Source organism: Pyxicephalus adspersus, chromosome 3 (genome assembly GCF_032062135.1).
Source record: "Pyxicephalus adspersus chromosome 3, UCB_Pads_2.0, whole genome shotgun sequence".
Lineage (NCBI taxonomy): Eukaryota > Metazoa > Chordata > Amphibia > Anura > Pyxicephalidae > Pyxicephalus > Pyxicephalus adspersus.
The window spans coordinates 120,404,607-120,548,785 of record NC_092860.1 but is presented as its reverse complement, the minus strand read 5'-3'; the positions used below and the strand labels follow the sequence as shown (position 1 = coordinate 120,548,785).

The 144,179-nt window shown below is 37.3% G+C and overlaps 2 protein-coding genes across 8 annotated transcripts; one reads left to right on the top strand and one right to left on the bottom strand.

Moving 5' to 3' along the window:
- Nucleotides 1-2,627: 2,627 nt before the first annotated feature.
- Nucleotides 2,628-26,643, bottom strand: MTMR7 (myotubularin related protein 7). The gene is made up of 12 exons (XM_072406853.1): nucleotides 26,511-26,643; nucleotides 25,759-25,916; nucleotides 23,770-23,898; nucleotides 21,800-21,934; nucleotides 18,732-18,864; nucleotides 10,185-10,294; nucleotides 7,842-7,967; nucleotides 7,688-7,737; nucleotides 6,643-6,843; nucleotides 5,558-5,692; nucleotides 4,899-5,025; nucleotides 2,628-2,801 (listed from the first exon to the last, which is right to left on the bottom strand). Exons 2-12 carry the CDS (start codon nucleotides 25,831-25,833, stop codon nucleotides 2,628-2,630), a joined length of 1,395 nt encoding a protein of 464 aa, XP_072262954.1. The 5' UTR covers nucleotides 25,834-25,916; nucleotides 26,511-26,643.
- A 40,831-nt stretch (nucleotides 26,644-67,474) lies between these two features.
- SLC7A2 (solute carrier family 7 member 2) lies at nucleotides 67,475-137,935 on the top strand. 7 transcript variants are annotated; one of them, XM_072406179.1, is made up of 12 exons: nucleotides 67,475-67,629; nucleotides 108,070-108,465; nucleotides 109,933-110,088; nucleotides 111,525-111,690; nucleotides 112,474-112,610; nucleotides 114,140-114,362; nucleotides 117,684-117,823; nucleotides 123,000-123,102; nucleotides 125,787-125,992; nucleotides 127,329-127,495; nucleotides 128,747-128,855; nucleotides 130,056-137,935. In XM_072406179.1, the coding sequence occupies exons 2-12, from the start codon at nucleotides 108,090-108,092 to the stop codon at nucleotides 130,247-130,249; spliced, it is 1,977 nt and encodes a 658-aa protein (XP_072262280.1). In that variant the 5' UTR covers nucleotides 67,475-67,629; nucleotides 108,070-108,089; the 3' UTR covers nucleotides 130,250-137,935. The 7 variants fall into 7 exon arrangements, with proteins under 7 accessions (XP_072262280.1, XP_072262284.1, XP_072262281.1 ...); XM_072406183.1 differs by having other exon boundaries at nucleotides 67,518-67,629; nucleotides 108,075-108,465; XM_072406180.1 differs by lacking the exon at nucleotides 67,475-67,629 and adding an exon at nucleotides 88,920-89,150.
- Nucleotides 137,936-144,179: the final 6,244 nt, after the last annotated feature.

The window sequence follows — 144,179 nt, the reverse complement described above, 5'->3', positions numbered from 1 at the left end:
AACAATGTAAAAATCTGCTAAAAACACATAAAATAAAAAAATAGCTCTAAACACTTTACAAGTTAAATAAATTTAACAAGTGTAAATGATCGTGCAAAAAATCCCTACCAGGCGGTTGTGACATACTTCTGTTTTACTGCAAATTTACACATTGCAAGCATTAATATTTTTATGACCCTGGCTCTATAGTGATTCTATGTCATAGGTGGGGTTGTAGCCATTTAAAAAGAGTGGGGCAGTGGTTACAGCAGCAAAGGATGAATGAGTGAACCCACCGTGGTTATACTTCATGCAGATATCAGCAGCTTAGAAAATAAATAGCAGCTTAAGTAAACATTCAAAAATGGCAACACCCCAGTTGTATGTACAACAGGCAAACACTTTACAGGTTAGGTCATATGTAATAGGTTTATAGATTATGTACATCCCTAAATTCTTTTACTACATCTAGCTAAGAGGAGAAGCCATTCTAAAGTGATATAACTCAGTCTATACACTAGATCACAACAGAGAAAGGTTATATATTATAAAAAGTACAGTGTGCATTTTGAAATACTGTGTGTCGGAAGCACTTAAGGAGAATGATTGTATGTCTCTCAGACCCTGCGTTGACATGCATTGGTTTGAGTGGTTTAAATATACAGCACCTAGGTAGCGTTCAATGGTGACACTAATGTATTGTGTACATTACTTATTCCTATGCAACTATGCTCTACAGAGGACTAAATATTGTGCTAAAAAGCTAAACTATTTTTGTTTTTTATTAATATATTAAGTATATTTTTCTGGTTTTCAAAAATTGTGCTTCAGCACCTATGGGCACAAACACCTTTTATGTAGGTCAATGTAAAGTTAATGACAACTTGACAGATGGCAGCGGTTTTGTTGCCACATTTTTACCATAGGTCTGCTCCCAACATGCATTGCGCTTGTGTCATGTTAAGGAAATGAAAAGGTTAGAGGACATTTTTTAGGGTTTTTTCCCCCAGAAGTTGTCTCTGAAGCTGTGACCTACTGGCCTTAGTTTTCAATATGCCCATCTATTTCCTGGATCAACACCACTCTACTGTGCCAGTGGCAGGATTATTATTATTATTATTATTATTAATAATAAACAGGATTTATATAGCGCCAACATATTACGCAGTGCTGAACATTATATAGGGGTTAAAAATGACAAACAAATACAGACAGTGACACAGGAGGAGAGGACCCTGCCCTGAAGAGCTTACAATCTAGTAGGTGGGGGAATTAACACACAATAGAATGGGAGATATGCAGTGGTGGGAAGGCGTGACGGTTTCAAGGGACTGAAGAAGATGGATAGGCAAGTTTGAAAAAAATGGGTTTTGAGTGCTCTTTTAAATGAACAGAAAGACGGAGCAAGCCGAATAGGACGGGGAATAATGTTCCAGAGAATTGGGGCAGCTCTAGAAAAGTCTTGGAGCCATGCGTGTGATGAGGTTATGAGTGAGGAAGTCAGTAGAAGGTCATTGGAGAAGCAGAGAGAGCGGCTGGGGGAGTATTTTTTTTTACCAGGTCAGAAATGTAAGTGGGACAATAACTGTGGAGGGATTTGAAGGCAAAGCACAGAAGCTTGAATTTGATTTTAAGGTGAAATGGAAGCCAATGAAGAGAACTACAAAGAGATGCAGCAGAAGAGGAGCGGAAGGAAGGATGGATGAGTCTGGCTGCAGCATTCGTAATAGATTGTGGAGGAGAGAGTCGGGTTAGTGGAATACCAGAGTTCTGTTTTATCCAGGTTTAGTTTCAGAAATCAGTCAGACATCCATGAGGAGGTGGCTGACAGGCTGCATGAGACTCTATCCAGGACTGAAGGAGACAAGTCAGGGGTGGACAGATAGATTTGAGTGTCGTCATCAGATGGTACTGTAAGCCAAAGGATATGAGACTACTGAGAGAGGAGGTGTACAGAGAAAAGAGAACCAAGGACTGACCCTTGGGGAACACCAACAGGGAGGAGAGTGGGAGAGGAGAAATTACCATTAAAAGAAACTTTAAAGGGGCAGTCAGACAGATAGGAAGCAAACTAAGAGATACCAATGGAGCGCATGATTTGTATTAGAAGGGGGTGATCAACAGTCAAAAGTGGAGGAAAGATCAAGGAGAATGAGGAAAAAATTGCCTTGAGACTTAGCTCTGATGGGGTCATTGGCCACTTTAGTAAGGGCTGTTTCAGTGGAATGGGCAGCTCGAAAACCAGACTGGAGAGGGTCAAGGAGAGAGTTGGTGCTCAGGTAATCAGTGAGTATTTTGTAGACAAGGCGTTTAAGAAGATTCCAATATTTATTTTAGGTGTCAGTAAAGGTGGCATTGTCACAACAAATATAAGGGGCATTTTTCCCCACTAACTCCAGTGAACTGTATTAAAAAGGAGTTCCTTGAGATTGGATTTTTATTGCAAGGATTCCTCTAAAAAGCAAAAAGGCTGGTCTACTACATGGGTGCTGAGAAGCGATTATTACAAGCCAAATATTTATTTTATAAACCTGCAGTTTAACTTTAATATTTTTTGTAAATCAGTTTGTAACAAAAACTATGAAGTAATCTTACCCTAAAAAATGCCTACCTAAAAATAAATATATATTAGAAAGAATTCCAACTCTTCACTTTGGTCTCCGTACACTCCTAGCAAAACTAATGCTAGTAGTAGCCCTTCTCTCCAGTAGGAGCAGCTGATATTTAACCACAATTAAGAATTTGAGTTTTAGATAAAATTTACGGTCAATGAACTTCTTGTTAACTTCATTGGTTTGCCGAGTTTCCAGCTTTGCTAATCTCTATGAGAAGAATTTTGGCATAAAAACATTTTGTTATTGGGTTTAGTGTACATGTTTTTTAAGTGGGGTCCACAGCCCTCCAGGGTTACATTGTCAACTGTCAGCTGGTTTCTCAGGGGCCATGGACAGTGTAGTAGCTGTCACTCTTTTGTGCTCATTCTTACATGGGCCTGGCAGAGTATGCAGTGTTCTCCGCAGCCCTTCTAGCAACGTGCACCACCTGCTACTCTTTAGTAGCTTCCCCGTTGTTTTTGGGTGGAAAAGCAGGGCCACAATACTGAGGGTGGGAATTTTGTTTCCAAAGTTTTTATTGAAATTTTCAAATAAAGTAAACAATACCATTACACAAAAAAGCAGTGGGAATTTTAAAGTTGGAACAAAGTATAGGAGTATTACATGGCCACAACAACTGGGTACACAAAATTTGTCATGTGTTGCTCCACCAACTTTTTGATCACCCTCCTACAGCTTCTACCCACCCATCTCTATATATTTGTGGGGAAAACACTGGTATGCACCATATGCAGTGTTTTCTGTAGCCCCTCTAAGCTTACTCTCATATGTACAGTTACATCAGCTCAATAAACAGGGTAGGAGAGAGAGCATGAGCACTGTAAGGAGCCAGGGATACCTTCAATTGCACTGATAGGTATTCCTATATTTCTGGTTGTGAAGCCCTTTGCCCTGATGGCCCTACTTAATTCTAGCTAACGCCTCTTTCCTGACTACCCATTCTTATCCTGGCTGCCCTCATTCCTTCATCCTGTTGTGATACCTTCATCCTGACTGCAGCCCTTCATCCTGACTGTTCTCTTCCATCTTGACTGCCCTCCAGCATCCTCATTCCCCCTCTATCCACCCTGCAGTCCTCTATCTTGATTAACCCCCCTCTGTTCTGCTGCTAAAACCTGATTGCTGTCCTCTATCCTGGTTGTAACCTTTCCCTTCCTGGCTGACCTCTCTATACAGACTGCCTCCCTCCTGACTGCACAATTCCATCATGATTGCCTTTGTACAATCTAGTGTAACTTCACTAGACCATTTGCTAAGGGTTAGATGGGTGGGTTTTTTGTCACATAACTAGGCAATGCTACACAGGAATTATGAGACAGTTTTACTATAAGATTGTAACTTGATTTATAAATCCCCCCTGTGCTATTCTAAAGCAGCATTGAGACTATATATAAAACCTTCCTCTACTACTCCTAATGCTTGTTGAAGGCAAAAACTTATTTTCTTTTTTGTTTAACCTCCTGGGCGGTTAATTTCTGTCCTGATTTATATGTCTAAATGCGGTAAATTGTTTTTCATGAAAATGTATTTATAGTATAATTAAATTTTGTAACACAAAATCATGTCAAAATATTAAATGAAATAAATGTAAAAAAAAAATGTAATAATACATTTAAGAATAGACCTATTAAATTTATTTTTTATAAATTTATTTAATTTAATATTTTGACATGATTTTGTGTTTCAAACTTTATTATACTCATGCTAATATATTATATTGTAAAATGAATTTTAATGAAAGACAATGGCTTTCAGGCATATAAATCCACTGTTTAGCATTTATTAGTTATTTTGTATTGAATGCAATACAAAATAATTTAAAATTCCCCCACTTCCCCAACACAACGTCCGCACGCACCAACGACACTGGGAACTCCCAGGTGACTCATCAGATGTAGAGGACGCCGGCCGGAGGATATGAAAGGACGAAGAAGGACGCCGGCGGATCAGGTAACGTTGTATTTACTATTGTTTTTCACTGTTTTAGCTACCCCGAGTGTGATTTTGGGTTGCCCCTTTCAGCATCTTTAACCTTCCAATCAGTAACCTCGAGTGTGACTTGGGGGTTACCGCTGGGGAGGTTAAAGAGGTTTTTTTTGGCTGTGTCTGCCAGGTGAGGATATTTCTTCCAATAGACAGCTTTCAGAGTCAGTAAAATCCTTATATCAGAAATTAATAATTACTATGGATTGTTCTGTTTTACGTGTGTCAAACCCTGTTAACCTGTACGTCATGTGAGACAGTGATAGTAAAAAATATACAATATAGAAATGAAATAACATTGCAATCAAAGGAAGCATATACCTTTTCCATGGAGTCCAACTCTTCCTCGAGTTGCTGAGTCTCTTCCTTCACTGCCTGAAGAAAATCAGTCACAGACTGTCTGGGGTGCATACCTTTCTCAAATCGATTATAAAGGCCTCTCCAAAACCTAAAATTCAGTGTTTAATCCTAAATGATTAGCGTGCATTGCATATCTTTATATTGTATTTGTTATTATCACAGTATTATTCATTAAAGAAATGATCCTTATACTCTTGGCGATGGAAAAACAAACATTTATTTTGATAAGGGGTATTAAAGAGTTTTGTATTTTAAAACAGCCAAAAGTGTTTTTGATTCTTATTCTGGGTATGAATGCTTTTGAATTCTTATGAATATGAATATTTTTTTCTAAAATATTACATTTAACTATAGGTGTAGGCATATTTTGTTTCAGTGTTGTGTATGAAAGCACCCCTTTAATGAATTTAAATTAATTTTAATCAAAGCCCATGGTCCAACCTAAAACCTGAACAACCATATAGCAATAAACACATACAGTAGCTCCTAACTTTAATGTAAACCGCTTGGTTCTCTGTGGTCCTGAATTTAAATCCATAATAAATCCATATAGTGTATTAATATATTAGAAAATGTTTCATTGTTTTTGACAAACAAAAAAAAAAAAAAAGGAGACATACTTAAGCGAGGATGGTGCTGTGTTAGGTCTGAGCATGCCGAATGTCTGACTGTGGTTTGGCCTGTAAAAGGGGTTCATGTAATCCAAATGCTGCTTCCACAAGTATGACCAAAGGGAATAGGTCCTCTCTTGAACTCTGATCAATAAACAAAATAAATATATTGGAGCATTAATAATTATTGATCCATATATGGTTTTTCATGAGTATGAGATTTATAAAAACAATATATATTCCTAAAGATTAAGTCAAGTCAAAGTATAAAATCTTAGCAATACATACTTATTTCCTTGTGCTGTATCCCTTTAAAGACACTGCAGGTAAATATACTAACTGTTGATGCGTTATAAATTTAATGTTCTTCCTTGTTTCTCTTTGACATGACAGCACAGTGCAAATCACCCAATGTTCATTATTACTCATCCACCTAGCTTAATTCAAAATACCAGCATTTACATCCATAACAGCAATTCGTTCAATTTATTTGAATCATTATAGAATGTGGCAAGAAGGATGCCGATTAGCTAAAAACATGCTGGTCGTGTAAATGTTTTTTTTTTTTAAAGAAAACTCCTTGTTCTCCTGTACCCAATCCAATCATTATGGATTCTGGAACAGTTGTTAAAGTTAAAGGGTAATACTAATGTCAAAAAATGGTGGGGGATATTCCCAACACTCATTAGACTGGAGGAAGCCAGTTGGGTAAGTGTAGAAACTTATTTAACATAACAGGACAAGTCAAGCAAACGTGAGTTACTAGCACTGGCAGCTATACCATCAGCTGAATTACTTGTCATAAGTTGTTATATGGATGTTACTATGTAATCAGGTACATAATACAGAAACCTTAAAAGCTCCTTAAAAAGAACTTAAAAAAACAGTGTATTAAAAATGTGATATACTGAAGAACTATTGATATTAAAAGTCTGCAAAATGTTCTGTAAGGGGATCAAAGAGTTTATATACATATTAGGTTGGTTTGATTTTACTCACACAGGGACAGAGTAGGGTCTGGGGTGGAGTACTTTGTAACCTTGAGCTACCACATGACCCTGACCACATGGATATTATCAACCACATTTTCTCACCTCTGTTCTTTTCTCTCTTTCTGACAATTGCACAGAAAGTTTCCATACTGGCAGGAGTATATGTGATGCTGAATATGGATGAGGAACCTCTCATTAAACTCAAATGCACATGGAAATTGTTCCATAAGCTGCCAGACACACTCCAGAAACTGGTCAAACACCGGTGATACTTCCTTTGGGTCTCCATCTAAATGACCATATCTGAAACAAATGACAGAACACTATCTGTATTTTTTCTAAGAAACATGTCTGTTGATGTTCATTAAGTATTTTTAAACAGAGCTCTGGGTAGAGACAAATTTTGGAATGTATTTCTTGTATCAAGTAAAGATCCCAAACCAGTGTATTATCGTCTGTTTTATTATTTTATAACATTCCTTTTCCTCACAAAGATACCAATGTGTCTTGAAGATCTCCCAGACACTGCCTATAGATCTTTGAAGTTCTACTAGACTACTGCATGGGCTGAATTTTAAGTGTCAAACATTTGATAATTTTACTTGTCTGGAGCTTATGATTAACAAATTGTTTACTATGCCTTAATACATTCTTAAAGCTAAAACTCCAGCCTTATCTTGTTCAGTTGTACATTCTAGCAATGGCATTACTGGACTTGAAGGCATGTAACAGAAAATAACAGTTTTATTTTATTTATACATTTTATTAGCAGTTTGATAAGCTAGTAAGCAGGGGTGTAGTCGTAAAAAAAGAAGAGGGGGCAATAGTGAGGGATATAGATGGCAAGTGCCCATGCTCATCCTTGTTATGTAAACGCCTCATTCCCCAAAAAAGTGAGGGCACAGTGGGCCTGCCACATTACACAACAGCTAGTAAGGGAGGGACAAGGGAGGCAACCTAAACTTTACACTTAGGGAAAGCTATTTGAACCATCTCTCCAACAGGCCTAATTTAATCTACTTTTTCTTTCATGAATGGAAAAAGAACAAGACAGAGGTACAGGCCAGCTTATCCATATAGTAACAAATTAGACAAAACTAAAATAAACATAACTATATCTAAAGCACACTTTTTTCTCCAAAATTACCTGTGGTTAAACTTATGACCAAATGAAATCCAATCTTTCTCAATCAACACCTTTGGACAAGAAATAAAAAGATTGCATTAGAATATATACATATTGGAATAAAAATTGATTATCTACAACATGAGTAGGCAAATATAACACAAATAAATCTTACCATAAAGCCTTTAATAGTTCTGTAGTATGGATCTAGGAGAAGGCTTGCAACTGAGCAAACTTGGGCTGTGCGGTCCCATCCATCAGAACAATGGACAAGCACACTGGTTCCCCCCTCAGCAACTGCCTGCAAGAAGGAAACACATGAAATAACATGATATGATATAGTAGTTCTTTAAATAGTATGGTGACCAGGGATGAACAAGAAATTTGAAAAAAAAATTAAAATTTAAAAGAGAAAATTCCTTTGCAGATGAATGAAAGTGTTTATTTTGTCAGGTGTAAGGACTTTGGGTACCACAGGAGGGATACGGGGATATTGGCTCAACTCTCATTTCCAAATAGCCACATTAACTCTGTTCACAATCAGTTTTTTTTATTATCACATTTGATGTAAATCAAATATTTTGCTGAGATTTCAAGGGATCCCTTCAGATTCTGGACATGAGCAGTGGGGTAGGAACAAACGTTCCTGAGGTCTGGATTAATAGTAGGCCCTTCCTTCATAACGCCTGTAGGGCCCCTAACCAGTGTCTGGCTGCTAACTGCTGTACACCAACTTGTCATAAGACAGCTTCCACCATTGGCTTTCTCTGCATGGAGAAGATAGTAGTGGAAGATCTCCTCTGCCAGTCCCATTTACAACAATAGGCAGCCTGTAACACTCACAGGGACCTGCTGAATTCTGGGGGCCTCTTGATGTGAACTTAGAATTCTGATGTAAAGTCAAATTTGTGTAAATTACACTGATGTAAACGTGGATGTGAAGGGGGTCTCTGAAGTGAAGTTGCGGACACTAATGTAGGGGACTCTGATGTAAAAGTGAAGCTCTCTAAGAGTGGAGAGTCTGGGACACTGATGTGAAGAAGCTTGTTCTAAATGGTAGGGGCCACAAAAATTAGCACCAGGGTCCATACATCTGTAGCGAGACTATCAGCAGCAGTGTAGAGCTGCCAAGGGGAGGCCACTGGTCTTGAAAAATGGTTAAATAAAAGTAATATAGAAAGTGTAGATGTTAAAGGGAAGTAGTGTGTGGGGTACTAGCAAAGACCATTTCATCATTTCACTGATGTCTGGATTTCTGTACCAAAAGTGGTAAACTGTTTTTTGTGAAACTTTTTTTTAAATTGTAGACCTGTAACTTACAGAAATATGTCCGAACAAGGGTCTAGTTGATATTCTGAATATAATAAGTTTGAAACACACAATCATGTAAAAAAAAAAAAATAACTTTAATAATAAAATTAAATAAAAACCACAAAAATCAGCTTAAACAAGAATGCATAAATAAATTAAAAATACTGAAAATGCAATAATTCGGTATACTGTATAGTACTATATTTTTCTTATACACCTCCCTAGTGTGGTAAATTTTAAAACATAGTCCAATGTCACATAACTATAGACAAAACCACATAAATATATTTTGTATTATTTTGTGTTGGATTGGATACAGGACTTTGTATTGAATCCAATACAAAATATTTCAATTTCCTGCTATGACCCCCATCGACGGGCGTATGCACTGACATCATCAGGAATCACCTAGGGACGCGTACGCGAACGCAGAGTGTTCTAATTCTTTGTGTACTTCCATGCCAAAAGCATTGCATTTTTTGCATGGAAATTTATTTTACATTGCAGGTTATAATTTTTAGGCATACCTCACCGAAATATGTCCAAAATTTACAAAAAAATTATAAAACATAAAAAAAAATCTTTAAAAATGTATCTGTACAGTAGCTTATATAATATATTAGCTTATATAATAATATAGCTAAAATTATATATAAAGATTTCTTTGTATTGGACTCAATACAGCTTTTTTGTATTGAATCCAATACAAAGTGATTAGAATTTCCTGCCCCGCCTCCCGCCCTCACCGACGCATGCACCGACGTCACCCGGGAAACCTCGGAGATCGTCACTGCACACGCCGGGAGAGGACAGAAGAGAGAAGACGTCTCCAGAGGAGCTGCGGGGATAAGGTAAGTGTTTTTTTTTCAGTTGTAATCCGATTGTCATACAATGTTGTATGACAATCAGATTGCACTGTAACGCTTGTTTCTATTTTTAGCTATCCCGAACCTGGTACGGGGTAATCGCTTTTAGCAAGTTTTCTTACCCCGAACCAGGTTCGGGCTAACCGCCCAGGTGGTTAATTTGTTTTCAGCAATAAATAAAAACAGATTCTGGATATAAACAATTGGCGTAGCCCCATAATTCTCATACAGCTAGCTACGTTCTCTAATCAGCCATTTTCATATATTTAATAAATTACAATACATACAAACAGCATTTACGTCTCCTATAATTTAGGGGATATTACATACGAGAACATTACCTTGGCAATAAAGATTCCAGCATCCAATATGGTCTTTATGTGCTTTAACCACCCAGATGCTTCCAGACCCCACAGGAATTCTCCCATAGATGGCGATCGAAGTTCACATACTGCAATAGACACAATCTAGGTTCAGTAAAATCAATGTCAGGAACATCATAAAACCCTGGTATCTTTACAAATCATTTTAAGTGTGGTATATTGTTGAGAAGTTCCATTCTTACAAGATGTATTCATGCAATCTTCCAACTATGCTGCTAAATACACAAAAATATTACTGTATTGTTCATTCAGACTTTACATTTACACAGCTTTAACACAAGACAAAACCAGCTTGTAATAACTTCTGCTGCATTGAAGCAAAACAGTTTGGTTACCCTGTGCATGTGATTGTACAGTGAGTGAGCAGAAGTCAGATGGTGTCATATATCTGCTCTTTTTGTCAGCTTGTTCCTTGTGAGCACATGTGCAAACAGGCCACCTGATTTGCTCTGACCACTTCCTCTCACTACCAGGTATATATACACATTCAAGTATTTAAACTAGTTGTATTTAACTATTTACAATTGTAAATAAATACAATAATATTTTAATGTTTATATTTAGCTGTAGGCTACTGGAATACAAATTGTTGTGGATCATCATCCAGTATGGATTGGACCATGTCATAGTGTTTTTTTGGGGTTTTTTTTTTACTTTAAGGTTTCCATTAATACCAGTTTAGCAAAATATGTGGCTCCTTCCCTCTAGGACTAGTAGGAAAAGTATGCACTATAAAGCAAGCCTGCATCCATTTTTAGAAGGAGCCCAAACATTTGTCTACCGCAAGCACCAGTCTCCTTTCCTCCTACCCTGTAAGTTACATGTCCTGCTTTGTAAACTTTACCTAATCATATGAGCTCCACCTCTAAAACAATTTGATTCTGAAGGGAACCGGTTCTTTTTGCACCTCATATAAATTTTTCTCTATGTTCTAGGGAACATACGAAGAGCCATTTCAGACTTGCGGTGAACCACAATGTTCAACCACGGTTTGAACCTCTGCTATACCCGTAAATGAGAGTGGCTATGAAAGTGCCTTTGGCTGCATGGTTGCCTCTGGAAGAACTGTGACCACAACGGCAGCCTTAACCAAATTCAAATGTATTACCTGGGGTCCAGTATGCTGCTCCTGGTCACATAAATTCAGACCATTGTTAATCTTCTTACACAATAACTAATTAATTATTACAGAGGAAACAGAAAAGTTCCTGTGGCTGCAGACTAGAGTATGTAATATATTTGTTTGATGCATAATACAGATCAGAGTGTTGTGTATAAACCAGCACAATTACCAGAATCAATTTGTGTTGGTAATCTATGTTTAATATTATACATTATGTATATTAGGTACTTCTAACTAGAGATCTACTGGTAATAATTATGTCACTGCCCAGTCATTTCATAGAAGTGTTTTTAGATCCGGATAAGGGTGTCTCCTTGTACAAGAAATGAGTAATATTCTTGGAATATTCCTAGGTCTAGAACACTCATAGTTGTTTTACCAAGAAGTAATAATAACAATGCAATGGTCTCTTGGAATAAAACAATTACAGACAGAAATAAGAAAAAGTGACAATGTAGACCTGTGACGTAACAAACGTAAAACTTCCGTACGATACAACAAGCGGTGAGAAACTGACATCTGAAGGATATTTAGGTTAAATTAAATAGCAAGCATTACCTCCTGGTGTGTGATCAGCCCTTACTTGGCTAAGTTAAGGTAAAAAATACTTTGATGCTGACGTTTCACATAGCTGGCTTAGAATAAATAGCATTACATGTCTCTATCCGGATTTCTATGAAACAAGGATATACTAATAGGAAATGATACAAAATACAAAAGAACAGAAAGACAAAAATTTACAAATACAACATTGTTTTCCACGTCAATGGGATTTTTAATGTTTCCAGCATTCCCACTGTTGGACGATAAATGAAATGTTATAAAAATCAACCTCATTTTTTACCAGTAAACCTTATTTGTATGTAAAAATCACTGCACCATGTGCAGTCAAATAATTACTTACACGTTTTGCAAGAGCCAAAGTTGGACAAACAAGTGCAGTGCATGCAGTGGGTTCAGTGGGCAATATGTGCAGAAGAGAAGTGGCATCAGTACATGCTGAGAAGAGTGTAGAAAGTATGACTTAGAGCAGAGGTAGGCAAACTCCGGCCTAACACTCCCCTAGTTATTTATTGTTGGATCTGGCCTTATTGAATTGTCGCATTATCGCGAGTTCCTGCAATATTATCGATATCATTGAGTTCCCGCACAGTAACCCCAATTATTCTTCGTCCAAAGCGTCAACAAGCCCTGTGTTTAGTGTGCAACGACACCAACAGCACTTTCAAGCGGTCGAATCCCAAGAGGCATTTCGATGCCAAGTACGCACACACATACAGTGACTACATCACGGATGAGCGGAAGACTGAGGCTGCTCACTTGCAGTCACGGTTGGAAAAAACCTTTCCGTGAACTCCTTCTTTCTTCCTGACTATCTATAGAACTCAGTGAGGAAGAAACTTGATTAAGTAATACCTGAAGCAAACAAAACTGTCACACTGTCAATGTCAAAATAAATGATAATTAAAATAGATGAAAATGTTATTTATTTTGAACGAGACAATAATGCTCCTATTCGTAAATCAAAAATGTATGCCTGCCCTGTACAAAAACTGCCAAACACCGGTAAATGTGTACATGTATGAAGTTTTACATTTTGTTCTTACACGTTTCTTGTGAATCCTCTGAACTCATTAGTGTAATCATCTAAAACAAAAATTAATGTGATCTATAGAGAAAATGCATATCGTTCAGAGAGACCCCAAGGTCAAATAGACTGAACCATAATCACGTTTGTTTTTATGATGAAAACAATTCGTCAGGAAGCAGGAAATTCTGAGCAGTAAATTCTAGGTACAAAAATATTATTGCATATTATCTTTAAATATTTTTAGATGCAGAATATTTCTTTCAGGGAATTACATTAGAAGAACATGGTGGTCAGTGCTTTTTGGAAATTAAATATTTGTGTAACATAAAAGCAACAATGCACAACTGTGACCTGCTAAAAATAAAGCTTCCTTACAAAGAGGAAAGCATCAAGCTGTGAAAAGACCTGAGAAATATGGATAAAACAAAATGATGATTCATGATTTGACCTCCTGCTGATTGTGCAGAATATTAAATATTTCACAGAACTGAAGTACGAAGATGTGCAATGTTTGCAGCTTTCTGGGAAATAAGGATTATTATGGGTGGCACTGGCAAAATGAAAATTAGATTTCAACTTGTTTATTGCTGAACTCATCACTTAAGTAATGTTAATAAATATCAAGCATAATCATAAATACATATTTCCAAGTACTATCCATACAAAAAAACATAAGTACTTTTATTTAGTAAATGTCACTTAAAGGCTTACAATGTGCCTAAATTAGGGCCGAACTCCAAGCAGACAGTTATATATACCTGCTGAAAGCTTAGCAACTTAAGAAATGATAAAAATTGTGCTCCAACCACCCTGCTTATTCAATGCTTATTTTGTCAAGGTGATAAATCGGGTTCTCTTCTCTCCAGCCTGTTCTTATTGTCAGACATTATTGTCATCAGGTACTATGAAGAACCAGAAGTGGCTGGTGGTCCAGCACTGTATATGATAACATCAGTGAGCTGTTGGGTGGTATGAATATTAGAAGACTGGCAAAAAAGGGGCTTTGTGAAACCACAGAGAAAAGGTATGTTTTAAATCAACCCCAAACAACAATTATATTCTGCATCAAGCAAGAAGTGGCCATACAGAATTCAGAACCCTTTTCACCAAAACAAACATATTGGGCCTGATTTATTAAAGCTCTCTGAGGCTAGGGAGGATACACTTTCATCAGTGAAGCTGGATGATACAAAAAACCTGGAATGGATTTCTTCAAAGTCTTTGCCAGCAAATGTTTTGAATCCCGGAGCTGATCCATTCCAGGTTTCCTGGATCACCCAGCTTCACTGATGAAAGTGTATCCTCTCCAGCGTTGAAGAGCTTTATTAAATCAGGCCCTAAGAATCTATATACCTGTACCATGCCAGTAACTCAGAGGTCAGCTTTGAAAGTCCATATGTTATATTGACATACGTCCATCAAGTTCAACCACTAGAGAAATAAACATATCCCAGATAAAAACAAAAATACTATAGTCACTGTGGAACCAGAGAAAGGCAAAAAAAAAAACTAAGTTAAATTTTCCCCAGCAGGGACAAAAAATATTTCCCGATCCTGTGAGTCAATTGGATGTTTTCTTAATCAACAGTCTCTGTTGTCTTTACTTGAAAAGTTAATATTTTTTCTTTTAGAAAGTTATCACACACAGCTATTTACTAATATAAATGACTGCAAAGTGTTTGGATAGTTTGTACATTAGCAAGTACATCCTTCATAAAAGGTATTTCATTCATGTACTATCTGCGGTCAGATCCAAAATGAAAGTGAACTAAACTGAGTACTATCTGCGGTCAGATTCAAAATGAAAGTGGATTATCCTACCTATTGTGTGTGAAATTCCCCCACCTACCAGATTGTAAGCTCTTCGGGGCAGGGTCCTCTCCTCCTGTATCACTGTCTGTATTAGTCTGTCATTTAATAATAATAATAATGATAACTAAACTGACCTGTTTATTTCACACAGCAAAGGTTACTGACGCATGTGTTCTAAAATTATTGCTGCAGTCCTGCCGGTGTCACTCTGACCCCCAGATCAGGTTACCTGAACTTATCACATGTCAAACTAGCCTGAAAACACCAGCTTAGAAATGGCTCAGACTTTCTACATAGAGTTATCAAAAACAAGGTTCTGGAATGATATTTAGGAAAGTAGGTCCATCAGGAAAGAACTATAAATAAAACAGGAATATTGAAGGCTTCTATACGGCAGAGCTCACCATCTGAAACAGGACTAGAGTTGGTTATAGTAATAAGCTGTGGAATGGCACATACCATCCTAATGAGTCCTTCATCAATTACCTTATCTGTATGGGATTCTAATTCTAGTTCATAAACATGCATGTGGGTCATGGGTTCTGCCTTCATTTTCCAAATTACTAATTTATTAGGTAGTGATGCCAGGATAATAATGAGAGAACGGTAATTCTTATATGTCTATAAAACATGGACTGTCAGACTAAAAAAATATGACATGAAACACTAGCTATGCTGCTGTGATTTGTGGCCGGGCTTTAATGCACATAAAAGAGTTTGGGTACAGTGCATATTTTTGTTTTTTACCTGTCAATAACAAGTCTTTAATCCTAAAAACAACTCTTGAAATAAACATAGAGGCAGCCATTGCTAACCATTTCATCATCAAAACGCTATTTTCCTCATTCTAACGCTCACACTCTTACTTCAATAGTCTATGTTGTGCACCAAGAACAAATACACAGCTAAAGACTTGGGAGTATTATTATTATTATTATTATTATTATTATTAAACAGGATTTATATAGCGCCAACATATTACGCAGCGCTGTACATTAAATAGGGATTGCAAATGACAGACTAATACAGACAGTGATACAGGAGGAGTATTAACTCTGAATGTAAGGCAACAGTAATTAACAGCCAAGCAACTAGTATTTTCTGGAGCAGTATTTCAGCAAACCTATCACCAAAATGTTTATATATATAGTTAATATATAGTAAAAAAAAAATCATCTTTTTTTATCTTTATCCCTAGTCTGTCTGTCCCTTGTATCCACATGTGACTTATTTTTCTGTTAACAATGTTTTCTATTTCTTTGTTAATGAGGCAGACATTGCATTTGTCCGGTTTTGTTTTGTTTAACTAATTACCGTGTTTCCCCGAAAGTAAGACCTACCCCGAAAATAAGACCTAGCACTTTTCCCCCAACCTGCCCTAATATAAGACCTACCCCGAAAATAAGACCTAGCAGAAAAAGAAAAAAATAAAAGCAAACATAAATTAAAACAGTACTCACCGAGCGGGAGACAGCGGGCGTACACACAGTGGGCTAACACACAGCCGCACAAGCCGATGCTTTCCTTGTAGTTCCGGCTCCTGTCACAGGCGGAGTGATATTACATGCACTTCGCCTGTCAGAAGCTGAAGTGCATGTAACCAGGCTTGTTCTAGTGAGCCCTTAAAAATGTGTTAAAAAAAAAAAATTAAAATAATATACTCACCTGATACGCGATCCTGCGTGTGTTTCTGGCTGCAGCAGCGTCTCTCTTCTCTCCTCTGCCAGCATCGTGTCTTTTCCTGTTTGTAAAGCAGAGCGAAAGAAACCGGCACAGCGCCACCTGCTGTTCCATGTCCTAACTGCCGAACAGTGGAAAAAAAGCACAGAGTGATCAGAAGGGGAATTTGTAAGGGGAATTTGGGAATATGGTGTTTTTTTTCATTAAAAAAAGTATATAAGACCTACCCTGAAAATAAGACCTAGTGTGTTTTTGGAAGCCCAAAAAAATATAAGACAGTGTCTTATTTTCGGGGAAACACGGTAGTTGTCCTTGTTCTACCAACTAGGTAGTGATCACTTTCCCCAATCTCTGGGTAAATTAAAAAAAATGTTAGTGAGGAAACAATGTTCTCTATATTTAATGATGTAATTGCAAAATTAACTGACATGTCTCTTCTGCTAACTATACAACTGTATTCAAATTGAAATATAAATACCTCTCTCTGTTAATTAGTAAAAATCCCCAAGAGTCCCCTGGAGAAGCCAATCAGGGAAACGCATCGGGCAACAGGCAACTATATGCTTTAGATACCATCTGAGCTAATCATAAAATACTGATACCTTATTATGCTTATTGTATTACTCTTCCATAATGTGCTGGCCTTTAGCTCAGTTGAGCTCTGTATAGCCCAGAATGCTATAACACCCTTAATAAACCGTACGTAAACTCAAAAATTTCACTTTACAGTGGGATCGGCAAGTTTTTTTTTCAACCTATGTCACCTGATCTCGTGCCTGGGTTGGGTGAAGTAGGATGAAGAACCAGGAAGAAGAGCCGGCTCGGGGATGGATGCCGGGAGGACGCGGGACCTGATGCAAGACACCTCTGGATGGATCAGACTGCCCTGCAGGATTGGCAGGTAAGTGGATTTTTTTTTTAAGGCCTTTTTCAGCTTAGATCTTCTTTAACAAGTCCACCTAGGTTGCCATAAAAAGCCGTCTTTTCTCCTCCTTCTTATACATTTCTTTAAATCTGTTTAAAAAAAAAAACGGAATAGGACCGCAAGGCCTCCTGGGACACATTCATTCATTACATATCTCAGGAGGCTTTGGGTTGCCTGAGATCAGGCAAGCGCAGAAGGGACTTTTTTCTGCAATGAGGAAAAAAAAAAGCCTATCTCAGATCACTCCTTCCCCATTTACAGCAGGCAATCTCACCTGATCTTGCTCCTATGAAGTGTAAGATTGGGTGACGTAGCCGGAAGAAGATGGAAGAAGACTACGGGACCCAGCGCTTCTGCGCCAGGGTGAAGGATGACTTGAGACCAACTCTAGGCCATATTTAGAGGTAAAATAAAGAAAAGTGGTGATTTTTTTATAATTTTCAGGGAACCCCTATCATCCTCTCAAGAAACCCTGGTTGAGAAAGTCTGTGGTGATAGGATAAAGTTATTATATTCCCCAACCAGAAGGACTTGCTCCATGAAAGATGGGAAAGTATACATAAGAAGTGGGACAGCGTTTATTGGAACCGGTTTCTTTTCCCTGTATAAACAAAAACACAGGTTCACTTTAATACAAAAAGTGCTTCAGTCTTGCTGCATGTTACCAAGTGATTCACAAGTATAGGTTTAATAAAATATATGAGATTTCTTTCTAAAGCTGTATTTCATGTGTCCAGTGCCCTTAACCAAGGCCTATATATTCTAGTTTCCATCTTATTTTTATGTTTCACTCGGTTAAGCACAGGAACAGCTGTAAGCAAGTTAAAATAATTACTCTATTCTGCATCTGTGCTATAAACCAAGAGTTGTAGATGCACAGAGGAATAAAGGAATGATTGGAATGGCTCTGCTCAGTCTTATTTTGAGTTATAAAACCCTTTTTTTTTTTATTTAATGAAATGAAATGAAATATTGAAAGTACTCAATTTTATGAACACAATATTTTTCTTCATTATGATTCTCTAGCACAGTTCCCAAGAATCAATATACAAACGCCTAAGTACTTATATACAGATGATCTACGATTATTTACAATTTTTTACAAGTATCTCAGTAAAAGCTGATCGACCTCCCCTGGGAAATGTGAGGTATGAAACAGCACGCATCTTTCCCTGGGGCTTAAATATATTTCCAATTACTTCTTTTAGCTTTTGAAGGGGTCATAAATATTTTGTAATGAGGATTTTTAATTATTTTCAAGTGCTTCCAAGTAAAATAAGCATAGTGTGTGATGTGGTCTGTGTGCAATATTATTGGTATAACAAACTGGTCTACAATAATAACTTGTTGTGTAGCAGTGTGTGACTGATTTACCTTCTAGCATCTTCTGTAGACTGTTTCTCATCACATGGATATTTTCAATGCCAATAAACTGAAATTTGATGTCCAAGTAGTTGTCTTCATTCTCATAGCCCTTCCCAGCTGCTCTGTTTGCCATTGCATTCAGCTATAAACACATATCAAGGGGTTATTCTAGAAGGTGGCTTTTTATTTTCATATTTATAATTCAAAGATAGTATACATTACAAAATATTGTTACTATTGCAAACCAAAATTTTAAAGGTTTCTAAGATCCAACCATTTTTACTTTGCAATTTTAAAATCCAGATAAAAGTTGCAGTAATATTACAAATTTGGTATGCATAAATATAATAATAATAGGGTTTAAAGCCAAACTCCAGCCTAACTTTCAGTCTACTGAAATTGCTTACTCGCTGCACATTGTGAGCTTCTCACATGGTCCAATAAAAGAAACAGCAAATCAGATGCCTTATTATCTAGCTGATTTATAAAAGATCTCCAAACCTGGAGAGGATAAACTACTATGGGAGAATCTGTCTGATATAGCAAGCCTGGAATGGATTTCTTCCATTATAAAAAAAAATAATTTGCTCTTGGTTCGCTACTGTTTTTAATCATGGACCGGATTCATTCCATTATTTAATTAATAAAAATAATAAAATAATAATAATAAAACTCAGAAATGTCACTTTAGATAAAAGGGTAGACAGTCATTTTATGCAAGGTAAAAACTCTGTTTTTGTTTGTTTTGTTTTTTTTGAGTGCAGCTTTTTGAGTAAAAAAGGGTGCAGCACCGCCTACTAATTCTCAATCGCCTTGGCTCTTGGATGCTCCTTCTGTGCATGGCCGTGCATCTCATCTTTCCATGCAAAGAAAAAAATTTGCCGATCTCACGCATGCACAGTGAGATCGGCAAGTTTTTTTCCATCCTACGTCACCCGATTTCGCATGTGGGTTGGGTGACGGTGCCCGGAGCGCTGGCTCGAAAATGAATTCCTAAGATTGGACTGCCCTGAGGGATTGAAGGTAAGTGTATTTTTTTAGCCACTTTTCAGTTTAGTTCCTCCTTAACATAAAAACATATTCTTAGACAATCTGATAAACTGGATATTGGTTGTATTTATGTAATTTAACATAAAAGTATATTCTTAGACAATCTGCTAAACCGGATATTGGTTGTATTTATGTAATTTAACATAAAAGTATATTCTTAGACAATCTGCTAAACCGGATATTGGTGGTATTTATGAAGTGCACAACCCATAGAAAACACCAGATGGCAGCACATTTTATGGAACAAAGCACTGCAAACACAAATATCACTACTGTATATGAAGCACTCTTAGCAACTGCCAACATCCACTTTGTTCTTGTGAATTCAACTACTTTATTTATAGCCATATCAAAATATTTTATACATCTGATAAATAAAACCATAAGTTTCAATACATTAAAAAGGTACCTTTTGGTCCTACAAATTGACATGTGAAATGTAATGAAATTACAAAGATGATTAAAGTCTGTAAACATGCTTATGCTGGCGAATAGTTTACAATCCAGGAGGTAGATGCATGCCCTATTATTATTATTATTAGGTTTGGGTTATATTTAATGCTTATATGAAATTCAATGTCAGATTTATTCCAAATATTGACCAGTGTACATTCAATAATAAGTAGAAGTCACATGTGCAGTTTCAAAGCAGTTAATAATCTCTACTATGACTTGTTATTGCCAGCGATTAACAGCAACCTTATGATAGGCTACTATTAAGGCTAAGGCTAATATTAAGCTTCTTTCTCTTTTGAAAGTAGTTTCTAAATGTGTTTCAATAGGTTATTGCATGCCAGTGTTTGTTGAACTTTAATAAGCATATAAATCAAGCATGACCAGCAAATGACAAACCCCAATAGTGCAGAATAGTGAAGGGACTGTATTAAAGTGCATGCATAGCTGTAACTCTTGGTATCCTAATGTAAATGTAGAACTGTCAAGTTTATATCGCGACAGGTGTCCTGGTTTCATTATTTTGACAAAGATCCTTCTTATTTGCGCAGCTGTAATCTAATCGCCTTAATTGGCAGATTCGCGCCCCCTATTACTCATTATTATGAAGGCAGGAATCCGGCTGGCAGTGAGGAGGCGAGTGTACGAGCGCACTCGACTCCGGACCGCGGTAAACCGCGCTCGCTGGTCGCGCGTACTTTCGCGCTTCCAGCGATCGCGGATTTTATTGATGAATCAGGGGCAATATGCTATGGAAAATCTAACATTTTAGCATCGTCACCAGAACAAGGAGTATCGGGAAATTAACCAATGGGGTCCGAGAGGGAGAGTCTCATAATTTTAAAGAAAGAAAGAAATATAATTTCCTGTTGTGTAAAAAGAAGATCTCAATTAAAAGAAAATCTCAACAGGAAACAGGACAGTTTATGGCATGCCCTGGCTAATTAAACTGCAGGAATACAGAACTTCCCTCTGAATAAAAATATGCACTGCATGGATATTTGCACACATTACTGCAGACCTTTGCCTGCTTCTGTTTTGTAGAAATGTAGACAAGCCTTTCCTATTAACATGAGCTGCAAATGAGTGTTATGCCCTAAATAAAATACCATTAACTATATAAGTCTCAGTGTTGTAAAGAAAAACATTGTGCCCTTGTCATTCATTTAGATATATACCATTCCTAGCAGTATATCATCAATGATGAAGCTCCCAGTATAATAAACCAAAAGTTGTCATGTTCCATGTAACAAGATTTCTAACTTAACTTAAAATGCTGAGTAGACTTCTAAAAATTACAAATCAGCAAATCAAAGGACTGTTGCAATAGTACTTTTTAAAGTTACAGACCATCATGATATATAGAAATGGAAAAGAAGGCATTTCAATAGAATTATACTTTAAATCGGTCAAAATAGATATTATGTACTGTTATATTAATTTTAATGAAACTGTAAACTTGAACTATCATCTTTATCTGTCATTGTTTTCATATATACTATTTTATCAACTAAATGAAGCCCATTAAAAGTTTTGGAGTCGATTGCAAGAAATACAGATTCCAAGCCACTTACTTTTGGTCGAGTATCAACTACATAGAGGAAATCACTGCCAGGATTTGCTTTCTTTATCGCCTGCAACATCTGTTCATCCTCAAGACAGCGAGCACTAAAGCCAGACAAGGGCTGACTACTACGACATATGGAGGCCTGAAAGGAAAGACAAAATCACATGCAGAACAGGAATCAGTACAAAAAAATGGGAAGGAGATTGACCACTGGCAACACAAGATTTATCCCACCACCAATAAACATCAGATAGTTTGAATTATACAAGATTCAAATAAGTATTTTGAGTACAAAAGTATTCAAAAGTATTTTGAGTACAAAGAATACTTTCCTACAGTCTCTATGTTGTTGATTTTTCCCGCACTCAAATCTGCTCTGTGTAAAGAAAGGTCCTCGAGCCACCACCTATATGCTGCGTATCCTTCTGTAATGCAGCACAGCCTCCTGCTTCATAATAGGGTTTTAAGGTGGTAATATTGATGGTTTTTAGCACACATGTAATTAGAAGGAAGGTCCCTGCTGATCAGCAAAAGTTGGGCATGTGAACAGGTTTTTTAATGTCTGTCAGCCTTCATAATTTCTTTATTATACCTTTATTAATATTAATTCATTCTCTCAGAACAGAAAGGTGAAGGCTGTCATTTTTATTGGTGTCTAAATGTACATGTTCTCTGGGTGTCCTTGCATAATAGGTGATCAGAAAAAAGGTCATTGGGCCTGATTTATTAAAGCTCTCCAAGGCTGGAGAGGACATACTTTCATTACTGAAGCTGGGTGATCTAGCAATCTTGAAATGGTACTGGTCTAGGATTGAAAACATTTGCTAACAGATAGCAAATGGCTTTTAAGAAATCCATTCCAGGTCTACTGGATCACCCAGCTTTACTGAAGAAAGTGTATCCTCTTCGGCCTCAGAGAGGTTTAACAAATCCGTGGCATTGACTCACGGAAGTGTACAGATCTCCCCAACTTCTGTTCTGGCGCCTCTGTTTAAAGTTTAACTTCTCTAAACATTCTCCAAGTTTAATTTAAAAAATAAAATTGCAGTTTTGCACAGGCCCTGGATTAAGAACCACCATCTGTTCACAATCTCTTGCAGACTCCATTAGCAGGATGTCTTTACAGTAAAATCCACCCTTCTGCAAAGCAGAAATTTCATCTTTTGGCTGGATTGATTGTCGACTCAACATATTGAAGTATTATATGTTACTTATAATATAATCTAAGAGTAAAACAATGTCATTTACATTGGAAATGGCTAAGGATGTTGGGTAAAACTAGGATTTCTGCATTCAGTGCTTTACCAGTGGAGTGCTCAAGAAATAAAAGAAGCTACAATGGGTTTTATTTGCAAGAAACCATTAAAAAAAATTAAATCATCAAAAACACTTTTGTGCAGAGATGACCACATAAATACTAATATTAGAGGGCGGCAACATGGAAAAAGTGGAGAATTATGAATATACATTAATAACTATTATAATAATATGTCTAGAAATGTTCTCTTTATGAGAATTGGGCTTGTACTTGTATTAAAAAAAGATAACCCCCCATCGATAGAAAGCTGATGGAATTTTGTCTATAGACTGCTACTGGGATAAGAGCAATCACTGAAAAGCAGTACCAAACAGGAAGCAAAGCTTAACTCTGTTATCAGCAAATATGGCTTCCCTAGATACACACCCATAGCCCATATATACAAAATAAAAAATAAAATAAAATCTGTACAAAATAGTTTTCATTGATCTGATTATGTTCATATAAAAAGCTAATAAATGCGTCATAATCACAAAAACATGTATAAAATTTAGGAAGTTGCTATCGTTTAAAAAAATGCCAATATCTCCACCAAATAAACATTAGCTGGCCAAGACAATGTTATGCATTAAATATGAAAATGGAGGAAATGTTCTTACAGTAGTATATTCTGAAAGCTTTACTTAAAAGCAAATAGTCCTTATAATCGAGCCACTTACATCATTATCTTGATGATAATAGGACAGAACAGGAAAACGACCACGGCTACGAAACTTGGAGCTTCCAACGATGATTGGGACACTAGCAGATTTTGGTACATAGAGCTCAGTTGGGTATGTGTCACAAACCTAAAAGAAGCAAATTGTGTAGCATAATACGATACTAACTGGATAACATAAATAATAATATTTACTTCCTTACCAGACAGGAATAATCTATACAAACACTGCATGAATATTAGCAATTCTTACCTTTACCTGCACAGTTATCCTTTCCATTAAACAGACTGCTAAGTAAGTGAATCTGCTTTATTTATCACCACCCGATTAAGCTCAGGGTATATTAAGAATATTACTAGGCAATAAATCTTTGCAAAAAAAACACCACAACAAATTCTTTTTCAGAATGCCTCCAATTTCACTTCCTCTGGAGAATGCTGACCAATCACACACACATTCAGACAAATTTTTAAAAAAATATATATAATATATATAATATATAATAATATATATATATTTTTTTTCAGTAAAAGTTAAACACTGACAAGTAAAGTAACTTAAAAAGCATTACTTTATAGTGTTACCTAGGCTGGGTTCAGATTAGAGGTTTTTGCAAGCATTTTTGAGTTTGTCACTTTGTGACAAATGCAATATCAATTGATCAATCAATTTCACTGAACTGGCAGGTATTCTCTAAAATGACAATGAACTTATATTACATTGTATTACATAGTAATGTATTGTATTGTTATATTAGTTTAATTAGCCAGGGCATGCCATAAACTGTCCTGTCTGTTTCCTGTTGAGATTTTCTTCTTGAATTTCCGCACGAACCAACGCATGTACCAACGTCACGGGTAACCCTCGAGCATCTCGCTGCATATGCTGGCTGGAGATCGAGGAGGAAGGACGTGTCCCCAGGACCTGCGGGGACCAGCAGGATGCCGGGGAACACTAACAGAACCAGGTAAGTGGGTTTTGTTTTACTTAAAAGCAACCCCGAGTGTGACTCGGGAATACCGATTTGTGCCTGAAAAATCCACACCAAGTCACACTCGAGAATACCCCTGGGGGGGTTAAAAAGAACTAGTTATCATTTGACATTGATAACAATATGAATCCCCACCCGTTCTTCTCAAAACAAGTTTATTAATAAAAAGACCATGGCCTATCCCACAAGCAGGAAAGGCCACCAGTGTTTGTGTCAACAGCCTTAAATGCCACCGTTTTATTATAAGTGCATAATAGATTAAGTAATCAAAATCAAGTGGTCAGGGTCTCAATTTGACCACATTTCTCTATGGCATAACAAAATAATTTAAGCAAAATTTATTTCTAATTTTATATATACTAAGACACTTTTACCCATATTGGTATTTGTGCTATTTGTAGAACATTTCGTTGACATAAATGTTGGCAGATTTTTCCTCTATTCCAGGTGACAACCTTTGAATCTCCCTTTCAGTCCTAGTCACAGTGGCCCCAGGTCAATTACAGACAATAAATCTGCCTAATGAAGCCACAGACACTGTGTACAGAACAACAAAAAAAGTTTTAACTGCCCATCCAGTTTTACCTAAGAAGCAATCAGTGAGTTGGATCTGTGTTGTCCCATGATCTGCCTAAAGATGGCTGCCTTTTTTAACAAATGTTCAGTTTACATTCAACCATATATGTTATTATTCCGATTGTCCTTAAATACTTCATTCTTTCCTAACTCATTAATGTTTTAAAACCAGAGAAGAGCAAATAAAATGTTGCACTATTTCCATCCTACCCAAATGGGATTCAAGCGGAAAATGAGTGAGCATAGCCATAAAGCTTTTCTTCCAAATAGACCCAAAATATGTCTGGCACATGAAGCTTATTGTAATAAATATATACTAAATATCCCTATTTATTGTACAGCACAATCCTTAAATATGCTAAATGATTAGGATCTACATTCCTATTAAAGAACCTATTATTGTACATATCAGTAATACTTACTCGATATTCACGATTAGCATCACTAAGCTGCCACAGACTCTTAGGAACTCCCATTCTACTGTACTCCTCACTCATGTTAATCAGCTTCCAGCCTTCCTCCCGTTCTGCCTTGTCCAGTTTGGGGTTGAAAGAGAAGCAGTACAGGTCTTCATATTTAACTGCGAGTAGAAAAAGTTTACTCCGCTATTACTATAGCAGATCTCGTGATCAGAATTACACAACAGCCATAAAAAGTTTCATTTTCTTCAGAAAAAAAGTTTTTACCTAGGGTAGTACATAAGTAGATCTCTATTCTAATGTGGTGGAGTTTGCTAATAAATAACTTGCACTTTACAGCTAACATGTCCATGTATTTGTGTGAGCATGCATCCCTGGAGCATGTATAGCAACTTGCACATACACCTTGCATGTAAATGCCAGGAATGGGGGGGAATCCTTGCTCTGACTCAGTGAGTGTATGTGTGGAAATATAGTCCTGTACTCCGTCCCAGGAAACAGCCTTTTTCAACAAAAGGAAAAGTGAACCCTGATAAATATTTGAAAAGGAGCCATGAGCTCCATCTGCTGTCTATAACACACAATATTGCATGAAATATGTTATTTTACCTGACTTTATTTTGTATTCCTGACCTAATTATAAATACATAAAATACATACATAGGCTACTGTCCATATCTTTAAGCACAGTGTCTGTTCAGATAAAACCCAAGGCTACCATAAAGATAGCTAGAATGAACCATTTCATACCGTACCTGGTCGTGACAATCTTGCTAGTGATATGTAGATATCATGGCAATCTCTCTCTTGAGGAATGATGATTTGGATAACTTGAAAGTTTTTACAACGAAGAAGTAAAGGACAGCCTGAAGCAGTTGTAGCTTGTTTTTCAATGGAAGAGATCTGGCTGTGAAGGATCTATAGATTTGTACATAGGAGAAATTAGTTTATATCAGTAAACCTATTCCTAAACCAGCCACAGATATCTAAGCAACAAATATTCATACTACAGTATAGTTCACATCCTATGAATCTGAATGTTTTTGGATATATCTAAAGATATGAATATGAATGCATGCCATAGAGAATGAGTGATATAATTTGATGGTTGGGCTCTGAAACAACCACTATTTTCAGTCTGTCCAGCCATGTTTTACGATAGCAAGAAAAAGAAATACTACTAAATATGCTTCAAACATAGGACACCTCTCAACTGTTTATGACACTTTTCTAAACGTTGCTTGCAACTTTTAAAAAATTAAAACACTGGGTTAAAGCTGGATAACACAAAAAAACACGTGGAAAGGTAAGTAAACGCTTTTTATTGATTTCTATAGGACGTTTTCCCGGAGTTTCCTGCGTTTTCCCGCAGTTTAAACAATATGCAAATTAGTTAAAACCGCGGGAAAACACGTCATAGGCGTTTTCCAGCATTTTAAAGGCAAACTTTAAAATGCTAATAAAAGTGCATGAAAAAAGGAGTATAAATACAATAGGAACGTTTACATGGGTTTTTAAAAAATGGCCATGTAGACCCAGCCTAACTGACACCACACTTTCTAATAATATGTTGAGACAAACATCTGTCCTAATAGCATTTATTAAAATAATGTACCTAATACTCAATATTTCCCTACAATCTGCCCAGGTACAGTACCTCAGAGATCATACCTCTTTTAGGCTTTGCAATGAGAAACTTAAGTATTTAGGAATCTTCATACCAGCTGACCCAAATAAATTATTTAGGTATAATTATGATCCGCTGCTAAGTAAATTGAAGATGGATTTAGGTAAATATGATCTACTCCCCCTTTCATGGTTTGCCAGAATCAATACCCTTAAAATGGATATTTTGCCCAAAATGCTATATATCTTCCAAACAGTCCTGATCTTTTTACCCCTAGCCTTTATTAGTAAATTACAACTGCTCTGTAGGAGGTTCTTGTGGAAAACGAGACGTCCAAGAATAGCATTTCGATATATTACCAGACCTAAAAATTGTGGTGGTGCTGGGGTTCCTGATATTAGATCTTACTACAGAGCGGCCTTACTAACTCGTGTAGTTGATTGGTTCCACAATAGAGAAGGGAAAAGCTGGGTAGCCCTGGAAAATGCTCTATCCCCAATTGACCTCTGTTCTATACCTTGGGTAAACAGATCCAAACTGCAATTTCCTCATCCGTTACCCTGTATTACTTTTGATCTCCTACGAGAATGGGACAATCTCCTTAAGACGGATCATGTGTCTACTATAGTGGGACCCATGACTCCCTTGTTTGACAATCCCTCATTTCCACCGGCAATGAATGCTAAAAAATTTCTCTTTTGGTCAGTTCAGGATAATAGGCAGATATGCAGTATACTCCAGCATGGAAGTATCCCACCGTTCTCTTCGTTTGGCGCCAGGGTGCAGAGGCTCCCCTCAATGTGGTTGCGATACAATCAACTGTCCTCTTTTGTCTCAACCTTTTTAGCTATGTATCCCACACAGCGTAGCCTCACGGCCTTTGAATCGGTACTATGCTCACCTAATAGACCGATCCATGTGATATCACAGATCTATGAGATCCTGATTAAATTTCATACTAACAACGCCCCCACCTATACAAGGTACTGGGAAAAAGAATTGGGTGAGGCTATTTCTCCGTTGGACTGGGAAAAAGCGTTTATCTTAACTCATAAAATGTCTCTTCCTTGTAAGGCTCAAGAGACCAATTACAAAATTATATCTAGATGGTATCTCTGCCCCTCAGATATCCATCGTATGTTTCCTTCCCTGTCCGATAGATGCTGGTGTTGTTCTACCCATAAAGGCACAATGTTGCATATTTGGTGGGATTGCTCCAATATTCGTAAGCTATGGTCTCAGATAGTGGATATTTACAACCGTGTATCTGGCTCTGATTTGAGGATTACCCCCCAGATAGCTTTGTTATCTATCCTCCCGGGGTCTATAAAGGCTAACAAGAGAGATATATTGAGGCATTTTCTTGCGGCTGCCAGGTCCATTATTCCCAGAAAGTGGAAGCAGACCGCGGCACCATCCTTGAAAGATTGGTTTACAGAACTAGAAAAGATACAGCATCTGGAAAGGCTTGTGGCGGAGGACGACAATAAATGGGAACAATATAAGTTGATATGGTCTGCATGGGATAGGTACAAGGAATCCACCCAATTCAAAGTTATTTGGCAATAATCTAATCTAACCTAACCTATGAGAGTATCAGTGTAGTTCAAACTGTTTCGAGTAGGTGTGTAGTACTCTGATAGAATAAATGCGCGCTAGGCCAGTCGGGCGTTTACCCCCCTCCCCACCCCCTTCCTTCTCTTCCACCTTGTCTAACCCGCACATCTCCCCTGGGCTATCCAGTTGATTATTCCCTTCCCCCCCTGTTAAATTATTATTGCACAAGTGCCTTTTTGATATACCTCCCGGTATATCCGGTGACGAGTTTGTTAGTTGCTCCACCAGATACATATGTTTGGTTAATCACCCTATTTCAGTTAAGACTGGTTTTCTGTCACGACTATCTCCTTCTGTATTTTTTTTTTTTTTACCCCTGGTTCTTATGTACTAGTGGATGTATACATATTCATTTGCACTTGTATATAATTGTAAAATATCACTTGTATTATTCTACTGTATGTAAATGGTGTGCCGGGAGATTTCCGGCCCTCCTTTTCCTTTGTTTATGTATGTGATATTTTCTTTCCCTGTTATGTAATATCTTTTAAAAATTTTAATAAAACTGATTGAAACAAAAAAATAATGTACCTGTTCCAAATTACATACAAATTCAACTTAAAAAAAAAACCTACAGCCTATATCGTATGTAACCTGGGGACTACCTGAATGTAGTTAATTTAATAATCATAGGAAAAATAAACGCATACTAATTTATACAACAGGTTATTTCTGTATAACAGTGAAGTATGAACATACCCAAGTTTCTTTACGTGTCTCAGAGATATTTTCAACAAAGATGACATGGGTTGCTGTGAGATATAATGTACCCAATGCTGGCTTTTTAGAAGATATTCGGTCAAGCAGACGGACATTTTCAACCTGAAATAGAAAACATTTAGGGAAGGATAATACCGAACTTAATGCTGTTTCATAGTAATATGTCAAACCAAGGTATACAAAAAATGCACATGGGTTTATCAATCAGTACAAAGAGCAATGTTGGTGTTCAAAAACTCACATAACTCATACGAACCGATGCTGTTGCTGTTTACCACTGAAAAAACAAATATGGTTTCAATATTTTGCCCACTGAAAAACAGCCCATCCTCTTGGGGGTGATTTATTTGGTCTGTTCTGTTGTTGGTCTGATCATCAGAAGTTTGCAGCTCATCTTAGAACAGATCTTAACACTGAGCACAGATCACCCCAGATGTTTGGGAAAAGGAATAAAGGGCCTGGATACATAGAAATAAGGACAGAAAACAACCATAAACTGGCTTACAAGGATATCGGCTTCATCCATTCATCATGGGCTGCCCATTATTGTATCTAACACATGCAGCCAGACATCTTGCCTAGAAAAACAATGTTAAGGCAAGAAACGTCTGTATGAATTGGGATGTAGATTACTCTGCACTTTGGTTTTCCTCCATTCCCCCTGGGAAAAGGATAAAAGGGCCTGGATAAAATTGTAAATCTCTGGGGTCCAGGTCCGGAGTGGTTTGCCTGAGTTGGGTTGGTTGGGCCAAACACTCCATCCCGCTACCAGGTTAGAAGTTTTAAAATACAATCACAATGAGGGGTAGGGGACTGAAAAGATGGATGGAGTGGACTTCTTCCCAAAATGCACCATGCTGCCTCCACCAGCCTGCCTTCTTCATATAATGCACCCTGCTGTCTCCCCTCAGCCTGCCTTCTTCCCATAATACACCCTGCAAACCACCCAGCCTGCCTTCTTCCCATAATGCATTCTGCTCCCTCAGCCTCCCTTCTTCCCATAATGTACTTTGCTACCTCCCCCACAGACTCCTGGTATGCTCAGTGGGATCAGTCAGGAAGTAGCTCTACCCTGTGGCGAGTCCTCAGGCATTGCTCACCCCTCTGTGCTGCAGTAGTTTACCATCCATCATCGTTCTCCTCATTCTTTCCTTCAGCCATTGAGAGCAGAAAAGACAGGGACCAGATCGTTGCCAGGCAACACCCAATTCTAGTACAGTGTCTCTACCTCTAGCCAATCAGCACTCAATGATCTCTAACTGACAAACGATGACTAACAGCTAATAAAAAGCCACCTTTCACAAAACACTGTGGCTGCAGGACATAAAACAACCACTCCCGCCTTTTCTCTATAAACCAATCAGGAGTTGGATGATTTCCAGTCACGCCTTCTCTTTCAGTAACAGAACTGAGTGGTCTGAGGCCTAACCCACACTCACAGCATCCAGTAGCCTCAAAATGGAGGAGAAACCAAGCAGGCTTGTGGTTGCTAGGCAACAAATGTCAACACACAAAAAAAAATCAACCAATCAGATTGAAGAGTGAGAATACCTGCTGTGATGTCATTGCATATGCTTTGATATCAACCAATCAGATTGGGGGGTGTCGCTGCTGTGAGCACACGAGAGGTTTTAAATAGCGGTGCAGGGCAGCATTTTTCTCACAGGCAAAGTCTGCTTAAAGTTTTTATCTATAGATTGATGCTGTAGAGCTTTCATGTTTATGCTAAGTTCTTTGGCACCCAATGTTTTTCCATGGGTCAGAAGCCAAGCTACTAATTTTGCATGTGTGTGTTTTTTTAATTTTTTTCATAGGAGCTAAAAGTGCTACTGTAGCTCAAAATGCCATATCTGTTTTGTGTTGGACAACTTGCTGCAACTTGTATTTAAAACATAACCCAGGTTTAAAGGTTTCTATGCACCTACATCTCCCTTTAAAGCCTATAAAACTCCAAGAAAACTGACCCAAAGCTGTAATCACCCAATCCTTTCCAGTGCTTAATTTGGTACTGGTGGTCATATGGGTAGTTGTGACTGGCGCTCTCCACCATCCTTGCTGGTCCACCTGACTGGCCTTGTGTCCGCCCCCACATGTGTCCTCATTTATTAGGGCTTCAACCTCCTGTGATCGACTAGTCCGACAACCAATTGGCATTATAGACTGGACCCTTCCACAATACAGGCCTAGGGGTTAGAAGACCTGCCCGTATAAAGGGACTATTATTATTAATACCTAGTATTTATATAGAGTTGACATATTACACAGCGCTTTACAACGTCCATAGTCTAACTGTTTCTCAAAGAGGCTCACAATCTAATGTCCCATAGTGAGTCCCATTAAAGACATATCACCATAGTGATATGTCTTTAATATAGTCTAAGGTCAATTTTTTTGGGTGGAAGCCAACTGAGGCTTCCAGGTAACTGAGGCTTTTAGGTAATATTTATTTTCAATATAAATTATAGATTAAGTTTAGGGGATGGATAAGGAAGTTTTTTTGAATTTCTGCTTTAATTATCTAAAAAATATCATGCATGTTGAGTCCTTTCTTTTTTGATTACAGCGTATCAAAGCGTATTACTTCTTTGATGTGTGACGTATGTATAAGTTCACAATGAACTTTAAACCACAAATCCATCAGAGCCCATTCTAAGGTTCTCTGTGTTGGTTAGCTTGAACTTCAAAGAATGTTCATCACTAGTCAACATCAGTAGTAGTTGATGTTCTTTGACTACATGTCCAAATAATCCCTGCAGTTTCCTCAAAGATGAATAAGGCCTAAGAGTGTTTTTGTGGCTTTAGCAAGAGACAGGCTAAGTCTGTGATTTGAGCCCCTAACCTTTTTCACCTTTGCATTTTTTGAGTTGGAGCATGGAATGTGTTTATGGCAGGTCTTTCAAAAAGCAGGCCACAACCATGTGTAGAGGGTAAAGTTCAGGTTTAAAATGTTTTGCATGGTGAGGGGAAGGGTTGGACCCTTGAATAATCTGTCATATTTCTGTCTGTTTTCCTTTGGGAGAGGTCACCACTCTGTTTGCCCCGATGACTGGTATTAGTGAAACAGATAGTGAAGCTTTAGAAAGAGAGTTTCCCCCAGGACAAGAGGTATGGGGTCATCTTCCACTGGGAGCACTTGTTTCCAGACAAATGTCTAAGAAGGGTTTCCTTCTCATATCTTGGCTGGAAATAAATTCATTTTTCCAAAATTTTACAGGATTAGAAAAAATAACTTGACAGGGGTTTTACCTCTTACCTACTGTATCCAAAGCAAAAACAGGCTATACACAAGCTTTCCGAATGCAACATGGAATTGTGATGCTAAGCTTGATCACACATACTTCCATGTTTAAAAGTAACTATAATTCAGACCTTGGACTTCGATTCATTGATCTGTCCTGTTTTGACCTTCAGTGGGAAAGAAAATTGTAGAATTCAATTTAATTTGTGAATCTTTAGTGATTCAAAACAGTATGGGGTGTCCTCTCTTTATGCAGATCTCAAATTCCAACACTGGCTCAGAACAAGTTTAAGTTCTATTTAAGTACAGGGAACAGTTTTGGACTTCATTGTAGTTTTTAGTGCCGTAATATAACTCTGTAACAAGTATATTACTAATATATAATATACAAAAATACAAATAGTAGGTATTGTAGCAGGTTTAAATCAATAATGTACCATGATCATCAACAGAAGCTGCATTATATCACATGAGTAGCTACTAAAACTACACATTCTTTAACTGTCTTCCAACTGTGCTCCAAGTCAGTGATGGAAGACCTCACCAGCTCCACTAAAGGCACCAAATCCAAGCTTACTGCTCAATATTATCAAATAACTTTCTTCCTTTCAGATGAATAAAACTTCTTCCATAAACTTGTCAATTATCTCTCCCAACTAAGAAAACAAAACGCTATCCTGCCTACAGTATTCTACCCCATAGCCCCTTCTTTTTTCCTTTTTCTTTCTTTTTCCTTCCTTTTGCATCTTGAGTAAACTGGTAGGCTCATGTCTTCACCCATCTACTACCCTTACCTTTTCCTTTTCAGGTCTTTCTTCATTACCATGCACACCTACCTATTTCAGGAAACAACACCTCCTGTTCTTTACTCTTTTCCACTTTACCACTCTGACCACTCCCCTTACCTCTTAACTTAATCTTTATTGATAATCACGAATGTGATGTGGAATTTCGTTCATAGTCCCACTACTCAATTTATAGTAGAGTAAATTTAATTTACATCTCTGATTTTTTTTATCTGTGGCTTAAAAAAGGAGACCCCCATTAATGTGACTTCTTTAAAATGACCAAACTCAATCAATCACTCCATACCAGAATTTCTATTGTTTTTTTATATCTATTCTTGACTGTTACTGTGTCATTTACTGTGCACTACACTTTAAATTTAGAATGCTTTAAAAAAATAAAAATCCATACTAATTTGGAATTTTTAAAAATGTTCACTTGACCTTGCCCCTACATAGACATCAACAGTAGCAATTACAACACTTAAGCTACATACACACTTCCAATTATTATCGTTGGAAAACGAACGACGAACGTTCATGCACGATATATATGAACGATCGTATAGCACCGATCCTGCACATAGAGTTAACGACACGATCGTTCGTAGATATTGTACACAAGCTACAATACTGCATACCAGGCAATAGGAATGAGCGAGAATGCTCTGGCATTGTCGGGAAAATTTCCTCAAACTTCCGATGGGTCCGCGAAATTTCGGCAAACCGATCTCGCAGACCCATCGGAAGTTACGTGTGCCATCCCCAGGCACTAGAGGTTAATTAACTAGAGAGTGCCTGGGGATCACAGTGGATTTCCAGGCACTAGAGGTTGTTAATTAACCTCTAGTGCCTGGGCATCGCAGTGGATTTCCAGGCACTAGAGGTTGTTAATTAACCTCTAGTGCCTGGGAATTGCAGCTCAACCTGTATCACAAGCATCTCCTAAAAAGATCCTATAGTCACAAAGAGGACAAGTCTTTGCAGCAAGACTTCATGTCTTTTATGCTCCAATCTAAAGGAGAACTTAAAGCAACGGAAGAAAGGGTTCTTCATGTAGAAAATAAAACAAGGGTGCCCAGTAGCTTGCAAGCTACTTTTAAAATGACCAAGTCAGAATGATCGACCACCAATAAAAACTTGGATTTGTTAATTCCTGTGTGTGGTAGAGTGTATTTTGAAAGGTAGGTCTGAGCGATCTACTTGCGCTGCCTTTGCGATTTACCAGAAGATCCACCTGTTGGGCACTCCTGAAAACATGAGTGAATTTGCTCATAGCTCTCCCCAGAGGTTTTTAGCTGGTTGCTCCGCCTGGCTGCGTTGAATACCCAGCTCTCCGCAGCTCTCATCCTCAGATGCACGGATCTCAGTGAGGCTGCTCTGTGCTCTGTGCCATCCTTTCAGAGGATTGCTGTTGGGATGAGAGGTGAGCACACACAGTTCAGCCTTCATGTGAAGGAGATACAGGCAGCCCCACCCCCATCTCATAGCACGAGCTCTGCCTGTGAAATGTATCCACCTCTAGCTCTGCGTGTGAATTCTGCATCCTCACAGCTCTGTGTGTACAAACCTCCATATCTCCTAATATGTATGTCGCAATGACCTGTAATTTTCAGGGTGTACAGGGGACCCTCATAGGTACTAGTTACTACAATTTCAGCCCCCCAGCTTTAAAGAATTTCAAGATATGAGGGTCACAAATGTAAAAAGTTATGAAAGTTGAACTTTGTGGTTGCTGTTTCAGAGGAAAGTGCAACAAGGAGTCCTAAATTGAAAGTGCAAATTGGGGACCCCGGAGCTACTAACATAGCAAGGAGCATTGGGGTGGGGCCCCTAAATATATACCTACCTGTCACAAATCTATAGCTATGAAACTACTGTCTGCTTCTCTTCTTTGTACACCAATTTCTCTTAGGGTGGGGGTACAAAACTGAAAATATAGGTGCAAGTGTCGGGCAAATTCTCCCCTTACAATCTCATTACTACAGCATCATTCGAACATAAAACACTCTGCCCATCAAAATGGTCTTCCCTGCCCCCGTTACACATTCCTGGCCACTTATCTAACATTCTGAACTTCAATCGGGGGAATGGGGAGGTGTAAGAAAACAAAAATATAGGTACAAGTGGGGAACATCTGTGGCAAAATACATAGAATAGAAAAATTGGATATACTAACGGGGCAGGCATTACAAAGTTGTAACAAATAATTGGGAGAAGGTAGAATACTGAAACAATAAGAGGTTACTGGATACCCATGGCATAAACAACTGGGTGCATTAAATTTAAAGTGTTTTGTCACACCCCCCTTTTTTACCACCTGGCTACAGCTTCCTACCACCCGGCTTAAAAAAAAATTCTGGGGAGAACACTGATACCTCTGCATATAATCAACTAGTGGGTGAATATGATTCCTCACAATCTGATCTTAAGCCTTACTTCACCCGATCCTGTAGGACATGTTCAGATCTTTGTTTTTTCAGGCTTTTGAAGGTGTTTCTAAAGGCTGTAAATGCTGACTAATGCCTTGCAAAAAATACTATACTTAAAATCAAAACAAATGGGTCGGCATTTCACCAGGAAAGGAATTTCAAGTGAATAGGAAGAAAAATGCTGGAAACTTAGTGCGCACTGAAATCAGAACAAATTCCTTAGTGTGGTGCAGACATCAAATTTACATAGGAATTAGGACAGAAAACAACCATAAACTGGCCTACAAGGATATCGGCTTCACTCCTCTATCATGGGCTGCCCATTAATGTATCGAACACATGCAGCCGGACATCTGGAATAGAAAACAATGTTAAGGCAAGAAACATCTGTATGAATTAGGGTATAGATTGCTCTGCACTCTGGTTTTCCTCCAGTGTGGAGTGTTTTGGGGTTGGGTGGGCCAAACACTCCATCCTTCTACTAGGAGAGGAATTTCAAGTGACTTTCAACTGACATATTAGGCCTATATATCTTAGACATAACTCACCAAAATATGTCCAATACTTATTTATTGTAATAAATTTATTAATAAACTTTAAATAAAAAAACATGAAAATCTGTTAAAAAATAGTGAAAATGTAGTATAAGTGTACAGTAGCATGTATATTATATATAATGTATTTATATGAATAATATATCAAGATTTCTTTGTATTGGACTCAATAGAATTATTTTGTATTGAATCCAATATAAAAATTATTTAAATTTCCCGACGCTCCTCCCACCTGCACCGACATCACTGGGAAAACTCCGGAGATTGTCTCTGCATTTGCCGGCTGGTGATCGGAGGAAGAAAATATGTCCAGAGGAGCTGAGAGAACCAGCAGGACCAGGTGGTACGACTACAGAACAAGGTAAGTAGGTTTTTTTATCTTTTTAGTGACCCCCGAGTGTGACTCGGGATTATCGCTTTTTGCATGGTAATTCCACTCTGATTCACACTCTGGATTACCACTAGGGGGGTTAATAAAAAAAAAAAACAGAAAATTAAAAACACACAAAAAAATAAAGCATTTAAAAACAAAAAAAATAAAACAAATTAAAAAAACACAAAAGTAAATTAAAACACAAAATCATTATACAGCAGGGTGTAGATTGCTATGCACTCTGGATTTCCTCAGTTCCACCTGGAAGAAGGATAAAGGAGTGGTTTGCAAGGGTTGGGTTGGTTGGGCCAAACACTCCATCCCTCTACCAGGTTAGGAATTTAAAAAAATAATCACGGGACTTCCGGTTCCGGCGCCCCGCGAGCAGCAGCATGTGATCCCCGCTCCCGCTTGCCTCCGGGATTACCCGCTACTAGAACGGCACTACCGCCTCCCTCTCGCCCGCATCTCCATACCCACATACCAGTGAGTGGATGGACCGGTTTCTGGACTCCTCCGCCTCCCTCAAACATCCGAACAGCATGGGGAAGAGGGACAAAGTCCGCTCTACCCCTTCCAAGATGGCCGCCGCGTCCCTCATCACACACGCTGCCAGTGATGCAGAACCCCAGGTACAGTCCTCTGGCTCTGCAGAGAGCTCACAACCTGAAAAAATAGCTGATGCTGTAGCTGCATTACTAAAGCCCACATTGCAGGAGGCAATTGATGTTGCAATACAAAAATGTGTACATTCCCTGAGGAAGGATTTAAAGGAACAGTCACATAGATTGGACAGTGCTGAGCAACGTATTACCCTAGTTGTGGATGATGTTACCTCGGCCAGAATCACTATATCTACACTTGAAACTAAAGTACAAACCCTTCAGGATTAAGTAGAGGACTTGGAAAATAGATCTAGACGTAATAACTTGCGCATTGTAGGTCTTCCGGAGTATATTAAACCAACGCAGTTACATGATATATGCTCTACCATACTGCCCAAGCTACTGGGCTTCACTGCACCATGTAAAGTTGAGCGGGCTCACAGACTAGGCCCAGTTCGTACAGAGAGATCTAATCCAAGGCCAGTGCTGGTTGCCTACTCCTACTACGCGGAGAGAACCCGGCTGCTCCGTGCCTTCCGCAGTCAACGCTCTTTGCAATATGAGGGAGCATCTCTATTACTGTTTGCTGATTATTCTGCAGAGGTCTCACGCAAACGACGCAGCTTTCAAAAAGCCTGTTCGTTGCTTTATCATCACAGAATGCGCTTCACTCTAGCATATCCTGCAATTCTACATTTTAATGACCATCAAGGGCGAAAATACTCGCTTACCTCGGCCGAGGAGGCGGAAAATTTGATCCATTCTTTAGTGTCTGAGCTATCTCCTGCACCTTCAGTGAATTCCAGTGCCTCACCACCACGACAAAATGAGCGCTCTTTGATCCCGGTATACTCCCCACATCTATCTAAGCAGCTGGGTGGTTCCACCAATAAGAAGAACCGCGATGTACACTATCCTGAGATGCAACCAAAGGCGAGATAACATTCTTCAAAATCAGTTGTGCTTTAAAGTGCCTTATTCTCAATGGTTTCTACTTGAAACTCATCATAATTATATCCCACAGTATGAGGCTTGAGCCTATACTTCCTGCTGAAATGATGTTTCTCTCGATATTTTTGAGCTGGAATGACTTTTATTGCTCTGCGAGGAAAAAAGGAAAGTCACTTCTTTGTACTGTTTGTCTTCCCCTCCCTGTTCACCTGCTAAACCCTCCACTTGTTCCTATTGTTAATAGGGGGCACTTTTTCTCCATTGGCTTCTGTTATAACCATGATAGCATTATTGAATTTGATGTTGTACTCTGTGAAGCGCTTGACTTAATGATTGTTTTATGCCTTGCTACCACTTGTCAGTACTATGCACCTGTTTGTGCCTAGGTCTAGCTAAATCTAGCTCTCTACAACCATACTGCAATAGGGGTGTGTATGCTATATGTAAATCTTGTATCCAACTAATATGCAAATAGTCTCCTGGAATGTTAAGGGACTGCGTTCCCCTATTAAACGCATGTCCGTGTTACGCCATCTGAAAAAACTTAAAGCAGATATTGTTCTGTTGCAGGAAACGCATCTGAGCGCTAATGATTTCTTTAGAATGAAAAAATTATGGGTGGGGGAGGTTTATGGCACCCCTTCTGTTGAAAGCAAGGCGGGGGCCATGATATTGCTTCACAGGTCCTTCCAGGGGAAAGTTAAAACGGTCCAGTGTGACTCAGCTGGTCGCATATTGAGGCTCCCCATCCAGCTAGCTGAATATGACTTAGCTATTTATAACATATATGCGCCCAATTCTCCATCCTCCTCCTTTTTTCAGGAGGTCTCTAGCTGGATGGCTCAGGACCCCACCCCCTGTAAGATAGTGGGAGGAGACTTTAACTCCGTTATGGTACAGTCGGAGGATAGACAGTCTAACCTGACCTTAACTACTACCAAACCACTATCCCACTCAGTACTGGCGGATTTTGCCCAGGCTATGTCCCTAAACGATGTATGGAGACTATATCATCCCCTAGAGCGCCAATATACCTTAGCGTCTCAGGCTCATATAGCACAAGCCCGTTTAGATTATTTATTTTGTACGGATGCGATTTTTGAACGTATTGCTTCTCCGGAAATACATGTTATGGCGTTGTCGGACCATTCCCCTATCTCTATTCAACTGAGAGATTGCTTTCCCAGGGGAGATTATGTGCCATGGCGTTTCCCTTCCTACCTTTGTAAAGACCCCGAGTTCCAAGCTATGCTAACCTCAGAGTGGTTAGAATACACTCAGCATAATGCAATTCATAGAAACGACCCGATATTGTTTTGGGAGGCTGGTAAGGCCTTCCTTAGGGGTAAGATCATTGCCTTTACAGCCAGAAAGAAAAAGGTGACCCATTCCCATTTTTTGTTGGCCCAAAGGGACCTTAGAGATGCGCAACAAGCGCTTACCGATAATCCCTCCCCAAGCACCAGGCAAGCATGGCGAAACTCCAATCAGCAATTTGATCTAAGGCTCTATCAATATGAGCAGTTGAAATCGAAATACAGGTCTTTAGAATTTCACAAATTTGGCAATAAATCGGGCAAAATGCTTGCAAATTTAGTGAGGGCGAGGTATAAACCTACGCATATACCAAAGTTGAAATCACCTGAGGGTACAATAATCACTTCGCCTAAGGAGGTGAATAGCTGCCTGGCACACTATTTTCAGGAATTGTACTCACTTCCTGACATGGATGAATCAGCTGCCTCTGCCTTTTTATCACTAATTGACATGCCCCGATTACAACAAGCTGACCTGGAGCTGCTTAATGCCCCTATCTCAAAAGAACAAGTTAAGCAGACTATCGCGCACCTGAAAAACGGTAAAGCCCCTGGACCTGACGGCTATACAGCTGAATTTTATAAATTTCTTGGAGAGGAGTTGTCTGATGACCTTCATGCCATGTACTCCTCCTTATAAGAGGGAGGCATCTACTTTCAATCCGGTCAAGAAGCTTATATAAAACTTCTATTGAAAAAAGATAAAGATCCGTGTGAACCAGACTCTTACCGCCCCATATCATTGATAAACATAGACGAAAAAATTTTATCCAAAATTCTGGCGGATAGACTAGCTGGGTTGCTGCCTTCTATTATCTCTCCATCCCAGGTTGGTTTTGTTCAGGGTAGATCAGCAGTCACTAACATTAGGAAAGTGTTGGTAGCCTTGGAGATGGCGAAACAGCGACAACCTGACCCTGACCTGGCCATAATTGCAATAGATGCGCATAAAGCCCTTGACACAGTCAACATAAAGTGGCTATTTAAGGTGCTCCGTCATGTTGGGCTGGGAGGATCCTTCCTACAACTATTGGCTGCAATGTATGCATCCCCAAAAGCCAAGATACTCACACCCGGGTTCCTGTCAGATCCCCTTACATTGTACAGGGGGACTAGACAGGGTTGCCCCTTATCTCCCCTTTTGTTTAATTTGGCACTGGAACCGCTAGTCAGGTTTTTAGACGCCAACCCCACATTGCATGGTATTCAGGTGCATGATTGTGAGCTACCAACCGCCTTTTTTGCGGACAATATTCTGATTTTCACCTCTGCTCCTGAAAGAGACAGTAACACTATCAAAACGATATTCTGTGACTATGAACGGTTCTCAGGGCTTAAAATAAATTTCGCAAAAAGTGAGATTCTTTCTCTGACTAGCACTATGGCAGTTGCGGAGTGCTGGAAGACAAAGGTTCCATTTAAGGTGGCATCTCATTCCATATTGTATTTGGGTCTACGTATTGGTCGCTCACCCTCCTCTTTGTACTCTTTAAATTATCCCCCTTTGATATCTAAAATACAAAGGGAATTGAAAATGTGGGAAAACCTGCCACTATCATTTTTGGGCCGTTGCCATTTGGTAAAGATGATGTCCTTCTCTAAACTATTGTACCCCATGCAGACTTTACCCCTTTTACTTACTCATACCGATATTAATACTTTGAACAAGGCCTTTACTACGTTTCTTTGGGCAGGCAAACGCCCTAGAATCTCGCTTTTAAAACTGTACTTACCCAAGACGGAGGGAGGAGTGGGCTTTCCTAATATCAGGCTTTATAATTTGGCTTGTGTGGCCAGACATGTTGTTGACTGGCTTGGGGGAACATCACACCACTCCAACTTGTCCCTTGAAGGGGCCATGTCTTCCCCTTGGACCCTGTGTGCTTTATTGCACTGCAAACTGGCCACTCTTCCACCCTCCCTGAGACATAATTCAATAATCAGCGATACAGTGGTCACATGGAAGGTGATCAGGCAAAAATGTAAACTTCCACTTCGCCTATCCCCTTATCTCCCCATATGTGGCAATCCATCATTTCCCCAGGCACAGGATTATGCACCATTTAAATTATGGAAGGAAAAGGGCCTGATTACCTTTAGGGATCTTTTTGGTCACGATATGTCTAACTTATCTCTACAAGCGCTGCAGAATAAATATGATATCCCTAGATGGGCAATCCATCCTCTGTATATTAATCAGGCTCTGTCATATCTCAGATCTCTGACTCACCAGTATGTAGATTTTCTCTGTCCAAGTGGTTTTGACAAATTGTTATCTTTATCTCCGCCAAATATATCTAATATACATGCTTACCTGCTGCCCTCTTTCACCAAATCGCTAGCAGTCTCCAATGTAAAAAGCTGGCAAAGGGACTTCCCTGACCTGGAGATTGTTGATGTCATTTTGCAGGGCTATTTGACCATCAGACGGTCTATTGTAAATGAGGTGTGGAGAGAATCACAGTTTATGTTGATACATAGAGCCTATAAAGTGTTCAGACCTGCGCCGTCCGGTGCACAGCCTGCACCATGGAATCTCCAATGTCCCAAATGTTTGCTGCCAATGCTTCTCTCTCTCATCGTCTTTGGTTCTGTCAACTGGTTGAGCGATTCTGGCATCAGATTACCATATTTATATCTAATGTAACTGGATATTGTATCCCTCATGCCCCTTCTCTCCTTCTTTTTGGTGCCTGGGAGGGTGTACCCCAGAATGATATGTCCCGCTCTCTACAACGCTGGACTAATGTCTGTCTGTTGGCAGCCAGAAGAACTATTATGCGCAATTGGATACAACCGCTGCCTCCCACAGTGGAGCAAGTCATCACCACCTTAAGAACGCTATTTTACACAGAGATGTTGGACGCCCAGATTCAGGGGGATGACCGTATAACCTGTTTCTGGCAACAATGGTACAAATTTATGCTTCATACATTCCCAGCCACGGAAAGAACATTGATACTTACTGAGTTTCAACATTCAACATGGTATATTACAAATATCTCCTTCTCTACGGACACAACCGGTTCATAACAGCCGTGTAATAAGTTTCAAGGACTGATGCTATGCTATCTTTAAAATCTCAATTTTAGAGTGTCCCCCCTCCCCCGCCCCCCCCTGTTGATGGTTGTTTATATATCTGTTTGTTTGTTTGTTTTTCTATTGTAAAATGACAAAATTAATAAAAACGATTTGGAAAAAAAAAAATAAATAAATAATCACAATGAGGGGCAGGGGGCTGAAAAGACGGACAGAGTGGCCTTCTTCCCATAATGAACCATGCTGCCTCCACCAGCCTGCCTTCTTCCCATAATGTACCCTGCTGCCCCCCACCCTGAATTCTTTTCATAATACACTTTGCTGCCCCTCCAGCCTTCTTTCTTCCCATAATGCACCCTGCTGCCTCCAGGCTGCCTTTTTCCCATAATGCACCCTGCTGCCCCCCAGACTGCCTTCTTCCTATAATGCATCTTGCTACATTCTGAGCCTGCATTCTTCCCATAATGCACCCTGCTGTCTCCCCCAGCCTGCCATCTTCCCATAATTTTACCTGCTACCCTGTGGAGCCTGCCTTATTCCCAATATTACACCCTGCTGGAGTGAGTTAAGCCTCAGAAGTGTCCTGGACAAGAGTGCAGCATTACGTTCCATTGAAGATCTGCAGTGAATACACGCCTAAGGCTGTAGACCCAGAAAAGTCTGGGACAAGAAAGCATTGAAGGTTTGGGATAAATTAGATCCAATGTTTGTGGACCCATAAATGTCCTGGACAAGGGTATTAATAAAGGTCTGGGATGAGTAAAACCCCAAGGTAATAAACCTCAAAGTTTTCTGGACCAGAGGGCAATTAAAGGTCTGGGGTGAGTTAGGCCCCAGAAGATCCCTGGACAACAGTGCAGCAGAATAGGCCATCAAAGATCTAGAGTGTGGAGCCTGAAAGTTTTGGTATATGTAGATCATGGCAGAGGGTGCAGTTAAGCTTGAGGCAGGTGGCCACTGATTAGCCTGAAAGTAAGACTAAGCCTAGAAGAGGCAAATATCACGCATTGACCAAGGGTTAGGAGGCAGTGACCATGGAGGTAACCCAGGGTGAGGGTCTGGCACACAAGTCGAGTGCATTATTGTGTGATCATTGGTTTTGTTCATGGCAGCATGGTGGCTCTGAGGTTAGCACTCTGGCCTTTTCAGCGTTGGGTCACAGGTTTGAATCTTAGCCAGGACACTATCTGCATGGAGTTTGCAGGTTTTCCATGTGTCTATGTGGGTTTTTACAGTTTCCTTTCAATGCAGGTAATCCTCCAAAATTGAACCTAGACTGTATCAATGACATATGACTTTTGTAGGGACATTAGATTGTAAGCTCCTTTGAGGGACAGCTAGTGACAGGACTATGGACTTTGTACAGCGTAGTGTAATATGTCAACGCTATATGGATACTGGATAGTAATATTCAATTCATGTAGATTTGTTTGTGATGGACGTTTGTTAACTAATAACATTTTTTTTTCTGATTTAATCCTGGTAGACTGGCTAACTGGTGTTTTCATAACCTTTTTATGCCCTGATCCCCAAGGTCATACATACCAAGCTAGTCCCTAAGTGCATTGGCTATATTATTTATCTTTTTCAGGCTGTTTTGTTTTATTTTCACCTGGTAAACATGTGACTCCACTGTACCTATTGAGGTAGTCACAGCTATCATCCATGCCACACTTTTCATTTGGACTAAAATCAGGTTTCTCTGTCTTCATCCATAGAACATGGTTAAGAATTGGTAGTTTACAAAACTTAGGAAGTAACATAAGATTGTGTGCTTCCAGTCCAGCAGGAAGATAAAATGACACCTTACAAGCAAGATCAGCAAGTATTTCATGTAATCGCTGAAAAGGGTCTTAAAATATGAACACTACTGCAACCAACACATCCAGGGGCTGATAAGCCACACTACAAATCACATTGGGTGATGGTTGGGTTGGTTGGGTGTCCCATATATCACCCATTAACCTGGAAAATTCACTTTGATTTATGCCCTTCTTTTATACAGTATGGGGATATTCCTTTATCTATTGCTACGTTCACCAAATGGTTTTGCCCCCAAACCCTTGTAAACATTATTAGATTTAAAAAGGAAGAAATAATACATAGGTAAAATACATATACAGGAACCATTTTACCTGTCCTAGGATTAATATTTTTGGGATTGTCTTGTGGTCATTGCTACCAACACCTAGGTCCTTAATTTCCACTACAGGAGCACAGCTTGGACACTAATGAAGTCATCACTCTGTCATCAATATCAATATAAAAGTATAGGCATGTCTGATGAACTGTTTTACAACTGCACTGGCTGCTAGGACACATTTAGGTATTTACACTAACTGCATACAAACGCCAGGTATTAATTATAGAATTATGGATAAATTCATTTTTTTTATTTAATGCAGATAGTTTAGGTACCTGGATTTGGCTTATCAGCTTCCTATATTTCCTTGTAGAGAAGTAAAGACAGCCCTAGGAGCCAATCAGGTTGACAATGAACACACTGGCAGGACGAGAGAGCAGACAGATGTCCTCATCAGTCTAATGCTGTTTCTTTGTATGGAATTGACAGCTGTACTGTTTAAATCCATAATATGAGGTACAAAAATAATAATTAAAATTACCACCACCCCTCCAAAAAACACACACTTTGTGATGAAGAAGCTGTTACTTGTTTGGTCTCAAGTATCAGCTAGAAAACCATTCCTATTAAAGTTCACTGTCCCTTTATTTTCCTCCACATCACTTCCAGGAAGGAGAGCAGAAATGCAAACCAAAATTCCAGTGCCCAGGAACCAGCATCCTACAGAACCAGCATCCCACAAAACCAGCATCCCACAGTACCAGCATCTCTCACAGTACCAGCATCTCACAGTACCAGCATCCCAAAGTACCAGCATCCTACAGAAACAGCCTCTCACAGAACCAGCATCTCACAGAACCAGCATCTCACAGAACCAGCATCCCACAGTACCAGCATTTCACAGAACCAGCACCCCACAGAACCAGCATCCCACAGAACCAGCATCCCACAGTACCAACATCCCACAGAAGAGAAGCTAAGATACAACTCCTGCACTGGAGCTTAAAGATCTATAGCTAAACCACAGGTCAAACAGTAAATGTGTGTTCTCAAATTGTATGTCAAAAAGAACAGTTATTCTAGTTTTTGAAAGAAGGCATAGAACTATTGAATGTTACCGCTTTCCTATTAGAGAGATTTGCCCTATTAGAGAGATTTCCCCTTGCTTTTTGTTCATGAGACAAGAAGTGTGGGGAAAATCTTCAACAGGAACAGACAGGAATCAACTTCTGACAAAGGTATCTAACTTCATTTCCAAATATTCATTGGTAGCCACAGCTTGTGTTTACATCGGCTAAAAGTGGCAATCAAGGAGTTAAACACTGTACCACCGTAGTGCAAAATAAAGTAAAATACAAAGAAAAATATATAAAACAACTTAACAGGTAGGTTTGACTACATATACATAAACATACTCAAACACAGATAACAAAGTGTAAAGAGTGTAGAAGTGTGTAGTGTCCAGATGTGTATGGGAACGTATGTGGGTCTGAGCCTTTTTTAACTGACTCTTTTATCAATTGTTATTTTACCATAGATTGTTAAATAAACCTTTTATTTGTTGTCTCATTTATTTTTTTCCCACGAATGGAGATAATTCATCTATGACGGAAATACCAATAATTGCTCTCATTGATGCAGATCATTTGATATGTTGTGGAAACACACATAAAATGAGCCATTTCATCATTAAATGTTTCCCGCTAATAATGGGGGCTGCTCCATTAATTATGGCAGATAAAACAGAAAAGTCCATATACCGCTATGTAACTTTATTCTTTGTTTTTTTTTAACTTTATATTTGTATTGAATTTTATACAAGTTTACATGTGATATCATACATACAGAATAAAAGCCAAAGTATAACAAACCATTGTTCCTGCGCAAATAATACATGTTCTCATCAGATAGATGAAACTACACTTTCTATTGTAAAAACCCTTATAATTTGTATTTAAGTCTTGGACCCTTGATCTGTTCCAAACTCTTCTTTCTTTTTGAAAGCAAAGCAATGCTAATTCTGAACAGATTTGGTCATTTAGAACGCCAAGCAAACCACAATTCCAATTCCAGTTTTTGTGGAAAAAGTTATAGCAGTGTGAAAATTGGAAGGTTGGTGCTCAGCAAATTATTGTAAGCGTTTGCTGCTTTTACTGCCTTTTACACTTTAAATTTGTAAAAATTATTGGGTTTATTCTGTAATATGACCCTATTATTATATTAGTTAAGCCACACACTATCACAAATTGAATATAAAAACTATCCACCTATTCATTCATATAATTTTAAGAAAGTTCAGGGTCAAGCAGACAATGTCATTGCTATTGGTTGCCTTACAACACTCTAAAAGAAACAAAATAATGCACAAAAACACTCAGAACACCAATACATAAAGGAACTCAAGCTGTTTTTTGATGTTATGTATGGACCATAGTTCCATTGTCCATCTACTATATCACTTCTGAATTTTGTAGAGCAAAGAGCCAAGATATCTGGGCATGTAAATAATACCCCCTGTAAGGGGGCTCAGAGATGAGGGGGCACATGCTGCAGCAGAGCTAGTGTTATCTATATCTCATCAAGCTATCCAATTTTTTGGATATGGGTTATAAGCATTATTGAATGTGCAGAATGCACAGGTAGAGGGAATATTGAATCACTTTGTTCCCCACTATCACTGCCCTTCTGACAGCTTTGGAATTGTCAGTTTTGTGACTCAAGGAGCCAGAAAGAACACATTTTTCATAAGGGATGTGTGATTTCCATATAAAATGCAGTTGTCTCGAGGAAGTCAGATGCTCATAAACCCTGGAATGTGCTGTGGATCGCATAGATCAATAATTCAATAGATGTGATGTGAGTTATGACATCAACAGGGAATCATATGTCATGGTGGCTTACTACTAGAAGTATTAAAACCCAAAAAGGCTAACAGGGGCAGCAGCATGGGAAACGAAAACTGTTCTATCGCAAGCATGTGTTTTCTGTCCTGACAGGACATTGCTTTATGGGTAAGGAACCAAGGTCATCACCTTCAGTCTTGTTTCCTTTATTGATCCTCCATCCTCTGTAAATGAGTTGTCCTACATGGTTTCATGTTCCATCTCTGAATAAAATATGGCAGTGTATGTATGGATGGAACCAGAACAAAATCCATTGATATAGTGTAATATAGGGTTATTTTCTATTTTTGAGACTTCCCTTTTGTTCTCTACTTACGTTTTCATTACTTGTCTTCAGTTAAGTTTATTTTAGCAGTTGGCACTCATTTTCAAATCTTGCCATGCATCCTTCACATGCGGGATGACTCAGTGCAGACTTCTATCCACTTGATCTTTGCATGCAAATTTCAGACCATGCATAGTGATTGATCAACACTGCTTTCCCTGTGCTTTCCAAGAGAACGTTTGAGTATATTGATGTCTGAACATGTCAAGGTGAAACAGGTACACTTCTGCATCTAAAACCCATCTAAACCTTGCCATGAGATGCTTTACTTTAACTTGAAGCATCAGCTGAAGATTCTAAGCATATGAAAAGCATATGGATTGCTAGCCTGGCTACAATCAATAAAAAGCTTCACAATGGAAAAGAGAAAATTAACAAAATAAAGGCAGCTATTCAAACTAATGCATAGCTATTGTAGAAGAGGAAAAGTGCATATAGGGTATTCAATACTACTACCAATGCAAAATATCATCAGAAGAACTCAGTTTAGATAGTCGGTATAGAAACAAATTATTCTGCTTTAACATTTACAATAAAATAGGTTATTTTTACACATCTTCTAATTCATGTGAAGCCACAGTCATTAAGCACAGTCCCTAACTTTAAAATATGTAAGTTATTTATATGGCTATATATATGATTGAGTAATGCCATGTGCCAGTAATTCCATATATTTTATACTGGTTGTTAAAAACCCCAAATATTATTAGAGGGCAGATAAAGGTTTAATTTAGTATTATAGCTTTGGTAGGTAATATATTATAGAGGTCCTGTCCTTAAGAAGTTAAAAAGAAGAGGGGAAAAAGGGATTTATTTTTAAAAAAAAGAGACAGTTCCTTAAATTGGAACTAAACTTGAATATTAAAAAAAATGCAAACATGCAGGCTCTTTATTGTAATTTGAACATTCTATGTCGCTTCTGCAACAAAACAAAACTTACAGCCTGTTTCCATTTTTCTTTTTTAATGTACACAGAGCTGCCATGCTATCTGGGCATACCTGGCTGCTGGGAATGAATAAGCCTATTGTGCAGCCGCAGGTATAACATTATTCTGGCCTGGCCAATCAAGATGACTGCAGATCATAAATCCAGCAGATGACCGGTTGAGGATGTCAGCACAGGTAAAGGAGTGAGGAAAGGTGACTAAAGTTAAAGAACTCCGAGCAGGCAGGTATGTTTGTTTTATTGAAGCAGAGACATAGCTTGCCTGTTCACACTTTTTATTTTTAGGTTTACTTCCCCTTTAAATAGAGGGACAGTAGGATCTATGCCTAATGCTACATCTACTAACTAATACTTTGGCATTTGGCTAACTCAAACTCACTTAAAGGTAATTTAAGCCCCACCATATAGTACCCAGTTTTGGCCTCTTATTCTACTCTTATTCTTCTTTTTCAGTTTCACTTAGCTTATGGAACAAAAAAAAATCTTTCTGAGCAGTGCCAAGAGCTATTTTAAACTTTGTAAAGTAAATAACTTTTTCTGGACTTGTATGCAGGATTTGACCATGACCACAATGTTTGCATGAAAGCATTTCTGTAAACAATCACACACTTCTTCATCAATAATGATAACACCCCTTTTCTAGATATGGTCAAAGTTGTTGGCACAGCCTGTGAGAACCAAACATTTCCTTTGGAGGACTTGGATTTGCTGTGACACATATGCTGCTGGAACAGATGTTCATGTTAACTTAGAGTGTTTTGTGTTTTTTTAAGAATTTATAATGCTTTATAATTTGGGCTGATATTTTGGGAAACTTGCTTTTTTTAAACCCTCTAGAGGCTAAAAGTCATCATGCAGTTGCCTTTAAAGAATGATATTTTAGCAAAGAACAGATGGGACTATATTAGAGACACAGAAAAAATGACCAAGAGGTCAGACTGTAAAATGGGAAAAAATTCACTTACATGGAAGAAAATTAGATGCGGAAGAGATGGGTCTATTAGAGGTATTGCACCAGTCTCCAGAGAATCCCGTACAGTAACATTGGGGATTACTTCACGGAAATGTGCAAAGTCAGTAGCGTGCAATAAAGCATGTTAACTCCTATGCTTTTATTTCAGGTATTGGTTAAGTCAGAACAACACAATATTGCTTATTACGTGCAGTGATAAGAAGAGTGATTTTTAGAACCTTAAATATTTGTGAATCAATGTGCACTGGCAAGATTTCCAGGCCATAAATAATATGCTGCAAGGGTGCAAAAGTATGGCAGTATGTATTCACATTAAAGTTAGAAGAGCTGGGAAAGGACACAATAAAGGAAACATGTAATTACAACATCTCACATAATATATTGTATTTTAATAACACCCACATAGTCCATAGTTATGTCACTAACTATCCCTCAAGGGGGCTCAGAATCTAATATCCCTGCTATAATCATATGCAGTTTAGGACAGTTTAGTGCCGCAAAGACAAGAGAGCTAGCCATCATGGCTTACTTCAATGGAGTTCTCCTTTAAAACGGAACTCTGGGGAAATAAAGACAGCTTACAGATTTATCTGTGTTTAGATTTTCTGTTAAGAAAAAAAAAACCTTCTCAAGTACTTCTCACTCTGCTACTTCCTCTCTGCTCATCAGTTCCATGATCACCCAACACTGCTGCTGCTAAATCTACACTTATCGACACAAGATTTTCTAAAGTGAATGTTTGTGACGACATATATATAGCATCTACACAGGTTTCCAATGATGTTGTTTAGTGATCAACACCTGTTTGTGCTGCTTTTGCATCTCTGAGCTCTGCTATAACCTAATACCAAGGTAAATAAAAATACCTTTGCCTTTTATGTATTTCAAGTCTTACCTTTAATCATGCACAGTTGCACAGCTCTTCTGCACGAACTGAAATATTCATTACACAGTTGGCTTCTCCCATTGGGCCTGATTTATTAAAGCTCTATCTGTTAAAGATATAAAAGCAAGTGAGAACTTGGGTGATTCAGCAAACCTTGAATCGATTTCCTAAAAATAATTAGTTGGCAAATGTTTTCAATCCTGGACCAAGTTTGCTGGTTCCCCCAAGATAGTCTAACTTCTCCAGTCTTGGAGAGCTTTAGTAAATCAGGCTCATTGTGCACCACCAGGGAAAGCTCCCTGAAGTGAAATCCCTTCAGGGAGCTTTCTCAATTTACCGCAACCCCCTGGCCGATCCACTGGCAACCGGGTATCATGAGCAAATACTACAGTCAGGTCAGGTCAAGTTTACCAAAAGACTGTGGAACATTTCCAAAGTAACAAAACTAGTTTAGACATTATCCAGATCACTGAAGCACTAATGCAAATGTATGAGGGGGTGCTGAGAAGTTCCTGGCTTTGCCCAGAAAGAAGAGAGCCAGAGTTATGAAATAACACATTTATTCAACATATTCCCCCCTAAGACTGATGCACTTGGTACAGCGTAGTTTCATCTTTCCTAGACCATTCGAATAAAAGTCCTTTGGTTGGGCCGCAAACCAGCTCTCAGCAGCATCTTTGAGGTCAGAAATGTCCTAAAAATGTTGCCCCTTCAGGTGTTTCTTGAAATACAGGAACAGATAATAGTCCGAAGGGGCCAGGTCAGGTGAGTAGGGGGGTGGAGGACCAATTGGAAACCCGGGGTATTCAATTTGGCAGCTACAACGTTGGATGTATGCGCATGTGCATTGTCCTGCAAAAAAAGGATCGCTTTGGTCAACTTTCCGCGGTGTATCGTCTTATTTCCCTCCTTCAGCTGGTCCAGAAGATTATTAAAAATACTGTCCAGTGATACTAGAGCCCTGAGGTAGCTAGTCCACCAACAAAATACTGTCTTTGTCCCACAAAACTGAAGCCATGACTTTTTTGGCAGAACTTCTTCAGCCGCAGGGACCAGCTGTGGCGCCATTCCTTTGACTGTTCCTTGGTTTCAGGATCATAGATGTGAAGCCAGGTTTCATCCTCAGTCACTAACTTAGCCAAAAAGTCCTGTGCACCTTCAAAATGGGCCAAAAAGGCATTATGATTCATAATGTCATTGTCGGATACCCTGTAAAAAATAAAAAAAGAACAAGTTAAAATAAAAACACATACAAATAAATTAATTTAAGATTCATTTTTATTTTTTTAAACTTTTTTTTTCCCAAATTTTTGCTGTCAAATCCCGTGTTTTTCAGGTCGGGTCTATTCGATTTCGAACAGCCATATTCGGGTCGAATGTAGGGACAACCCAAATTCGAACATCAACACTACTCATGACAGCCCAAAACTCCAATGACGTGAAACTTGCTTGTGCCTCTGCCATCACAGCTTCTCACTAAAAGAAAAAAACAGTTTTAAGAATTGCAAAGGCCTGATATTTGCACAGTTACATACTAAGATATTAGGCTGTCATATGCCCCCACACTCATTTTTCTATTTCACCTGGAAGTGGGCAAAGCCAGGAACTTCTCAGAACCCCCTCGTAATGTATGAATGAATATGTAGAGTATAAAGCAGTTTATTTTACCATTTACCAAAGATTCACTGCAGGGTAATCTTTCTGGTGTATGAGTTTTAAATTACACCAGTTTAAGTTTGTATTTGTTTTAAGTGCAGGTAGGTGAACCTCCCCCTGGATTGTCACAAAGGCATGCAAAAATAAATATAAACTTTAAAATTACATGTCATGAAGAACAGTTACATTTGCCTTATTACATTGTCCTTTACTATTTGTTTATTTTAATATTAGATGAGATTACAGTTAATAGCAATACCAGGAAGTCAAAAAATCCTTAACGTTTATTCATTACCTCTCAGTCACATGTAAGGTCAGTATCGTTCATATCAAACCAGAATGAGTGCCAAAAAATTTTTTGGTGGTAAGAACCCCACAGTTCTAGCATGCCCGGACCCTGACTCTTGGATGTAGGCAATGAGAATGGGCAATGTCCTGCATTTGGAAAGATTTGTAGTAGAATGTGTCTGGGATTTGAAATTTTGCAGTTTACATGGACCCTTGTGTGAGGGTGATATTCTGCCCACTGACAAGCTTGTAAGAGGCTTTTTTCCCATTGACAAGGAAAAATGGGCTGCTTCACATATATGTGGACTATGATGTGACAGGTGGGAAGGGGCTGTGCTACATAAATTACTTAGCCTGTAATTACATTTGCTAGAAAGACACATTGTAAGGGAACAAAAAAATTGTTTAAAAAAGAAAGATCTTGCATATTAGCAAAATGCCTTTATTTTTGGTGTTTTATCTGCAAGGATTACGTTGAAGACAGGGTGTTTTAAGATTTAAAAAAGTTAGTGCACATATGACCTCTTAATGGCACGCTATTCCTCAAAATCTAGATCAGAGTTTGAGTAGAGAAACAAGTGTGATCAATACTTCTGGGTAAATTTGATAAATGGAAGCCATTTCCAAAGGAATGTGCTACAGAGTGGTTTCTTAAGGGCTGGGATAAATTAGGCCCCAAGGGTATGGATCTAGGAGTAACATGGACAAGCATGGCAGAAAGCTTAACTAGGCCTTTGGCAGGTGGCCATTGGTTAGCCAGAGGGAGGCTTAGCCCACAAGTGAGCAGATGTCAGAGACTGACTAATAAGAGCAATGTAGGCTTTGTCCAGAAGCAGGCAAACAGTTGTTACTAACCTCTGCTATGTACTACTGGGAAAGATGCAGTGGGGTCTCTCGTGCTTATGCTTCCCACCTTCCCTTTTCCATAAACTAGGAATTGCACAGTCGTGACCATGAACATAACCCAATGTGAGGGCCTGGCACACAAACAAAGAGCATTGCTGTGACTATTCATCTGGCAGCACTGTTATCCATAGATATGATCCATGGGTAATATTCACCAAGCCCTGCAGTGTGGCACATTTTTATGTACAGGTTGACATTCAAAAATCTAGCAACCGCCAGACCTAAGGAGTGTCGTATTTTAGAGAATTGCAGATTTCTTTTATACTCACCTCCACACACAGGCCATCCTTCCTCTCGCAGCACCGTGGGCATCTGGCACAGTTCCAGGGAGCAGGCTGAAAGGATCTGCAGGTTTCTTGGCTCTATTCCTCTCAGATCTCTCACCATCCCAGTGCCCCTCAGTGCCCAGTGCCCGGGAAGAATCACTCAACGACGCATACACTTGTATGGTACCAAGCAATCTTCAACTTTATTGTAACAAACATCTAGTTTTTATAACATAACAAAATATCACTGTGCATGCTCATTTACCACAGTAGAGAGATAATAGTATGCTTGTTCTAAAGCTGCGTACACACTTCCAATTTTTATCGTTGGAAATGAACGATGAACGAACGACCGTTCGATTTACGAACGAAATCGTTCGTAAAAAAAGTAACCAACAACGCCGACGATTGAGGATAGTCGTTGGAAATGAACGACCGGACCGGCAGATCGGATTGGACGACGATCGTTGACAATCTATCGTGTGTACGGTCGTTCAGTGATCATGCATGGTCTGAGCATGCGCAATGAACGAACGTTCGCTCAATACATACTGTATTGTGTATATGAGTGTATGTGTGTGTGTATATATATATATATAAAGAGAGAGAGAGAGAGAGAGAGAGAGAGAGAAATATTTATATATTTATTTGTTCCAGCGGAGTTCTTCATCCTGTTCCACTGCTGTACCTCATCCTGTTTCTTCCAGCGGAGTTCTTCATCCTGTTGCACTGCGGTACTTCATCCTGTTTCTTCCGGCGGAGTTCTTCATCCTGTTCCACTGCCGTACTTCATCCTGTTTCTTCCAGCGGAGTACTTCATCCTGTTGCACTGCGGTACTTCATCCTGTTTCTTCCAGTGGAGTTCTTCATCCTGTTGCACTGCGGTACTTCATCCTGTTTCTTCCAGCGGAGTTCTTCATCCTGTTCCACTGCGGTACTTCATCCTGTTTCTTCCAGCGGAGTTCTTCATCCTGTTCCACTGCGGTACTTCATCCTTTTTAGTTCAAATTTACTTACCTGCCAGTCAAGTATAAATAATTGAACACACACAAATTGTTTCAAAATAAATAATTTTAGTGTAAAAAATGTATAAAATAAAAAAAAAATTAATATTTCCTTTTTTTTAAATTTTTGTTTTGATAAATTTTTTGAGCGCCCGCAGGTCACTTCCCGCCTTGCGCACTGTCTTGGCCACTTCCTTCCATCGGTGCTACATGACCTCCATTTTCTCCAAAATTTCATTTCTTTGTGAAACAAAATCTGTGTATAAATAAAAAAGAATATTAGGTACACATATATTGTGAAGCCGACACATGAATATGAGACATTTTCGTATGAACAATATATGAATGCTTACCAACACTTTTTTTGCCATCTGCCCTGACGTGCCTGGCTGTGGACTTTCTCGCTCTCCCTCTGATACTGTAATAAGAGCAAACAAAAATAAAAAGTTAAATTACACACAATTATATGCAACCTAGATCGTTCGCAGATATCGTGCAGGATCGTTCGTCGTTCGTTTACCAACGATATTAATTGAAAGTGTGTACGTAGCTTTATACAAAACCGTTTTGCTACATTGTTTCAGACACGTACAAGACATCTTGTTATTCTTTAATTGTCAGCAATATCTGAATTTAGCAGATGTCAGCAAGGACACTTGTTTGGCAGAACAATAACAAGGAATACGTCTTTCTCTTATAACTAAAACTAGAATGGAAAACAAAATGGAGTGTCTCAGGTAACAAAATGGAGTGTCTCAGACCCTTTCACAGGCAACAGGGACGTCTCAGCGTGTATTTAGTGTAGTAAGCGAACCTAACAGCTGTTTCCTGCAGAACAGCGTCATCAAAACATTAGTGGCCAAACAGTGTACTGCAGTCATTGTATTGTAATTGTGATATAAAATTCATGCCTGAAAACTGAAGGATCCGGATTATCGATGTCCAGATTTTTGATTGTCAACCTGTATATGCTACTGGAGAGCAAATACATTCTCCCAAATAAACCCAATGTCCAGCATCCTAATTCAAGCTTTTCAAAACTGCTGCCTTTGCAGTTGGTTCCATTAGCAGTACCTTGGGAAGGAATATGAGGGGAAGGACGAGAAAGATTGGGGCGACAGTGGTAAGGAAAATAAAATGATAAGCATGTATGTGGGTGGGAAAAGATAGGGAAAATGTGGGCCCCATGTTGTAGACAAGTGATGCTGAATAGGGACTTTTATGCTTTATGTGCAAAGGTCCCAGGAATTAGATCTTCAAAGATTGGGATCACTACTGGGTGGTCACCCTCTTAGATATTTCAATACGTTGGTAAAATGGTTGATCACCTGCAACCAATCTGGTGAAACTAAAATGGACTGCACGTATGTCCAAAGCTTCACCTGACCCATTTTGTGGAACACAACAGACTGATATGCATTTTGTTGTGCGATCATACAGTACAAGCAGTATTAGTAAATGGGGATGCATTTGGAAACTACCTTAATGGAGTGGGGTGAACCCAGCTTCAAGATAATTGTCCCCAATTTTTTCCTTTAACCATCTAATTGAAAATTGATTATTTGTCTATTATCAACTCTGAACACCCCCTTTTTCACTTTTCAATCTCAAGGGGTTTAAAAAAATGATTCACAATAGATTTTCATGTGACAAGTTTGTTGAAATTTCTTATCTATAAGTTTGCTCCAGGTCAGTAACTAAAAAAACACTAAAGTAAATGCATCAGCATGACGGACAGGGAGCAGGAGGGAGGTTTTTTTTTCAAGAAAGGTCAACAATGGCAGCGTATATAGTTTTGCCATGACAGAGTCACAATAATAAATCATAATCATATATAATAGTGTCCGGCTGTTTTCCCTTGCAGCCTTTGAAATCTGGTTTTTCAACCTTTGCTTTAGTGTCTGTGCCAATTACTCAACAATACAAGCTTGCCAAGTTGCTTTACATTTTTTTTGTGTTATCTAATACATCAATATTGTGTTTTGAGAGTAAGCGCAATGATTGCTTGTTTGCTCACACACCCCTGCACACTCCCCTCACACACCTCCTTATTGCACCTAATCACAGGACGACTAGATGGGACAAGCATGTGTCAGGAAACTGAACCGTGCCTTTTTTAGTACCTTCTGTCTCACAACTGTAAATAAAGGGCTTAACTTGACGTTATTGCGCTTGTCCTCAAAGCACTAATAATGACAATCTATTACACCAATTCAGGAATGTCTGACATTTCAAAGTACATGTGATCGCATACTGTGATCCGCATTTTGTCATATAGGAAAATGAGTTTGTGTTTGTTTCTAGAATGCATATGTGAGTAATTGCTCATGTACTTTATGTTTTATGGTAATCTTTGAAGTGTGTAAAATACTTAAAGGTAATCTTGGATGTTAAACTAAAGAAATTATCATTTTAAGATAAACATCTTCACAACCTTCCTTATATAAATTTGCTAGTGTTAAGGTGCGTACACACTTCCAATTTTTATCGTTCCAATCGAACGACGAACGATCGATTGGGCAAAAAATTGTTCGTAAAAAAGTACGCATGCTCAGACCATGGACGATCAACGAACGACCGTACACACGAACGATGTTCAACGATCGTCGTCCAATCCGATCCGCCGGTCCGGTAGTTCGTTTCCAACGAGTTTCCTCGTTCGTCGGCGTCGTTGGTTACTTTTTTACAAACGATTTTTTGCCCAATCGATCGTTCGTCGTTCGATTGGAACGATAAAAATTGGAAGTGTGTACGCACCTTAAGGCTGTTCATCCCTTGAACACATGCTTGCCTAAATATCTCATTTATATTTCCCAAATGGCCACTATTTTAATTGGCACATGTACAGTCCAAGGATTCTTTTTTCGCTATAGATAAAATAGAGCAATGATAAAATGAGCAATTGTATTCCATATTTTTATTTACAATTTGATATTTTGATTTGATTACAATTCATACATTTTTGGCAAAAGACAGCCAGGATATATTTGAAAAGGGTTCTAATATTTCTCAACTATATCAAAACTAAGCATGCTATTTAAAGTGAAAAAAACTTAAAAAAAAATTGCTGGTAGTGTTTTTACATGAAAGCCTTTATAAAAATATTTTGCCAAAAAAAAACTGCTCAACCTGTCTGCTAGCAATGTTTTCTTTCATTATACTGCCTGAGGCATAATGCTGTCACAGAGAGAAGCAGTTAAGGAACAACTGTGAAACAACTATGCAGGAAGCAGTGACTACATACATAATGAAAAGGCATGGCCACTCACATATACATATACAATACACAGATAAATCATTTTAAATATTATCACTGACTCATACATGTATACACTTAGATTAGCCCCATGTTGCATATATAAAGACCTGAATCAGAACCATGCTGACCCTTGACAAATTATTAGCATCAAACCCCACCGAGCTGCTCTAATCCCTCATTCCTTGTCCAGGCCATCTTTTTTTGTATACCCAGTTTACATATTTCAGTAATATCAGACAAGACCCCACAAACGGTTTCACCTTTGTTCTCTATATTACTTTTTTATTCTCTGATAACCTGTAAACTATTCTATCTTTTGTATTGGAGACATGGTAGAAGCTACAAATGTCTCTGCATACCGTACTATCACTGGCAATTTGTATCTATGCAGCTACAGATTGCTGATGTGCCATGGTTTCCAGCAGAATCATTGGATAACATGAGAATCTACTGAGGCTAGCTCTGTTTCTAGCTGCAAAAGCCAGAAAAGCTAAATTACTGCAAAGCAACTGAGCTACAAATCCGACCAAGACTTTTCCTTAAATGCAATTAATTTTTTGTTAAGCTTTTTCACAGTTTGAGAAAATAAAAGCCCAATACTGGTAAAAAGAAACAACTTTTTTTACTGATCCTATAATGTCGAATTACAGTGAACGTACAAGGAAAAAACTAATCCTTTATGACTCCATACTGTTAGGTAGAGGCATTTTAGTATCCTGGTAACAATTGTAGCCCTAAAAAAATGAAGGCATAATAGTAACAAAACTGAACAAACAAGTTTGCAACATTCTATATCTAAAATCTAATTTAATAAACAATTTATATGCAAGCATATAATAGCATACCCATGTACAAAAGCATAAACATATAGAAATGCAGTAATTCATTTGGCTGGTTAGTACAATATGCTTTGATGATGTAAGAATTTTGATAATACTTTGATGATGTAGGAATTGTGTATTTATCTATGGCCACATTATGTGACACTCTGTTCATTTTATTCCATTTATTGCATGTCTTTGTGTATTTTTCATAGAATTCCTCCTATAAACTTACAAATTTTGAAAAACATAAAGAAATGCAATAAGGTCCCGTGTTGTGTTTGTAATTCTATTGTTGGTGACAACTGGAAAACAACATGATTGCTACTGAGGGCAAAAATACAAGCTGGTGGTGTTTCCTTAGTGGCAGCAGGACTGCATAGGCCAAAGTATTAGCTCATCTTGTCCCCTTTTTGTTTTAAAAATGACATACAATAGAGTCCCACCGCCACCACCACACTAAATATTTAAATGTGTAAATATCAATAGTTTATTGTCCAAAACCATAGGCAAAGTCAACCACAGACATCCTTTGGCCACATAGCTTTGACTTTGTTTCCTGTCTATGGATAAGGGCCATTCCCTGGTAGATAGTGATAGTGGTTTGTTATAGATATCATGTTTAACAATAGTATGTGTACACATCAAAAAACTGATGTGTTGTAAATAACACTTGTAGAAGAAAACAAAGTGATCAAGATGCTAATCTTGATCACTTTGTTTTCTTCTACAAGTGTTATTTACAACATATTGTGTGCTTTTCTAGAGATATCACTGCTTTGGTGTGAGCAAACAGTTTGTTGTATGTATGCATATATATCCAACCAATGACCCTTATATTTGTTCATGTAATGATTATACATTGTAATCTTTTACATTGTGCACAATGCTGCCTATGTACTGGCTGGAGCAGCCTGTCTGTACAGAAATTGTTCATAAAACTCTTACCAAATACAATTACAAATCGTCATTTTATTTAGCAGCTCTATAAGGTAATGTTCACTTGTTAGATTAATGATGCTGGAAACAATCTTTCCTAATGGAATGAATAGGTGTTGTTCATACAGACCTGTTCTGTTCTATGGAGAAGGGAAGGAGGAAGATGAGCAAGAGACACCCTACTTGGTCAGTGAGCCACAAAGGATTGACAGATGTTGTGGGGGATCACTGTACACTAGATATATGCTAGATTTTTTTCTTTTTTTTTTATCATGATCTTGTGTGTGTACATAGCCCATGGCTTTACCCATTTCTGCTCTACAAAAAACACACATATTGCAATATTTCAATGTTGTAGTTTGGTAATACCTTTGGTATTTGTCATCATTTAGTTTATTGTCAATTATTTTAGACTGTGACTTTTTATAGATGCAAAATTGGCAACTATGAGAATTATTGTGCGGATACATAAAAAAGCCAACCAGCCTCTACGTTCATACCAAGCAAAGCATTACAGATATGATTTCAGTAATAGTCATGTTTGGTAATTGGAGTAGAGAGCTTTAGGCCTTTCACTGCACCTCAGTAGGCTGACCCAGGCTGAACACAAGTACTTGCTTGTGTTGTAGAAAATGATTCCAATGGGTGTGTGCAAATGGCCAGAACAGAAATCCTCACAGCAGCACAACACTTTGGTTTAGACAATTTGGCAGTGTCCAGTCTTTTTAAAGGCGAGATTCATAAGTAATCATGGAATTACAGATACTTTGCCAGCAGCAACCCGTAAGCATTTTAGGGGCTGTCAGAGGGACAAAAAATTAGCCTAGTCACTAACTAAATACAATTTGTTTAATTTTGCCTTTAGCAACATCATTTATAAAACACACAAACACATTTATTTTTAGACTCCTAAAATCCATAAATAAAAGAAGGAATTCTGTAATTGTTGGCTATTTATTTATATAGTCCTTGGATAAGGGGTCCATAATAAAATGTTTGATTGTTTGGAGTTCTGCCTAAAGGAGTTTTCCAGCTTCTTTAAAATTCTTGTAAAATATATCTTTGTTGATTTTAATTTTAACACAGACATAGAACACATCAAACAGTGCGTAAAAAAACAAACCAAAAACAAGCAAAATAAAATAAAAAAACATAATCAGGTATACAAAGGCCAACCTAGAAATTGTAGCATATATAAAACAATTACAATCCAAAAATACAACTTGTACAGACTAGCGGGAAGAATTCTTTTTTAATAACTGTAACCACATTGTGGTACATGGGCATGCATAGGACCAAGGGTCTCCTCTATTTCTTGGATACTCCAACAATAAGATCTCCCTGTCTTATTTAGTTCTTCCCACCTTGAATGTTTGTTTCTGCCCATCTCTAGTTGTTCCAATAATTTCTATTGCTTTTAACATACTATACTATAATTTAAAGAATTCAACAGGCAGATTCAGTATGGTCATATTTGAAAATTCTATGCGGAGAGCCTTGTGATTCACAGACCCCTGCCACACTGCATAACCAGAGGGGTTATATTAAGCATTGGAGTTCTCTAGTTTCTTTGACACCTTCCTGCCTTCATTCTGCTTATTGGGAGTACGAGGTTAGAGGTTTTCCCTGTACGCTCCATTTATCCATTCCTCTCTAAGTTTTGTGGCAGGATTTTAGGAGGAGAAATGCATAAAACTTTCACTCATACTAGTATATAAACAAATGCATTTATTATAATTTTTAAAATACCTAATTAGGGTATGAAGTTTATATATATATATATATATATATATATACATGTCTGGTGTTTTTCTAGAACTGTGCAAATGAGCTGCAAGAACTGTTACTCTCACTGTTGCCATAATGTATATATAGTCCATCCTCCAGTGATAGCAGGTCCATGCCACTTGTTACCACTGCCATCTGCATGGAGTTTGCAGGTTCTCCCCGTGTCTGCATGGGTTTCTTCCAGGTACTCCGGTTACCTCCCACATCCCAAAAACAAGCAGTGAGGTTATTGGCTTCCCCCCAAAAAATGACCTTAGGCTACATTCATGACATATGATTATGGTAGAGACATTAGATTGTGAGCTCCTTTGAGGGACAGTAAGTGACATAACTATGGATTTTGTACAGCGCTGTGTAATATGATGGCGCTATAAAAAAACTGTGTAACAATAATAATAATAATCTACTCCTCTTCATTTCCCCTACCAGTGTCTTCTTCCTTTAGCCACAGAGCACCTAGTTATGATGTAACCTCTGCATATACTTGATACATTTCAATATTCCTTCATTCAAATTACCCTTCAAGATACAGAAATGGGGACAATTATCGATTCTCAGTTGAAAACCAAAGAAATCAGAATTAGTGAGACAGAGTGTGCCCAAGGTTACTGCATGATTTATAAATTCCTTCATTAGAAGCTCCAAAGTAGCACTGCAACATAATGAAACTTGACCCAGACCTTTTCTTAACTGTGTGGTCATTTGGAATGTAAACCTGTAATAAATCTGTCTCAGACCTCAATGCAAATCTGTGTGTGCACTGAGATGTGCATGTGCACAGACAGTATACAAATAAAATAGGTTGTGAAAAAAGGAAAAAACTCTTTTTCCCATTCATTGTTCCTTCTACCAAAAACCTCTACCCCTAGTGAAGTTCTTACTTCAGTTCCAACAAAAAGACTTTTCTTTCAACTATCTAGGGTCCTGGAACAATATTATTGACTGAAGGGCTCGGATTGTTTCCCTAGTTCTTTATCTGGGAGAACAATTTAACTTTGAGGTCAGTGGGAGTAATGGCGTCCCATCAGTTGGTATCAATGGAAGGTAAAGTTCCTCACCATTTGTTCTCCAAAGGCTGGTACTGACAAGCAAAGGGCTGCAGTTTAGGAACTACTGGCTTTCAAAGGTTTTATTCATGCCTTTAACTTATTGTAGAATGTGGTCTCCTGTTTCTTGTATGGGTGTTCCAAGAATAGAAAGAAATAGATAAATATAGAAATAAATAAATCTAGAAGAAAGTTCAACTTGTACTCACAGTATTATGCACATTTTATCCCTATTTAATGTACAGCGCTGCGTAATATGTTGGCGCTATATAAATCCTGTTTAATAATAATAAAAATAATAATAATTACACATAATTGCAAAATGTGCGTATGATTGGGCCCTAACAATTTAAATTGTTGTAAATTGTAACAAATTAAATTTTTAGAAGTAGGGAAAAATACTTGCTTATAGTGTTTAACACCTTCATGGTTGCCCTATGATCCATAAAATCTGGAGCACTTGGTATAGGAGTTTGGGTTTCTGCTAGTAAACCTGGACTTTGGTCCCATGATTGGCCAATAGTATGATGGTGGGGACCAGTCTTGCTTATATTTTAGTGACTTTTTAGGAGCCCTTAAGCTACGTACACACTTCCAATAATTATCGTTGGTAAACGAACGACGAACGATCCTGCACGATATCGGCGAACGATCGTATAGCACCGATCCTGTACATGCAGATAACGACACGATTGTTCGCAGATATTGTACACACAATAGATACGATCGTTTGAGCGATACAGGAAGTGACGTGCACGACAGGAAGTGAACGAACGTTCGTTCATCACGCATGCTCAGACCATGGACGATCAATGAACGACCGTACACACGATAGATGGTAAACGATCGTCGTCCAATCCGATCCGCCAGTCCGGTCGTTCATTTCCAGCGACTATTCTCGTTCGTCGGCGTCGTTGGTTACTTTTTTTACGAATGATTTTTGACCAATCGATCGTTCGTCGTTCATTTCCAACGATAAAAATTGGAAGTGTGTACGCAGCTTTAGAGAAGAAAACTGTCAAGACAGAAATATGACAGTTGCTGCTGATTTGTTAAGGCTCCTCTCATTTTTCTCAGCCAAGTTTAATGAAGCAAGAAAAATAAATTACAATTGCAACTTCAAAAAAGTTGGCAATGACAGTAACCTAATATAAGTTATGACAAGTACTTCATCAGTTTATTAGGGTTTTTTTTTTACTATTGTCACACAATGGTTACGTTACAGTGTGTTATCTTTGAATCTATGTCTGTGCAAGTAAAGTAATAAACACTCTTTTTTTGAGGCTGTTGTAAGTGTTTGATAAGTATAGCACTAAATTTAGAAATTTGAATGAAGCATTCAAATGTATACTTAAAATGAAGTGTTTATACAGATTTTTGCACTTCACATTCAGATACGTAATTTCTGTCTCTCATATGTACATTGCAACTTTCTGAGATATGAATAATGAGCATCTTTAGGTGCTAAGTATGCAGACAGGACACACCCCTGCTACCCTCCCAATTTCATGGAACAGAAAATGTGCTTTCTATTTTTTTTTTCTAAAAACTGTTTATTGAGGTCCATGCATCAGACCAAAAAATAAGGATACTTGTTGGGGCAAGTGGGAAGTAAAAATTTGGTTCCAAGGAACAGTTCCTCCAGGTGAGAAACAGTAACGATATATGTTTATATGTTTTCATGGAGTTCAGCTTTACGTACTGTTAAATATAACAAATACAGTTCTTGCAATGGGAATATTTTTTAAATGAATTACATTTTAATTTTTCATACTTGATAGCTATGAGAAAATTAGCAATAAAATGTAACATAATAATAGAACATGAACTTGAGAAAGTAATTATATATAAGTCTGACAGGTTAGACCGAGCTTGAATAAACCAGACAGAACAGATTTTAGCTTCTGTAGAAAAGTACTACTTTCCTGCTCATTGCATGCCAACATACCTTCCACAATCCTATCCCACTCATACTGGTTACCATCATACCCTCAATATGCCTTCCCTGCATATATTGCCCAATCACAAACCCTACGAATGCCTCCCCTGAACATACTGCTAACTTTAGTACTTTCTACACTACTCGCATGCACATACTGCCTGCTTTCACACTTTCTATACTCCTCTGCAAATTGGGCCTGCTGGTATTCTCTCCACATTCCTTCAATGCACATATTGCCTATTCCTCTACTTTTTGGGCTCTTCCCAGGTATACTTCCTGTTGACATACCCTTTGCACTCCACCTTTGCTCATTCTTCCCTCCTTTCATACCCTCTGCATGCCTCCCTTTGGCATAGTGCCAGTGTCTTACCCCTGAATACCTATCATTTAGAATCTGCCAACCACAGGACCCTCTCAAATTAATCTGGCATATTCTTAATTGTACTAATATTCAAATTCAGTAGAATAATATGCCAAATAAACAAACTCTGAAAAAGTTAAAACACCCTAATGCATGAACCATCTACATCAGCCTTTTTCAATTGTTTTAACCTTTGGAAAAACCCTCCTAAAACGAATTATTTGGGAGTTAATGGGAAAAAAAGCCTTTTCAATTAGTGGCTAATGGAATGAATGTCCCCCATACTCCAACAGTGGTACCTAGACAACCAAATACATTGAGTTATGCAGCTGATTCTACCAAGTGGTGTTGGCCCCATTTACTATTAAATAGGAGGTCAAACAAACACAGGAAAAGGAACAGATAGAGGAGAAAACCCTCTGAAACCTCTGGAGAAACCCTGGTTAAGAATGTCTGATCTACAGTGAAAAAAAAATAATAAAACTAAAATAATTCTCATGTATACATTATTAAAAAACACTTTTTTCATTGATATGGCAACAGTGCTTGTTGAAGCAACACTGCAGACTGCAGAGGACTTGGGCTAGTACATAATGTGGTTTTGCACTTATCTTAAGATAAGAAAAAAGACACTGAAAAAAATGTATTTTATTTACTGAAAGAGTAAAATAATTCCATAAATCTAATTTTATAGTGTCAGTTTACATTAGACATTTACCATATGTTGGGCACAGTGCGTAGCTCAAGATGAAAAGTTTTTACACTGATAATCCTTGTGGGTGCTGTTCTTATTGCAGACTTCGCAAATGCCAACTTTCCTTTTTTAAGTGGTGCACCAGATGGTTTAAAAATATAAAAGCAGCTGTGGCTTCAATACTAACCTTCTTGTAATACTTCCCTTCTTGCTCTCTATACTACCTTCTTGCCAGTTCCATCACTTCTAATTCTATTTCACCTTAGGATGTCCCCAGCTTGAATGATGACTGGAAGACTTGGGGGCAATTTCAAACCGACGGTGAGCTGCAGCATTCTGATAGAGGTTCAACTACGATCCAATTCAAGTGAATGGAAGTGGTTGGAAACAATTTTTTGCATGTGGCTGCAGTAGATTGTACCGTAGTTCCCAAAAGCTTCATGGTTGTTGTTTAAAGATTTACTCTACAGACATGTGCAAATTGTTCTGCACTCATAGCGAAATGATGCAGACAATGGTGCAAATATTGTCTTATTGGTGCCATTCTCTACATTTGTGGGGATTGCTCATTACCTGAAAAAAAACACCCTGCACATCACATAATTAGCCTGAAGACATTTTAAAATGGTAAGTATAAAAAAACAAAAAAATGATCCTAGGGGGCTTCAGGGGCAAAGACAAGAGTTGGGGGTCCGGTAAATACATACATGGTATATGGCATGCACAGGCACCGGGAATAGGCGAACTCCCACGCACAGGAGTGACATCATTCCAGCCTAGCCAATCAAGATAGCTAAAGATCCCAAACCTGGAAAAAGACTGGATGAAGGTGCAGGTGAGGGAGCAAGAAGTTTAGTTACAAAAATAGTGAAAAGGCAGATGAATTTATTTTATTGCACAAGGAACATTGCCTGTTCCTTCTGCAAAAAGCAACATGTTTTCAGTTGTTTGCTTTATAATTTTAGTTCTGCTTTAAAGCCTAATTAAATTTAGGAGGAGGTAAGCCTCCTCTTCTTCTGACTCTCCAAAATCTTGCTGTTGTGCTTCTGTGTAGAGAGCTGCTACTAGCAGCCTGCTGAAAAGGGCATTGGTGTCAGAAGACAATTGCTATCTTTAGCCTGGGCTGTTTGTATTTACTTCTTCAATGCAGAAAAAGACTTTTTACTGGTCTCTGCAATGCATGCATAATAATGGAGTTCACTAGCACTTTAAACTTCCAGTCCTTCCGAACACATTACTAATCTATCTGCAGAAAAAAAAGAAAAGAGAAAAAATGTCACACATGCTAAAGAAAAGGCGGATCCCCGTGCTGCTCATTCTGTACTTATGATTGGTTGGATCCTGGTTGGTGTGTTGGCCCTGTCAGTGCACCTCCTTCCCCACCACCCCCTGCTTTCCATGCTGCTTGTCAAGACACCCGACACCCTGTGTAGCTGCACACTAACGTGGTGCATATCTGCTGCCAGATCCAGCCAGATTCTTGCAAGGATCCCTATGTGAGAGTCCAGATCCTGGAAGAAACCCCTAAACAGTGAGTGCCCTCCACTTCTCTATACCCCCCTTTATTGCAGGAGCTGCAGCTTTTTTGGCATGCAAGGGGTGAACTTTTTTTTTAGGAAGGTGTGTCTTGAAGGAAGGAGTACCCACTCACATATGGGATGATCTTTTACTCTGCACATCCATGCAATGCACATTGTCACCATGTCACTTTATGAACATTACAAAATCAGCAAAATAGAAAATGTTGAGATTGCATAGAGTTTAGCTGATCTGGTTCTGCAGAATTGTTCTATTTAGTAGTGGTATTGACCCTGTATTATTCACATTTTTTACACTCCTTCCTGACAGCTACTGTTTACCAAACACATACTGGTCTGAGTTATTTATTTTAATTTATTTATTTATAACCGTTTTTATTTTATTTTTTAATCCATGGTACTATTTGGTTTGTTTGTATTATTTATTATGCACTATTGTTAAATATGTCTGTAAACATCAGATCTTTTTGTTTTTATTCATAGAACAATGTCATTCACAATCAGACTGCTCTCATAACAGCAGACCTTCTATAGTGTTGGAGGGCACTTTTATAAACTTGCAAAGTTAGTTGTGCCAATTTACAATACAGGAGGATGGGAGGAACAGAGGTGGAACAAGGGCACCTGCAGAAAGTTTCCAAGCAAAAGATTATCTAAAGCCTTAGCCTTAATTTAATTTTTTTTTAGGTTTTAGATTTAGAGTGATGAGGGTACAGAGTCCCCATTAGGTTTTTTTACTGCTGTTTGTGACCTTATTGTGAGCCACTGTCACAGGAAAGAGAAAAAATCCAACATTTTCAGTGGGAATGGAGGGTGGAATCTTCTAACCTCCAATTAAAAACTGGGGGAATTTATTCTTTACTTTGGACAGATTTCCTCTCATTTGCTGTTATGTCTGAGGGGTGGGAAATTCTCACCAGTGGTATATAAATGACAAAACTGGACAAAAATGTGTACAGCAGATCTCTTCTGGCATTTCAAAACTACCCTTGCAGTGGGGCTTCATTTAGTACCAATGGTATTATTAAAGAGGACAATTGGAAACTGGGAGCTATAGAAGTGATAGATAAGATAAATTTAAGGGATCATTTTATTACAAAAATAAAGTAGTCACCTTTACTTAAAGTGTACCTAAACAAAAGAATTTTCACTTTTTCGTAAAAGGGTAGACAGCCCTTTAATAAAAAGTAACAATTAATAATATTTTTTTTTTTTTAACTGCAAACCCTTTTAAAAAAAAAATACAGCACCTCCCCGGTGCAGCATCAAACTTTTTTGGCCACTAGGCCATTTCAGGGGTGGACAGGAGCACACTAGGCCGGATTCCCCCTGAAGGGAATTTCCTCTCCTCCGCCATGCATACGGAGGGGAGGGATCTTGGGTGATAAGGGAAAAAATTGGCTATCCCCACGCATGCGCAGTGGGATCGGCAAGATTTTTTCCAACCTTCATCAACCAATCTCGCGCCTGGGTCGGATGACGTAGGAAGAAGAACCCGGAAGAAGTGGCGAAGATGGTGGCTTCCGTAGCGCCGGCCTGAAGACAGATGCCGGGATGACACTGGACCCGATGGAAGAAACCCTCAGGTTGGATCGAACTGCCCTGCGGGATTGAAGGTAAGTGGGTTTTTGGCTCCTGTCTCTCTACGTAAACATCTGCTTTGCTGCCTATATGTCAGTTCAAAAGTAAGAATAGGAATGGCGTGTTTATATAGGAAGATTCCCCTTCATTTTCTGGTTCAATACATTTGGTCACCAGGACAAACAGAGAACTTCTCAATCTCCTTGGTACCCTAGTCATGCTATGACCAACCCTGCATCTACCCCTTGGTTGTGGATGTAATGGAGGGGATTAGTAATGAATTTATAGAGGTTGCTAGGGATTGCTTGTGAGTAGAGGTGAATTGATCATCCCACCTGTCAGTGCTGGCCTGGTTTCAGCACCAAATTTACTTGCAGAGCCAGCAGTGTAAGACCAGTGAAGCCTCACATTTCTCAGGCGAGTATATACATTGATACCCCTGAAATTTTATCTTCCTGCAATGGGTCATTTTTTTCACTATCCAGCCATGTAAGAAGGGCCTTTCTCTACTGACCACCAACACTAGGATGAACTCCTTCACTGACCAGAAATGTAACATGTTGTTCCTGCACCATTCCTTCCACCATTGTGAAGGCAACATCTCCACTGACAACTTCTCAACAGACAACCAATGTAAGGGGTATTTTTTTTTTACTGACCACCAATGTAGAGGGATACTTCTGAACAGATCACCAGACTTTCACATGTTGCATTGGAATTTCATTGATTCTCAATAGAATCCCAATGCACATGCATCCGAAAGCACTGTAGCTTACTGTCAGTTATTGAGGGGCTAGATTTGCATTTCTGCATTGCTAGAAATGGGCCATTCTGGTACAGTAGGTTAGGAGGTGATATAAAATGAATTGACTGCTTTAACATAAATATCTTCAACTATTAGTAGTTGGAACGTAGCTAAGTTTTGTTTAAACTGTTTGTTTAGTATGCAAAATAATTATGTTAGCATGTCTATATATGATGTTAGGTTTGGTGCACTTTCTAACCCCAATTAAAGCAAAAAAAAATATATAAAATTAAAAGCAACAATGTCCCCCAAAATAAAAAAAAACACTGAACCAGAAAACATGTAATTTTATTGGGGCTTAAAGTGATTTTAGGGGAAGTCTGCCCACTGGGGTGCAAACAGAAAAGAAAACCTGCCCGAGGTTCTGCCTTCTTTCCTTGTACCCCTAAAATGTGTTTTTTTTTGCCCATACCTATGTCAGGGACAAGGAGAAAGAAATTCAAGGGAAGTTCCCTTTACAAACTTCAGTTTCTTACCTAAAAACTTTGAATTATGTTTTAAAGCGAATTATGTTATGGAGGGGAGACATCCTGGTGTATTGTGTTAATGCATGCACATTAACAGGTTGATGGTCATTGCATTAAGTACTGTTTCTTTTTTTTGCATGCTGCAATGTACATGTGTTGAGCTGCATTGCTTTAATGCATTGTAGTTTTTTATTTAGAATGAAAAACAAAGCAACAAAGTAATCCCCACAATGTGCACTGCAGTAAGAAATTAATGCTTTATTCAATGCAATGCTCAACAGGGAACAGGTATTATTGGGCCCATAGAATTCTGAAACACAAAAAAGCCTAGTATCAGGAGAGGACAGAGGGAGGTGTAGAGTGTTGCCAGCCACGGACCTGCTTTAATTTTTTAACTCATTTACCTTCAGTTAGCAAAAATTAGGTCTAGATTTTTGTCACTGGAACAATTAGTACCAGTTGGTGGTTGTCTTGGGAAATTCTGGCTTAGTGTAGGTGTTCCTCAATATCATCAAGGACAACGATAATGATCTGGTGCAGTGTTTCTCAGCCAGGGTTCTGTGGAGTGCTGGGGTTCCTCCAGAGGTTGCTAGGGGTTTCTTGAGCAAAGTGCAATCAATTGCGTCTCAGGTCAGCATACCTGACTCCAATTATATTTTTTGGGTATTTGTAAGAATGACATTCCTCCCACTGGTTAGCAATGTAAGAGGTGTTCCTCTCACTGACCAGCATGCTAATGTAGATATAGTAATTATAGCAGGACTTGAAAGGTATGTCAAAGGTTCCTCATGTTAAAAAAGTCAAGAAAGGCTGATCTGATGTGTTTGATAACTAACAATTGTCTGCTAATGACCGTTATTGTTGGACTATTGTTGGAGTAAGAATTCAGAGGAGCACGTCTATGCTTTCCATAAAACATAACACACTGCACTACAGATTGCCAAGCAGCATGTGAGGTCACTCATGGTACCTAAACCACCTAAAACGATTACAAATGATCATTTCAGGTAACAGTAACTACATGTGTATATTAGGCATTAGGCAGTAGTCACACAAACAAGACAGCTGGGCTCAGCTGAGAATTGTTTGTTGGTAAAGAGATTGAGTGTTCCTGTAAACTGCAATAATGAACACATTTTGCTTCAGTCTGCATTTGTAATCTTATATTTATATAAAAAACTAAAGGTCGGAGAGACTTGTATTCTGAATTATCTAAAAGCAAAAAAAGAACCTGAGACCTGAGTAAATAGCTGTTCATCTAGCACATTTAGTTCTTAGTGGGGTAAATTTAATAAAGGCGTTTAGCCGGTTCACTTAGCAGAGTGAATTGTCACTCTGCAAGGCATAATTCACTTCATTTTGGGAATGGCGCAAACCTTAATTGATCCAATCATGGACAAGCAACAATTATGTTGTTTTAAATTGCCTTGTATGTGATTGGATCTTCAAAATGTATTTCCAATGTATTCAGTAAGTTAGGTAATATTACCATGCAGGGGCATAATTCATTTTGCTTAGTAAACAGCCTAAATTCGTCTTGAAAACAGCCCCCTTTTTTTTTTTTGCCTAAAGCTCTCTCAATTACATGTGTATATCTGTTCATATTACAGAACAACCGGCTACATCCGGTAGTGATGGAATGTTTATTTTTACATCAAGCATAAATATAACCTATAGGGTTATTCATTGCTCTTTATATATGGTTGCTTAATCGGTGACACTTGATCAGACAGAGAGGAGATTCTGTGATTGCTTTCACATCAAGGCTAAGTGACATTTCCTTGCTAGGGATGTCTAAAGCTGCGTACACACTGCCAATTTTTGTCGTTGGAAAGGATCTTTCACGATCCTTTCCAACGACAAGGGAGTGCACGATGCATGAACGGTGCTGTACATACAGCACCGTTCATGCTCTATGGAGAGGGGAGGGGGAGAGCGACGGAGCGGCACCCTGCTGCGCGCTCTCCCCTTCACTTTCATTACGATCGGCTGTCGTCCATCGTCCGTGGATCCGGCAGGTCGGTCGTCCGGACGATGGACGACACCGACTGTACACACGGCAGATTTTCGCCCGATAATTGGCCGATGCCGATTATCGGGCGATAAAAATCTGACGAGTGTACGTAGCTTAAGTGTACAATGTATCACATCAATAAATAATTAGTTGGTATATGTCCTTATATTCTATAGTTCACCTTCCAGTTATTAATATAGTATTTACTTTTAAAGCTGTTGTTTAGCTACTACACTTAACTTCTGTATTTAACACCTCTTGAGATAAGCTCAACAGGAGTTCTTCAGTTCAGGAAGTCGGCAAAAATATAAGCCAATATGAAGGTGCTGTAAAACCCCTACTACTGCAATGGAAATATAGCCTACAAATATGTAAACAGATATGGCTTCCTTATGTGTGTGTGTGTGTATATATATATATATATATATATATATATAAAATAATTATAAACAAATTAAAATATTATAATTATGAACTTTACACATAATCAGGTTTCCTAAAACATTATCATGCAATACATTTGTTCGTGCCAAGCTGATCTACATATAAATGTTATATTTTAAAAATATTAAAGACAATAAATCTTTTTAAAAGCAGCCTGCTTTTTTCCTACCCTATCCAACTCAGAAATACTATATGCTTCTATTGATTACTTTCACCTTTTCCTTTCACGTTTCAAGGGACCCTGCCAAGGTCTAGAAAAGACATGTTGTGCATGCACCAAGTATACTAATAACGATAAAGCAGCTGAAGATTTTTTTTTTTTTTTGCTGATCCCAGCTTGCTTACCACACAGTTTAACATATAGCAACAATAAATCAACTTATTAGTATATATCACACATATTTGCGAACTATGTTGTATCATTCCTATGCCATATTTTGTTCCCGGTCATGACCTGTCTTCTGGAATCCCCTGCACCGTCTAGCCTCTACAGCCATTACAACATCGACTTATAGTGTTGTACCCCTCTTCCCAATGCATTCTGTAGATAGGAAAGTTATCTTGAAGGAGATGACAGCAGTGTACTGATGGGCGACGATTCATCTAATCAGTACTTACCCATATTTGTGCCGAGTCAGGCTATGGAATCACAGTTGGGCTTGTTGAGTTATGGTGAAGGTTTTCCATTTACAGGGTGTGTATTTCTACTGTTTGGTTTCTGGGAGTGGCTAATTGAGGTTTTTACAGTTGTTATGTAGACTTTTTCTGTCTTTTGAAAACTGATATAGTGGCGGTGTTTTAGCATTATGGTTGTCTTGCACAGTAATTGGAGGAGTATAGAAAGTAGAAACACATTTAAAACCAATTAAACCAATTAAAAAGACCATCAGATGTCAAAAAACAACAGGCATTTGGACAGTGTTCCTATTTAGGTCTGTGGATTGGAAGAACTATAGAAGGTGACTGACCATAAGACGCTGCATGTTGGCCTTGTTGCCAACCAAAAACTGCAATGCAACCGCACCACCTGGAGCACACCTAAACTATTATTCCACTCTTATTTGTTTTATTATATTGAGAGGGTTTAGCAATTGATTTTTTGCAAAATGCTAGAAAACCGATTTTATGAATAATTTAAAACTACCTGTGTGAATAAGTTATAACTGTTTGCAAGGTTGGATTCAAGATTGTATCCAGAGATTTCAGAGCATGACCTAACTTAACCTGAACACTTTCCTTCCTGAGGCATCTAATACAACGCCCTTTTTTTTCCATTTACCAAGTTACTATTAGTTTAATTCATTGTAGCTCTGTTGGCTGAAAAAAGTTGTTGAAAGCAGTATTCCTTACACATTTCAACAAGTGAAAAGTTACTGTCAGGAACTTTTTTATGAGCTTCTCACAAAAACTCCCAAACATCTGATCCTAAGATTACATTGTGGTTGGTTATTGAATGGACTTTTTCTTACTTATTGTAAATAGTATGTTCCAGTCATTTAATGGCGGGTTTTCAATATATCTGTAAGACTAGATAAGACTATTTTTTGCTTCTAGTTTGGGAAATGACAATAATACTGCATTTCTAGCAGGATCAGCCAGAGTTTACATGATCAAAATATTTTTAAGATGAGAAATCAAAAAAATGTAGGCAGAAATATAATATTCTGGTTTAGTTTTCATCTAAATGTCCGTATTGTCATAATAATCCATTTGATGGAATTATTCCAATATTTCCAACATTTTCTATTCAATTTCTATTTCATTTTCCTCTGTAGGTTGTGCAATAGGGTGTGCATAGGCTCATTATTGTTTGTACTATGGTAGATCCACCATATACATGCCCCCTCATCTCTTTCTTCTACAACACAGGTCAGCAATCTTTTTTGGCCACTAGGCCATTTCAGGGGCAGGCAGAAGCACACTAGGCCGGACTCTCTCTCGAGTCCCGCCCTAATGGCTCCACCCCCCACCAGGAACGCCCCCTGAAGGGAAGTCCCTCTCCTCCGCAATGCATACAGAGTAGAGGGAATGTTCCCTATTTACCCCTGCGCCAGAAGTGTTAACACCGGCCGCCGTAAATAGGAAAGGAAGCCACCACATGGAGGCTCAGAAGCCGCATACGGCCCCCGAAGTTCCGGCTCTGGTAGGTTGTCAGCTGGCATTAGGCCGGATCAGCCAGGGGGCGTTAGGACAGAACAAACTACCAGCTAAGCCGTATCAGGCCTAAAGGCTGGAGTTTCCCGACCCCTGTTCTACAACAACATTAAAGGTGATACAGTGGGGGTTATAGCTGGGGGCCCATGAATATTATGCTATACCACCCCCAGACCAGTGCCTGTATTACCTGTTTTCAGCTGGACAGCTTGGCAGAAGCCAATCCCTAAACGAATATTATCCCTAAACTAATTAAAATAAAGAATTAATGTTTAAGTATTTTCAGAAAATAAATACTGAATAAAAATACAATTCTAAGTATTGTAATTTTCTAGGTGGCTGCATTCACTTTTGACATGTCAGCTAAGCATATGTTTATGCTATAAACCAGGGTTCAGCAAACTTTTTTGGCTACTAGGCCATTTTAGGAGGTCAAGAAGGCACACTAGGCTGGACTCTCTCTCGAGTCCCGCGCTGATGGCTCCGTCACCCATCAGGAACACCCGGGAAAGGAAATCTCCCTCCTCTGCAATGCATACTTAGGAGAGGTAATGTCCCCCTACTCCAGCGGCGGAAGTGGTAATGCCATCCGCAGTAAATAGGAAAGGGAGGCATAACAAGGAGGCTCAAGAGCCGCGGGTATGCCGACCCCTGCCAGCTGGGATCAGGCTGGATCGACCAGGGGGGCATTAGGCTGGAACGGACTACTGGCTAGACCATATCTGGCCTAAAGGCCGGAGTTTGTCTACCCCTGCTATAAACAACATAGACTGCTTTTAACTTTCCAAGGCCGACTTTCTTTTCTCTGTTTTCTCTGTATTTTATTTCTTTGGCAGAATTCCAAGCTTAGGGAAATGTGTAAGTTCAGGAGCAAAGATGTCGCTGACAGTGAGCAATAAGTAGTCCAGTTTGAAGTCTGGCAAACTGCATGTTTTGAATTTATGTATACACATTAGTCCAGGGAGTTTAGCACAGTTTATGAACCATAAATACAGGTCAGCAAATAAAAAAAAAATCAGAGTTTGATCAAGGGATTAAAGGCAGCATTACAATCACAAAAAACAAATAAATGCCATTTTAGATGAATACCCTCTGGCTGTTCCTATAAGCAGTACAGATGATCTCTTCAACTCTAAGCGTACATACAAACAAACATGGGACAGCCTTACCTCTAGCTTACTTTTTTTTTTTTTTTTTTTTTTTTTTTTTTGCATAGCTGATAAATTTAGAAGCTTGTGGAGCTTGAGGTGGGTGTGTGCTGTAACCAGTATATTTGTCAGGCAACAGTAAGGAAGGAATAATGAGACTTCACAGTGTTAGAAAACTGTAAGGCCCAGATCACAAAACATTATTGTGGTTTTCACATGCACTTGTAGAAGTGTTTATACAACAATTTCAACAAGTACGTCAGCTTGTTTTAATTGCTATTTTTACCTTTACCCTTGTCCTAGAATAAGAAATGATATGTTTTAGTTTTTAATGCAATATGGTAATGTGGAAACAATCTAGCAGTGACAGTATGTTTTTAAACTCCCTGACTGTTCTGAGTTGAGGTTAAAGGTAAGATCTTTTGATGATGGAGTCCTGGCTATCCTTAGAATGACCCCTTTCTGCACTTCAGTTATCATTATTATTACTTTCTGAAAAATTATTACAACAATTATTAACTATGCACTAATAAAACATAAATAATATAAGCACCTCAAAGTTTGAGGTCTTCAGTTTTAAACCCCCATTATAGTCAAGCAATAGCTATTATTGTACATCCCCAAATCTCTTTGTTCTTGTGGTTGATAGTATTTAACATTCACATACGAAGGAGAGGAGAATGGGTTGGCCATGGCTCTCTTCCAGGCATTTTACTGTGTCATAATATTACAGATTGTAAAAGTGTTCAGCCAAATACTTTAACAGCCTGTAACATTATGCTATGGTAACATGTTTTGATGCAAGCCGAAAGGTGCCCCACATCTCTGTTCTTCCTTACAAATAGGCCCCCGATAAGTGGATCATAGTACCGAGAGTGTGGGTTCAATCAAAGCTGTTGGTGATTGGTTTTCTTGTGATTATTTATAGTCTTTACGAACACAGATTGCAAAATGATGATAGAGGAAATTATTCTAAACGAAAAATGTTTGTAGAAAAATTTTGAGGTTCTTGTATCTTCATTTTAATCATAAAACTTTCTTGCATTTTTATTTTTATTGAGTGGCAGAAAACATTATTTCATTAGTTTAAACTGACACTGAGAAAAGAAATCTTCTAATCATTTAGAGAATTACAAAGCTGCTTAAACAGAACATGGACAATCCCTTATGGAATGTACTCCGTACATGGATACTGACCCCTTGTACTGTTTCTGAGTTACTAGGACACTTATAATCCATGTTCCAGGAATTTGTGTTGCATTCATGGCACTCTCCACACTTTATCGTAAAACTGATCCATGGGTCAGAGCCTAAGAATCTTGATCTCAATACTTGAAACACATTTTCCACTTAACTTATTACACTTTCCCCTAGCCATTGCAATGGACTGCCTTAGTTAGAAGTGGCACAAGTTCAGCCTCCAGCAGAAATGTCTGGATCCCTCCAACAACTTTCCAGCCAAGCTTTTTTTCCCGTAGGATGACTCCCTCTATACAATCCAGCAGACTGTTCCCAAGTATGAAATGATCAAAATAAAAACTGGTAATTGGAAACTATACTAAAGACCAGAGATGATGTAAAGAGGCAGGGAGAACTGTCAGAAGGCATAATGTCTGGCTTCAGTTAGGCTGCTGCCAGAGGAGGTTTGGGTATCATCAGCAACTATCAATCTCAATCATAATCGCATCAATAATTATTTATTAGTTGTATAACAACTCTCACTTTTTTGTACTTTGTTCAGTTGCTCTTTTTCACAGCTTTCATGGATGAAAAAATTGTAATATTTTTAAGACAGAAAACATGCTCCAAAAACATCCCATGTCTGTCTTGGTATTTTTTTGTGTAATTAGTTGAATAAAAAACTTGACTAAATCTTAACTGATCACATAACATAAGCTTAATGTAAATTCAAAATACAACTGTCCTGTAAAACAACTATGTAATCCCATGCATCTACACACTCAGAAGAATGAGAATAATATTTGTATGAGGTCACGTCTGAGCCTGTGTGTTATTACTGAGCAAAGCTGAAACATTAAATAATTATGAGTTGAGAAGTTCTGAGAAACCAATTTATTTTTACTTGTTATTATTGATTTCTCTTGACATCTATTGGCTTTTATCCAGCATGGAAATTATGTGAAAGTGTTAATTGGATATATGGCATGCCAACGCTGTTCTATGAATTTGAAAGGTCTGCCCAACACCTCAACTGGAGTAGAGAAGTATGGACCTGTGCCATCATTAGACCAGCAGACAGAAGAAGCCTGTATGTTAGGTAAGTAAGCAGCACTTAATGTATTTGGTGGGGTTCAGGGAACTGCAGATACGAATCAGAAAAGCAGAGTTATGTGTTCAATTTTGTAGGATAATTTAAAGATTATACAAATCATGGCATTTAAGAAAAAGTCATGAATGAAGGAGTGCAGACCATCTACTGAAAGCATAAGTTGTCTCTTTATTTTTCTGACCCATTGACTTCAGTAACCCAAAGTGTGCAGGCCAGAAAAGTAGGCCTGAAGCCAGATAGGCAGAGGGCCTCATGACAGGGAGGAAGGGAATACATAAATGCAAAAAAAAAAAAAAAAAAATAGAGAAAAGTGCGGGAAAATTAAGGGCACTGATTGGTGCTTGATAAGAAATAAAAGGGGGGGAGTGAGAAGGGGGGTGACAGCGGTTAGGACGGGACAAAAGAGAGTTTCCCACCCTCCCTCCCTAATTTTCGAAAGGCTGGCTCATTTTATTCGTCATAGCAGCTAGGGTGGGGGGCGGTTTTTAGTATTTGAATGTCCATGGAAGTTAGAATTCAAAATGGGGGAATGTACGGGGGTGGGACCCATAATTGTATGGGCACTGTTTGTTATGTGGTTGCCTTGCATGACACTCGGTTGTTGTGGAGGCTAGGTTTCCGAGGTAGAACCCACTAAATGTCCCCGAGGCGGGGTAAGGGCGGCTGGGGGCCGGGAAGTGGAGCGGACATGCCTTGGTGAAGAAGGAGGTTATACTGGAACATCCATGGACTAAAAAGGAGGGTGTTTGTCTCCCAGTTGACAGACAGATGGTGGCTGGTTGGTTAAATGGTTTGGTTATAAATGTTGTAATATGGTTAAATAAAAGGGGCTGCTATGGCCAATTTTTACCAACAAGAATGGTGTGTGTATTTTTTGGGGTACCGAAAGGGTAAAGGAAAAAATTGGTCAAGTTATAGCGGCTATGGATTCATCTGAAGTACCCTAGTCATGTCAGAAATCAAACTCAGTAATCTTTATACTTATTCTAGGACAGTGACGTAAAGTGAAGCGAATTAGCATGACTGTCTGGTCACCAGCTTTTTCTAAAGGAAAAATGAGCACTGGCAACTTTCATGGTTTTAAGATTCATATTTAAGGTTTATTCATTTATTATAGCTGTTTAGTCTGCAAGTACCGTATTTTTCGGACCATAAGACGCACTTTTTTCCCCCCAGAAGTGGGGGGAAAAAGTCCCTGCGTCTTATCGTCCAAATGTAGCCTCTGTGCCCGGGCCGTCTCTCCGGTATCCTCCCCAGCCGCTGTCCCGTCCCCCCTGTGTAGCCCCCCCTCCGGCTTTTCTCCTGTCCAGCGCGGCCAGAGTGACTGTGACTCCTGTCACTCTGGTATCTTGCGTCCTCCCACTCTCAGCATGATTGGCTGACAAAGTCATGCTGGGAGCAGGAAAGCACACACATACACAACACACGTACACAACACAAAGTAAACAAATGTTATATTGCAATCCGATTGTCTTACATAGTATGACAATCGGATTACAACTGAAAGGAAATACTCACCCAGGTGTCCGCAGCTCTGCTTGCTGCTGGCATCTTGCAGAGAGAAGTATAGCAGAATGCAGAAATCCTGCATTATGCTATGTATCTCTCTACACATGCCAGCAGCTTCCAGCCTCCGTATCTGTCTCTGTCTGTGTGAGCACGCAGGGAAATCCCCCCCCTCACATCACTCCGGAGGATGAGTCATCTTCCAGTGATGTGATTGGTGAAGTATGGGGGTGTGTCAGGGAGGGAAATTTAAAGGCAGATTACAATGTAATCTGCTTTTAAATGGTTTTTACAGTACAAAAACACCACACAACATAAAAATAAAAGTACAGTACATTTTGATTTTATTTTTAGATTACATTGTTGTCTATTATTTCATTATTGTTTTAAATTATTATTTATATGTATGTATTATATTATAATTTATGATTTTAATATAATAAATAAATATAAATAATGTTAATAATGGTTCTAAATGCTGCTGTTTACTTTACAGGGTTGATTACATGTGTTTATGACTGTGCTGTTGGTTTTTAATGCACATAAAATATTTTAGGACACTATTTGTTTCAGAATATTTTTTTCTTCATTTCCCTTCTCTAAAAACTGGTGCGTCTTATGGTCCAGTGCGTCTTATGGTCCGAAAAATACGGTAATAATAATGCTCTAGAGTAAGTAGACAGGGTGTCCTGAATACACTTCTAGCTCTGCTGAATATTCTGATGTTACTTGCTATTGATTGATGTTATGCAGCTGTACAGAGAGGTCATAAAGTTAGCAATATGAATGTGGTTAGAACTTGAAACCAGTTACCTAGGCAAGTCAGGTTGTCTGATCTATGATTTAAATGCATATTCAATCTACTTATAATACATATAAGGTAAAAAAATATGCCATATACAATTATTTATTATTGTTAGTTGTTTCATACAGTGTAGCGTTATTGTGTATGCTTAATTTTGTACTGGAAGTAGAAAGGTAATTTATTGGGAATTTATCATTTTGTTATTTTATGTATTTACATAGCTATGTAAAATTTCATATGGACATGGGAGCTGTAAAAAAGAACAAATAAGGTCCTGGGAATGTTAACGACTTTCCCTCCTACCCCTCCCAGGTCATTTTATTGTAGACATACCCTGTTAACATATTTCATTAAAATAGGAAAACACTGTGAAATTTTTGACTAAAATTCTAATATATTGTACACTGGTGTATTACCTTTAATACTCATACTTTACCTTACTCATACTCATACCTCATAATACAATACTTTTCCATAACTTGTGTGATTTCTATGTACTTTGTAAAACCTTAAAATGCTCTTCTATATACTGTGTTCCTCCTTATAAGTAACTCATGATTTTCCACTTTTTGTATTGCTCCTATGTGCCTTAAAAGGATATAATCTTGTTCACCTTCCGAAAAACTTGCCTATACTCTAATTAGCACACCCACCTGTTTTCACACCCTCTATACCAAGACATATTTTAAGATGTTTTTAAAAGGTTACAAACTATTAGCAACAATTGCAGTATTTTCATGTTCAAAGATGTTTAAATCATGATAAAGACCATGCCTAAAATATAAGATAAATGCCTAAACCACGAAACAAATTTGTCAGGCTCACATTGGTCTATTTGGTTTACTTAGAACATATAGCAGGAAGTAAAGAGAAGGATTCAGACTTTAATCGGTGTTCTTATCAGTGGTCAGGGTGCTGCAGGCGGATAAGTAGCATTGTTTGTGGCGATAGGCGCCATAGCAAGCAGTATGATGAGGTATTGTATATATATTAGAAAAGCAGTATGGTTGTGTGCTAAAAAAAAGGGGTCATTCGAGAGCAATAGAGACAGACAAGGGTAGCACTACAGAAGGGTGCTGGAGACAGGTGAGAACAACAAAGGAGAGAGGTGTTAAAACAAAAGAGTGGCCACTTTTTATTAATTCAGTCTGCATGTTAATCACATCTCTGTTTTGAGATTAGATTTAGCCCTGGGTTCTTCTGGATTAATCCCCTATGTTAAATCATTACTGTTGACCCTCCAGCAAACTTCATCAAACTTTATTATTATGACTTCAGATCATGTAACTTTATCTAACCCAACTTTCCTTCTATATCTTAATTAGTATATCTTCAATTTCTTAAATATATCATCCACTCCACCTGCCATTCTGCCACCTGTTGAAATAGATTTCAGGATATCTGGGAATATAAATCTATACATCTCAAAATTACTATGTCTATCCTAACACCTTTATAACAATAATTCAAAAGTAAGTGTTATACTTGGTGTTTCTCTCTTGGTGGCAAGAACAACATATTTATTTTAATAGTTTGGATGCTTTAGCTATTCTACTTTCAAGTAACTCTTTCTATTGAATTCTTTTTCAAAAAACTACTTTTAAAACATACACAAATATGTGTTTGGGAATTCAATATGGAAAAAGAAATGATTGAATGATGAATCTAATGAATTAGATTGGAGATTTTGCAATACTTCAGAGAGACAAGTGCCCTTTCATCCCCCTGTTCTTGGATATAGTTTATTGTTTCCCAGCCCCAGCATCCTATGGGATGGGATGGGAAGGGATGGAAGAAAGCTCCTCCTTGTACAACATGTTCCAACACACATATAATGAAAATAGCCCCCTATACACTCGTAAAACTAAAAATATGCACACTTTAGATAATTGTTCAGAGCAAGTTGTTTGCAAAGATGAACAACATACCAACCCATAATGAACAATTTTTTTGCAGAGCTCTACACATATCTGTACTGACTACAGATGTCATAATTTAAAGGTCACATACCTACTGGACATGCATGCATGGTTGTGTGTACAACTATTAATTGTCTCAAAAAAAACTGTACACACAGTAGGAGATGACAGATAATCAGTTGAACTAATCCATCAGGATGATTTGTTTTTGCACCCTAGAATCATCCTGAATAATTTTCTTTTAACAGCATTAGATGATTTTTTATCAAATTATTAAACATGATTTATAAAGGGCCAACATATTACGCAGTGCTGTACATTAAATAGGGGTTGCAAATGACAGACAAATACAGACAGTGATACAAGAGGAGGAGAGGACCCTGCCCCGAAGAGCTTACAATCTAGAAAATGAATATCTAGCATGTATATGGTCCAACCAGCTAGTCCTGACGTTAACCAAGCTTTGTCTAAACTATAAATACCAGAATAGAAGCACTTCTTGGGATACTCTCAAATCTCTCCAAAAAAAGCTGAGGAATTCCAGCTCAATAACAAATTATAGCAAATCAAACATGCTTTACAGGCACGGTCTTAGTGGAAGCTGCTTCCACTGGGGCTTCAGATTTTTACCTAAGCTTTGCTCAAAATGCCTTCTTCAGTGTACATGTTAATAGAAAAATTATTTGGGTATCATATCAGATAAACAATGGTATGTAATAATAACTTTCACCAAAAGTGCCTTTATCTCATATTTACACTAACTAATTTTTATATGCTAGGACGCTTTGGAACACCTCTGTATGTGGGCTTAGGAAGATAAATACTGCAAAAAAAAATTGTGGTAGAGACCAGGGAGACTGTATTCTGCACCTAAATTGTTGCGGTATGGGCCCTATTCTGTATTCAGAGAATGTTGATTATGTGCATCCTGCATTCCCTATTCCAATAGGTCTGCTATAGGTATTATTGTAATCATGGTTTGTATCCTGTATAACCAGAGTTCTAAGTCACTAGAAGTTTATAGCCAGTTTGTTCATTATTGATTGCTTCTACTTTCACTAGACATTTACAAGTTGATTGTTCATAACAGAAGAATCAATATTGTTTACCACATGTTTTGCTATGCTTCATTACAGTAATTACTCTACATTTTACATTAGTGTGCTTTAAAGTGTCTTGTTCCACAGTGCCAGTACCTACCACCACCATCTTTTAATGCAGAAAACAAATGTTATGCTAAGTGAGCAGCTGAGCCTGTTGGAAAGTGGTAGTTTCATGTTCCTAGAATAGTTCATTCAGAAAACTTACTTCATTGACTAAACTAATGCTTTTATTGGACACAATTTATTTTATTGGCATTATTTTTACAATATCTAATATTACAAATTATACTTGTGGTTAAGAGTGTAAACACAGAGCTAATTTGTTGTTGCAGTCTCAGTTTTTATGGGTGTTAAGCTGTAAACTTGTTAGTTAAAACTGTTGAAATTGGTCCATATGGATAGATTCAACCATGCATTCATTTTATGGTTAGTTATTCATGACATTTTATCTTTGTTGATTTTACTGGCAATAGCAGATGGCTTGCACTTAGTGAAGTGAACCAGATAAAAAGACCAATATCTGTACTTAATAACAGTCAATGTAGCACAGTGTTCCCCGGCAGTATAGGTGAAGTGAAATCTCTCCATGGAGCAGGCAGATGGATCGTGACTTATATTGTGAAGTGCATTCAGGGGATAGATTGTGTAAATTATCTCCCCTCCTATTGTGTGTTAAGTCCCCCACCTCCTAGATTGTAAGCTCTTCGGGGCAGGGTCCTCTCCTCCTGTGTCCTCTGTCATTTGCAACCCCCTATTTAATGTACAGCACTGGGTAATATGTTGGCACTGTATAAATCCTGTTTAATAATATTAATAATAATAATAATAATAAATACTCTTCCTTTTCTGTCCTTCTATATGATGTTGAATAAGTGAAGTTTCGTTTGGATTATGTCAGATGGTATCAACCTTGTTGAAACCTGATTGGTACATTCACTTCATCATCCTTATACTTAATAAAATTTGTTTGCCAAAACATTAGCTTTCTTCTAGAATTCTAGCTAACAAAGACTTAGGGCAGCAGGTTTTCTTTTTTCAATGGTATGGTTTAGTTCCTGTTGACTACAGGGAACAAAGAAGGATTTAGAAATATGGTCTCTACGTAGTAAGCTGAAGGTGAAACTTGCTGATTTTTGGGTGAACTGATGAACGAGCCTACAAGCAAACAGACTGGCAGAGCCAGACTGGTTAGAGAAAGTGGTGGGTTTAGTGAAAACAAGTGGATATATTATACTGTATGAATGGAGGGTATGGATGTATTATTCCTACCACATTTGACTGTTGAGAAACATCTGATCGTCATATGGTAAGCAATGCACTGATGTAGTACAAAGGTGTGCCCGCTGTATCTGCAAGTTTGTTGTGGAGTTAGGAACAGCCCAATCTATCAGAGACTTTGAGGCCAATGCATCTATTACTGTGGACCTATAGTAATAGCAAAGTGCAACCTTGCTGCATGTTCTTTATTATAACTGGACAATGAATTGAATGGGGATGCTTTACTAAAGCAGAAGAACATGTTCACTTTGCTAAAGACATTTTAATTTAGTGAATGAGGTGAAGCCTAAAAATAAAATTTAATTTGCAAATAATATCCTATCATGTTGTTAAGGTTAAACACACCTGTCATTTTTCCCTATTCATATCAGGATCACAAACAAATATAAAGTTTGCTCATTACCTAAATACTTCACAATAAAGTTACTCAACCACTTTTCTTTTACTGAATACATTTAACTTTACATTCAACAATAAATGTCTTTGTAGGAAATAGGGAACAATCTTGGAATACTTCTTTATTAGCTTATACCAGAGAAGGGAGCGCTGCAAAGCAGGAAGTGGAGCATATTTAGGAAAGTAGAACTAGGCAAATGTCCAGCATAATAAGCAGAAGACTTTAATTGGCAGGGACCAAGCCATGAGCTTTTTTTTCTCACTGCACTACTGTGTGAACAGATGTCTCTGTTTAAATAGTTTGGGGAGCAACAGTGTGGAGAGATTGAGTCATCTGTATATACAGATTACAGTTAGCAAAGTGCTGTAAAGGTATCAGTAGATGAACAAAGCAGGACAGAGAATGTTGCTAATTTAAAGAGATTGTTATGTCCAACACAGGTGTTTGTCAATATATCTAAAGGTGCGTACACACTTCCAATTTTTATCGTTCCAATCGAACGACGAACGATCGATTGGGCAAAAAATCGTTCGTAAAAAAGTAACCAACGACGCCGACGAACGAGGAAATGGGTGGAAACGAACGACCGGACCGGCGGATCGGATTGGGCGAGGATCGTTGAACATCGTTCGTGTGTACGGTCGTTCGTTGATCGTCCATGATCTGAGCATGCGTGATGATCGAACGTCCGTTCACTTTCCTGACGTGCACATAGTTCCTCTATCGCTTAAACGATCGTATCTATTGTGTGTACAATATCTACGAACGAGTGTCGTTGTGCTATTTCATATTATCGTGTCGTTACCTCTATGTGCAAGATCGGTGCTATACGATCGTTCATATATATCGTGCAGGAACGTTCGTCGTTCGTTTTCCGACGATAATAATTGGAAGTGTGTACGTAGCTTAAGACTCAGAAAGAGACAGATCTGTCCCCTTGTCTTCTTTTGAATGTAATGGGTGCATTGGTTTAAATCTTTCATTTGCATCTGATGATTTGGTAAGTAGCAAATTTCCTGTATTAGTATGAAATCACATACCCACCATAGTGTATCTATAGAGTGACAGCATTGTCATTTTAAGACAGGACTGCAGATTTCCTTCACCTCTTCTTCATAACAGACATGAATGTGTAGTACACAGGTATTTTTGTAGTTATCATATAAAAATAAGAAAAAAATCTTTAATTTACCATGTCAAAACAGACTTTATTCTGGTGCAGTAATAGATAACATACTATTGAAGTCAGGTAATAAAGAAGTGAAAATGTATTGGCTGTCAATTAGAAATGATTGTGAAGTACAAATTATTTTGGAGGCTCTGTACAAAAAAGGAAATTGTCATATTAGATGTAAAAAGAAATGTAACTAGTAGAGGGAAAATGATGGTGAAGAAAATGTATGTATATATTTTCATGTATACTTATTGATACAATGGGCCTGATTTATTTAGGCTCTCCTTAGCTGGAGAGGTTACACTTTTACCAGTGAAGCTGGGTGATCAAGCAAACCTGAAATGGATCTGGTTCAGGATTGAAAACAGTTGCTAACAAATAGCAAATGCCTTTTAAAAATCCATTCCAGGTTTGTTGGTTCACCCAACTTTACTGATGAAAATGTATCCTCTTCAGCCTTGGAGAGATTTAATAAATCAGCCCCCATAAAGTGAAGAAGCAGTTACTAGTGACCCTAATAAATGGACCAGCATATGGAAGGTGCATTCCTTTATCACTCTTTCTCTCCCTGCTGTTGGAAGAAGCATGTTACAGTATATGCAGTATATGCATCGCTACCCTTTACCGGTACAAACTAACAATAAAGAGACAGTTTAATATTTATTGAGCTATATTCCCACCTACTCTCAAAATCAACTAAATAGCCATCCCTTCCCTTTCCAACCTAATTATGTATACATCCTCATGATTACTATGCCAATTACTAAGATACAATAGAAATTTTTTTTCTTTATGAAAGCATGATTGAAAGCTTTATGAATGTATAATTGCAAAAATGTCTGTTAATGCTGCCAGAAATAATATGAGCAGATATATTTCTGGGCGTTCTGCCTCTTAAGGGTTAAGGGGTCCTGTAGTTTTGTTTCTGTTGTCCTGATACAAAAAGGTGAGTGACCATTGTTGGCCTGGGACAGGAAATGTTATGGGCAGAATCACCTGGAGAAACTGAAGAAAAAAAAGCCAGAGGGAAGAAAATATTTTGAGCCACAACATATGGGGAATAGGAATTGTAATATACTTTTTTATAGTGAGTTGTACTACATTTTAGCTATAACAAAAAACATTTGGGACTTTCACTGTCAGTTTGTCCTTGTTTGTCCTTAGACCTTGTTGATCGAATATCTGTTCTTGCCGTCCAGGAACTCTGAATAAAAATTGTATTATTTGGTGGGAGATTTACTAGAGACAGACCAGTATAGGTCGAATGTCATATAAACTGCAGTGAGTATCCACTAACATATAGTGGATACTCAACTCACCTGTCCCTATTCTGTCATGGGAACTGCTATCTTCTTCCTTACTTCCTCATTCTGATCTTCTGCCATCTTGATTGGCTGGGTAGGGTTGACATAAGTCCTGTACAGATCCGCAGGTGTACAGAAGCGCTGGAGTTCATTTAGTTCTGGCATTTACCAGGGTTGTGCCAGGTATCCCTGACAAACAAGGCTAAGCTGCACATGTACAGCTCAGCAAATTCTTACAGCTGTGACCGTGATCAGGCAGGTAGGAATGCTTACTGCAGAAGGGATATTGCTTGTCCCATTCTGCACAAAAAAACAAATGTCTGATCACAAAAATCTTGGAAAACATATCAAACAAGTTTTCAAACACATGTAGTAAACACTTTTTTATACAAGGCACTTTTACAAAATTCCCTGATTTGAAGTGGATATTATAAAGGGCCCAGATGGCCCCTATTTGGAGGTGCTATTTCATATTAGAGGTAAAAGAAAAAGTTGACAGGTGTGCTTCAACTCTTAAAACTGTACTCTACTATTATAAAGTTTGATCAGCTTATCCCAGTTGTATTCTGTAAACGGGTAGTGTTTTTTTCTGTGCCTCACTTGTGTTTGATGATTAAAATTACCATGCTGTTTTAATGATATATCAGGGCCTGAGGATTTCAAATGGTATGGCAGCCCATAGACTTATGAGGGTGGTCAGATGTGCAATCCGACAGCTGGATCAGCCTGTGTGTTTATAAACTCGAATATTCTGCTTGGCAGCACATTTCAGTTCATGGGAATGCAGATGGGATGGGGAAAGTACAGAGTGGCACTGGCTGGAGTTGCTGTTAGTTTTAAGTCTAAGCATTGGTATTTGTGGCAGGTTTTCTAATGCTACCCTGTGAAGTTGCTGCCTAGATGAAGTTAGGGGCTCCCATAGACACAAGAATATTGCTGAAGACAGCAATGTCTGCTGGCACATGAAAAGGTGGACTTATTTCAGGTCTACCACACATGTAATCTGGGATGTTGTCAACATTTAAATTGGAGAAAATAAGTTATCATGCGGCTTTGGTGGAATACCTTAAAAATGTTCCTGTGTCATCATGAGAGATGTACAATATACATAATGTGCGTATCCAGGTAAGTTACATAAAAGCTGAAATGTTTTTACCTGACAATGATAACCATTCACTGTCATCTCTAGTATTGGAATTATTGCAGCCTGGTCTCTTCAAACAAAGATGATAATATTCTTTTCATTCCCACTTATTTAACATGGGAATGGCTGTGGAACATTCTGTTACTCTTGTGCTGTGTTAATGTAGTATTCATTAATCATGATCTGGCAAAGTCCTTGACATAAACCATGTAACATGCATCTGTTTTAGTCTTCTGTTTGGGATTTATATTCTTCAGTTCTGCAGGTTCAATGACGTGCTATCTCTCCACTGAGATGCAGTTTCTTTTTACACCCGTTTTGATGTTGTAGATTTCATGCTGAAGACACAAGTTACCGATAAATATTGTCTGATGAACACAGCTGTTTAACTCTGATGCATTATATCCCTGTTTGATTAATTTATATTTTGTCTTTGTCTACAGTCTGAACTTTTTATGCTCAGCTTTGTCTGAAATGTATTTAGCTTTCCACTAATGTGATAAGTAAGTGATAGTATGAAAAGGATTTGATGTTTCAATAAGGGTATTTTCATTGAATTTAGATACTCGATTTCTTGCTGGATCATGATTCCTGTTTTGTACCCCAGTGGAGAGATCTTGTCCTATCTTTCTTCCTATCCCTGTGACAAGCTGAAATATCCTCTACTTAGCTAAATTCCATGTAACAAGCCTTCTCTATAAATTCCAAACTCTTGATCAACAGTACCCAGGATCCAGGACAGCAGGGATCCACATTTTGGTGGTGTGTAGCAGGGCTGGATCCCCCGATTAATGTTTAAAACAATATATATGAAAAATCAACATTTAAGGGCACAGAAAGTGTTTTGTTTAACTTTACAAAATGTCAGGTTTGTTTATAAAATGCTTTAAAGCTATTAGTTATAGTACAGTATTTGAACACGCAGACCTTTAAAATAGGTGCTTTATAGGGCAGACAGAGAGTTACATAGAATTGCCATATGAAGAGGCTTCATTTACTGCTGTGGCTTCACTTGAATCATTTTTTTCTGAACCATATCAGCTAAAAGCCCCCATGGCTGTCACTGGCATATTCTTGCACATTATTTCCTTTTAGTCACCCAGACTTCCCATTCACATCTGCCCACTGATGGCAAACCCAGAAATCAGTAACAAAATTAAGTAGTTTCAAACTTCATTCTTTCTTTTAATCTTTAAAGAAATACCAGAGATTTTGATGTTTTCAAACTCTTATCATTATCCTGGTAAAACCACCTACTACCAATGTTAAGCACAACCACCCCCCTCCCACTTTTAAACGCGTACCCCTTGGTGTAACGTAAAAAAGCTCCGTTGTTTTAGGCATACATAGAATTATCCAATGTTATCAGTGGTGGGTGAAAGAAACTACAGACCAAGTTTGGTAGAGGGGCCTACAGAAAAGTAAGTACAATTAGGTAAGTCTGAAACTTAAAGTTTTACCTAGTTAAAAATAGGAATATCATTTTTTTTTTTTGGCAAGGGATTCTACTGTGTATTTTACTTTATTTGTCCATTTTGATTTTGGTTGATTTAGTTCCCACTTTCTTTAAAGCGAAACAAGAAAATATATCAAAACAGTGCCTTAGAAAAATCCATATTTGTTTTGTATTCTCATGTTACCAACATCTTGTTCTCTTTTAGAGGCTGTTACATTTTTGTTTTTGTAATATGTAAACTGCAGTGGGATAAAATATTTTTTTATAACTGCTGGTTGAAACATCTTTAGCATCTGACACTTCCTGGTGTGTAGCATGCCTAGCATCCTTCTGAGGGTAATTTCCTGAGCCCCCTCCTGGTACTACTATCTTCTTGTGACATAGGGTTAAAGCATGAAACCACAGCATGCGGGAATGGTCCAAGCATCCTACAATCACAGAATGTTGGATTCTAAAGATTTTTAAAGCCAGCAGAGCTCCTAAAAATATGGGGTACCTGTGATGCTGGACTCATAGTGGTACATTTTTACCTTGCTCTTTTCATTGAGGACAGCCTGCATAACATATCTGATTTTAGTTTTTATCAATGCACCCTTCTAGTAGTTGTCCCTGTAATTCTGTTTATTCAAACACTGTACAATGAGCCAGAATCATGCTGATTTACATGGTGTATAAGAGTAGATTTTTTCTTTTGCAAACTAGACAGTTAGCATAGGGGCTCATGGGTTAGCACTAAGACCATTGCAGCACTAGGTCCCAGGTTTGAATATCAGGAGGACACAGTATGGATGCATGGAGTTTGCAGGCTCCCCACAAGTTTGTGTGGGTTTCCTCCTAAATTCCAAAAACATGCAGTTAGGTTAATTGGCTTTGATTGTGTTAATGGCATATGACTGTGCTAGGGACATTAGACTGTTAGCCCTTTGAGGCACAGCTAGTGACATGACTATGGACTTTGTAAAGTGCTGTGTAGTGTGTTGCTGCTATAAAAATACATCATACTTCTCTAAATTTCATTTAACTCCCCTGTGGGATGTATATCCATATATACACTGCTGTTAGAAATGTAACTGAAGGTTTCACAATATACATTTAGCATGGCAAGCTTTGAAGAATATAAGAAAATAAAGGAGTCAGTGCTCCTAGTGAACCTAAAGTGTGTAGCAAGCATTAACCTTCTGAGTGGTAACCCTGAGTGTGGCTCAGGGTAACAAAAAAACCCAGAGCCACACTCGAGGTAGCTAAAAAAAAAAAATAAAACTTACCTGGTCCTATTGACGTCCTCCAGTGTCCTGCCATCCTCTGGCCACGTCCACGTCATCTGATCTCTCCCCCAGTGGAGTGCGCTGACGTTCCCCGGGAGTTCCCTGTGACATTGGTGCGTGCAGGAGCATGGTGGGAATTTCAGATTATTTGGTATTGGATTCATTACAAAATTATGTATTGAATCAAAATACAAAGTAATAATTATATTATTATACAGTATATATATATATATATATATATATATATATATATATATTTATTTATATATGTATTTATTATATATGCTACTGTACAGTTTTATTACAGGTTTCAGTATTTTTAATTTATGCACCCTTGCTTTAACAGATTTTTTTTTTATTTAAAGTTTATTATTAAATTTATTAAATACTGGACAAATTTCGGTGAGTTACGTCTAAGATTACAGGCCTACAATGTAAAAATTTTTTTTATAAAAGACAATATACCGCTTTTAGATTTTTAAATTATTATCAAAAGTGTATGTGACCAAGTGGCTCCACATTCCCTGTTAGATTTTTTTCTGGAAAATGTAACCAAAGTAGGTGCAAAGCATAAAAACAATGTTAAAACCCAAAACTCCCAGCTGGACAGGAACAGATTTAGAAATGATGGCGGGAAGATCTTTCATGTTTTCAATTTCAATAGTTTAATCCAACCAGACCACTCCATGGCGTACATATCTGTGCTCCTACATTTTGTGAAACGTGTATTTCACGAGCCCTGCGTCCTCAGAAAACCCATCCTAGTTCATATCTTGGACTAAAGAATAATTAGCATCTAATTGGTAGAAATACTGAGATTTGCTGAGTTTTGTATGTAATGTGAGTATATTCTGGATGATTAATTGATGTTTTTTCTGCACTTGCATTTGTTTTTTTTTACTCATTAAATACATTAACACTTTAATATTTTGCCATTATTACACTTCCTAGTATTGATTGTTCAAATTGTTTGTAGATATTAGTCTACATTGCACTGAATATGGGTATCTTTGTATTACCTATATCTTGATTTAGGTAGATTTTGCCTTGTCCCTTCTCAAATCTGTAAAAGGTTTAGATCTTAAATAACCTAATATAACAATTTAAATTTTTTTGTGGACCCATTATTGACCCAATTCAGATCAAACTTTGAAGTTACTTAGGAATAATATTGTGTTTTATGCTGATAAATATCTCAAAAGTTTTGGCCCAGATTGTATTATTAAAATAGATTAATTTTAAGGTTGGAAAACAATTACAGATTTGTGTTTAAATTTCTATTTTTGCCTGTTTGGGAAAAAACACCAGGGAAGGTTCCTCATTTCTCTGCTCTGTCTTATTGTACAAGAGTTCCAATTCAAACAAAAGTTTTCAATATAAATAAATACAGGTAAGTGTAGAATGCCGCATCTGTACACTTCCCCACTGTGCGTTTAAAATTCAGATCCGGCTATCCTTTTGACCTAGATGTTATCAGTTCACTTATATATCGGTTTCACAAAGAATTTACAAAATACTTGATGTTGTGTTCCTATGGAAAAGGATATCTGTTTTAGTACCCATGTAGTAGACACAAGACTCATGCTGTCATTTTGTCGCTACTTTTTCTTTTTAATACAATCTTAATTAACAACCTCCCAGCAGAGGTGACCAGCTCTGGAATTTGTTTTAGAAATGGTCTTGTGATTTTGGAGTTGTGAAGGAAATAGCAGATATTGACCATTGTTCTTCTTAATATTCTTGGCACTTGGTCTGACACCCTGTGATTATATTATCCATGTTTGTACAATTGTGCTTCCCAAGTTCTCTTTGTTGTCTCGAGAAACTCATCCTATAATTTACCATCAGCAAAGCACACATTTGTAGGACTTGTAATATCAGTGATGAAAAAAGACATCACTCGACAACCATTATATATTTATATACCGTATATATATATATATATATATATATATATATATATATATATATATATATATAAATATAATTTTTTTTTGGGAGATTGATTTTCAGAATGACTAAAATATCAGGAAAAAAAATGAAACATGTCCTGTCCCCTCCACACCCCAAATGGACCTGAACAACTATTTTCAGTGCTTTTGTTTTTAATTAAGGTTTTTAAATGTCCTTTGGCTATTCACATGCTAGGCCCTCTTTGGTCTTCTTTTGGTGGTGGGCGGCCTTGGATTATGCAAAGTGCTGAGTCAATGTGAAGTGCAGGGTGCTTTGCTCAGGGGTGGGCCCATGAAGCATATACAGCCTTTCCTCTTTTGGGTAAAATGATGCTGGGCTTCATTCAGCCAAAAGACTAAAGACACATTGTAGGGAAGAAAAAGTGCAACAAGATGGTAATTATTGCATATTTATAAGGATTTTGAAGATATGTTCTTTTTCATATACTATATTAAAACTTAATTACATTTTAAACTTCTTTAAATGGTGAAATTTACACAAAAGAACAAAATAACTTCAAATGGTAACTTGTAGAGATTCTTCATGGAAGTAATTCTTTGGTGTTCTCTCTTAGTTCTATGTAATCCCTTTGTCATGTTTGGAAACCAAACAAAAGTTATATAAAACAAGATCATAAGAACATTTTAAAAAAGCAAAAACCCAAAACATTTAAGCATACATCCACATATCTAGGCAAGCAAGTTTCCAAATATAAGTTCCCTCTCACTTTTTCTTTGTAAGGGTCTGGTCAGTTTAGATTAGATTCTATTTTCTGGTAAACTTGTAAAAACTAGCATCCTGGCATCATCTTTGGATTTGCATACTTCTCTAATTTATATATAGGGATTAAAAGAAATCAGCAGGGTGCATTCATGTCTGAATGGATTTCTGTATTGATTTTATGTAACAGGAAAAATACTGCAGTGTGGCTTTCATCCATTGCCCTCAGCATTTTATGTTTGCTTTTAAACCCTTTGCTCAAAAAAAGTTCTGTATAGTTGCCATAATTTTAGGGCTGTAATTATCATTGAAATACCAAGGCATGAGGTGTGGCACCATTTTTGGTGTGGCATATATGGATGTACGTATGCGTTTAAAACTAGTAAAGTTGAAGGCTGCAATATCCCAGTCTTTCTCTATGTATACAAAACAATTCATGTCTTTTGGTGACCCTGAACACTATAGCTTAGGGTTTAGCAGAGCCAAATAAAGATAACAAATGAAAAGCAGAAGTGAGAATATTTTTTTCCCAGTAAGAAAAGCTGTAGAATAAAAAGATTGGAGACAGACTTAGAATAAATGTGTTAGACAATTTTACATTACATTATTATTTACAATTCTTTTTAAATACATGAAAATTTTGAAATTTCTAACCACTGGGCGTTTGTATAGATATGTTAGCTCTTTTGTAAGATTGGCTTTATTTTTGTGAAAGAAAGTGTCAGAATAAAACACAACTTTTTTTTGTAAATATCAATAATATAATGCAAACTATTAATTGTCAGATCAATGACAAACTAAACAGACACTAGAGTCATCGTGTCACATGATCTTCTTCTTGCACTCTAAAGTTTATGTGCAAGTGACAGGCATACCTTTCCCACACTACACATGTCTAGACTAATATGGACTTTCTAAAGCTGATAGAAAGCTGACATCCAGACAAATTAGTTCCATGATCATGAGCCAAACCATTCTAAAGATTTATCCAAATAATGCCAGTAGCCAACTCATTTCCAGTTTAATTCACCTTCTAATCTCTCACTGAACTCCCCTTTGAACTAAGATTCAAACCATCAGCTGTGTTTGTATGTGGTTTGTTTTCCGGTTGAAGTAAGGGCATGGTATTGTATATATACACTGCCATTTCTCCTGGCCTTTATGGCTCCAGTCTGAATGCTTCTTTGCATAATTGTAAGCCATCTAGCAGTCCCAACTGACTTGTCATTGAATGTGACATATAACTTTTTTCAAAGAGAATATTCAAGCTCAACACATAAGTCCATTCTGTGTTTACATGCATGACAGATATGCATGAACTTCCACAAAGTACAAGCTTAAAATAGCACAGTTGCTATCTATGATAATGGCATAGCATAACCATTAATACATTATAGATTTTATTAAAGCCAATTTCTTATTTTTATTACATAATTATGTTTATTGTTCCCATTTGGGTGACTTTACTTTCTCTTCCTTAGACACATTTAAACGAAAGAGGAAAGGCTTTCCAAGTGAATACCCCTGTCCAGAGAAATGTGTGTCAATTATACTTCTACTCCAATGACCATTCATTCTTCTCTTAGATTGAGTACTGGTTTTCCAGGACAAATATAGATTGTGAACCTTTCCAACCTGGGCACAGACACCAATAAAAACCTAACTTGGGTTTAACCCTCCCCATGATCTCTACACATTTATTGACCATTTATAGTAGCAATTCATACACTTCACCCCTACATCTTCCAAACACCATTTGATCTATAACTGTGTATAAGCCAACCCTTCCTTCCTCTATCCCTGCCTTCCTTCCTTTCCTTGATCTGTGCTGCTACACCAAAAGCAGCAAAGTTCTATATTACATACTGCAAGATGGGTTATATATATATCTCCATAGTTTTTGTCTTGGTGAGCCCTTTCTGGCCACCACAGTTGACATTTTTGAGCATTTTGAAGTTTGAGTTTTTTTCTTACTATTGATCATGACTAAAAGCAAATTACTTTTGCATCATACTTCCGTTCATCTTTAAATACCAGTCACACACTGCCATGTCAATGGCTGAATTGTATTTAGAGTCATAAAGTTAGCTACCACAATATGTGTTTAGAGATATCTGCTGATGAAACATAAGTCTCCAACTAGGTCACTATGTACTTTGTCTTTCTGCCAATATCATGTGTCAAAACAGAACATGATCAAAGTTACTCTATACTATTTGTGCCCCTTTTTTGAGTTCATACTTATAAAAAAAGTGTAGCAAAATTTTTAGACATTTTAATCAGATAAATTCTAATCTTGCCAGACTATAACCATTTTTAGCAAGTCTACAGTCTGTTCTTGGATATTGCTCTTTTAACATCATGTGCAATACCAAATATATTAGAACTGTTTGATGAGCTTTGAATAACAAATACTTTATATTAATATCAAATCTAATGTATCATTCAGACTTCTTTATAGCATATCGCCACATCAATGACATACACAATCTTGCTGGGCCCACTTAGTGTTTTTTTTAAAAAGTTTATAGACCAGTTTTTTAAATGCAGGACTGAGGTGACTCAAAAAATTAATCTTCAGTCTGCAAACTTTCCAGTAGCTATTTAGAACATCCAGAACTTCAAGCAGTTTCAGGACATGATTCTTTAATTCATTATGGTGACAATATAACTGGGAAAAAAATGGTCCAAAAGAAATCTACAGTCTGTATACAAGTCACAATAAAAATGTTAGAAAATGTATTCTGAGGTGCTTTTATACTATTAGGCTGGATCCACACGGACATTTTTAAAAACGCACGTTTAGATGCGTTTTTATGCACTTTTTTAGCATTTTAAAGCTTGTCTTTAAAATGCTGGAAATCGTGAATGCCGCATTATACTGTGTTTACATTTTAAGTGCCTATAAATGCGGGAAAACGCCCTTTTGAAATCAATGACGTTTTCTAGCATTACCCCGTGGTTTAATTTTTTAAATGTTGCAAGCAACATTATAGATGACTCTCGTAAACGTGCCTCAAGGAAACGTCCTGGTGTAGATTAGCTTATTAGAATGCATGGGAATCTCAAACATGGGTTTTTAAAGCCTCAGGTTAAACGCTGGGGAAAACGTCTGTGTAGACTTACTGTATCCTAAGAAAGATTTCCCTGACTGCCATAATCCATGCTGCATTATGCTACCCAACATCAGTGCTCAACCCATAAGTTTTTTTAAGCCGTGTGGGAAGAAATTGTAGGTGGGTGGCAGCCCCTGTATTGTGACCAAACTCTTTAGAAATCACCCCAAAACAGCCGGGTGGGTGCTGAAAAGTGCCGGGTGGTGTGCCCAGCTAAAAGGGCCTGGGGAGAACCCTGCAACATGTTTCATACCTTCTGGGCAAGGAGCAGGGAAGGTTATGCTACATTTGCACTAGTTCCCTTTGCTGCAGTTTTTATCAGATCAGCACTTTTGTTAATGTCACATAGTGTACCCATTGTTGAAGCCATAAGCTATGGGAACTGGGACCAATGATGAGTGTGGAGAAAGAAGCAGTACAGCAAATCTGGTAAAGAAGAATGAGAAAAAAAACTAATCACTGTGCTGCTTCCCCTTGTACTGTCCAGCAACAAGGTGGAGTAGGTTCATGATGTCCTGGGCTCACAAAAATTAGGTTGAAATACAGTGGACATCAGTCTAAGTATATTTAGCACCAGGGAAAATACTGTAGAGGTAAATTCTTAATTGAAGCTTAATAAAAGTTTTGCATTCTGGATGCACCTGTACCTGGGCACGGGTCCAATAAAAATTCCATTGTGTCTTTACAACAACTGATCTAAATGTTCTGGGTCTGCACCAAAGCTTCATTTAAGTTGGGGATCTTCAAGCACCAGTGCAGTCCAGCCTGTGATCTCTTCAGTCACAGATGATATTTATCATGAGCTGTCATACATAGTTGGAGGTGAAATGTGCACAATGTATTAATAATTCTAAAGTAATAATGACAATGGCAAAAAGTACATGTTTCATATTATTAATATTTATGCACCAAATGCAAGACGAAATACATGTCTCAGTAAAAAATGGTTAAAGATATAACAGCCTCTTAGGGCCATACACTCGTTAAATATTTTAAGCAATTATTTGTGATTGTTTTAAGCAACACTAAAACAAGTTTTGTACACCCAGTGCCATTCAGCTCTATCGGAAGGAGGATTGTGAGTCAGATGAATGATTGCTGCATGCTCCCGTCAAAAATTACAGTGGTCTTCCTTGGTGTTTTAGGGGTTCACCATGGGGTATTGCTAAAAAAATGTCTCGGGGTTGGGGTGGGAGAAATGTTAATTTTTCACCTGATATGATAATAATTTATCCAAGGCAACAATTATCTAGCATGTGTACTAGTGTGCTGTAATTAAAACGAGTTTTAAAAATATTGGGGTTTCGAATTATTGCAAATATTGCATAAATAAAAAGCATTATCTGCACAAAGTATACAAATAAAAAATATTCAGAAAATCCAAATTCAATAACTACATTTTACATGTTGAAGTCATGTGGGTGGAATATTTGGAACAATTACAGTGCTTTGCAGTATTGGTCAGCAAATCCTTTCTTGGGAAGCTCCTATTGGACATTGCAACGCTGAATTTTAAGTTGTTAAAAGAGACACATCCTACTCCACATGGTTTATACAGCACACAGTCAGCAGGCAGGACCTCACTAGACTGGACACAACTTCAGAATAGGATATCTGCACCTTAATCTGTTCCTGTACGTGCAACATCTAAGTAGGAAAAGAACATCACAAGGAGTCTTGGTGAGTGATTACCCATGTAGTTCTCAATTTCTGTTTTTTAGTTACCATATTTAGTTTTGTTTTATTTCTATCATTTGAACAAATAAGCAATTATAAAACAAAATGTAACCTACATTTGTCATTTTTACATTTTTAAACTAATCAATACTGGGTATTGTAAAAAAAAGTTAGATTTGTTTACGTTAAACCTAAGCTGTCATGGTGAGATTTTTAAATTAGATATTAAAACGGTATTTATTTACCACTGCATGTTGGTTTATTTAATGTAGTTTTAGCTATTCTGGAATATATATTTGTCACCAAAAAGCAAATGTTAATGAAAAAGAACAATTAAAATAAAGCATCTACTACTATGTTAAGATTTTTTCATTTTTAAATTGTACATGTACTCGTAAGAAACCTCAGACAGAGTATACCTTCTGCTAATATCTTTGCATAATTATAAAAGCTGGGATGTGTAAAATGTATCTTTGTTGGCTGACTTGTAAACTGATTGATGTAATTTTTGTAACTTGTAGATGAAATGTGATTGTAAGTTTTATTACACATGAGAAGATCTGCTGCCAAATGTGTGCTCAATTAAGCAGTCCAACTGATTTATTGATCAGTAATTGCTTGATCATTAGTTCCATAAAAAGCATGCACTTGTATACTATTTTGCACCTCCAGTATTGGAGGTAAGGATGGTGAAAACCACAGGATCTTTTTGTAGGATTTAGTAATAGGATCTAATTTGCTCATATTCACATTTGAACACAACTTGTGTGATATTTACCAACACTTCTCATCACTTCACATCTAAATGACATTCAGAACAAGTCTAAATCTTAGCATCAGAGTGCTGTAAAACTCACTTCAAATTCGCACAAAATGTGATCTTTTATTGGTGATCAGAAGATTAAAAATAAACTAATTTATATATACTGGGCCTTTAATACTCTGTCTGGTATGAATAAAGGTCCCAATTATATAGGAAGCCCAAGATGATTCAGTGGGTCATTTTAAACCCAATCTGCTTACAGATAACTTTTAACATGCTGTTGACTAGGAAATTAATCATATTTACCATTCAAGTCATTCCATAAATCAACTTCAATGGTAAATACAAATAATTTGTTTGTAGAAGCTATGAGTGGATTATAATCTTTGTTTATTATAACTACAAATACCTTTGACTTAATTGAGAATTCAAGCCATTGAAAGTATGAGACAATTTAGCTAGTGATAGAGGTAACGGAAAACATTTTAACATGTTCATATGTATGCATTCACTCATCACCATATGATCATGATAGAGTGATATTTTTATTCCAATGTGTATCAGCGTAATCTTATTTCCACCTATTAACAATTAACTTGTCAGATCTCATGTCTTACATGGTTTACAAGTACTTATAGAATGTCAGATATTAATGAGTAATTTGAATAATCTGTGTTGTAATAAAGGCAAACACACATTTTCTACATATGTATACATTGTATGCTTCCGAGAACAGTTGTGTATCTTCATTTTCAAGGGAAGAGTTAAGTTATGAAATGAGAGCGTTTACTCATCTTACAGATAAGTCCTGGTCATCCTACAAAGGGAAGGTGAGGGTCAAGTTTAGTTTGTTTAAATTGCGTTTTTGTACATTTTCCCTTCATGATAACCTAGGTAAATTTTAACTAGAATGACAGCTTCCAGTTCTCTGGATTTCATGTGACTGGGTGAAGCCGGTGTCTTCATGTTTTCAGATCTTGTGTCACTGACATGGTGAGGACACTGAGTACCATTTATGTATTCATTTTTTAAGAAACTTCTGTAGATACTCTGTAGTCAGACAACTAAATAGAGAGCAATGTTAAAGTAAAGCATGTGATCTTTTCTAAATGTGGTCAAGAACTGGTAATTATTTGCATAGCTTTTTATTTGTTATATGTTGGCCAACAAAGTCACGCTGCACCTGTATCACATAAGCCTATGATCACAGTACTGTTGGCATGGTCCCTTTGTATTTGAATTGGCTACATTTTCCTGTTCACTCCTACACAATTTTATCCACATGAAGACCTGCTGTTGTTGTCAGGGATGACCTATTTTATTTAGCTAATAAACTAGAAATACTCCTAGGAGGACTACAGTCAATGTAATAGTCTCCAGTAAAGTACAGAAATGCATGGAATTAATATCCATATGCAAATCTTTTTACATCAGCTAAGAGCATATTCTTCTAGAACCCGCTGTAGTATTCTGTATTTGTGAATGAATGACAATTGCTTCCCATGTTGCCTGAATTTATAAAAGCAGCAATATGATTAAGACAGGCTTTCTTTCTGTTGTAGCCTGTATTTGTCCTTCACACAAAGCATCTGAAAATAAAGAGCAGTACAGGTATATAACTTCATTAAGGTTTCTATAAATCCTAACTTTGTACGCCTATTTTCTTCCTGTTGTTCTCTCTAAATTAAAAATATTATATTGAGGCATTTTTGTTTATTTAGTGCAAAAACATATTGTAGTTATGCCAGGAAATCCAGTAAACCTGTAACTTCCTGTGCACGGTATAGTGATATCAGCCCTGACTAAAAACAGCCCCCCATCCTTGCCCCTCTTTTCTCATGGAAATAGGAAGTCCAAATCAATAATGATCAGTGTACGTATCAGCCATTATCAACCAGGGTTCCTCCAGCAGTTTCTAGGGGTTCCTTGAGTTGTGGATGATTAACCTCCCATTTGCTTGCCTGGAACCAACACCACTTGGTAGAGCCTATTACAGCAATTTTGCTTTTAGTTGTCCATACTGGGGGTATTCTAGTCACTACTGTAGCTTTGACATTCTTTTCCATGAGCAAAATTGTATTAATGTGCTAATTGTATTCAGTGATAACACTCATGGAATACATAAACATAGTGGTGCAGAATCAAATGTACATAATAACATGAATTTAGATGGCGCAGAGTGGGAAACTTGCTATCCTATTTGTACTTGACAAAGGTAACCTACGTTCCTTTGCTTCTGTATAATCAGGGTTGGCACAATCCCTGGTAGGGGATATTGTATGAACCCCAGTTTATCACCTTTACTAAGAAGCTCTCCACTGCGACACTAATTTTTATTTAATTCTTTTCCATGGTTACAATTCAAAAGAGGCTTTTGCACTCATTGACCCAACCCCCCAGACCTAAACATTTTTAGTTGAGTTGAGAAAGGAGAGCCTAAAGTGGCAACCCTGATCCTCCTTAGAAAGGGTGCAGTGTGTTAGTGATGTCATCATAGAGCAAGAGGTGTGTTGAGGCTGGAGAGAATACACTTTGATCAGTGAATCTGGGTAATCGAGCAAACCTGGAATGGATTTCCTAACAGTCATAAGCTATATGTTAGCAAATGTTTTTAAACCTGGACAAGAGCCATTCCAGGTTTGCTGGATCACCCAGCTTCACTGATGAAAGTGTATTCTATCCAGCCTTGGAGAACTTTTTTTAAATCAGGGCCATTATATCCACAGCATATTGACATTAAAAAAAAAAACTTTCACATTATTATAGCATGTTGCTAAAGGTTCATTTGGAGATGAATTTTAAAAGTTTCCTTATTATAGCATTTTTGGTTCATAAGTCATGTTTTTTAATCCTCTAAATGTAGTGGATAAAAATAAAATGTTGTGCTGAGCATCTGACCAACCAGCCTTGGTTTGGGTGGTGTCCAGGAGCAGCTATAGGTTACATATTGGCAGAATAACTGTTGCATATTTGTCCTTGTGTCACCCACATGTTTTCCCAATATTACCAGACACACGTTTAGGAATATGCGGGAACAGAGTACTTTGCTGTTATGTACATATTGTAAAGGTGATGGGGTTGAGACTGAGGTAATGGAGTGCTGGCACAGCATAGCAAGGACATTCCTTTACTGTTTAGAAATAAAAACAGATTTGTGGAGACGTGGACAGATTATTGCTACTTTGTTTGATCTGGTGAGTGTTTGTGAACCCTCATATGAATAAGTGTAAAATATATCATTCTAATAAAAAGTAAATTATCGTTTCCTTTATTCCGAAAATAAGGAGTTGTTTGTAACATAACTCATTCTGAACATGTTGTAACTGCCAAATAATAAAATTAATAATCAGATGGATCAAGCATATTCTGTAAATAGAACATAGAAAACCCTGTACAAGGTTCAACATAACAATCTATTTTGTTCTTGGTAGTAAAAGTCATTCATTTGAAGTAGTTGATTTCCTGCTTCATTTGAGGTTCCCTGTTGTGTGTGCATCCTACAAGAGCCGTACCTTTTGTCTCTGCTCCAATATTGTCATGGAGTAATGTGTCTGTTTGGGTTAACATTTTTCAAAGTTGTTTAAAAGGAAGTATAACTTATTTATTTTATTGTGTGGCTCTGTATAATAAAACATACAGAACAAAGGCAGACAGGCCAATAAGTATATTAGATCCATTTGCTCACCTTTTATGGGAAAAGCAAACGCTGCTAATATTAAGGCCTTGCTAGGTCTAAAGTTGGGTTGGCTGGCTGGGCATTCATAGAGTTTTTTTTTTTATTATTAGGCTGCACAAGGCTGATTTTTCCAAGGTAGCATGCTACAGCATTAGACATTTGAGTTTGTGCTTAACGGAAGATCGTCATATAACAGGTTTATGATACAGATCATGGGGAGGGGCACACCGGCCAGAACTGCGGACCATCAAAATTTTCTCGACGCCCACTGGTTGGCGATCGCTGAAATAGATCACACCAGCAGCAATTGTGCAATGACATCAAATAAATAGAATTGTTGGTGACCTGGAAGCACTTGGTGTTTACTGAGGCCTTCCATATATACCCTACAACTTTAGGGATGCCAATGTCAGGGCATCCAACTATATCCTACAGCTCAAAGGATGCCAATCTTATATCCTTATATATATAGTATTGTCTTCTATAGTTTTCATGCTTATACAATACCTACAGGAAGGGCAATATTAAACATCAAATTACCGTGAATACAGATAATAGTAGTGAAGACTGTCAGCGAAACCATACATGTTTGTTTTAGGTATAATCAAATTCCTGGAAAAATTGCAATCAGTTGGGTGTTTTATTGCAAAGACAGGTAAAGTTCCTTCTGCAATAAAATACCCTTACCCCCCTGATCACAATTTTTTAAATACAGTCACCTGTTACAGATGCCGCCATCTTCTTACTTGTTCTCTTCCTGGGTCCATTCTTCAGCTATCCTATTTGGCTGTGTTTGGGTAATGAAATGTGCAGGAGTTCATCCAGTTGATGAGATACCCGGCATTGTACGCAGTGCTGTGTGTGCATTGCAAATGTGTCCCTATCTGTGAAAAGACTGTTGACGCCTTTCAACATGATGAAGCGCGTTCTGCCCACTCACTGTGCCTTCCTTAGCAATGACCCACAAAAAGGTCTATAGCCCTGCCTTTATAGTTCAGTGTGACATGGAAAAAAAAATGACTACATACCATATTGGAGTGGTCTGTAGCGTTGCAATCTCTGATTTTCAGAGCTTAGGGTGAATGTAAAATGTATCTAGATGTTGTTCCATACCAAAAAAAGTTCACTGAACTTTTATGAAGTACTAAAAGTAAACCTTTCATGAAGTATCATAATATGTCATATATCATGCAATTGATATTTTCAAAGCAAAACTCTGTTACTTCCTGTTTACAAGCATGCAATTACTCCGTTACTTAACAGCAACACATACAGATGTTATCAGTGTCCGCATTGCTTCTGTAGCCCGCATTGAGAGAGCATATGACAGGTTGACAACACAAGATCCAATGGATAATATTTTTTTAAAACTAATGCTCCACTTTAAAAATTTGCAACCAGGCTTTGTTTTATAAAGGAACTTACCTGCCTGATCATTCTCTTCATATGTCAAAACCTGGCTCATGCCAACTTCCCCTGCGGTAGCCGGTATAGAAAAAAAAACCCTGGCGTGCCTGCACAGGATTTGCATCATTCCAGCTTGACCATTCAAGATTGCCGGGGATGGGAACATGGAAAAGAAGAAGAAAGAGAATGGCAGTGCCTGTGACGGATTAGGGACAGGTGAGTATAAAAAGGGTTTAGTTCCACTTTAACAAAATTATAAATAGGTTCATTACCCCTATTATTGTATACTGTGCACCCATGCATCTTAAAATGGAAGAGATTAGGCAGGGTCCCTTTGTACTTGTTATGTATGGTGGTTTGTCACGTGCACCCCCAAATTGTTGTACACTGCCTTGCTATATGAGGGTGCTTTAAAAATAAAAAATAATAGGCCAGGAGTGTTAAGACAGATTTTTTTTGCATTTCTAAATGACAACAGAATTACTTTAAAGTTTATATGAGATTTCAAAAACTGTGATTATATTTACTTTAATAAGAATACATGGTTATTTAGTATAGCTTACTTCTATTTTGAATTGTTGTTTAGCTTATTACCTAAAAGCATGCTGAAGGTGTATGTAGTTCTTCTTTGAGTATTTATCATGGTATATTGTGTGGCCTCTGCTATGAATTCTTGTTGTATATACAGAAGTGTTAGGTGGTGCTGTCATAGCTATTTAGTAAATGTCCAATCACCTGTCCCTCTCTGTGTCCTCCCCCTAAAATAGAAGAGCAAACAAACCATGTGAAAGAACTTTTGTGAGGCGTAGAACCTGCTATTATTCACAACCGAACACTCCACACCACAGCTTATTACTGCTCATATAATGCACATATACATACAATTGAATATACAATTGAATGTTTTACATTATACTTCCTTGTGATAAGAATTATATTTATATTAATACTTCCTAATAATGAATTAACAATTTTTGTTCAGGATTTATCAATTTGAGAAAAGAGTGAAGAGGGAATAGTGAAAGCATTATATTGGTTGCTGAACTTTTTTGAAACTCATTGGAAAAGTTATGGTGTTATATAATTTAAGGCTGCTTCCTAGGAGTACACAAGAGATTAAAATCACTTTGAGTAGCCATCAAACTGGAGTTTGGGGTATGTGTTTAAAAACAGACCTAATGTTTTCTATGAGCACACAGCCCATGAAACATTTTCAATACAAAATTTGCCGATATGTATTATCACTCAAATAGATCACAGTACTCCTGCCAATGCCTTTAGTTCCCTTTCTCTTCAAAAGCATGGTACTATATTGGTTAGGTATCATCCAGGTTGAGCACCTTTAAAAAATGTTTTTTAGACCTTACAATCGTCACCCGTTGGATGTTCAGTTGTCTTTATATTCTGCATGTGTGTACATATGTCGGACACAAAGCAGATCCACTGATGCCAGCTGAGTATTCTATGGCTTAGTGAGTTATGAGTTGTAGAATCTGTTAGGAGTAATACCCTATTTTTTTTTTTTTTTTGTAACCATATTGTATTTATATTGAACACACAAACATGTTTAAATATTCGTTTAGCTTAGTTTAACATATGCTGGTCCCAGTTTACTCAGTAGCATTACCCTGAATTTCCTGTTGGGGAAATTCCACTGAATACAATTTTCTGGTTCTCAAATATTGTTGTTAAATTTTTGAACACCGTTTTGAGGACAGTTTTGTGTATGTTCTCCAAAACACTCATCACACCCCCACACCAAAGACTTTACTTAAAATAAATGCCAATAAACACTCAAACATTGTCCTAGTTATCAACAGTGATTTCTCAAACAGGCTGATAACAGAGATATGAACAGTTGTGTTCACAATCTTTGTGTTTGCTTTGACAATGAAGGCCAATGGTCAGATGTGTAAACTGTTCTTACCCTTAACAGAATTTTTTAGACATAAAGTAAATGTATAGTCTTGGCAGTGTTTTTAGATATAAACATGAATGAGTTGTTTTTGGGGTAGGTTCATTTTTACAATAACCCTAATTCTTCTAACTGGAATAAATATAAAAAATATAGAAAATATAGAAATGGAAAATATAGAAATCCTAGGTCACCTTTATGTAAAACATTTATAAAATGCCTTCTCTTAAAGTGTGAAGTTAGTGGTATGAAGGTCTACAAAATATTTGAAATGATTGCTTTTTAGAATGAAGAAACAATTTTGTCTGAAGTGCCTTGACATAAATATAAAAAATGATTGTGACATAACACAACGAACCTTGTTTAATATTAAATTTTAGTTCTGAAGAACAGTAAACAATAGTGACAAATAAAACCATTGGATTCCTGATGAATGAGTGCAACAGGAAGAAGATAAAAAGGAAATTGTTATTATTGAACCTGGCAGCAGATCGTAGGAGAGGATAGAGGTTGGGTTCTTAGGAGGACTATAGGCGGGCTCAAGGAAAAAACCTTCCTCCAATAAAAGATGTGTTGTACCCACCTCTGTATCAGCTCATGTCCTTCTTCCTTTATTCAAAGCTTCCTCTGTTGTAAAGCTTTGTAAACATGTCAGATTTTCACTCAAGACGGACAGTTGTATTCATCTTGGGCAAAAATCTCTTATGTTTATAGCAGTTCCCTGATGTCATTCATCTATCTACTACATTAGATAGATGAATGCTACACATCTTCACAGTCAATTCACTTTCCATTGCCTTATGAATTTACCTAAACTGGTTTTATTGTCACTAAAATGTCAATGGCCTGTTCGTTGCAGGGCATTATTTTACCAATGGCTCTTTAACATGTGATAATATTCTTGAGTAAGTGCATTGACTGTAAGTAGCATATAAATTCTTTTTTTTTCCAGTTTAGAAAGAAGATATCATCATGGTTCCATGCGGACCAGCTTTGTCATTAGCACGATGTGTACTTCGCAGAAAAATTGTAACGTTGGACAGTCTTGAAGATTCTAAGCTATGTCGCTGCCTTTCTACCGTGGACCTGATTGCTCTGGGAGTTGGAAGCACTCTCGGGGCTGGAGTCTATGTTCTCGCTGGAGAAGTTGCCAAGTCAAACTCTGGTCCCAGCATTGTGCTTTCCTTCCTCATTGCTGCACTGGCCTCTGTAATGGCAGGTCTCTGTTATGCTGAATTTGGAGCCCGTGTGCCAAAGACTGGCTCTGCATACCTTTACACATATGTCACAGTGGGAGAACTTTGGGCTTTTGTTACAGGCTGGAATCTTATTTTATCTTATGTCATCGGTAAGTACTTTATATGTATGTAAAAAAGGTTTTTACAGGGTGAATAAAAGATATATGTTCAACAAAATTACCCTACACAAACACTAAACAAGGAAAAATACAACATCGTATCTTCAGAAACCCTAGCCTGCAGAAACATGTTAATAAAGTCTGACTCTTAATGGCAGAGAGATATATACCTGAATCAACATTCTAATATGTATTAATTGAATTACTTTAATTTTATTTTCATCATGTTATCTCAGGATAGGTCACTATCCTTTGTTGAACGATTTAACAGGACACAATGTTGTCCTTAAAAACAGAATTTCCAAACCTGGAAGCACAGAGCCCAACAGATGATCCACAGTGGAGGTGTTACTTGTCCATATTGTAAGCAATGAAGTTCTATCCAGGCGCTGTTATATTTGCTAGTGATTGGAGCTAGGAGCTAGCACTGGTGCTATACGTTATGAATAAGGAGAAGGGTCATCCAGGTCTTTTTTTTAATGTCTGTATAAAAACCAACATTAAGGATCAATTATCCTCAGTAACATTTGATTAAGTGTTCTAGATACCTTTGTGTTACTTGGTGCTCACTTTTTTCATGTTGCTTATCTATGGAGCCTGACTGTGTCCCATACAAGACGCCTGTAAAGAAAAGTGAAATATAAAGTAAAGTGCTGATTGGAAATCATTTACTCATGGACTGCACAGCCAGGGAGATTGTTGTACTGTAGGTCATCAGCTTCCTATTCAGGAGGACATAGCAAAATCCAAATTTTGTCAAGCTAGCAGTCAAAGGCACAGTACCTGGATCTCACATTGTAGATATACAGCTTTTAGAAAAAGGCACAGGAAGCACAATACTATTTATGAGGAGGAATTCAATGCAAAAAGTGGATTTTTCAGTATATTACCTAAGCAGAATTAACTGTTTTTCAACCAAAGAGGAGAAGAAGCCAGCAGGATTTCCACAGTGCTGTATATGCAAAGTTTCCTGCTGGGGCAAATGCTATCTACTGCCCTCAGGTACTTTTACAATGTATTTTTGCCAATGCAAGAATAGAAACACAGTCACCGATTGGGCTCTATTTATAAAACAGGGAATCTGACGTTCCCTCAAACATTTCCTGGTGGGATTTAAAGTGTACCTAAACTCAGAAATTTCAGTTTGCATAAAAGGGTTGTGTGAAGTAAAAATTCTGTTTTCATGTTAGTCAATATGTTGGTCATCATGTTTACCAGTCCCAGCTAACAGGTTTGCCAACGTGAGCCTCATTGATTAATAGTCTGTTGGATCAGCACACAAAATTGTATTAGTAATAGTTTCATGCATACTGTTGTGCATAATATGTTTAATTACTTTAGATTAAGTAAATAGAATAGATTGATATTTATTAATTTATGTAATATCTAATAAAGAAAGCTGTTATGCCCAGGACACGATTGGAAATCTCTGAACATTCTCCTCTGCTTTTTTCACAGGCACTTCAAGTGTAGCGAGAGCATGGAGTGGTACATTCGATGAACTTCTGGGAAAGCAGATTGGCCATTTTTTTCGAACTTATTTTAGGATGAACTCCCCTGGTCTTGCTGAATATCCTGATTTTTTTGCAGTTTGCCTTATTTTGCTTTTGTCAGGTAAGAACATAATGAAATGTAGACATTCTTAGCCTTCTTCACTATCTTGTGACACCATTAGAAGTGCTATACTTGGCACATCCAAAACCACTTTTAGATTTTTGAAAGTTTTCTGATCCCTCTTGAACTTTTTGATGAAAACATAAATCTTCCACTAATGTGGAAGCTTACAGAAGAGAGATGAATTAGTGGATATTTTTGTTTGATCTTTTTTTTTGGACTTTAAAGAATAAAGTAACATAACATTTATTATTACTAATAAACTGTATTCATAAAGCACCAACATATTATGCAGCGCTGTACATTAATTGGGTTTGTAAGCGAAGGGGAGTACCCTGCCCAAAATGAATTCAGATGTTCAACATCTACAAAAGGAGTATTACAATAAGGTGGTTATTATTGTTCCTGCTTTATGTTTGGTTTTAGTATGGTAAGAATGTAGTAAAGAAGATAGGGCAGTGGTTTTATGAAATGTTTAATAAAAAAAAAAAACAGTTTTAGTTTTGCACTGATCTGATAATGATCGGGACAATAGAAAAATCTTACTTTGTTAACCAGATTTAGAGAAGTATTAAAGAATTTTAAAATGCAGCACAATAGAGGATTTATAGTACCATGTTACTTTCCATAGTTGTACACATCCTGTTCCCAGCACCACATGATTAGTCCTGAAAGTTACACTAGTTTAATACAGTTATCCAGGAATCACAGATTTAAGCTGAAAAAGTAGGCTATCCTGACAGAGGACCTCATAATCTTTAAAACTTAATATCACAAACATAATCGTGCTTCTCATTATCAGGAGATTAGGACATTTTAAGACCATGTGAATTAACTTTAAAAGATCATGTGCTACCAATTTTTCTCCTGATTTCCAATGTACACTATTTTTTCTTAGTTTCTCCAACCATACTTTATTTTGCATTTCTAAAAAAGTATAAATTAACCACTTTAAGTGCCGTGCTTTTAAAATACTATGTGGACAGTCAATGAATTACGGTGCATATTAGGGACTACAATTAAAAACACCAAAAAAATGAGGTGTTTTGTTGGGTGGTTCAGGTTTTATTGTAAACATAGGCTGTCACAGATGCATGCTGACCGGCCTATGTTTTAAGAGTCTCCTTTTATAGCAATTTGAGGTAAAATTAACATGACGGCATGCAGGGTGCTGTAACTTGCAGACTTTATAGAGAAAGAAATGCAGGGTTGTGCAATGATTTTCTTACAGGTATGTAAAATCAAAGGGGTGGGTGGTTCTGTGAGGTGGGCACAGGATTTCTTTAAGCTTTGGACCTGTATTTGGACCACATCTGACCTTGTGTGTTATGGTGTCATTCCATAAAGGATTTTCCTCGCCATTTATTATCACATTTCATCGGTGTGATTTGGGCCCTTGCTTTTCTTCTTGTAAATACTTCTTTCTTTATTTTTAGGCTTGTTGTCTTTTGGGGTGAAAGAATCTGCCTGGGTGAACAAAGTTTTCACAGCCATTAATGTACTTGTGCTCCTATTTGTGATGATTGCTGGGTTTGTGAAAGGAGACCTTCAGAATTGGAAGATAACAGAGTCATTTCTCCAGAATATCTCTGCTCCACCAGGGTAAGACACGCATTTGGTAAATGGCCTTTTTTGGTGAAACACAAATGATGAACTTTATAAAAACTATATAGAAATAGTGATGTCTGTTCATAACATTCTGGGGCAAAATTTTGTCTCTAATGATGCTGGTGGTGATTGTAGTAGCATGGGCATGTAGCATTATTTGCTGCAATTTTTTTTAAGCAATTGCCTCCTAGAAAATTATAGTAATTATCTACGGAATTTTTAATAACAATGTGAGCCCTAGGTCCCCAGTCTGACCCAGACTACATTAATGGCGTGCACTGCTGTGGTTCTGGCTCATTTGATGTTTCATTTATTTATAGTAAACCTACTTGCTGTCATTGCCTCTCTGTCTACTTACCTGGTTGTTTTGCTGATCATTATTTTCTGTGTCACTGGCTCAGAACTATTGTACCGATAAGGAGTTCACATGCTCTGTATTTGTTACAAGTCATTAAATTAGAGTCAAAGGCTCAACATTGCAGTTGAGCTTGTAGCATTTTAAATGGGGAGTTGCAGTGACAGCCTCCATATATCTTTTAGCACAGTTTTCCTTCAAATCTTTCAGCCAATTACAACAATTATTCTATTTATCAACTGATAATAATTTCGTGAAAATATTGTGCATTGCACATTTTCTTTGATTTTAAGGTATGTGAAATTATAGTACATGTAAATTATAGAAACAGAAATTGTAACAAATGAAATATAAACTGATTTTATTTTATTACAAAAAAGCTCCAATGTTATAATTGTATATATATTTTTTATTACAATCAGTAATTTTGTGTCATATGAAAATGTGACAAGTAAACACGGCGTTGGAGGATTCATGCCATATGGAACTACTGGGATGTTGGCTGGTGCTGCTACTTGCTTCTACGCTTTCGTTGGATTTGACTGCATTGCAACAACTGGTGAGAACTAGCGGGCACAGAGCCTTTAAATAGACCCTGAGCTCTTGATAGGCATGTTAACGAAGCTAGCTAGAATGTCAGACAGACTGTGACAGACTGGGAAGATGATATTAAAAGTAACTGTAGCAGAGGGAATACAAATTAATAAAAAAGTGTGATGACTAGTAACTGTGAAATTTTCTTTTTTTATATAGAAGATAGATTCTTGTATTGCCAATAATTAATGCATATATTTCAGTGATCGATGACCAATGATTGCTGTTAGTAGTGTGGACAACCCAAAATATAATTTAATACAGAGTAATCAATCAAGTCCATTGCATAACCCAGAAATTTTTTTAAGCCGGGTGGAAAGAAATTATAGGCGGGTGGAAGCCCATGAATTATCAATCAACTCTTCAGTAACGACCCAAAAACAGCCTTGTGGTTGCTGAAAAGTGCCGGGTGGGGCACCCAGCTAAAATGGGCTGGGGAGAACACTGAAGTCTGTGGTGATGTTGTACATTTATTCCATTCAGGTAGGGGCAGGTGTAGAAAAACCCTAAAAATACATTTCTTGTATTGTTTTCCTTTTAGCTTGGTAAATATACAATGAAGGAGAAGGGGAAATAGGCGGAGGTTTCCTGTTTTGGTGGCAACTAAAAATGTTAGAATTACCCTTTTTGGTGACAATAGTGATCAAAAAAAGGGAGTAAATATCCCTAATGGGGACACACATACCCCTCATCACTCTTAGCTAATAAACATTTTGTTTATAGTTATACCTAATCCTATGGCTAGTGTTGCTCTGACACAGCAGTTCTCTCTAATTTAAGTTAAAATTTAAGTGTCCCCAATGTTAATATATCTGTTACAATAAAACACATCCTAAAACTTAATCTCTCCTTTACCTGGAAACACTTTACATAACCCTTGAACTTTTAATTGATTGGAAACCCTAATGTAGACCCTTGGAAAGACTACCAAGCATCTCCTTCTGTTGTGATGGAAATAGACATGGGTGTTCTTCAGTGCATATCAAAAGAAGGCAGCTTAAGATGACCGCTTTGCTCCTCCCTGGATGCATTGCATCCTGACAGATGTCCATTAGGCTTGTAGCTTGCTGTTCTCTGCGCCCCTCCAAGCCTCTGTCCTGCACAGGAGTGAGCAGGGAAGCCCTGTTCATATCTAAGAGGCGTCTGCATGTCAGATGTCCTTAACCCAGGGACTACCTGTAACTGATAGAAAGAGGAGGGGAGTGTTGTAGTCTTGTTATAGGCTAGTGTGGGAACACTGCTATTTTACAGATACAGTACAAAGTCACCCCAAGACCAGACGTGTGTTATTTCAAGGACTGCTAAAGTGTCTGAGATTATATTTAATGTTCTTTGGTTTAGATATGCTTAACTTGGAGGTTAATTCAAGTCAAAATGCTGATAAAGATAGTATGACGGTAGTTCTAGTTTCCTTTTCAGCTCGCACGTCTGATCATGTTGACACAGTGATCAGTGAATCTTTCTCAACCTGTGCTTTGACCTGTTTACTTGCAGGGGAGGAAGTTCGGAATCCACAGAGAGCAATACCCATTGGAATTGTGACCTCCCTGCTGGTGTGCTTCATGGCGTATTTTGGAGTATCAGCAGCTCTGACCCTAATGATGCCATATTACTTATTAGATGAGAAGAGCCCACTTCCTGTTGCATTTGAGTATGTTGGCTGGGGTCCTGCTAAATATGTTGTGGCTGTCGGTTCTCTTTGTGCCCTCTCAACCAGGTAAATACCCAGTGTAGAGAAGACTGCACAAAATGCATTCTTTTTTCCTTGTGCTGAATAGAACATGCAGTATAAAGAATGGCTTTTCCAGATCTTACCCGAGTTGTGTTTCTTGTTAACTATGAAATTTGCTAAAATTGAATTACAGGGAGAATCTTTCACCTAAGTCTGTTTGAACAAATAACTTTCCCTTTATTATTTAGTGGTAATTACTTTGGGTCTATGTACTTGCAAAGAATGTTCTCTGTTGGATATTATTTAAAATGAGCCCAAATTTTACCTATGGGCTCAAGCACTGAATGGTGGTAGAATAACGCCTTCTAGAATGTCATTGTACCCAGTTTTGCCATTCCCCTGTCTATAGCATAAGCCATTGTGCTGGATTCCGCCTTCATGTGTCTGGGAGATATTGTCTGTGTTCCAGGACCCCTCTCAGTATTAAACTTACAGTGGTGTCAGTGTTCATGAAATACCTTAATTAGGCCTCTATAAAAAAAATACCCCAATATTACAAATGATGTATCAAATCAAGAGAGCTGCATATATTTATTAAGCTGCCTATTTGTCCTGGTAAATAAGGCCCAGTTCATGTATTTTTTGGAAAAGTTATATAGAAGAAAACAAGAAACACTAGACCACATTTTCAATGAAATAGATGGCTAACAATACAATTATCTTTTAAAAGTGGAAATACCATAATGTTTTTGAAATAGTTTAGAAATAGTTTAGAGTTTTCCCATTGCCCCTCAGCTGCAGTGCCACTGACCACCAGGGATCGCTTCTTTCATTTCATTTTTAATTCAGATGACCTTTTGTAGGAAATAAACCCTAAAAAATAATCATTATAATAAACTCTATATCAGTTCAGTATTTGGAGTTAGATTTTTACCTTTGGCTTACAAAGGAAAGTTCAGTATACATTCAATAGGTACTTTGACTTATTAATGCAATGTTTATGTTGTCAATTTTTACATTTTACAAGTTTACTTTAACATTTTTGTTATAGTACTAAGTATAATGTTTGTAGATAAGTGCGGCCACTTTGTCTCCCTCACTTACCAACTGTTAAAATAACAGCCACAAAAGTGCATTGTTTGCAATTAATCAGCTAAGTCATAAACTTGCATTGTGAAAAGGAACAGTAAAGTACAGATGTGTAGCAGTGTGAAGCAAAAGCAGAAATTGTGTATGTAATTGGCAAAAATGGCTTCCCCTACACACATATTAAATACAGCATGTGTATAGTAACCAGCTGACATTTACAACTATACCAGGTCACCAACCTGGTTGTGGAGCCTGGCATACCAATCACTATGTATGTTGCAAATTCCACCATATATGTATTTCAAGTATTTTCCCCAATTTAGCAATAAACGTTTTTTTAATAACTGTGTGGCACAACCTTTCCAAATTTGCAGCCACTAATATCATTATCATCTTTAAAGCTAATTTAATGATATTTAGCCCTAATGTCAATTCCAGGCACACTTTTCAATTGTCAGCCTACTTGCCTGGTCTAACTCTTTATGGACCTGCTTAGACTTGTGGAGCCTAGAAGATATGTGCAGCTGCTATGAACCAAAACATAATGAAGTCTATTTATACAGCAGTGAACCTGACATTTACCTCCAATGGAGAATCTATCACTGCCATTAAAAAATACAGGGACCTGAAAGATTCTCTGGCAGAGAATGTTTAATGAATGTCACATTAACTGCTTTGTAAATAAACCTCAATAAAAATATTTGCTAATATAAAAATATGAACGTACAAAAAAAAGTTATTCTACATTTATTACAGTGGTCTGAATGATGGGTTTTAGCACGTCTGCTCCTTCTATGGGTATCTGTAATTTACTTTTCTTTCTCTAGACTATGCAAATCTTAGCCTCTGTTTTCAACTACCCCTTACAGTTCATATATAAATGATTTTCAAATTTTGTCACCCTAAATAGATGCCTACAGCTGTTAAACAAGTAAATGTGTTTACTGTAGGATGTAGGATCATTACTTCATCTTTTTCCATGTGTTGATAGACACTCCTTTTCTCAGTATCATTATGGCTGACTGTTAGTTTGCCTCCAGCCTATAATTGAATATAAATTAAATTGGGAAGAACTTGCTCAACTATATGACTTGATAAAAGTTAACTCACATGTTTCATCTAGTAAATCATCAGATATTATTAAAGGGGTACTTGAAAGGTTAAGGAACCATTGTCTAGATGATCACAATGAAGTTTATGCTTGCCTTGTAAATATGTAAAAATGATTAAACTCTCTGAAAAAAGCAGTAAATGGAGCACAGATTACCACATGCAGATAGATCATTACTGGTTGTATTTTTTACCAAGGATATGTCCTAAAGCAGGGCTCGCTTAACCGGTGGTCCACAAGAAAGTTTTGGTAGTCTGCGGCTTTGACCGGTTCGCCCCCCAGTGGGTCAGGAGAAGGACCTTGCTGGGAGGGCATACTGGCCAGAGCTGCGGACTATGTCCCCCATACAGAATAAAGGCTTGGTGAAGTAAGCCCACAACCCGCCCACTCTCCCCTCGCAGGCTCATGCGATGGGAGAGTGGGCAGGTTCTGGCATCATGACGTCACTATGGGGGAAGCTTTTTCCCCTTTAAAAGTGACACCTGGCTCCCTGAGCATGCGGGGTCCGGAGCTGGTAGATTTAGTGGTCCGTGGGTCCGAAAAGGTTGGCGACCACTGTCCTAAAGGACTCAGCCAAAAAGTTTTCTCGTCTTAAACTTAATAATCATCTATCGATTTTTCTAAATGTTTGTTGATAACAGTATGTGTTACATTTTAAATACAAGAGCAGTCCCACCAAAATCAAAACAACCAACCACCACCACTGACTTCTTGCAGCTCCTCTTCTAAATTTTGCATAATAAAATTTTAATCATCTAGAACAAAGGGGTTCCTTGGAAAGAATATCCTATATTCCCAACAGACCTACTGCCTAAGCCACTGGGGTGTTGGATTTCTGGTCTCCCAAAACTTTTGTTGTTTCTTTTACCTCTAAAGGTAAAAGAAAAAACATATGTTTTGGGTAGACTGACACTTTGTAAACTTGGTAAATAATACATCAGGAATGTTCTGTGTATACAATGACACCTGCTTGGGTTAAGATGGGTGAAGGTTGAAAGCTAACATATTCTGATGTTCCTAGGCTACTGGCTCATTTTTTTCTCTATAATCTAAATGCTTTGTAAACTGTGGTGGTGGCCAGTTAACTGTAATTATTGATTAATTCCTGTCTCGCAGTCTTGCATGACCAGTGTTTGCCTTGTCGCATGTGTTTGATCTTTATTCAGTCTGCTCGGATCCATTTTTCCAATGCCCCGTGTAATCTATGCTATGGCGGAGGATGGCTTGCTTTTCAAATCCCTAGCTCAGATCAGTCCCAAGACGAAGACCCCTGTAATTGCCACCTTGTCGTCTGGTGCAGTGGCAGGTGAGGTTGCTCAGGAGTAAACTTTTAGCAACGACACGAAAAGCAAACCTTTTTTACTGTGTAAAATGATTATAAAATGATTTTTTACTTTATGTTATGTTTATTTCAGCTTCTCAAAGGGCTAAACTTTTCTCACACGTTCTGTACTTGAATTCATTTTACATTCTGAATTTACTTCTAAACCTTTTTCCATTATTTTTTAAGATGTACCCTTGAGAACCACATTGAGCTTAAACTTTGTCAATAAGTGATATTTCCAGTCGTGTCTGGATGCTGTTGTGTTAAAAAATTGTTTTCCCTCGTGGACTGCAATGATGGGTCTCTGCCAAATTTTACAACTCTACACCCCTTCTGTGGCCAGTATTAAGCCAAGCAAGTAAAACAAATTAATAAATGGAAAATTGGCCTCTGGAAGGTAGTGGAGAACGTACTATGGCAGAGACATCCCCTGTCAGTGTTCCTGAGAGATTAAAAGCTTGGATGATTAAACATGGCTATGTCCGCACAACAATGCAGTGGTAATTTTGGGTGGACATTACCTTTAATTATTAACTTATAATGACCCATTTAGATATCTGTGGTGCCAAGGGTACAAGCCTTGTTTCATTTCCTTTGGGCTTGCTTAGAATACAACCTATAGTGCTAAAGGCAACTTTTCAACATCCATCATTTTTCTATTCTAGCCTGCTGGGCTCTATGTTTCCTCTTCCCCGAATTCTGTTTGCCATGGCAAGAGACGGTTTACTATTTAGATTTCTTTCCAACGTGAGTGAACGGCAGTCGCCAGTTGCTGCCACATTGACTGCAGGTGTAATCTCTGGTAAGATGTGATTAAAAACAGGACTTCCTGGACCGGGCTCATGGAGGTTTGCATGCAAGTTAATTTATGGAACCTGCTTGTAGCTTTCTGTGCATGTAAGTCTTGGGCAAAACCTTAATTTAGGATTTAAACAAATTTAATGGTATTTAATCGATGGGTAAATTATTAATTAATAAAATCCTTAGTCTTTTCTTTTCCATAAACTACTTTTTAAACAAAAGGTATGTATGCATGTATTATATTTTACAGAAAAGTATAATACTATATCCAATAACATATGAATAACTTTCAAAATGTACATGTTGCCTATAACAAGCATTAGTATTTTTGTAACTGAATCAGTATGATCATTCACATAGAAAATTGATTCACATATCAACATCAATAAATTATGACTACTAATGGTTTCATATTTCAAGTAAGTATTTAACAGACTTTATGCTCAAAAATGTTTAAAGTATTTAGGCAACATGTACATTAAAAAAGTGTCTGGGTAATGTACAAACCTGTACAATAGAACCTATTGGTAGCCATCATTTATTTGTGTCCTCAACCTTAATCTTCTTAATCGTTTTTAGTCATTAAGGTAAATCCGCTTCTAGTCTAATCTGGATTCATAGGAGATGCCTTGCTAGGTATAGGAACAATCCCCAAATTATATTTCTGCGCAATAGTGGGTCAGCATTTGTATAAGTCAGTGTTTACCATTCCTACATATCTAAAAAAAATGCATTAAAACTATGTAGCTAGTGGCTAAACGATGAGATCGTCATACAATACATTCAGGGAGAACTTCATTCTAGTATTAAATTATTATAATTTACAATATACAAATCACAGGAGATATTCCAGCAAAACTTTTTGTCTATGGCCACATTCCTATTATTGGTCTCTAAGCATACTTTCAGTTATTAGTTTCATTGCTGACCCTTAAAAGCTGCAAACTGTTTTCAGGTTTTGGCTGTATTGTATAGTGGGCAAGGCAATAGAAGGTTCAGGAGATTTTGGTTTTCTAGATAGGAAAGAGGACAAAATAAATGGTGTTGCATGCTACAGATTTGTACCTTGATGGTAAATTTCTATAATGTAAAATGTCCATCATGGTATACTGTACATACTGGATGAACCATTTCCATACTTTGCCCTGTAAATCAGCAAGTCTGTCCCACATCTAAAATCACTTAGAACACCAAATTATTTTTTTGGGACTGTATTGTAAAAGGTATCGATTGGAATAGTAATAAATGTAACATGATGGCCATTTTGCATTACTGTGTGTATATTTTATATACATGTATGCAAATGGGTGTTGCTTGCAAGAGGTAACATTTTTTGAAATTGATATTATAATTATGCATGTGTATTGTTGGTTTATTCTGCACAAATACTATAAAACATTTTGTAAAATCTGGTAATGTAGATGAAAGATTTTTACTAGTTAGTGGCATAATAGAATGTTGATTTAGTGACCCCAGTTGTTTGGGGTATATGGGGGTTTAATAATTTCACTGAGAGTAAAGATTTTCCTGCACAAATCCCCTACACCCATCTGTGAAGCTGCCAGCACAGAATGAATCTCATTACATCTATAAACAACATGAATGTGCAGTGCTAGGATGCCAGCAATAAAATAAAAAATAAAAACAAAAAATTAAAACATTTACATTATACTATTTTATTAGGTCTATATCACACTTACGGTTCACTGCAGTATTTTATCTCAGGTTCAACCAAGATCCCAGCCGCTTAACTAAACCATTTCGTGCATGGGTTTGCGCATGACTATGGCTGCAGGGTTTACAGGGGCCTTCACAAAAGTTGCTTTTCCACCTTTGGAGGAAGAACTGCACCTCAACTGCTCACTGTGGTTGGCAGCATAGTAGTTGAAAAGGGGTTCCAGGGAGTCTAACAATGAGTTTTTCAACTGCATGTCTTCAAGGAGCTTTATCCATTGCACTACTACTAAAGTCTGCAAATTTTAGATGCTCTTTGATTAACAGGTAGGGGTGAGATGCAGGAGCAAGCAGCCAGGCACTTGGCTCTTACCGGAACTCACCTGTCTGCCTGTACAGTATAAAATTGATTATACTGGGGAACAATTTTGAACAAATTTTTTGTTGACTTCAAATTTTAAGCCTATTTGCACTAAAATATGTATGCTGATTATGCAAGTGCAGTTAGTTCTCTTCTATCATGTCAGGTTTTTTTTCTACCGCTTATAATTGTGATTACTGTAGTGTGGATTTGTTTAGGCTATTCATTTACATGCAAGACAGTGTGGTCAGAGGTTGTGCGCTGCTCTACATAGTGAATAAACAAAATTTATTTTTCTACTTCATTTCACTGACTCAGTGAACATAGAGTATCCTAGTCTACCATTGGCAGTAAGCCCAGTGGCTCATTCAGATGAATTCCCAGTGCTGATTTGCGTTACAGTACCCTCTCTTAAAGAACATGATTATGGTGATTGACTAGGTGACCTCAATGATGAAGAGTTTGAAATTGAAGAGGACTCGAAAAGGATTTGATCAGCATGAGTTGAGTGATTTGGCACGTGATTTGGGACTTTTGAAGACGGCTTCAGCACTCGTAGCATCCAGACTATGTGAAAACTTACTTGTAAAAGGAACAAAGGTATTGTACTTTCGAACCAGAGAAATTGCATTTCTGCAATACTTTAGAAGTGACAGTGGCTTTGTGTATGGCCATAACATACTTGGTTTACTGGAGGAATTGGAATGTCCAATCTCTAACTCAACTGAATGGCAAATATTCATCGATTGCTCAAGGCGGAGCTTAAAGTGTGTCCTCCTTCACAATGTCAATACATTTGGGTCAGTCCCAAGTGGCCATTCAGTTTTTCTTTGTGAAGAATTTGCAGACATAAAGAGAGTAATTGAGTTGTTGCAATATTACCAACATAATTGTGTTGACCTTAAAATGGTATGCTTCCTTCTTGGTCAGCAATGTGGATACACCAAGTATCCCTGTTATGTGTGCATGTGGGACAGCCGAGCTTGTGAGGGGCATTGGTTGGAAAGGAATTGGACTCTAAGATCTGCTCTAAAACCAGGTTATCCAAACATTCTACATGAGACACTTGTTGATAGAAACAATATTATATTCCCGCTTCTGCTCATGAAACTGGGTCTGATGAAGCAGTTCGTTAAAGCTTTGCCAACTGAAGGAGACTGTTTCAAGTAACTCATTTTAGAATTGCCTAGCCTGGCATTTGAAAAAATTAAGGCCGGTGTGTTTGATGGTCCACAGATTCGGCAGCTCATCAAAGATGAACATTTCATTAGGACAATGTCAGAAGAGAAAAGAATGCTTGGTTATCATTCGTGAGCAAATGATTACACAGAAATTGTCCAGAAAAGCTTGGAGAGCTACAAAATGCTTGGTTGCAATATAAGCATCAAGTTGCATTTTCTGCATAGACATCTTTCTAACTTCCCGGAAAACCTTTGTGCAGTCAGTGATGAGCAAGGTGAACGATTCAAGATCCAAGATTTGAAAGTCATGGAAGGACGGTATCAGGGTAGATGGGATGTACATATGATGGCTGACTATTGTTGGAGCATCAGGTGGGATTGTCTTAACACTGAACACTCCAGGAAAAGCTATAAGCGTAAATTCTTACCTTAACCGCTTACCCTATTATTTTCAAATGTTTTACTGTAAAAAAAATGTCATGAAGTAACAATAAATCCTTTGTTTGAACCAAAAAATTTAAATAAACAGTACATTCAAGTTATTATTGCATGATTTTTTCATTGTATGTAAAATTTGTATGTTTGGAGGGTACTCTGTATCATAAAAACTTAATGTGATAGCAAAAAAACTGGGGTCATTTCTGGATTCACCACCCAAAAATTAGTAAAATACAAGTGTAAGTTCTAATTCTACAAAAAATGCGTTCCCCAGTGTTATTATAGGACACTTTTTGGTGAGAGTTTGTTACTTTGTATTACTGAAAATCATGGAGACATATTTTTATTTGGTTGTTTGCATTCCAGAGCTGCACACAAAAACATACACACAGGTTGTTCATTATACTAGTTCTTGTTTAACTGATAATTTTCACTTACCATAGATATATATTATATTATGGATGAGCAAATTAGGCATAGTTACAGTACTTCCATTAAACTTCCAAGACCTGTACTGATTCAAGTGTGCCTTGGTGCCATATCCCATGTTAATTATGAGTTTTTAGTAAGAGTCTGAAATACTATGAGCTAATTCAGTGTAAAATGATCATTTGAAGGTATTTTAATTCCTAGTCTCTGCCTCTAAATGGTTTTAATCACATTCTAAATGCTAACATGCAATCATTTGTTTTCTCTTTTTTAGCTATAATGGCGTTTCTGTTTGACCTGAAAGCTCTGGTTGACATGATGTCCATTGGAACACTCCTAGCTTATTCTCTTGTTGCAGCCTGTGTCCTCATTCTACGGTAGACTACATTTTATTCGTGATTTTTTTCTACTAGAGCAAAGAGAATTATGACAATAATCTTCATATTAACATATACTTACACAATCTTCTGCATGTTCCCACTCCTTTAGTAATCAAAGTGGAATATTTAAATCTTCAGCAAATATTTTATTTATAAAACAGGGAATCTGACATTACCTCATGGGAATCAATTCCTGCCATTGGAACACATGTACCTTGCAGATTCCCACAAAGGAATGTTTGAGGAAATGTCTGATTCCCTGTTTTAAAAAAAGAGCCTATGTATTTTTATAATGTATTTTACTATGCATTTTATAAATGCTTCCATACAAAACAATAAAAAAATGTTTTGACAAAATACTTGAAAGTTCAAAATTGCCCTTTTCAAGTTAAGAATATTTGGTTTTGAACATCCAATCAAAAAAGGATATAGAGAAGAGCCATGCACATAATTACATTATGCCATCTAGTTGTTCATTACAACCAAAAATATCAGTTTCTATGGCACAGTGTAGAAACAAACTCCAGTTGTAACTTGATGAATTTTTATCATCTAAATCATGGTGTAGTAGCAACATCACATTTGATCTGGGACAAATGTTACTCATCTAGCCTGCTTGATAGGCCAATTGTATTATGACTTGGCAAAGATGTGGATCTTAGATGGTATATGAGTGGAAGAGGAAAATGATTTAAGCCAGGTTCATCAGAATTGTCTTAATGTTTGAAGAACTTGAACTGGATCTTTCAGTCTCTCCAGTCACTGTTCTCCCTATTCTCTTTTGTGCGGTCCAAATTGATCCTTGTTTGCCTATGCAGCTGTTTAGAGCTGAAAAGCATGCATACCACCATACCTATACTGTTGATTTCTTGTGTCACTGTCTGTCATGATCAACTCCTTTTTGATTGTATACATTTTTTACTTAACTCCCTAATAGAACTTACTCAAATAAGGTCTCATTTTCAGGCATGGTCTCTATATTATTCTGTAGCAAGAAGATATACGATAGAATGTACTGTATAATATAATTTAAAAGTAATCAGTGCTTGCATCTTTTTCACATAAATTACCTGGTGCCTTTTGTATCTTAGTAAACAGATTTGATCTAATTAGGTAAACAGCCCAATGATCTCATTCCTGTACTGAGATTGTGTTCCAGGGATACCAAATGGTTGGAATCAGTGTGGAAGTAAAGGTGCGTACACACCTCCAATTTTTATCGTTCAAAACGAACGACGAACGATCGATTGGGCAAAAAATCGTTCGTAAAAAAGTAACCAACGACGCCGACGAACGAGGAAAGTTGTTGGAAACGAACGACCGGACCGGCGGATCGGATTGGACGACGATCGTTGAACATCGTTCGTGTGTACGGTCGTTCGTTGATCGTCCATGGGCTGAGCATGCGTAATGAACGAACGTTCGTTCACTTTCCTGTCGTGCACATAGTTCCTCTATCGCTTAAACGATCGTATCTATTGTGTGTACAATATCTACGAACGATCGTGTCGTTACCTCTATGTGCAGGATCGGTGCTATACGATCGTTCGTAGATATCGTGCAGGATCGTTCGTCGTTCGTTTTCCAACGAAAATAATTGGAAGTGTGTACGTAGCTTTAGGCTACGTGCAATAATTAGAAAACGAACGATTATTCACGATTATTTTGAACGATCGTATTATGCACAATTCTGTACATGCTGAAGTGATACGATTGTTCAAATATAAACCACCAATAATGTACACACACTAGATACGATCGTTTGAACGATGTAGGAAGTGACGTGTACAGGAGAAAGTGTATCACAGAACAATCCATGATCACTGAACGACCGTACACACAATAGATAGTGAACAATCGTTGCCCAATCAGATCTGCCAGGATGGTCGTTCGTTTCCAGCGACATTCCTCGTTCATCTGCGTTGTTGGCCAGTCGTTGTGCACTATTTTTGTTTACAATTATCGGATGTTTAGTCGTTTGTTTCCAACGATAATTACTGCACGTAGTGTACGTAGACTTAATCAGACAGTGTTTCCTACTGCAACTTTAAATGAAAAATAAAAAAAATTTTTCTTCTTAGAGTGCTGGCTACTTTTTGACTTCTAAGTTTTTTTTTTGCCATCTGTGTCTCAGCCTCATCTGTCCAATGGAACCACCCACTGGACAGATGTTTCTCCTTGCAAGCAATCAATTGGCACAGTGCATCTGAAATGGGGAAACTGTTGTGCTATATTGTGTTCTAAATAATACTTTGCAACGGGTGTGCCATCTATTAAATGTTCTTGCTCTCCCACTTTTTCTCATCCACTTTTTTACCTTTCAGTTTTCATTTCATGTCTGCCTTTTGTCCTCTTCATTCTACTTTTCATTATCATCTTTAGAAGATCCCTTTTTTATATATATATATTTTTCATCAACTTCTGGGGTTCTCCCTTGAAGGGGATACATGTCATGAACCAATATCTTTTGTACAAGGATTTCCTTTCTGGTTGCCTAATTGATTACACAACCAGTTGGATAGTTCTTTCAAGTTTTTTGAACCTTTTTGTTCAAAATTTATAAAGTACATCAATAATAGACTTTTTAGGCAGTTCAAACAGATTAATTTGTACATATTTTTTTGTTATGCTATACTCATTAATCCATGCAATAATATTTTCCTGAATACAACTCTGCACAGGTATCAGCCTGGGTTGGGATATGAGAAACCTAAAGGTGTTCCAGAGAAAGAAATGTTATCTGCATCAGAAAGGGAATCAATGATGAACGAGTCCCAAATCATGATGCTGCAGGAACAAGGATTTAGCTTTCGTTCTCTCATGTATCCTGCCAGTGTTCCAACAGAACAGTCTGCCTCTGTGGTCAGCACAATAGTGGGGCTGCTGGGTAAGTTGGAAATCTGTATTTGCCTCTTCCTCTTCTAGTAGAAATATGCTGTATGCTCTGCTGCAAGCCCTGCTCTAGATTGGCTCCTTTTGGTGAAATATTTTTACACTGGAAAGTAATTTTGCACAATTATGCTCTGTTTTGGGGGAATGTAGGTTAGCCAGAAACAGAAGCAAACCAGTATTGAAGCAACAACAAAGAAAAAATAAAGCATTTGAAATCCTTGCTTTATTAGGAACCAATGGGCACCCATGGGTTTGGTTTTTGAAGATCAGTCTAAGCCACAAGTGTAGTAAGTTTGCTTATAACCAAGTGACATCCCACCTATATTTTGTCCTAATTTTTAGTTCACCAACATATTTATGGAACCAATATGCTGTGATATGCCAATTTTCCCAATATTGTCACTTACAGTGTAATGTTTTGCAAATCAAGGTTAAAATGCACCCTTTGTATTTCTTCTGCTTTTCCCTTTTACCCAAGCACACATCTAGAAATGTGGCCTTATGATAACACCAGGCAAGTATAATACAGTATAATATAAGTGTTTTGTTGTACTACTTTTTTTCAGTTTTGTTTGATTTATGTGCTGGTTTTAGGACATGTAAAATCTAAAAGTAGAAAAAAAAACAATATTTATTTACTCCTTTGGAGCAGAAGTGCCTACCACAGCCCATGGGAGAGGTGGCTGGCTAATACCTAAGAAAATAATTGCCTTTCTGTATGCAAAGCCAAAACTGTGGTCAGGCCGGCATAAACTGGCAAAGATCACCTAACACAGCCAGTGGTCCTGGGCCAACAACACTACAGAGCCCGGATTTGTAAATATAAACTTTAATTTCACATGACACACTGATTAAGTGTTGTGTACTTGAATAAGACACTAAAACACCAAAGCTTGTCACTGTCAGAGGGATTTTTTTATCATAGCAACCTGGAGGTCTAAAAGTATAGAAAATGTTACTCTTATGTCATATTGGTATTAAAAAAATTATATATGTACATACATACAGGCATACACACATACATACTTCCTAACACACACATATGCAGTACATACACACAACTGTATGTCCCACCTATACTGATGTTGGGGATTTGGCTGTCTGGAAGGGGGATGCAGGCTCCTACAGGACACATAATGGGCTTTCATATGTATTTTATTATGTAGATATACATAATAAAAATAACAATAAAATAAACAAAGTAGGATTACAACTATCACCTTTGGTACATAAAATTTAATTATGGCACTTGGTGTATTGATTTAATTTATTATAAACAGAATTATAAAACCAACAAGTGGATAATAATTCTTGTGTGTTTCTTTCTACAGCAATAATTATTTGTGCATTAAGTGTCCTGACAACGTATGCAGTGACAGCAATATACAATATGGAGTCATGGAGCATTGCCCTTCTTACCATATTTGTTTTACTAATCTGCATTATTGTGCTAATCATCTGGAAACAACCTCAGAACCAACATAAAGTTGCTTTCATGGTAAACTTTTCTCATACTAGACTTGTGCTTGTTTTAACTTTATTGCTGAACTCTTGGCAAACAGAAAAAAATGCACAAATAAATTGTATATAGAAGCTGGTTTAGTTACCAAAGGATTTACATTGCTGTTCATCCCTACCTGAGCTTTACACATATTTGGCACACAGTTTAGATCTGTCTGGCAGGGGATAAGACCTGATCATTCTACATTTTATCACATTTACAGGTCTCTTCCCCACCCCAACCCTGAGGTTAGACAGTAAAGGGAGAAGCAGCATACCGATGAACAAATCTCTACGCTCTTCTTTTGTTGGCATGCTTGTTGCAATGTTTCACAACTGATTACAGTCATTTGCAAGAGGCTAATTCAGAGTTTCATTTAACTGTGATTTAAATATCTGGTTCGAGTTCAGGTTTAGAATTCTGTGTCTGTATGTAATTGCTTGGCTGCTTTTAATTGAATCCATGAGATGTATTATATACACAAATCTCTGGGAATCCTATGTAAACTAGTGATTCTTTTAAGCTAAAGATTGGAGCCATAAAGTAGATCTAAATTCTAGCCAAAGAAATCTACATTGGTAAATAAACATGTATCATACACATATTGAGTTTTTTTTTTTTTTTTTTTTTTTTTTTTTTTTACAAAATACTGTTTGTTTTCTACCTTTTTTCTATCTCATTGCTGATCTCTTTTCCCTTCATCCTCATTGCTGTGGATTAGCTACCTTATAGAGTTGATAGACTGTGCCTGCTCAATGTGTGTTGGCATTGCTGCCTGCAGTCTTCACCTGGGGTGCATGTGCCAGGGCGACAGTACAGGGCCACATTTGGCAGATGGTTGTCTCTCCATAATAGGAAGTGCCTGAACAAGAACCTTTGTCGTAGGAACACCCATTTTATAAAAAAGAAAAAAAAAGAAAAGATTTAAAAAATAGATTGCAACTTAAAATTACAATAGTATCTAAAAGTTTATATAAGATTTTATGGTATCCAACATTCAGACAGTACATAAAATAAGATTGAGGTCTTGGAGGAGTACTTCAGGAAGGAAGCAGCAATATTTGTAGAAATTAATAAATATATAAATATATTATACATATAATGTGTGTGTGTGTGCGTGTGTACACATGATCACATGATAGATAGTAAAAAATAGTTAATAGCTGCAGATACATGATATGTTTAAAATGCACTATTTTCCTACTTGCAGAGTTGTGTAATATAAAAATGTTTTCATCTCTTGTGTAGGTCCCGCTTCTACCTTTTCTGCCAGTTTTTAGCGTGCTGGTAAATGTTTACTTAATGGTACAGCTAAGTGGTGACACCTGGATACGATTTAGTGTCTGGATGGCTCTTGGTAAGTAGGATTATACCTTAAAAACACTTCATAATGAAAGATGAAAATTCCTTCCATAGAGGGATCGAACACCTATTTGTGATGTGTTTCTTCTAGAGCTATGCTAGCAGCTAAAAAGAGAACACGGACTGTAAATATTTTTTATATTAATTTTTTTATAGAGGTATTATTCTGATCACAGTGGGCTAATTAATGATCATCAGTTTTATAAACTCTATTATTTACTAGCAATTATAGGTTATGAGAAAATCCATGTGCAGGCCAGTGTGTTTTGGTAATATATGTAGTTGTTATGAAACTACAATCCATATGGGCAGCATGTATCTGTGTGCAGAATTATAACTACAACACATTGTAAACAGTGATTAATAGGAAAGCAACAAAACCTGATTCTTTCCACCCTCTAGCCAGAACTCTGACAGTGTAGAATTACTCACACTGTATTTCGACAATTCTAACAAATTCCAATTTTAAGACCTATGGATTGCATATTAAAAAATTCCTGTACGGGGCCATTTCTGAACATGAGTAAGCGATGAGCAATTAGCTAGGGTGCCATTGATCCTATCCCCTTCTCTGAATAGCCTTTGTCCTCCCTTGACAAATCCTATGTAACTGAGTGATGACTGTAGAACCATAACATCTCCAGTTTACCTATGGCCAGCACTGGTCACTGGTTGCATGTCTACAGTTTAGGGGAGGGGTGACTGGGTAGTTCTTTATTGTACCAGGAAGGGTAATTTATTAAACTTGTCAAACAGTTGTCAACAATTTGAGTAGCATATTGGGAGTGTGGTCATTAGGGGGTTTTGCTTACTCTGGGGAAAAGGGGGCTTAGGGTTGTCCTGCTTGCACTAAAATGGCCCTATTCCTGCCTATGAGTATCTACCTTCTACCTGTAAATGTTGTGGCAACACAACTCCATGCATGTGTGTTGTAGCATACTTTAATGCATGGTATTGCACTACCACGTGTCAGAAAAGTGCAGTCCAGTGTGCTATGTTACCATCCCATTAATTTTGAATAGACTCCCTAACACAATACATGATGATAACGCAGGTCCGCTACAGTGCATTGGCATACTATTTATTTAAAATAGCCTTCCCCTAATACACCACTGTGAAAAAGTGTGACCCTAGCTTAAGGATCCTTTTCTGTGTAATACATACCATAACAATTTATTATTATTGTGTTTTGTAGGTTTTCTGATTTACTTTGCTTATGGCATTAGAAATAGTGTTGAAGGGAAACCTAAATCCTGTGATGATGATGAAGATGATGGTGATTCAGAAAACAGTGGAACAGAAGAGAAAAGTCCAGAAAAGGAAAATGAGGAGGAAAATGCCAAAGAAAGTGATCATTTTATTTTACGAGAAAGGACAAGTGAATGCTAGTAATAAGCAAGTCTTTGAAAGAATAGAAGTAAGGTGTCTCTTTCGTGCCACACACCGAACCTGCATTTGGTTAAGTTGTCCAGTGTTTGATTTCAAAAGAACTGTGTGCAAAATGCTGGACCAATGACAGATCACAGTAAGATAGAGCTCATTTCTGTGGATCTGTGTGTTCTACCAAAAACAACATACTTGTAACTCTGTTTTCCATGTCTCCGTAGAAACATGAGAGGTGTTTTGAGGTCTTGCTGCTAAATTGCTTTATTTTACGTGTCCATGTCATACCGTGTAAGAGCTCCTCAGTGACTAAATCAAGGTTAAAATGTGGGAACCTTGAATAGAAAATTGATTTTTTTTTAATTAGGCAGTATGCCACATTCCTGAAGGCCTCTTTTTTAATTTAAATTAAATGTAAAAATATAGCTTATTTTTTGTATTTGTTAGTACTAGTTTATCATTGTTATCTGGATAATTGCCTTCAGATCTACACAACAATAGACGTTTCTCAGGAATGGTTTTTTACCTTTTTTGGAATTGAGTCTTAATTGTGCATTAGGAAACTTGCATGCAGTCTTAAGGTAAATCAAAATTGGCTTAGCTAGCAAGTATGGCCATCTATAGACACACCAGTGCTGGACTGACTGAAATGCCATTTTGTTTTATAAGCTAAGTTTGTAACCTTTTCTTAATATGGGAACATCAGCAAAGAAAAAATTAGGTTATGGATGGGTTACAATTGTTTTCATACATCATCACCACTGCCTTATGACAAGTGAAGATTGCACAATATTTGTATAATAAATAAGGCCCATATGCCAAATTCCAGACTTGCTAAATAGCCAGCTGTCAAAAGTCCTGGTTTAAACGCATTTTATTTTTTTAAAATATAGTGTAAGCTTATCATATGAAAGTATTTTAGCTTACCAAATACACCTATAGGTCATTGTTCTTTTAATTATTTAAGCTATGAAATGTCTTGTACATCAGGGGTTTAGGATACCACACAATACAGCTTTAGAGTTTAGAATTAATTATTTTATCTTAATGAACTAACTAAAATCAAGCGAGCTGTAAGTTTGTACTGTTCCCCTTCACCATAGCTTCAAGTTCTTATTGGAGTTGAAATGCTAGCAAGGAGGGAAGATTGTGGACGTTCATTGAAACAAGCCACAGCATCACTTTATTAGGACTGCTGAAGTTTGTTTCAATGAACAAAACAATCTAACTTCGAGTCCGCCATGCATTCCAATCAGCACTTCAAACCCTGATGAAGTGGGTACAATATAAACCTTCGAAACGTGGTGCATTTTTACACTGGATTTATCATAATGTTTTACCCCAGCACCTTACTGAGATTGTCTTTTAGAGGCCCATTTGTGTTTATGAGCTAGAGCCCCTGCATTTATTAGTGCATACAATATTTAACGAATGGTGGATCCCTTACCTCCCATTCACATCTGCTGAATATTTAATATGAGGGTTTTGGAAAAGAGCTGTTAGCTATAGGATGAAACCTTTTTTCCAAGCTAAGGACATTTTAGAACTAAAGTTCAACAGTAATTATTTTGTAATAAGCAGCATTAATTATAATGTATTTATCCTTGGACCATTGGATTCTTTGTTCTCAGTAGAAGTTAGCAGATCTCTGCCAGGTATTCTTGTGACTTGATCATATTAGATGCACTGGAAAATAAAGGCAATTGTTGGGTCATTTTAATCAGCCTATGTGTCTGGGTTATTAGAAGGTGAATTAGCTCAGTGAACCTGTGAGAACAAGGCTAAGAGTATTGCAGTGATAAAGTTGACTTTTTCACCGCTAAGTCAGAATGCTCCACAAGTGCACTAGGGTGAATGAGCCCTATATAAAGCCAATATGTGGCATAATGCCAAATAATGGCATAATTATGTTTTGTTTGTTAAATATGTAAATGCTACACATTTCAAGTAAGTCGCAAGATAAATACATGGGTCTTCGTAGATAGTTTCTCTTGAAGGTGTTGGTTGACTGGCACTGACCCAAGTATGCAGATAAGGCAAGAGAGCAAAAAGTAGAATTCCTTACCAGCATATCTGTTCCAGGTCACTATATTAAAGAAAGATGGTTAGCATCGCAGTCATCCAACTAGCATTTTCAGGGAAGGTCAACAGTTGCAGCTCCAATTTTTTTATGACAGGTTTCATCTTAAGTGATTACAGTTTGAGATGCTTAACTTTGGTAGTCATTAGTTAATTTTTTCAAGTTTAAATTCAAAGTGCAAAAATCCTTTAACATTTAATCACATTTTAGTATACTGAAGTCAGGTGCCTGATAATTGGCTACTAGGGGTCACCTATGTCTTTTTAAAAAGGCTTTAAAGTTAATTTCAATTTCTTAACAAACTAATCATGTTTTTCTGACTTTAACATTTTATAGTACAATTTTTTTGTATTTAGTTTTACAAATATAGTATTATTAATGTGACTTTTGTATAGTAAAAATTATTTACACTGTATTGTCCAAACCACCAGAAAACAATGCATTGGATAATGCTATTCTTCAGGGCTGGGGAGCTTAGTAAAAATATCTATTTATAAAACGGGGACTTTCAAACATTCTCTGGTGAGAATTAATCACTACGATTGAAACACATGGACCTGGAATTTTCCCACCAGGGAATGTTTTAGGGAATGTCTAATTCCCTGTTTTATAAATAGAGCCCATAGTCTAACACTGTTAAACAAAAGCCCAAAGCACTTGTCAGGATATTCAGGTATGGTAATAAATGTTGTATTGTATGCACTGTGCTAAACCCATATGTCTGTTAGGATATTAAAAGAGATTTATTTTTCAATATATATTTGCTACTTATAAAGGGTTGTTTTTACACATTTATAGATAAACTATTGACCCTAATTACATTTTTAACCTTTAATTTAAATTGACATTGAATTAGTTAAATTGTACATTTGTACTCAAAATTCAAGCCTTGCCTGGGCTTTTAGGGTCTAGTACCAAAGTAGTTACTTTCCCGATGAGTGAATAGGTGACTTCATCAAAGAACCAAGACTAGAAGTCTTTGGGCAACAAGTGAACTGCATGGAGAGATTTATCAGCAACAACATACAGGGGTCTATTTATAAATCAGTGAATCTAAAATTTACTAAACTATCTTTGGTGTAGATTTCTCCAGCTCCATGTGTGTTCAATGTCACTGACTAATTCTTCATTAAATGTGCGATAAATGTCAGATTGAGTACTTTCTAAATCGACACCTGAGTTGTTTTTATGACCATATTATATTATTCCTAATGTATATATTTTAGGTTTTTTTTCCTGTTTAAAGTGGATCTAAATTTACCTTTTAAGGAAAAGTAATCAGGTAGCTGATTTATTGCAGAAGGGTAAAGGAAATGACCCTTCTGAAAAAAAAAACTTACCTTTGATAACTTACCTGTCCTTATTTTATTGTGGGTGTCGCCATCCTGAGGTAGTCCTCTTCCAGGGTTCAATGATCTTGATTGGTCAAGTCAGAATGATGTTACTTCTGCACATGGGCACAGAAGTTTATTAATTTCCGGCACCCCAAGGGGATGCTAGGATACCCGCATATGTTCAGCTCAGTGTACTTTACAATTATGATCACAAATCTCTTCTGCAATAAAAAAAAAAATCTGGCCACTCACAAGTTTTTTTTCACAGGTTTAGTTCGCTTTTATTTTCCAGACATAATTATAAACATATACTGTAGTTAATTAAAAGTCAATGTGAACACAATAATATTTTACGTTCTCTTTTTACTTTTATCACTGTTATATAAAGTATACCTAGTATAAGTGTTGTAGGTTTAGGGATGAAGTAACCCACCGTATGGGATTTACCTTATATGCAGGTTACACATTCATTCATGGTGCAAACGTGAATAGCGCAGTGTTATTTTCACAGTGTTATAATTGTGACACCATTTGCTGCTGCTAAGAATCGTTTACATATACTAGTTAAGTACAAATGAAAAGATCCAATCAAATGTATTCAGAGAAAATGAATTTATTTTAAACATACTTAGTTCTTGTGTAAATACAATAAATTATAATATGTTAGTGACAATAATGAATAAAAAAACATTGTTAGCATAGTTCATACATCTAAAGTGAATTTTGTTGCAGTTTCATTTTTACAGTTCTAGTATTAAAAAACTCTTTATTAAACTGCGTAACATAAAAAGTAAGTAAACACATAATTTTCTAGTGAGTTGTACTGCAGGCAAAGCAGCTTAAATGCAGCCTTTTTTTTACCAAATGTTGGTCAATAAAACACATGCATTTTAATAGCTGATCAAATGTGAATGTGTTTTCTATTTAAGTGTAATGTTTGAATAGCAAACACCGTGTTTGGAAAGAATGCCTGTGGATACTTCTCTTAATACATTGAGATGAAAATTGTGTGTTTTCAATTTTCACTTTTACCTTAAAACAGAACTACAGGCAAGCAGCTATAGCACAAATACACACACACACGGGGATTGTTTTATCTGCCAAGAATTCATATTCTCTTTGGCCCCACCTGAGATTCTCATTCCTAGCATACAGCAATAATGGCCCCTGACCTAATTATTTTTTTACTGTAGTTAAAGCAATACAGGTTAGTCCTAGACATGTCTAGTAATATGGGACAGTAACACATTGAATTCTGTACTCTTACCTCCTAAATCTTTTGGTTGGGTTAACAAAATTGTACAATGCAGTGGATCCTGATCCCCCTCTCTCCCAATTAGTCCTGCTATGCAGGAAGTTACAGGTGGCTGATTGAGGCAATATATAAATATAAATGTAAAGTTTTTAGGGCTTTCTTAATATTAAAAAGAAAAATGATTATCTAAAAAAAGATATTTTAAATTTTCCAGTACTTCTGCTATAAATCACTGTTCATCAAAAACTGTCCTATAATACCATTACACACTATTTATATAGGTAGAAAACACGTTATCATGAGAAAAAGAAATCTAGATAAAAGCTAGGGAAACACATCTAGGAAAAATGCCATAGGGCATATGTAAGCCATTTAATCAGTCAAATAAAAAAATCAGTATATCTAAAAAGTTATTTGGTCTTACAAATGTTTCCTAAAGAGCCTGTACATCGTTTGATGTGAAAAATGAATGTTTACTAGCAAAAGATTGCATTCTTGTCCCATTAATATTTTATTGCCCCAACAGTCTTTTTAAACAGTTTAAACACTGATCTGGAAAAATACATTAGAATTGCTTAAATTTTAAATGACCCTTTTAATATATTACAAATAGTAGTATGAGAACATTATTTAACAAGAGTGAAACACTAATTTTATATATATATATATATATATATATATATAATATATATATATATATATATATATATATATATATATTTCTCAGCAAGTTTATCATTTAACTTTAACTGTTTGATGCATGTCGCATTTTTTTGCACCATTTGTAACAATTTTTAGCCAAACTTGAAATGTATATTTTCATTATTAAATGTGCCTTATCGATTTCATACAATAGAACAATATAGGTATCGTTCTGACCATAGCAGCACTGTTCACATATTTGTGCACCATGGTTGCTTAATTCAAATGCCATCCTTTGTATAATTTACTAATATACCATAGGTTTATTGCTTAAATTAAAAAAGAAATTCATGCAGGTATAAAGAGTTAACCCTTTGTTGGTATCCATATAAGTATAGATTTTTTTGCTAAGTGTGCAGCATGTTAGAGTTCTAGAATTGTATACCTCAAACAGGCTATCACCTCTATGACAGAATCCTCAGTATGCATTCATTAATTTGACCATTGCTCTGCAAGCTGACACATGTGAGATGTCCTTGTTCACTATGATGTAATATATTTTACCTTTCTTGCTGGGAAATTTATTGTCCTTGGTAATTGTATAATTCTTAGCACAGTTTCAGTTTTCACCAGGTAAATGTTATGAATTGTAATGACAAGTGTTGTTTTTGTAAACCACACACCTTTTCAGTATTTAAAACAAGCAAAGCCCTATCCCCATGAAAAAATTAATGTTGTACCTCAGAAATCAGTTCTGCTGTTTAAGGTTTATATATGTATATTTCTTCACCTTCACCAAGAAAGTGTCATTTGTAATGTGTAGTTAAAAAGTCAGTGTGCCTTTTATTGTGTCTTCTGTAGCCCTGCTTTTATATTTACATTCTCTTTTCTTTATTGAAAAAGCAAGTTAATGTGCTGACCTAATATTTATTACAGTTTAGCATATTAATTCTGTATATTTTAGTCTGTGGTGGAAATACTGACATGTAGCTTTTCAGGCCCAAGGCTAGCTGACCCAATGTTTTTTGACCCATCCCTAGGGATACACTGATGACACTGTCATCCATAAAGGTTTTTGTTATACCTGTACAAGCTTTATGTATTTCTAGCGGCAGCAAACAACACATATACTTTGTTATGGGTCTTTGTCCTGGGTTGGAATATTAACTATGAACCCTGTAAATGTCCAGTTCCTCCATAACACTGTGCTTTATTGGTTATTCTTAAATGCAGTAACACATAGCAATCAATTGAATGTACTCTGCTAAAAAAATATATTTGTTTCTAATTGGCTGCTATGTGTTTCCACATTTAAAGGGAGTGTATAGTGGGTTTGGGTGTTGTACATATTTCTTTCTTTATGATGGTAAGGACATTTTTCAAGTCAGATTCTTTTTCACATGTTTTACATTCTCTTTCTATCATATGTTGAAAACTAATTTGCAGTGTACAAAGCAAAGTGGAAAACACAGAACGGAATCATTTATTGGCTAATTGCTATCAGACTCTTTGTATCAGTGAAAGAGGTTTTGCCTTCATTTCGCCAATTTTGCTATGGGAATGTATGTGTATATAAATATATATATATATATATATATATATATATATATATATATATACATATATATATACACACACACACACACATATACATATAAATATACACACATATCATATACATATATATATATATACAGACACATATATATTATAATAGAATAAGAGAATTGACCAAAAAACTTTATTTTCCCTTTCTAAAAAATTAACAGTACATGCCAACAGGTGCTGTGTAACAAACTAAATTATGCATAAGCTTTCACTGCTTGTATGTAATAGGTGATCTTTAAAACAAACAAGGGTTGGAAAAGCTTCTGCATTTTGGTTGCTACATCCACTTCCTAAGATCCCCATACATAGAAAAAAGGCATCATGGGAAAATATGAATGCATAGCCAACTCTATGTATATGACAGGTTTGGTAGGACCTCTGAGAGAATCACTGCCATTTTCTGTGAAACGTTGTCACTTGTCACTGATTTCCTGTAAATTAATATCACAAGCCAGTCATCCTCTATGTGTAAAACATGTGCATTGTTCATTGTCTGCTGTAATTTGTGCAATGGGATGAGGACACAAATGAGACTACTGTTGTGTGAAATGTATGCTTGATAGTTTTACTTCTGTTTATTGCTGCTTTTTTTCACATATTCTTGTCATGTCAATTACAAACACGTGCCAAAGTGTTTTTTCTTTTTAATTCTGTTTTCCCCTTTTCATGGTATGTAAGGCATGTTCATCCTGTTATAAATATATATATCTGTCAGAATGTAAGCTAATATTTTCATTATTGTAATATATGCTTTATAAAACCTTGATCCTGTACTCTGTCTGTATTTTTTATAATATATGAAATTTAAGAAAAAAAGGACCTCTTTTGTGTGCTTTTTATTGGGTTGGGATTAAAATACATAATTGTTAATATAATACAAGAGATAAGAATAAATGTAACACGTTCTGTACTCTATTGTATTTGGTCAATAGTGATGTAAACTCTCCTTCCTAATACTAATACTTGGGGAGTAGTGAATCAATGGTACCCTTGGCTGATGTTTGTAATAGATTAGACTAGTCATTCTCAACCAGGGTTCCTTCGGAGGCTTCTAGGGGTGCCTTGAATTTTAGTTTATTGACCACCAGATTATCCTCCTGGGTGGTTCATTTCTGTCCATTTTTTTATTTATTGTTTATTGTTTTTCATGAAAATATATTTTACAGTAAAAAAAAATATTATGTGTATCATAAAGTTTGAAACACAAAATCATGTCAAAATATTAAAAAAAAAAATCAAAACTTTTTTTTATTTTTTTTTAATAAATATTATACTCATACTAATATGATATGTTGTAAAATAAATTTTCATGAAAGACAATGTACCCCTTTTACACTGGGTTACTGCTCAGGGGGTTATTGGTACCTGCATAGTTCTTGGATCAACGCTACTTGGCAGAGCCAGCTTTCATGACCCAATCATTTTTTTTTAACTGTAAAGGAGACATTCTGATTAGCACTGTTTCACTAGCCATCAATGTAAGGGGTATTTCTCCAACTAATCACCAGTAAATTATTTTTACTAAAGGTTCCCCAGGATCTGGATATTTTTAAGGGTTCCTCTGAAATAAAAAGATTAGAAAGGTTGGACTAGATGTTTCATTAGGTTAGATTAAAACATTAAATCCAAAAAACCTTGATAATGTTTTTGCCCATCACATGCTGCTTGAACGTTGGTGGGGATTACAACCTATCAACCAGTAGCCTATGGAGGACTTCCCTTCCATTTACTATAACACAACAGGGGATGCTCTCATTAGCTTCTACCTGTTCGGGAGTGATCCCCACTGATTTACATTAGCCTTTCAGGATAGGGGTGCTCAATCAACTGGTTGATGGGTGTAGCGTAGTTATGTCACATAGGCAATCAATATCAATCATTTACCTGCCCATGTATTAACCTGTATATGGCTGTCAGTTGCAACAATAAATGAGCAGTTTATGCTTTTGGGGCAACTGTACAACTGTCAGATCTCCCATCACTATCCTAATGACACTAGAATAAAAAAGGACACAGTAAAAGCAATCTGAGGTTTTACTCATTTCTCACTTTATCAAATACTAAACTAAAAAGAATCACTAGAAACTGGTAGGTTCAAAATGACTAAAACATTACAAGTTATCAGTTATGAATCTTAGCTGCTGGTATTTATTGGTCTATAGATGAAGGATGTGGATATTTAAAAACATTATTTTTATATTATTTATATATTATTTTTACTTAAACTTCCGTAAAGCAAATTTTAAATTGTATCCTTCATTTCTAAATATATCTGGTTTATACCTGGTAATTCTAGCAAAATGAAAATTGGAGCTGTGTGCAAAGCAGCTAATCAGAATTTATTTTGTTTTTAAAATCAGAATTATCATTTCAGGCAACAACTTTCATTTTTCTTTTCTTTTCTGTTTTTTTTTTTTTTTTGAGTCACTGCCTTTTAAAGGAGAGCATTTTTATATATATATAGATTTACAGTGCTCAACCAGGGGGCAGACCCTGTATTGTGACTTAAATGTTCAGGAACCAACCAAAAACAGCCGGTTGGTTACTGAAATGTGCGGGGTGGTGTGTCCAGCTAAAAGGGGTCTGGGAGAGCACTGATCAATAAACAAGTAGGGGATTATACAATCACAGACATAACTGAGCTCTACACTACACAGTAAATGTGCCGTATGGATTATGGCTGAAACAAAGCATTTTTGAGTAATAAAACCACTTGAGAAAATCCAAGGTTTTAACAAGGTCTTAGGGGTTATGTTTAAAAGCCAGTATGTGACTATTTTTTTGATGTGTTATGACTCTTAGGGCCACACCATAAAGGGACATTATGATGATTTCACCAAACCCATGGAACATCACTTCTCACAACCTGATCATCCTTTAGAAGACATATGGAGGGGAACTCAGAAGGGGATTTCCAAATGACTAGCAAGTATTTTAGGACTATTCTCACTTGGTTGACTTTTTTATTTTCCTCTCCCATTCCAGAGCCCACAAGTTTATTTCTTATTATTTTGTTTTTGTTTTTTTTGGAGAGATTATTGTCTTTGCCAACCTTTTAACATTCTTCTAAACTGAATAGAACCCACAAAAGCTTTTCCTGAAAATGTAACTCTTAGTGTGAAGAAAACAAATATCCCAGACTTGTTGTTACAGGTGCACTAATATGATAAAATCTCCTTGAGCATGCAGAGATTGTGTTTTTTTTTTTTCAGAAGCTGAAAACTACTGTACTGCTTTTAAAATTCATAATTAAACTACTCTACAAAAAAAAAATGGTGAAAGTGCAGCTGTATGGCAGACATGTGTGTTCACATGTCCAGGACACTCCTTTATTTTAATTACAACCAGAGCTTGTTCTGGTTGCAATTAGAAAAAAGTCAGAGGTCACTGATTGGTTTGATTCTTTACTTTTGGATACCATATACAATGGGGTTGATTTACTGAAGGAACATGGGTTTACACAATAAAGTAACCATCCAATCATGCACAAGAAAAAAAATGTTCCTTGAACATGATTGGTTATTCTATGCAAAGTTACTTATCTCTATGTTTACCAAGAAAAGTGAATTGACAATTTACCTTGGTAAGTAAACAGCCTTCGTTTATTGGCAAATTGACAAGCAGAGGTCATTAGAAACTATTCTAAGTGAGCACTTATTTTGATTTATTGCTTTTAATTATTATTATTATCATTATTATACAGTATTTATATAGCACCATCATATTACGCAGCGCTGTACAAAGTCCATAGTCATGTCACTAACTGTCCCTCAAAGGAGCTCACAATCTAATGTCCCTACCATAGTCATATGTGATTAATGTAATCTAAGGTCAATTGTTAGGGAGAAGCCAATTAACCTAACTGCATGTTTTTGGGATGTGGGAGGAAACTGGAGTACCCGGAGGAAACCCACGCAGACACGGGGAGAACCTGCAAACTCCATGCAGATAATGTCCTGGCTGGGGATCGAACAGGGACAGGGCGATGATTTCAAAGGTCTATTAAAAAAATAAGAAATTTCACATAAACAGCAAACAAGGTAGTTCAGTAATAAAACTTCAAAAACATTTAAAATGCAATTAAGATGTTTAAAAGGCAACCAAAAAGTGATATAACAATTTTTTGATTATGTTAATCTGGAAATAAATACAAACAGAACTGACTCCATGTCCAAAATTTAGGGAACCAAATGTATGGCTTGTGGACAGGAGATTTAGTTTGTTTCATAACCACTTTTGTCTCAATAGGTCAATAAGTCAATAGGAGTGCAAAAACAGCTACCAGTCAAATGCACCTCTGAATGAATACAAATAGAGCCCAGAAATGTCTCAAACCAATCTCAGTATATCAGAAGTCATTGTCATAGGTGATGCCATGCAATGAAGCCTTCTTCAAGATTTCAGCTTAAAACAAACCACTTCACTTAAAGACCTCTGTTACATATACTAACTGGTTAGGAATTAACTTTAATATGCTAATTCATGATGCAGAAGGCATCATAACTTTGTGTTCCAACAAAAATACAGAAGGAGACGTAAGGTTTATCGTAATACAAATAAAACAATAGAAGCAGGGGACATTACAGACACTTTTGTTCAATCACAACACAACTATTTGATATGAAAAAAAAAACAATAAATATTTTGAGGTATAGTTCTTAAAAATAATTTAAAATCCCATAAACCTAATCCCAATTGTACTTTAATGCCTTTCGTAGACATAAATCATCTTCCTCAGGATCTTCAAATATACATTTAGAAAATAAAATTACACTCAATATTCAAAAATACAAAAATAATTAGAAAATATGAAAACAATTTTTTTTACTTACAACAATAAATATAGTTACCCAGACCAAAAGTATTCCGTGCCCATAATTCCTTCAGTAAAATGGCAAGGGTAACCCACAAAGCATGGCAGCAGAGGGGAACCCCACTTCTTTACTCTTTTCTAAAGATCTTCGACCATTTTATCAACCAAATAAAAAATCCTTTAGAAGTACCATTTGGGATGTCAATTTGTATTCACAAATTGTTAAACTTCCTGTTTATATTATAATATGGTGTATCTACTTATACTGTATTTTGCTAAAGATTCAAGTTGTTCTAAACTTTTTATTATTTTCAAGTCATGATTAAACCCTTCATCACTACTGTGCACTTTTCTATTATTTTACAAGTTTAGAAATGAAACAGTTCATGTCGCTGTCTAAAGTTTTTTTTTAAACATCTTGTTATTGACATTTTGCATTAAATATGAACAGACAGCAAACTTAACATTAAAACTACATACTATCATGACAGTAGAGACCTCGGTTATGAGTACAGAATAACATAAATTGCTGTGAAACAAAATGAAGGTAAAAAAAATATATATATATATATATAAAATTGCATGTATGTATGTATGTATGTATGTGTGTGTGTGTGTGTGTGTGTGTGTGTGTTCCACCATCACTCGAAAGTGCATGGAGACATTTCAACCAAACTTGCTAGACATATGACTGAGACTCATGTGAGTGCACCAGTCATCTTTGTACAGAGCTGTGCTATATGTCAGAGCTATATTTGGATGAAACAAAAGGAGACATTTCAACCAAACTTGCTATGTTCCACCATCACTAGGAAATGCATCACCAAACTTGCTAGACATTACTCAGACTCATGTGAGTGCACCGCGGATCCCTAGGAAACGCATGGAGACATTTCAACCAAACTTGCTATACATATGACTCAGACTCATGTGAGTGCACCACTGATCTTTGTACAGCGCTGTGGTATATGTCAGAGCTATATTTGGATGTATGTGTGTATGTATGTTCCACCATCACTCAAAAAAACGCATCGAGACATTTTAACCAAACTTGCCATACATATGACTGAGACTCATGTGAGTGCACCAGTCATCATTGTACAGTGCTGTGCTATATGTCAGAGCTATATTTGGATGTGTGTATGTTCCACCATCACTAGGAAACGCATGGAGACATTTCAACCAAAGTTGCTAAATATATGACACATGGCTCATGTGAGTGCACTGCTGATCTTTGCACAGCACTGTGGTATATGTCAGAGGTATATTTGCATCTATGTATGTATGTGTGTATGTATTGCTCAGCACAGAGTTCCTTTTGCTTATGTTTTTACATACTTTTTTGAACTATAATATAAGATTGCAATAAATAAATACCCCGGAAAAGAAAGAAAATAATTATTTGCATAGGTGTGTGTGTGGGAATGGGGGGGGGGTGAGCAGTGCAGTCTGTTACAACATAATATAATGTAAATCAACCACATTTTCCATTATTCGCACATGTGCCCTCAATATTAGTAAAGAAACATTCAGTAAATAACAGGTGGATTGTTGAAAAGGTTGCAGAATTTTTTTTGTATAGCTTCTGTAAAGGTATAAAGAATAAATAAGTAACATTTTTCTAAAAATTTGTTGATATGTTTATGATCGTTCATTTCAGCATTAGTGCTTCTCTATAGAATATGGTTCTCAGGGCAGCCATGATAACCTCTAGCTTAGGGGGTGGAGGATCAATCCAGTTAATGAGCAAGGCCCGTCTTGCTGCCAAAAGACACACTGAGATCCATCATCTCCTTTCCCTGCCCTGTACTACATGTACTACTACTACACCCAACAACCAAACAGACACAGGCTAGGATTGGAGGAGACAAAATAACCTGTAACTTCATATACATATTGTAAAATCATCTGCCAATTTCGTGTAATTAATGGACAAGACCACAGACGGTGAACCAATGTGGCCGAGGGGGCTTTACATTTAGGGCAAGTGAAATCAGGTCTGGCACCATGCTTTGTCCCCTCTGGAGGTCTGAATGCTTTATTTGCCCGATGGAAAAGTTTAAATTGAATTTCCCCCCACATGTCATTGACCATTGCTTTACATACAGCTCAAAATCACTGTATTACAGCAGAGGCAACTTCCACCAGATGTGATTCCTCTCCACATCTACATACATTGGTGGTTGCTAAGGGTTTTTCTTGTA

Excerpts from the sequence above, each read along its gene's own strand:
- MTMR7 (XM_072406853.1), bottom strand. The coding sequence starts at position 25,833 with ATGAGTGAGGAGTACAGTAGAATGGGAGTTCCTAAGAGTCTGTGGCAG. Across the intron at positions 21,935-23,769 it reads ATTATCATCAAGATAATGAT|GCCTCCATATGTCGTAGTAG; the intron begins GTAAGTGGCTCG and ends CTTTCCTTTCAG. Across the intron at positions 2,802-4,898 it reads AGTTGGACTCCATGGAAAAG|AGATTAGCAAAGCTGGAAAC; the intron begins GTATATGCTTCC and ends TTCTTCTCATAG.
- SLC7A2 (XM_072406179.1), top strand. The coding sequence starts at position 108,090 with ATGGTTCCATGCGGACCAGCTTTGTCATTAGCACGATGTGTACTTCGC. Across the intron at positions 117,824-122,999 it reads GTCGTCTGGTGCAGTGGCAG|CTATAATGGCGTTTCTGTTT; the intron begins GTGAGGTTGCTC and ends TCTCTTTTTTAG. Across the intron at positions 127,496-128,746 it reads AACATAAAGTTGCTTTCATG|GTCCCGCTTCTACCTTTTCT; the intron begins GTAAACTTTTCT and ends TCTCTTGTGTAG.